Source organism: Pungitius pungitius, chromosome 4 (genome assembly GCF_949316345.1).
Source record: "Pungitius pungitius chromosome 4, fPunPun2.1, whole genome shotgun sequence".
Lineage (NCBI taxonomy): Eukaryota > Metazoa > Chordata > Actinopteri > Perciformes > Gasterosteidae > Pungitius > Pungitius pungitius.
Genome location: NC_084903.1, coordinates 18,982,548 through 19,126,726, shown reverse-complemented (window position 1 = coordinate 19,126,726; position 144,179 = coordinate 18,982,548). Strand labels below are relative to the sequence as shown.

At 44.1% G+C, this 144,179-nt stretch overlaps 1 protein-coding gene across 14 annotated transcripts; it reads right to left on the bottom strand.

Annotated features, from left to right (window-relative positions):
• Positions 1–24,369: 24,369 nt before the first annotated feature.
• celf6 (CUGBP Elav-like family member 6) lies at positions 24,370–136,154 on the bottom strand. Of its 14 annotated transcripts, none has more exons than XM_037488308.2 (13): positions 135,710–136,149; positions 128,113–128,195; positions 61,775–61,823; positions 52,564–52,692; positions 48,651–48,730; positions 41,281–41,454; positions 40,307–40,451; positions 38,971–39,120; positions 38,114–38,176; positions 37,513–37,593; positions 34,059–34,202; positions 30,641–30,790; positions 24,370–25,173 (listed from the first exon to the last, which is right to left on the bottom strand). In XM_037488308.2, the coding sequence occupies exons 1-12, from the start codon at positions 135,957–135,959 to the stop codon at positions 30,663–30,665; spliced, it is 1,476 nt and encodes a 491-aa protein (XP_037344205.1). In that variant the 5' UTR covers positions 135,960–136,149; the 3' UTR covers positions 24,370–25,173; positions 30,641–30,662. The 14 variants fall into 14 exon arrangements, with proteins under 14 accessions (XP_037344205.1, XP_037344231.1, XP_037344256.1 ...); XM_037488334.2 differs by having other exon boundaries at positions 41,311–41,454; XM_037488359.2 differs by having other exon boundaries at positions 37,513–37,590; positions 41,311–41,454.
• Positions 136,155–144,179: the final 8,025 nt, after the last annotated feature.

Here is a 144,179-nt window from a genome sequence, read left to right as displayed (position 1 = left end):
ACTAAAACATTTGATGGTAGAAACCTTTTGGCAGTAAACAGGTACATTAACTCAGCCTCTCGCTCTCCTACCTACACACACACACACACACACAAACTCTCTCTCTCTAAAAGGCACCAAACACAATTTGCTCGATACACAGCATGTGTTTACTCCTGTCCTTCATCTTGCAGGGAGGCGGATTTAGCTAATAACACAAGCACACATCACATGAGTGATGGGCTGTGTCACATGAGCTATGGCAGCGTCACCTTTGTATAACTTGTTCCTTGCTGCTGTCCACTTGAGAAAAAATGGCCAAGAAACAACGGGCACTGGGGTCTCTAGAACAGATGATGGCAAGTTGCTCCATTTGCAGTAACAAAGTGGATTTGGAGTGAATCATTTCTCAAAAACCTTCCACATCCCTTTGTGAAAAAACTGTTTTTTGTTTTTTTTTGCCTAAAATCAAAAACAGCTTAATTACAAGGTTTTTGATTTTTTTTCACACAAATTAATTGTGCCATATTTGTATTTCGCCTCTGATTCATGCGTAACACAGCCAGACCTCATTTTGTCCAAATTCATCATTTGATATGGCATCTCAATGCCATCAATGCATTTCTGTATTTGTTTGGTTATAATGAGCCGATATCCATCTAATGTAAGGGAGCAGGTCCTCTTCACAGAGTCCGCCAGGTTGCACCGCCTCGTGTTCCCGACAGTAACCCAGAGCTCTTGACAGGGCCTTTTGCATCGTTAAGTTACCTGAGGGACACGATAGTTTGGAAGGGGAGTGTTGAGCAAAATTGTATTCAGTTGGTTGCAGTCTGCAAACTCAGTGATGGATACAACGTAGTTTCAATGAAAAGGGCTATTATTGTTGAAGAAAATGCACAGAAGCTCTGGTTTAGTTTGGACAATCTTAAAGGTCCTCAAATAAATCGTATTTTTTCTATTATTAATTACAGCAGTACTTTTGAAGTATTTGGAATTTCCTTTTTTTATTTAGCTCTACAGACAATCTGAAGTAATGCTAATCAAATGTCCCTCTAATTTGGTGTATTAACCTTAATCTTGCAGTGTCAACGTGGACCTGTGCACTATATACAAGACTGGAATTCTCTGGTTTTTGACATTTCATTACAGTCAATCTCATCAGCTGACCTTTGCCATGGCGACCTTTTACTCGTCTCTCAGGATGTGATAACAGTTGTGCACTTTTTTTACCTTTACAACGGGCTAAATTGTGATGTAAAATGACATTATTTATAAACGCTTAAATTGACACTTTTTGCAGTGAAGTAACTAAATGGTGCAGTGAACAATAAGTACATGCCCATTCCAATTTAAGGAGAAACTTTCATTGAATTACTCAGTATGTTAACATTTTTCTATCATCACTGAGTAAAAAATATCAACCTATTTAGGGAAAACACATTAAATGTGTGTCTCATGCACAGTATGAGCACAAGACCAATTTGTCTGCTTTTCATGATATATTAGACCTTTTCTCACAGCAATTCAAGAAAATTGCAAATGCGCACGTATGCATCGCCTTGCCTTAAGGAGTGCATTTGTGTGTTTTGCCTTGTGCTCATTTGAATGTGAGCACTTGTGTGTGGATTGCTGTTTTAATGGATGTTCCAGTACATTTGGTCTGACGCCAATGGACCCAATTGCTCGGCATGCCTGCAGGACATTAATTGATGGCCGGGTTACGCTTCCTAATAAGTGTCATAAATAACGGTTTAGCAGGACGAGGCTAAAAATCTCAAATACATTAACAACTGCCTCGACATCTTAATGGGGATTCAAGTGAGATGTGATCAAGTCGAAATCCGTCACGTGGGAATTCCATTAACGCCAGCCGGGACCCGGCGACGGCGACGGCGGGGGGAGGGGGGGCCCGGGACGGACCAGCTGCGCGTGTCCCTCATACGCTTTAACGGGCGGCCCCCCGCCCGGCGCACGTGGCCCTTCACCAACACAGCTGTCGGAGATCCGTCAAACCCTCCAGGTCAGGGAGCCACACCCGCCCAGTAAAAACCATTGATTTTTGTTATTTTTTTTTTGTCGAGGACACGCCGCGCCGTGCATACCGATGGCGGGCCTTTCACAGACGGACCGACGGCGGGTGCGAGGGTCAAATTGTACATGGAGCTGCCACAGTTTTTGTCAGGGGAATGGAAGTTGGAGAAGCAAGGCCGGTTGCTGGAGCTTTTGTTTGGAGATTTGTCGTGAAGCTCTCACACACACACACACACACACACACACACGGATTCATGGGAACGGACCCACACACACACACGGTGTGTGCCGGATTTACCTCCGCGTCGGGTTTTGCAAGCCAGGAAGCTCATCAGTGAAATTGCAGGTTTAGCCAACTGAGGATTTTTCTGTGTAACCAAGCCTCAAATGAATTGGATGAAAGAAAAAAAAAAATCCTCTGAGCTCCCTGGATATATTGTAAGTGGTGTGGGACTCAGCAGAGGTACGAGCATTATTCCCAGGCTGTGCCTACGTTACAAAGACGTGTGTGCGGATTCAATTGCTCGTGTGGGGGAGAATCCATAGTTTGCATGTGGTGTTTCTACGTGTTAAAGGAATGGGGTGCAGAGAGTGCACGTTAGCATGTGGGGTGCGTGCGTCAATTCATGCCTCTGAGTGAAGATGAACACAGCGGGCTTAGTAAAAGGAGGTGTTTTTCACTCTCATTCTGTCGATCATACGCAGCTCAAAACTCTTTTATTTAGTTTACTTCTTTTTATTTAAAATGTAAGTCTGCATTAGACCATGAGGGAGCTTGAATATTTGTATTATTCCGATCATGGGGGCATCCTCGGGAGATTGAAAACAGTAGCGAGGAAAGCGCACACTCATTTTTTTAACTGATACAAAATAAGAGCCTGTTTATTCCTCCTTGATGTATATGGATTACCTGATGCTTTCATCCGCTCCCATCAGTCAGTCAGTCTCTTAACTCCGCCTTAATGCATTTGTTGGGCTTTGAACAAGCGAATATGTTTTCAAAATGCATGGACTTACGTTGGGATTTAGCAAAAGTAAAAGCCGGTTTACCTTTTCAAAAGAAAATTCACCAGAATTTTTTTGGCAACACAAATGAGTTGTATTTAAAATGAAATTACTGCAAACATTATATAACACTCCGGAGCTACTTGAACTACTATTTGATTACCCTTCCCGTCGATCTCCTTCTGGAAAAGCTTTAGAGGTGCCACGCTCAGCTTTACTAGCATGGAGGTAGATGTCATCCATGATTTGAGTGCTTTTGTTAAAGGGATTCCATCATGTTCCTCAACCGGACCTTCTAAAGTCTCTATTCTAAACGTGCCACTGTTTAGCAGGGGAGTAGAAGTGACAGCCACTGTAGTACGTGTGTGTGTGTGTGTGCGCGTGTGTGTGTGCACGGCGGTGCGCGCGTGTGCTTCTGCTTGTATGTGCTAGGAAATGTCTATCGGGTCCTTCGGGGTGACAGTTGCGCTCTCGGCAAGTAGGTAATTAGCATGCATTATTCAAATGAAAGACGGAGGGAATGAGGGTGGGGACCTGTCCACCTGGTTGTCACCGCTGGAGCCTGTCTCGTTCGGCGCCACTTACTGCGCACATTTGGAACATCAGAGCGTGTCTCTTGTCGATGTATTACCCTCCTCCCAGGCGTGGGGGATAATGCACTTTTACTGCTCCCCATTATGAGGCAAGATGTGATCGAAGTAAGCCAAAGTCAAAGACATTTAATCTTCAATTTGGAACAGAAATGACTGTTATCCACATTGAAATTTCAGTCGGATCAAGATCAATTTTGCTCGCACGGCACTTTCGGCAAAAGGGCCCGACGAAGTGCTTTACACTTCACGTGGGAAAGGGACAAGTGTACGAGTATTCACATTAAAACACAGATCACTCAACACATCCAAACTCACGGGGCTTACAGTGTGACATTGAGGTACCATCCAAAGGTGCACTCATGGAGAGGATGGACTTGGCCCCAAATCAATCTGAAAAATCCAATCCAACGTAACAGCCCTGCAACAAAATTCAAACCTTATTGAAGATAAGTGATTGTTCCTGCTTGCGGCAGCTCTGTAGTAATTTATGCACTGTATGTTTGGGTAAGACTGGATTAGCTATAATTGTAAGTTGCTCCTGTTATTGTGTGCACTCCCCCTGTACTTTGTCACTGAGGCTTTGTGTTGTTGGTTTACTTAAAGCTCCATGGCAAGCAGCAGAATGGACATACTTTCACCCACAATGCAGCACACCAAGTTTTAGACCAATGGCGGACTCTCATGCGCTGGTATCCGGTGTGTGTGTGTGTGTGTGTGTGTGTGTGAAGAACTTTCCTTGTTCAGCCAGCTGCAAAGTCCCTTTTGTTATTGTGAATTATGTTTTCAGTCTGTTTCTCTTTTGGGCAAACATGTACATGTAAGACAGGGTGATAGCAAATATAATGTTTCTTATATCTGCAAACAACTTAAATAGACCAAATATTCGGCTGCATGGAGAGTCACATGTTCACATATCACCCACTACGAGTGGCTCTCGTCCCACTTGCCACCACTGCTAGATTTTCATCTCTGCACCCATATTTTTAGCCACAGATGAGTCATTAGCACTTTACCTTATCTCCCACCCTTCTTCCAGTGCAGCCACGACCCCCCTCCAGGAGCGGCCTCTGTTTACTTAATTGATCAATTAGCCGCATGAGAAGGCTCCCTCTCCCCAACTCGTCCCATTTAGCCAACATTTACATTTGTCAGTTTAATTGTGTCCCTATCTCCTTTCCCAAATATATTTACCTCCTCGCCCACCCACGCCGCAGAGCTCCCTTTGTCCCCCCCCCCCCCCCCCCGGTGACTGATCAGAATGGCAATATATTGCCAGGGTCATCATTTGAGATTTTACAGGGAAATGATGTTGAAGCCAAGGTCGGGCCACCTCTAGGTTCGACCAACTCCACAGCTGACAAATCTTACACCAAACAGTCTCCTCTTGTTTTAAGGCTGTGCTGAAATACAATCACAGTTAGTGTAAACATTGCAAAAAACTAAACATTGCAGGAGAAAGAGACTTAGTTTAATGCCTTTCTTTTTTACCCGCATGACTACTCTGCCAAAGGTCAGCGGGCCTGAGGTCCTTTTCCGGTGGGTGGACGGGGCATTAAGTCAGACCGGCTCCAATTGTGGATTTACGTGATTTACATAAAACGGTCTTTTGATTTTGCTGGACCACCAACTAATCTTTTGTTCCCAGGGAGGCTTCGGCTTTACGCCGTCAGCTGTTGTCTGTTGTAGACTGTTACTGCCCTCCAGTGGTCAAAGGTCACATTACATCCTGGTGTACAAATCAAACACAATCTGCTGAGCAGATTGGATTTATTCAAGAATTTTCAGTTATCTCAAATAGTAAATCTTACTCCATTATAGTACGCTGAAAACAATACATGGTACAACTAATTAAATCCACTTGATACTGTGCTGATAGCGAGATAAGGGACTCTTAAACTGACCCTGTTTCATTTAAAAGACTGGGAATATACTTACTAGGCATATCATACTATACGTTTGCTTTTATATATGTACATGTACAAGTACTGTGCAATTTATTTTTCTTAAAATTGGATTATATATTTTGTGTTGAATACCACGTATCAACCACAAGGTGGTGGTACATCACTTCTACTGATTTTGTATTTCTTTCTTTACAAAACTGGTAGCCCTCTGAAACGCAAGGGCGATAATGTGAGTTTCACTGAAAATAATAATATATATATTCATTTTAAATCAACATTAGCTACTTTCTGGTGGTGTTGGATCGTAATTTGAATTTTGTTACTTTGAACTTATGTGCTTCCTCTTCTCCACTAGCTCAACAGATTGCAGAGTGAACATTCTCTATACATAAGAAACAGAAAATAAACACATCGACTAATATTTATTTCTTGACTTGCTCTTAACAAGAACCTTACACCCAACGGACTATGAATAGTTTGCATGCCAAAAGGAAAATTGGTTTTGTTTGTTTATTTCCACTGGTAGAAAAGAAGGACACCATCCCATAGAGTTTTCTTGTGTATACAATAAACAAACATCAAGTCATTATTTATACCGACTTAAGAGAAAACCCCAAATGTAAGATCAGTTTGTTCCTCGCTGAGTCAAAGTGCAGCGGGATGGGATGAGTTTATCCTGTTAGTGTTCGGCCCAGTTTCCACTCCGATTGGCACCGTGCTGCCACCTTCTCACTTAACGAAGCTCCTCTTCAGTCTCTCGAATACAAGTCAGCTATAATGTAAACGTTGATGTGTTGATGAACATTCTAAAACATATAGTATCATGCACCTTGTTGGAATGAAAACACATGGTACGAGCTGCATGACGTAGTTTAATATTTGATAGAAAAGGTAGAAGTGTTAAAAAATGTTTTTATGTAAACATACAATCATTAGCAGAGGATAAATGGTGTGAACGTTTTTATTCAAATCTGTCATCAGGGGTCCGATACAACGATTTACCATGGCAACGACCACAAACAATCGGTCGCCATACGTCACCCCCCGTTGAGATGGAAATATTAATGCAAGCGTCCGGCGAGTTTGAACCGTAATTAGAAACAAAGCAACACGCTACTGCAGCAAAACTGCTGCTCGGGTCAAGTTCCAATACAGTGTTATCAGTTAATATTTAAGTGTATTTAATGTACACACTAATCATAATCCATACGTTTTATTAATTCCCAGTGGGAAAATTACACTTTTTGCACTCTGTTAGAATACACTACAAACAGGCTTGGAATACACATATTTAATCACAAGAATTAATATTGCTGGTAAAAACTGGTACGATGGTATTTAACCTATAATGTATTTTATTAAGGTGCATCCTGTGGATCTCCTCTTTAATGGCTCTCACTGGTTTGTGTCCAGGGAACAAACACTTTGTTTAAAAGACGTATCACACTTTTGTCACGGCTCTGCACACAGCAGCTTTACCAATATTCTCCATCACAGATGTTGTAAAAGGACGCTGCCGTTTGCAAAAACAACGTAATACCACACAAAGAATGTGCTCGGAAGTGAGAGCATGTGCACGATGGGTGACGTTAGTTATATGAAAAGGACGGGTGAGGTTATGGACATATATGATGGACTGTAAAGAAAAGCGATACCGTTCAAACAAGTAACGCTAGTTATCTGGAAATCGAGCCTCAATATTCTCTAAAACCGATTCGTCATCAACAGGATTGTCCAGAAAAGGACGTGCCATGTTCCAGAAAACACTTTAGTCTTTAACGTAACAGGATCTTATTTTGTTGTAATAAAACCCGCCTGATTCAGAGTACGAATGAATGAGGAAATGAAAGCGCACTGTGTCATTGGCTGGCAGCTGTCAGGGGGAGGAGCCTGTGAAAGAAACTCAAGGTTTCTGCTCCAGACTCAGGTTAGGTTCGCAGGCTCAGTTACCATAGCGACTGACCCTGAGGTTTAGTTACCTCCCCCCTTCTGAAACAGACAACCCCAAGTTTCCCTTATCTCAGGGTTAATATAACTCTGAGTTTCCACTAAACCTGCTTCTTGAAACGGACCCCAGGGGTCAATGGACGAAGGACTTTACACTTATCATGTTAACCTGCATCTTTAGTTTGTCTTAACATCTTAACATGTCACAATGGAGAAAAGCAGTTCATATTAAGGATTGTACATTATAGGGGGCTGTTGCACGGTAAAGTAAAGCTTTGTATAATACACTATGGCATGGGAGACTATATATTAGTCGTTACTGTATTCTGTGACATTGTTTCACATTTTAAATGATCATTAAGTAATTATACTAAATAAACAAAGTTTTCCATTAATAAAGGCAAAACTAAAGCACCAATTTTCTTTTAGTGTGTCAACCCCTTGTGTTTAGAATGATATAGTATGATGAAGCAGAGTCTAATGTATCACAATTTGGTACCGATGTGGTAACAGGTATATCCTAAAATATGTAGGTATTGTTTGAATAACGCTGTCAAAATGAGAGTAAAACAGACCGTAGACCCTTAATGTCCACGCTAAGAAAAAAGTAGAGGAAATTATTTCCTTGCATTTAGAACTTCTCGTCAAAAAAAAAGAATCTTCTCTTAGCGTTACCACATCAGCTCAATATAAGTGATAGAGATGGCTTAATCAGGTTAAGTTACGGTGAACACATGGAGCTACAGAACAAATACCATCAGTTTGAGTTCACCGTGTGCTCTATTTTTGTTGCTGTAGTTCATTGCATTTTCTCTAATAGCATTGACGACAAGCTTGACACGTTTAGCACAGAGTTGAGGCAGCAGTGTCGGGACGTTCACGCGCGTACTCGTGTGCATCCGCCTGCCGCTGCCGTTTAACACTGGCGTGCTGACGGCGCGGGGGGGGGGGGGCGACCTCCGTCAGATTCGGGTGCCCATCGCGAGCATCCAGCCACCAGGGTTTAAGCCGGATCTGCCCATTAACTCGGAGGCCAGAGAGAGCGAGAGAGCGAGGGAGAGAGAGCCTGACACGGAGCAGGTCGCTCTCCCTCCCCCCCCCCACACACAGCATGCGCACCAGCCTGCACTTTCCAAGGACATTACGGCTCCATTCCAGCCCCTCTCCACTGGCAGCCTATCATTAGTGCGCTTGCGAGGGCCCAGAGAGGTGATAGCAGGGGAATTGTGGGCTTTCATATCCACAAACTTGTCCACAGGATGCCAGGCAGAGTGTGGTAATTTAGCTCAGAGGTGACGGCAAATAGCGGGTTAGTTTAATGACAAGTTTGTGCGGCCATGTAAAAGCACTCATCAGGGAGTGGGCGATGGAGAGAACGGCAGAGAAGCAGCAAAACGGAGAGAAGGGTCCGCCCGGAGCCTCTTAAAAGTGTGTATGCTTGTCCCCTTTTCTTATTAGGGCTACGTTTTCTTGTTTCTAATTATATGCCAGCTGACACGGCAATTTGCAAACCATTAAGTGTCTATTCAAAACAAATTAAATCAACACAATGTTAGGAATACTTCCTGAAATGTAAATCCTCCTTTGTGTTTTTTTATTATTTTTTACCAAATTACTAGTATTATAATAAATTAAGAGCAAAGGAGAAATATAAACCAAGAGAGAAATAAAAGGCTTGATGCTCTGCTAAGTTCTACTATTTCACCTCAGTTCAGAGTCAGATAATCTAGATGTGGTGTGTATCCATAACTAAAGTATATGACTCATGTTAATTCATGACCTCAAGTCATATTATTCTAAGACCACATGAATCAGTTTCCTTTAAAAACATCTAGTGTTTAGTGTGTTAAAGTTAAAACTAAAGAATGAGTCACGAGTTGATCAAATTAGGTCTTACTCACCAAAGCTCTTTTGAATACATTCATATATTGCAAAGAAAGGATGAATACGAAATGAATAATACCCAGTCTGTCACATGTACGCTGTTTCACTGATCTATAACAAGATGGAGTATGAAGCTCACAGATAAAAGAGTGACTGAATAAAGCCACTACATATAAATGTTAGTGTGCCATGTCTTGATTCATTGTTTATTCGTGCATCTGATTTACTTTGAATTTCATCCTTAAAAAAAAAAGAAAAAGAGAAAAATCAATCCCCCATCTCTGTCTCCCTTGGCAACAGGTTATAATCCATAGTTACGAGGAGCGGTTGCTAGGTGCGTTGCCGAGATACAGACCCTTCTCCCCACTGGTGCTACGTAGGAGGCCACCGGGTCCTTGATGATGGCAGAGAGATGAGGGACGGGTGAAAAGATGACAGGAGACAGAACAATGAGGATAGGAAATGGACGCAGACACACACACACACACACACACACACACACACCTGACGGAGGCTGTATGAGGCAGAGGCACAAAGACGGCACAGACGAAAGGCCCAAAATGAGAGGAAGTGAATGAAAAGTAAACACCGAAAGGGCAATGAAACCGTCTAAGTGGGCAATCTGCACATCCCCATTTCCCACAGCTACATTTTAGTGTCTCGGGTTCCTTTGTGTGTTTGTGAGCATCTATTTGTGTGCGTTTGAGCTGCGTATGATCGACAGAATGAGAGTGGAAAACACCTCCTTCTACTCCACGAAAAGCCTGCTGTTATATTAAACAAAAAAAAGAAGGATAAAAAAGGGGATGACTTGAATCACTGAATCCTTTGTCTATTGGCAGTGGGGGGAGGAAGTGAATCAAAAACATAATGTAAAGGCTGGCAGCAATACCCAAAGTTACCTTTTCAAGTTATAGGTGTCTTCTGTTGGACATAAATGAGAGAAATAATAGCATTATCTTCACCACATTTTTTATTACAAGGATAACAATATGTCTAAGCATATGTTTTGATGTTTATTAACTAAAATGATGATTCTGAGCATCCTTAAAAGTATGTACTTCTTGGATGTGTTCAAGTTGACTAGAGGGAGACTGTTATTTGTCCCCAAGAGGCAATTGTTGTTGCTGCAGTAGCAGTAAAAAACAACAACACAAGGTAAGACGCACAAGAAGTAGGGAGGGGAACAGAGATGGACTGTTGGAGAAATGACTCGCCTTACATTTAAAAAGTTGATCAGTGAAATGTCAGGAGATGTGAAAGATGGTTTAATTGTTTAATTGTTTAATTGGCCGCTGTCATGTGCGATGCATCCCGCCTGCTCCACTGTCTGTTGATGTGCGTTGGACTGGTGTTTGGCCTGTTTTCGTTGTACATATTCCACGCAGACACACGCTCACTTAGACGGTAGCAGCTCATGGCCTTATTCACAGCCACCTGAGTCCTTTTATTATTATTTCATTCATTTTTCCGCAGATCCGATTAGCGCGGTGATGATAGGAACCCACGGGAGCGCTCACTCCTCACGAGTTTTCTCGTCGGTGGAATAGAAAAACGAGTGTTTTCCTCTTCTTCCTCCTTGCTGGAGCCGCCGGAGCCCCAGCTGCCGCTCCCCGGCGCCGATTATCCCCGGCGTGCCCCGCAGGGGGCAGTAGCACCGTGCACACGAGCCATCAGGCAGGGGTCGAATCTGCTCCCCCCCCCCCACCACCCCTCCACCCCTCCCCCGGATCAAAGGCACAGCGCTTCTCTGCGAGCAGGAACGGCCTCCGCCCGTCGCCCTCTCCTCGCGCACCAACCTCAGCACAAGTTTTCAGTAGTTTTATGAAAAAATAATAACAATAAAAGTATATTAACACGGTGTCATAGAATGAGAAGTCGAGCTCAAAGGCAAAAAGCTCGTGCTCGGTGCGGCTGTGCGGTGCCCATCGCTCCTGACAATGTTATGAGGAAGATAATTCTCACAAGCAAATAAACAGTGTGTAACACCCCTGTGGATTTTCCTTTTATGTTGGGTTATTGTGAGTGTATTTCACTGATATTGTGTCATCCGGCGAGGGAGCAAATATCAGGGTTAGTTAAAGGTTTGTCTTCTGATCTCCTTTGAGAGCAGAGACGGTTTATAGATGATCTTGAGCAACTCTTTTCATTCAGGTTGAAAAACCACCTTCATTTGTCACTTCCTGGCAGTGGTTGGATTCTTAAAAACACTATTAGATTTGCACTAAATAAACACCTGAAAGAATAACGTCATCTTCATGTTTTACTTCATTGTTCGAGAAACAAGGCTTCATTGTTCTACACATTTATGACATTTAATTCTAATTCTTGCTCCATGATCTAAATGTACCTAAACTAAACAGAAGAATAATCAAACAGGTTACATTATTTAAGTGCCCTGCCATAGAGACATATGTAAAGAATATATGCAAAAGTACAAGGTAGACAAGAGACTTCTTTACCACATTTGGTTAACTGCCTATATTTTTTTTTCAACCCTGTGTTGAGATGCATTGATAATGCAAATGACTTTGGATTAAAAATGGACCTCTGGCTCAGTATCTGTCCTTCAGCTCAGCAGCCTCTTCATAATGTAGGCTCTGCTCCGAGGAGAGACCCCTGTTGGTTGATTGGAATGACTTCCCTAATTGGATTCAATTCCTAATTGAAACGTAATAAAAATGCATCAGTAGACGTGGCGCCAACAATTACCTCATGCAAATCTCTTGATGAATTGACGCGAGGGGCGTAATTGCAGCTGTTAAAAAACTGCATTGATTTCTGCAATTCAAATCCGTTCATGCTCATGCCTCGACCTGCGTGTGGAAAGCATTTGTCACTGCTCAGTGTCCCCGTTTGGAGATATACGAAACAAAAAAAATGGAAACATCTGCACCCTGTCACGCGGGTACCTCAAAAAAAGGATTGTGCTTGTGTGAGGCTCTGTGTCAAATTTTCTACATCTATGCATAAGCAATAAAGTGTTCTGAGCACACGGAGAAGGGAGACAAAAGGAGAAATGTCTTTGTTCTTTGCTTCTGTTTTCACCCAGATGGTGCACAGGTTATGACTTTATTTGGTTTCTAGAGCAGATATATTCTGCTTGGCATGTAACACACACACAACAACAACAAAAAAATCACACACACACACAGTTCAGTACATCTGGAGAAAATAGAAATGAAGTCTTTGATTCTTCCCTCCGCCCAATGTTACATTACATTATCCGTCTGTCTGTTGATAGGGGGTTGGCAGTTTAGATTGAAAGAGTTAAAAGCATCTTCTGAGTTATTGCCCACGGCCGTAGCCATAGCAACAGGTTAATAAGTAGCTTCTCTGATCTTCCTCTGTTGCGGCACATGTTGCTAAGATACAAATGGTATTGTGGACTCAGTGGACTGAACGGCAAACCTCCTTTGATACGAATGAACTTTAAACCACTGTGAACTTTAAAGTAACGTGGAAGGCTAAGAGCTCCAACGAAGCTAAAGGGAAAACTCCAGCATTACACCTGCGACCGTGGAGATTGCATCTTCTACATTTGACCTAGCCAGTCCCCCCCAAAAAAAGAACACAGCGAGACAAAATTGAACACTTTCTAAATCCAGCTACCTCATACCTCAGAGGCTACCGGTTGGCTGGTGTCTAAAGGTAAACGGGCCAATCAGATCTGGAACAGAGTGGCTGTTCCTAGATACGTGTGCAAAACCAAGGGCAAATTAAAGCATTGCCTCCAAGTTGCATCATTCTCCCCTCAGAGCTCTATTAGTAGGCTAGCCACAGTGTCTCTTTACGAGAGCAGAATTAGGCACATTCCCCTGCAGTGCTATGTCTTTTTATGAACCACACTGGCATCATGTGTGCCGATTCCTACAGGGGCAAGCTGCAGATTTATTACTCGGAGAAACCCATGTCTGGATGCCCCGAGTCCTCGAAAAGTAACGTAACAGCAAAGCCGCAGTTAGATATTGAACTTCTTGCTCCATGAATTCCTAGATATATATATTTATATATATATATATATATAACACAGATTTTGAAAAGATCAAAAGTAGGTTGTGCCCTCAGCTCCCTGTTGACCTCCGAATTTTTTATTTTTTTTTACCCTCTGCTCGTGTGTGTCCCCCCCCCCGCATCCAGCAACAAAGGGCCGCGACGTGCGTTCATTCAACACCTTCCACACCGACACAACAGACGGAACAAACAAGCGGACGGCTCCAACCGGAGGAAGCTGTGCGGCCGCAGCAGGGAGCGCTGAAGTCGTTTTTTTTTTTGTGATGACGGCGCTCGATCCGTCTGTTCTCTCCCCCCGCCGCCGGGCCTCGCGCCTTCACTTCAGCTCAGCTCGGCTGTCCGCGGGCTCCGCTTCTCACTCAAGTGAGCGTTGCTGGCTCCACGCTTGTCCATAATTATTACAAGCTGCCGGGGGTAACATATGATATGATGGTCCAATGAAGGAATATGTGCGCGCGTGTATCGTATTTCAGAAATTAGTAGCTGTCCGTGTGTGTTAATTTGGATGCTCATGAGCAGCAATAATTGTACTCTTGCGTGATTAAGACGGTAATCGGAAAGTAATGACACTTCAGTGTGATTTATGGGGACGGATGAAATGTCGCGGCTGAAAGGTGGCGGGTTAAACAACATTGACCCACCAAATACCAAGAGAGACTTAAACAAAGACCAGAGTTAATACATCAGCTGAACAAAGGCTTGTTGCAGAGGGGAGTGGAAAGTGTGTGTGTGTGTGTGTGTGTGTGTGTGTGTGTCGCAGAGGTTTGGACAGCGCGAGGTGTGTGGAGGTCATCAAGGGGATGATTAGGTTTATGACCCTGCTTCTGACGGGTCACAAACCGTCAAGTGATTATTTATTTTTTTTGTTGTTGAGGGATGATCGTCTTGCTTTATTATCTCGGTTTAATTCAACTTAAGCGCGTGGAACTCAGATCCCCCAAAGTCGGGAGTCGGGTGGCTTTGACCCCAACAGAAATACCGTGCGTGCATCCTACAGGCCGAAAGCAATCGTCTCCCGTAGCGATTAAAGGCTCTCTGCTCCCACGGGGGCTGCGCGCTGTATACGGGGCTCATTCAATCTCTGCCTTGATTACTCGATTGGACTCATTGATTGAAGTGGGACTTTAATGACCTATTATCTCAAGTGTTAATCAGGTGTCGACAGACAGCTCTCTGCGGGACCCGGGCAGGGCTGAAGGCCACAATTGGACGGAATCTGCTGGACTCCAGCCGCTCGAATGAGTCGAGGGTGTCGAACAGCGCCCGCGCTGCCGGGACATCATCTTCGGGGTCGTCTGTGACTCAGATGTTTTAGTGCCTTTGTGTTGTTGTTGGGGTTTTGTTTGTAATCTTGCCTTGTTACAGTTTTACCACCCCGTGAATTACCTCGAAATGAGACAGAAAGGAATTGAGGTATAAAAACGGAGGCCTGATGCGTTCTCATTAACGGAAGTATCGATGGAATCTAGTTACTTGAATTAACCTTGTGGAGTATTAGACATTGAAAAAGCCAGTGGTTTTAAAAGGAATTAGGCCTGCTGCTTTAAGTTGAGTTTCAGATTGTAGTTTGGAATGAAAGTATTTGTATATTATCGATTGTGGTCAACCGTATCCTCAATTTCACATTTTATCCGTTTAAACTTCATGAGGCATTTCAAGGCACAATCGATGATCTTTTCTTTAAGCTTTGCCTGTTATGTTGTTTGATAAATTGACATGTGTTTTACAAGAATTTATTTGCAAATGATATTGTTTCGGTCCATAGATTTCTGTCGGGTTGGTTAAAATACATTTAGTGGCAGTTGTTGCGTTGTAAATAAATCCACGTAATTGCAAACCCTTAAAAAATGAATGAAACCTCAATTTAGCATTCAGCTTAAATCTTATTTTCCTTTCCAATAGTTTTCATGTTGGTCTAAGCAAATGCACTTCTTGTGGAATACAAAGAGAGGGCTGCACGTCCAAATTACACCTGTCTGCATCGCCTCCTGTATCTCCAATCTAAATCTCTTTTGTCTTTCCTCCCCCCCCCCCACCTCCCACCGCAGCCTTCTCTTTAATTATCTCCCTTTTCAATCCCAGCATCTTCAACGCTCATCAATGCTTCTTAATTTCCATCAATACCACTGCAGCCTAAGCTCTCTCCACACCTGTCCAGTCACCATGGCAACCTCACCTCTGACAGCATAGAGCTCTGTAAGACATGGCATGCTGTATTCCCTTGATTAGATATTGATTAAGCTTTTGTAATACATAATAGGATCAAAGGGATTGTGTCGCTTTGCTTACCCAGGTCTTCTTCACACTTTCATTAAGTTATAATCTTTTTGTTATGTCGGAATCTGAATGTTAACAGGGATCGGATTGAAATTTGCCGCCCTTTGTCATAGCGTCCTTCAGGGACAGGGAGGCTTTAAAACTATGTAAATCTGCGACTTAAAGACGGTGTTGACAGCACTTTCTGTTTTTTTCTGAGCGCAGTACGTCATGCTTCGTCTTTGCAATGTTTTTCCATTAAAAGAACATGCTAATAGGACCGTTGGAGTGTTCACAGGCTCCCGAATGCTTGAGTGTCCCTAATGGATGCATTGGTAGAGTAATGGATGACAGAAGTCAAACGCAAAATGCACGGTAGGTGACAAGAAAGAAGTCAATATGGTGCATGTTTGTGTATGACAGTTGGAAGAAGTTGAAAGGCCATTATTCATGATTACCTAGAAGCCATTCCTAGATACAATGAAGCACATAAAGTGATTAGCTAGAGTGCATATGTATATGGATGCATATGTGTTTAATAAATCAATTAAATTGCTATATTTAATCACAAAATATTTTTGTCGAATTACATTTGTGCAAGTTTCCATTACTTTTGGTTACATGTGAAAATCAGACTTTAGAAAATCCAAAGTACTACATAATATACATTCACACAAATACAGTTGATGTGAATGATTTATCTCAAATAAGACACTTGCCTTTAAACACCAGAAAGGATGAGATGGATATTTGAATCATCATCTTTTTGTTTTTTTCAGCTGTAACATTGCGAGCTTCATCCCAAACACCATCCCCAATAATGTAAACACACACAAGAAACACTCCAGCCGGACAGGAGGTTGTGTGTTTGTCAAATGTACACCAGAGATTTACAGCGATACAAGGTTGAGAGTAGCAAGAAAAATGATTTCTCCTTCCTCACACTCAAAAAGGGAGTCAGAATTGAGGATAAACCCAGGAACAGCAAAGAATCATGTTTGGAACAAACTGACCTTTTTTTTTTTTTTTTACCACTCAAACAAGGATAAAGACAAGAAAATGTAATAACTTTCGCCTATCCAATCCATACTTCATGATTATCCCTCACTCCAAAACATTGGAAAAAAATGGAACTGTCAAAAGAGTCTTGTTGTTCCATTTTCTTTCCCTCGGCCCCCCTCCTTGAGAGAAACAAACAAACCCCTGTTAGCACATTTCATTAGCTTCAGGGGTTACAGAACAGATTGAGTATCGACAATGGTGGCTGTCGAGGCTTATGCCTCAAAGGCAACAGTAGGGGGAAATCTCAGGGGTAGGAGATGCAATCGAAAGGACCAAAATAATTCAGCAGGACTCACTCGAGGAACAATCCAGTTTGTCATGTGGAATCATGGAGTGTCTGGCGCACAATGAGGAAGGGTCCCCGGGGACTCGGCGCGGGGGAGTCAACACGTGAATAGCCAAGAGTTAGTGCCCCAACTGGCCACTCTTTGCCTTCTTTTTATTTATTTTTTTAGCACCAGCAAATTTAGCAACCGTAAATCTGTTTCCACCCCGACGCTTCTACACGGACGCACCGGAGAGGCCCATAAACAACAAATGATGTTTGGTGTCTCGGGATGGTTTGGTCGTTGATGTTCCCCCGGGGGTGTCGTGCTCGGCTCTGGGAACAATTACTGTCAGGGAGTTTGATGTTTTCCCTCTGCCTGTGATGGACAGTTCCCGAATGCCGGGAAATTTGTTGAACCATGTTGACTCGCGGAGAAACAAGTTAAATGATCTCACCCGCCATGCACAGCGGGGGAGGGTGAGGAGGGGGGGGGTTTCGGCTTGGTTGTTAGACGCATTGTGACTTTTCATTCCCCTCTAATAGGCTTCATGGCATCTGATGGTTGGTGACTGCTGAATCAGAGCATTTAATGAGGGAGGAGGAGACTCGGGGTCAAAAAAAGGACACTTGACCATAGGCTCCAATGTGACCTGACCCTTCTTATCGTAACGTCTCTGTCAATAGGAAAACCGCTGATTAATTGATTGACCTCCTCTTTCTTATTCACAGACGATAACCACCAGCGCAAATTGCACCTGATTTTGTTTCCACTATAACAGCTCCTCGAGACAAGAGCTGAATATCCATTTCCCTTTAATCAATTCGCAATTTATTCCCCTCCCTCTTCCAATCTCCCTTCCATTTATTATGCATTATTCGCCCTTTTTAAACAGTTTTCCTCTAACCATCTCATCTAATTTTGTATTCGGATATGGTTAGTGCTGTTAGCTCAATTAATACAATGGCATGTCCTAAATGCATTCCCTCCACAATCCAAGTGACAAGAGGACCCCGAACACTTTGCGCGGCCACGACGGATTCAAACCTGGAGGAATCATCTGATGGAGCTCTGCTGGGTAGATGAAAAGGAAGGACAAAAACAGGACAAATCTTCTACAGGACTGTGCTTTATTTTAGTCTAAGCAGAATATAATGAACTAGAGAACTACAGAGTTCAGGAGCACTATGGGAGATATCACCCCGAATCAGGGAAACAGATCCGCGCCGACGCCATTTCAAATCACATCTCTGTTTGACACAAAAAGAAAACAGTTTGTTCGAGGAAAATAATAAAATATATGGTTATTCCGTTCCTTGGAAATAGAAATACCCAAATACATGATGAATAATTCATTTTGCATGGGAACAAAGGAGCAGGTATTGAAGCTGGGAATGCAATGGTTCATGACACAAAGGTCCACAGTGCAAAATCACCTGTGACTGAAGTGAATTCTTCTTAAAAGGCTCTCATTGAATGCTTGATTGGCGCAAAGTGCTCAGTTAGCTGAGTGCGTTTACGTTTTTTTGGTCCTGGCAACCAATGGAAATGGAGGCGAAAGACCTCGTTCTTTTCTTTTTCTTTTCTTTTTTTTTGTGTGTGTCAGAATGGGCTCGAGGCAAAGCTGACTCCGGCAAAGTGTTTGACTTGGAAACGGATTACAGATTACTTTTTGAAGATAGAACATTTGGCATCCCCAAAAATGTGTTTATGACCACTGCTCACAGGTAGTACTGTCAGAGGGAACAGGCTGGGTTTAAGGGAGAATTCCCTTCTCACATTAACATTTCAACCCGACTGGAGTAAAGCAAAGTGGCACTATCTACTGTTGGTACAACGCCTTCAGTGGATTGAGTCACATTAGATAACAAACTGTGGAGGCTTCCCATAAGTTAAAACACGGAGGTTAAAATCAGATATGACAATGAGAACCACCAACCCTTCTAATAAATAAATAAAAGATAGTGCTGGAATGAAACAACACAATTTCACAGTGACAGGGAAAGACAAGAAGAAAAACATTAGAGGAAATGATCCATGGCATAACCACTGTGAGATATGACGGCATTGTTCTCAAAACCAATCTGACTGCAAAGTTTGATTCCTGTTTTGTTTTTGTATGTCTTTTTTTTCCTTTTAAACAAAAAAAAAAAACGGCCTCTAATGGGATTTGTTTTGAACATGCAATAGTAATTCCTTTTGAACTCAACTGTGCAATGGAGTATTTTTTTTTTTTAGTCCACATGACTTGTACCACCTTTTACAATGCAGTTTTTAATTATTGTATTGATTTAACATCTTTCAGTTAGCAAAGTTCATATGAACAAACCTCATGACATTGGGTCAATCCCAGCCTCAGAAGAAAATACCATGAACAAAAGAGATGAGGAAAAACCATTTACCAACATAAGTATAAAATCCCATTTTATACATCAGTGCTTCACTAAATAAGTGTTATTCCATAGTTTCCCACTCGTAGTTTCACTGAAATATATAAACTTTTATTTCATTTTTTAAAATGTTTCAACATGATCTATTGCATGGCCTGTAAAGAAGGTTCAACAGAATTGAAAAATAAGCTATATTGTATGTACAGGTGTAACGGAGTGGTATCAGGAGGGCTGTGTGTGGGTCAAACTGGCTGAGGGTTCTGGGATCTCAGCCTAACTACTTACACATGGGTTCCACCGCGTGTTTAATGACTGAATCCTAAATGATTTATGTACATGTTGAACAAACTGTCACGTGGTGATTTCTTTTTTTGCGAAACTGCCTCCTTTAAATGTCGTAAAGCCAAAACCTTCACTTCGAAAGCATTTTAAAAAAGCGTTTTGGTGGCCTTTATGCTTCTTTTCTTTTTTTGTTTTTGTCGCACTGTCAAGCGGAAAGCATGCAGATGGATGAACTCTACCGTCGCTGTCATATCTGTTCATCAGCCCCAATTGGACTAATCCAATTACTGCACAGGCGATCTTTCTTCTGTCAGAAACATCATGACGTGTCGGTGTACACGGAATCTTAATTAACGGATCACTTCGGGGCTGTGGCTTAAGTTTGACACTAAGGCAAATGCTCTCTAAGCCCTCGGTCCGACGCTTAGGGTTTGTAGGATGCATGTTCACAGCCCAAACTTAATGGGCTTAAAGCAACCAAAATCTCCTTGATCCCTGCACTGCTGTGGATACATTTTATAGTGACATCATTGTCCCACAGAGTTGGGGGGCTTCTCAACACACGCTGCTATACAGCCTTCAACTGCTCTTCATTTTTTTTTTGTTCTCCATTTAATAGGCTATTTACATAAAGGAATAAAAAGTTTAACAAAAAAGTATTTGTCCTCATCACTGTCAGCCATGCTGTTAAACATAATTGCACACTACCAGCGGTTCACTGTGCGTCCTCGGGTGTCGGGTGGCATATCTGTTGTTTGCTTGGTGGAATCTGGACACTTTAAATCCAAAGCACAATTCTTACACAATCTCATGGCACTGACCTCATATTAGTAATTCTGCTCGACCTCCCTCAGGATCAGGGGTAAGGCAAGGCTCTGATCCTCTCCACTGATCATGACATCATAGCGCCCGACGCCCTGAGTATTGGGAGTGATTTTGTGGAGTTTCAGTTTAGCACAGTACAGCACCCCCCCCCCCCCCCCCCCGCCCCACATTTTTTCCATGCCAAATCTCATTTCCACAGCAAAACCTGCTGTGTGTCGACGTGAGATGACGGAAAAGCTCACTCCCAAAGCAGCTATTAAGCGAGAGGCCTTCATTTCTTTCCTCCTGTCCAACAGGTTCCTTTAATTATCTCTCCACTTTCAGTCAATTACATTTCACTTCCTTTCCTTGACAATCGCTGCTATTTTAGGGTGAGTGTTCTGCACCCAGGGGGGTTAGAGACTCATAGACATGCTCTAGCGGTTCTCCGCGCAGCGCGCCATTGGCTGGGTCCCTCTAAGGATCATCTGACGGACTGACCCGAGGACATGCGTGCACTGTGTGCATACAGTATATAACTCCACCCCTGTCTAATTTAATGATGTGGGGTCCGAGTGCGTGAATGCATCAGAGTCAGAGAAGCAAGTGGTCTGAATACTCAATGTGAGAGAACTGGTTGGACTGCTTAGATGCTAAATGTTGGAGGTTGCACGAGCACTGAGAAGATAAAGGATAAAGGGCATTATGTTTGACTTTGCCTTGTTCATTTTCTGTGTTGTGCTAAACTTTGCACTCTCACGACGAATTATGCTCTTTGTTGCAAGTTCTTTTCGGCTAAAATGTCATGTTAGATTTTTATGTTTGTAAATTGGAGGACAAACATCCAGTAACGTTTGGGCTGCAGCCTGGTGGGTGCCCCGTGGGTGAGCATTTGTCATCGCTCTTGGAGGTGAAACGTGGCCTGGGCTAAAAGCAGACAAGACAGAGGCTGTGAGCTGGGATGGCATACACTTGTGCCAATAAATGGGGGAATGAAAAGCTCTAAAAAAAAACCCTTTTTTTTTCGTTGTTTTGGTAGCTCCGATGCATTTTTCACAGCTATTTCTGTTCATAATGCACTTCCCTCCAGTAACAACCTCCCCCGGGGTGTTGAAGTAATAACAGCACCCTTGTTTAAAGTGTTGATTTCACGTTGCCTGATTTAGCCCTGGCATAGCAGAGAAGCTACGTGAACACTGCACTGTAAGCCAAGGCGACAGCATGACGCCCGGGCGAGGCTGGGTTTAAGCTCACTGGGGGACTCAACCTGCCATTAGCAGTGGCAACTGCTACGGTTTGTGATATAAGGTAAGGTTCATGTCCAGAGCCGCACTCGCAGGTATTCTAACAACGGTTGAGAAGGACAACGGACTTTTACCCTACATTTATTTCATTTTTCTGAAGAACTACCGCAACACAAATTCTAATATCTAAATCCACAGTTGTGTGCTTTGCAGGTGTCCCAGCAGGGATAACAGCGAAGAAAGGATTGTACTTTTAGTGTATAAATGTGTGGCTACTTATTGAGACTCAACTGCATGCTGAAAGGAGAAGCACAACAACCCAGGCCAAAGTGCATATCCTTCTACGGAACTGAAGGATTCTGCAGAAACTGTTAAGCAGCTACTGTTGCTACGTTTGTGCTAAAGGAAAAAAAAAAAAAACGTTTCATACTTTTAATCATCCACGTATCTCTTAAAACTTTTAGGTAATGTCAATCTGCTGTGCAATGTTAGGACCGCACTGATGATATGGGAGGTTCCATCCCACGTCTATCTATCGTCTTTTCGGGGGAATTCAACAGTATTATTGGTGCCAGGTCAGCTGTCAGCAGCCTTGCCAGGGAGTAGGCACAAACATAATTCTCTCTAATCTTCCTTCTGTCATCCATGTGCATTCGGGGGACCATCTCGCCCGTCATTTGGTCCAAGTAATTATCGCTGTGATTTTTCACTCGGTTGCAGCTAATGTATAGAGGCCGGTGATTACGGTGCGATTAGAGGAAAAGGTGAAATAGCATGTCTAATACGGTGCAGGCGATAATTGAAGGCCAGTGAGTACAGGCATTAGCCGGGTTTTAAAAATGTTGTTCCAATGGGACGGCGGCTGAGCAGTTGGGCTGCTTTTTTTCTGCTTTTAGGTCGGGGGGGGGAAAGAGGAGGCGGTACGTGGCACTCTGATATCAAATCAAGACCTTCTGCTCATTCAAATGACAAAGAATTGTAGTGGGGTGAACCTGCAGGTACATTTCATCAGTCCGTCCTTCAGTGATTTGAAATATAGGTTTGCTCTGCTCTCTAAAGAAAGAAAGAAAGAAAGAGAAAGGGATCGGGAAGGAGAGGAGTCTCATACGTGGCTTCTTTTTGGAACAGAGTCTAAATTACCAAACTCTGGTACATTTAACTTTTTATTCCTGTTTTTTTTTAAGCGTATAGCACACACATAGTGTTTATCACCAGGAGCATGTTACAGCTTGTAATTTCCCCTACTGGAGGAGCACGAATTTAAAGGATCTCATCGGTGGTATTTGTGTTGACTTCCTCCCTTTTACCTCCCTCTCGTTTTCTTTCCCGCCAGCGTTCAAAGAGCCGGGTGCACAGTTGTGAGCTGGCGTTTTTACAAGGAAACAGAGCGACTGATGCAGGATTGTTTCTCTCTCTCTCTCTAAGATCATTGCAAATATATCGATCTGCTTTCAGAGAGGAGCGTGCTCCCAGAACCGCCAAAGTAAATGACAGTTTATATTTACACCGTCCTGTTTGGCGTCAGCGTCAAAGAGGCTGCAGACGTGCTGGATGATATTTAAGGGCGACTGCTAGATTTTATTTAGATTGTCTGTTTAAACAGAGCTTTTAAAAAAAAAGAAAAAGTGTTTTACTCCATATGCTTCATGCGTAATGTATGAAGAAAGCAGTTGAAGGGAACATGTTAATAGTAGAATTAACATTATATCCGACAGAGCTAGATGAGCTCTAAAAGCCTGCACTCCTTTTGCCATCGATACAGTAAAGTCCAGTTTGTCTTTAAAGAAGTGTGTGTTTGTATCTACCCAAGAGACAAGAGGCAGTTTCTCATTCTGGGGTTTTCGCAGCAGCTCCAGTGGACACACATATAACTCCTGGTTGTTTACAACATGAATGCTTTGCTTTTGACAGTATGCCAACGCCATGAGGGGTCATTTTATTTATATACTGAGTTCACTCTGCTGGCAGTTTCAGTAGCTGTCATCTTACTCCTCGTCCCCCTTTTTTCTGTTGCCCTCGCGACCATCCATTTGTCCGTTCCTCTTTGTGGAACCGTCACCCTTTCAAACAATTTGTGGCTTCATAATTCACACTCCTAGTTGCAATACAAAAAGGTCACGAAAAAAAAAAAAAACGAAAAGAAAGACTCCCCGTGTCCATTTTGCTTGGTCTTTACAGTGGATTGTCGCTTGAACACAAAAGGCTGCTGAGAAGCCTCAAACGTCGGCACCCTGTCCAGCACAGACGGTTAGTAAGTTCGGTCTTTTCTTCATTTTTTTTTTTCTTCTTCTCCCGTCTTTTTCCAGAACAGTCCGTTCGTAGCTGTCAGAGAGGGCGGTGACTTATACATCATGATGAGCGAGATATCCAGTGGCACCTTAACATCCAAGAAAAAGAGAGTCGTTGCTCACAGGGGCAGATTAATGTCCAACTTCCCCATCCCCCCCCCCCCCCCCCACCCTCCCGTTGCCCCCTTCTGCCCATTTTTCATTACAACTTCAAGTTTTTTTTTTTTTTTTTTTAAACAACAGCAAAAGTTACCAAATCTACATTTTTTCTACACTATTTCACTAATCTACAACCTGGTGCTAAATCTGCATCCAGAGCAAAAGATCAACCCTTATACTACGATGCCATGTCTTTTTTTTTATACATTATTTCCATTTTCTTTTATACGTACAGTAGGCCACTGGATATTGATTTAATGATTTCTTTTTTTTTTACTACGAGTAAATTGTAATACTTGCAGCTACACGGTATGAGTTTTTTTAAATATATATTTATATATTTATATATTTATATTCTTTTAAAAAGCGTTTAGTCCTTTGGTCCCTATTTCCTAAGGAATGATGCATGTAAATTATCCTGGATTCTCCTCCTCTCTCCTCCTCTTCTTTTCTTTTTCTCCTTTTCTTCTTGATCCAGAGCTTGCCCTGTCACAGAGCACAACACCTGTGTAGGCACAAAAACCAAAATGGCAGCAGGCTGGTGTGTGTGTTTGTGTGTATGTGTGTGTGTATGCACACGCGTTTGTGTCTGGGTCAGTACTCCAGTTGGCATTTGCACGTATTTATACATGTACAAAGTTTTTTTTTTTTTTTTCCTTTTTCTTTTTTTTGTAGTTTTGAAATGTGTGTGTTTGTTGTTTTGTTATCTGTGTTTATGGATGTTTACCTATATCTTGTGTCAGTATGCATGCTTTGAGCATAATGAGTCTATAAAGTTTTTTTTTTTTTCCCCATCATGTCTAAAAAACAGCAGCAAAAAGTTGGTCTCTGCAAAATATCTTCTTCCACGAACGGCAAAGCAAAAAAAAAGAAGGCATTTGCGAAAAAAAAAGGAGAAAAAAAAACAAAAAACACAAACTCTGGGATCCCTCTCTCAGTCACCCAATCTTTCAGCAGGTTTCCAGCTGGATCAAGGGGCCACCCTTCCTTCATGATATGTAGCAGAGCAAGAAGTCTTTGTACTTTTACTGCACTTGTGGAAATAAGGTGTTGTGGCCCTTCATCCTGTGACAGAGAGAGAGAGTGAGAGAGTGAGAGAGAGAGAGAGAGTGAGAGAGAGAGGGGAAGGGGAATAAGGAGAGTGGATTCAGTGAGACTGCCGGAAACATGCTCAGGGTTGCTGGCTCCCGGTTATCACACAGACTGACAGGCACAGCCAACAGCATGAAAAACAGACGGGTAGGAGAAGAAAGAAAAAAAAAAGAAAAAGAGGAGCGTGTCAATCAAAGCCAGAAATAAGTGGGCTCGAGGTGGGGTGGGAAATTTGTGTTTTAACCATATGGAACAGACATCTACACCGTGACAGCATTAATGTAACGACGGCCTTATTTAAACTGACTTCATCCCGCCTGCTTGAAAGCAATACACGGAATGTTGTCTTGAGATGTTGCTGTCATTCACCTGGCAGGTAATTAATTACAAACAAACTACCATCAGAACAAGGATACATGACGAGAAGTGCAGGGATCGAAATAGGCTCGTTATTGTGACGGGAAAAACACGGGTCGTCCAATACAAAAACAGGACATATTTGAACAAATGGCCTCTAATTAGAATCCCATTAAAAAGCCAAACTCACATCTACCCAGCCTTTGTGTTGACTTGAAATGCCGCGTTGCGTCGCTAAACAAAGACCTAGTTTACAGCCTTATCATCCCTAATATGTTGTGAACTCTGATGTGGGTGAAGAAAGGCTACGAAATCACAGCGAATCGCTCTCTGAGTGAGCGGAGATGAAAGGGGGCCGACGCTGTGACGGGAACACGCTGACCAGACCCTCTTTGTTCTACCTTTCCATCCCTGTAAATGAGCTTGTTACCATTTCATCATAGGACTTTTTTTTTCTCTTCCCTGTGTGTGCCAAAGAGATGCCCAGCCATTAGCAACATAAAGCACTCAACAGCAGTCAGTGTTACAGATGCCTTGTCTTCTAAGCCGCTGGCGCTGTATACTAGTGGAGAGCAGAAAAACACACAATGGCTTTAAAATAACCCCCCCCCCCCCCCCTACCACCACCCTTTCTCCAAGTAAACAGCTTATTTCTAAACATCACAACTATTTCACCATCCAACTTTGCCAGAAAACAAAGGCTTTCTTTTTTTTACACCAGCTTTTCATCCCAGTAGGACGCCCTCCCACCACCGCTACCTACTTGAAAAAAACAAAAAGAAACCTCCATAAAAGACACCTGGAAACATAGATGATGCAAGAAAGACCTGATCCCTCACGGTTTTTCACCGACTAGACAAGCCCTTGATTTGATTGGACGGACTCCGGGAGGCAGAGGCTTCTGAAAGAATAAGGCAGCACGAGTTCGATGAGAACGACCGACTCTCATTTGAACCTGAACCTCACTTGCAAAACAACAAAAAAAAAGAAGGGGACCTCTTTCACTGTGAAAATGTTTGCTGCCCTTTCTTCTTACCGAGCGAGTGAGTTATCTCTGCTCCGAGCCCGAAAGAAATGAGGAGTGAAAGAAATGATCTGGTGGCGTCATCCTACTGAGAAACAGCCAGCAGTGTCACAGGTAGTGGTGTTTTGTTCCATTGTACATCCAATGCGTGCCGTACGGTGGGCGTATTTTGGCCATGTGGTGTCTGCGGCGGGTACCTGCAGGCTCTGCTATCGCAGCGGAATTGGTTGGAACCCTCATAAATAAACAAATGGGAAGTGATCCTCATGTTCGGCAAACAAAACAATCTAGCAGAAGTACTCCCTGCGCAGATGAAATCCAAGGAGAAGTGGAGTGTCAACATTTGCCTATGCTCTCTCCGCCTGAACGGTGGGGATTTAATTGGCTAAACAAACGTAGGGTCAACTTGGCCATCAAGCTAAACAGCTGTCGATCGGAGTCAGAAAAAAGGCGCTTTTTTGTTTTTTTTTGTGTGCCACGATTCAAACTTTTTTGTTCTTATGAATCAAAGTTTGCTGCGAAGAAAACACCGTTGATATGAATGTGAAGAAATGAGAAAGAATATACTGTACATCGATACACATGAACCCCACAAGAGAAAGTGAAACACCACAAGGGCACACGGTACAAATAGCACAAAGGGTTAAAGGCCACTTCCAGTAATAACCAACCAACGAGTCATCACATCGTTACATTATGAACAACAGGTACCAGCCAAGAGAGGCGCCGCTTTACTGCACTCCACAAATTGCCAATATGTACAATGTACAGTATATAAAAAGGAGGGCAGAATATAAAGAGATTCAGAGACATCAATTAACGCCACGTCATGCAACGCAGTCACAGTCCCACCACATGACGTCATCCAAAATAAAATGACACCATGGGTTCAACTTACAGCTGTGGGAACCTGGCCCCCATGACAGGTATGGGGGGATGTGAGGGAGTGTGGGGGGGGGTGGGGCGGGGGTGGCTATAGCGAAGAAAGGCCAGCTCCCACTGTGATTGGCCATGTCAGGTTGCCAGGTTGGTTTTCGGGGTGCAAAAGAAGGAAAGAAACAGTGGGATTTTTCTTTGCCTTAAAAGTCAGACTTCAAAGCACCCTTTCCACATTTGAACCACACTCTCACATATTGTGCCTGCCGAATAAAATGAAGTTTTAATGCATGGTTGGTACCGTTAAGTAATACAGAAAATAGGTGACAAATAAAACAGAAAAAAGACAAACATATAATCCTCAACACAGCTCAAAGCGGATCCTTTTCTTGCGCTTCCAGGTGTTGGTGAAATATTCTCAGGCTGACAATTTGCAGGTTAAAAGGTTGAATTGATGTATTCATATTCACAAAGATAACCCTTAAGGCAGAAATGCATATTTCAGAAACTTTTCCTGTCTACAGTAATTGGATTTGCCTTGCATTGTTTGCTATGAGGGTGGCCGTACAGTCAATGCTTCAGCTTTTTTGCATTAAGTTTATCTTTAAGACACAGAACGCAATTTCAGAAGAGCAGGGCTCCTGAGACCAGCAGAAGAGAATGCTGTCTGATGGTGTTTTTAATTCCACTTCAAAGCGAAATCGTCAGTATTAGAAGAAAAAAAAAGAAGCTTCTGGAGTTATCTACATTTTGAAGTTTTTTCTTACCTAAAGGAACACAATTCATCATTCAGGCTTCATCAAAGTTTTTCATCATTCTAACTTGGTTGGATTTAGAAACGCTAACAGTTGAACTTTACTTATTTCATACTTTTGCTCAAGAACTCAATGTACCGTCTTTCGCAATACAAGGCAATGCATGCCAATACAAAAAAAAAGTTATTTAAAGTAGATTGCAGAAATATTTCAAATCCAACCTGCTTCATGGTTTATGTAAACTTTAAAAAAAACAGGAAATGGCTTCAGAAACCCAGTGGTATTTTCTTAATATTTTCATCAAATTCTTCTTGTTTTTGGGCTATACGTTTCCCTTACCTCAACAACAGAAGTGGTGTATTAACAGGAGAATAATATAGATTGAACCAGACCAGAGATGAAGGAGCAGATGAAAAAACACACAAAAGCACTAACGCGGTGCACCACACACCGCACACGCTTCACTTTATAAAGTGAGAGAATATCATTGACTCAAATGTCTGAGTACATCTCAATGACTGCCCGGTCACCCAATGCTGCTGCAGGATATTTTCCATTTGTCCCTCATTGATGCTCAATATTAAATCAAAGTCCAAACCCTCAACCCCCCCCCCCCCCCTGCCCCCCCCCCCCCACCCTTTTGAGGGTGTCTGCTCTGAAAGCCTCTCTTCAATTTGCAGGACAAGGCCCCATTCAAATGCTATCAGGCAAGAGATAAAAGGAGCATCTATCATTTGTATTGCATACCACCTTCCATTAATGCCATCTTGTGGCTTTTAAAGAGTCAACTCTAAAAAAAAACAAATGGTATTACCCCCGCTTTTATTTATGGAGGAATATAATCCAGGCGTATGCTATTCTAATGAAAAGTTGTCTTGGCAATTGTGCAAAGAGAGCAGACATCCGTATTATTTTTCACTGGCAGCTGCACTTTGTAAAAGATGGGTGATGATTCTTTAAATCAAGCCCGACACTGTGAAATTAGTCTTTATTGAAGGATGGTGACACTTTGAGTCAAACATATTTTTTAGTTATTTGTATGAAAGCTTTGAGTTTAAAGGGCACGAACATGGAACTTTTAGATATTAAAGATATCTGGCACTAGATATCTTATCAGCATATATATATATATATATATATGCTACATATTTATATACATATATGTGTTCACACATGTGTGAATCCTCCCGTGTTTGCTGAACTTTGTAAATGCAAACTTAATAAAAAACAGCCATCAATACAAATGTTTTACCCAATAAGTGGCATGGTTACCAACTATTCTAAAGTGGATAAGTGTGATTTCAATAGAGCATATTTTACATAAACATTTTAGTATTCAGTATTAAATTAGCGATATATGTAACCACTGGCATTGTTTGGACACTTTCCCCAGCGCCACACAATACATTTCCAACATGGATGTTTAAATTGGCATTTTACTAGCTGTATATTTCTATCTCTTTATTTTACAGTTGAATAAAATGATATATGAGTACGTGCACTCATTTCAGGAACAAGTTCAAATGACCATACCACAACCATCTTAATGCGTAAACCTTTCCTTGTCTGTTTGTTGGCAAACAATAGATGAGAGAACGGACTATGACTGTTTCAGCTGAACCGAGCGGTGCTCACTGCGGTTTGTTTTGGTGCCACCGCAGTTTGCAGACCCACTAAGTGCTTTTCCATTAATCATCTTTCTGTTGATTTATTTCTGTGAGCACAAACTTTTCTTTCATTAAACATTTATTCACTCATCATGCTCATCGTTATTCATGTAAAAAGTTATTGTATTATAAATCTGCTATTTGGTTTCGTGAATTTATGGTTTAAGAACTTGCATCGGTTCTCAACGCCGTCCTCAGTGGACTTGTATTTATGGACAGCTGGGTATTCATGATGTCATAAACTTGTACCGGAGCATCCTGCATTTACAAATCAGATTTTAAACCCATGGAGCAGTGTGCAGTGCCCTGCCGCCTCCACACCTAATGGGAGAGAACCTACGTATTTTATTGAATTGTGCATTTAAACTAGCCTGTCATGTATCTATATTTCAACAGAGGTCTTTTAATTCAAATTATTGGTGATACAACTCTGTACTGGTCAGAATCCGGGACACTTTGCGTAGTTCATTTCCAGGTTTGTCCCCTCACCACAAAGAGTTCTAAAGGTATTTAAATGCCTTATAATTGTCTTTCATTGAGTTGAGCTTTCAATTATTTATAGTTGAATACAAATCTTTAAAATAATTTCCGACATCTTCATTCTTATGATTTAGCAAAATATTTAAACGGGGGAATTGAGCCCATGGACTCTCAGATAGTCCCATCTACTGCAGCAACAAGACGTGCACTGTCCAAGTGAGTGGTTGCTTAGTTTTAGAACAGACATAGCATTGCAAAGTACGGCACGGGTGTAATTATACCTGGGTACGGACAGCAGACGAGTCAGTAAGGTCGGTTGGCATCCTTTGGCCGCTTTAGCTGCACCTTCAGCCTCTTCATGCCTATCTGAAAGCCGTTCATGGCCTGGATTGCGGCTTGAGCACTGGACGGGTTATCAAAACTCACAAAGCCTGAGACAAGAACACAGAACGGGAGGGAGACGGGGGGGGCGGAAAAAAAAGAAGAAAAAAGAAGAAACAACACATGAGGGGAGAAGAATGGGGAAGAGATGAGGGAGAAACAGAGTGAAGAGAAAGGGAGCGGGGAGAAGACAGGTGAGATGAAAGAAAAAAAAAAAAGAGGGGAGAAGAAGACCCTTTTAACTCTCAACAATGACACAACAATAGCTCTTTGTTTTCTCTTTTCCACGGATTAATTGAAAATCTTTGAATTAAAAAGATTACATGAATTACCACAAAGGCTCATAACACAGATATTAAAAATCAAACGAGGAAGAGCTGTTGGGAGCCGCGAGTCTAAACCCCCCCCCCCAAAAAAACATGAAAAGGTGTTCAAAGATAAGCGAGAATATTGCGTGGCTTTTTGGGACCTGTGTTGTTTTAGCTGTGCAAGCGGGCCGAGGAGCCGCATGTCCGGGTGCGACCGAGCCTGCGTCGGAGTAAAGAGTAAAGGGCACGGGGGGGGTCGTGGCGAGATGCTGGCAGCAAGGTGTGCAGGACGGAGGTGCCTGCTGCTCTGAGTTATCACCTGGGTGTCGAGGCGGAATGAGCCCACAGCTTTCCACGCCGGGACTCCTTGCCTGCTCTTATCAGGCACCTCTGTGATTGACGGCCCGAATTTTCCGCCTGCCAGCTGATTTGATCACACCGCTACGGGTCCAATTTAATTTGGGGGGAAGAGGGCAGGCTTTTGTCAGCGCGGGGTAAGATAAGGCTGCTGCTTTTACAGACCTTTTAAACAAACTGAGCAGGGAAGGGCCTGTCAGTTGGCAGTGATCCCTTCCCAATCCCGCAAACACACACACTATCCCCGGCTTTAACGAATCTCCGTACCTCACATTTACATCCAACATGCCAAGGAACGAGATAGGATGCTTGGGGTCAAAGTATGGAGAGAGGGGACCCAGCAACTGCTGGTGCCCACAAACTTTTTAATGTTTTACATCTTTGATGCCCTAAACGCCAGCGGTTGAAGTGTGGCTCTCACATCAGCTGTACGTTGTAGCAGAATGTCTGCATGCTTTGCAATGCCATGCATATTTAGTAAAACACACACAAAGGTTGCAAACATCATTGGTTTGGTCTCATGAAAACCTTTTCTTAGAGGCGGCTGCAGTCTGGAGGCGAAGCTTTGGTTCGAACACCATCAACGGCTTTCTTCTGCTCTGCTGCAACTAGTTCGCCACTCTGCCAACGAGGCGGTCGACTTCCATGTGATCAATTACCATCAACTCACTTTTACATGTGCAGGTGTTGATGGGGGACTAAACAAAGAGGATAAAGGCTAATTTGATTTTCATTAATTGTGTCCCATGTTACCTCTTTCAACACGACGCCAAAGCCCCTCAACAGTTGTTGTTTATGGGTTACACAGTACGCACATCTACACATGCTCAATAAAGCATCCTTAACTAATAAGACTAAAATAATACCTAATACGTGCTTTCATTTTTATAAATCGCTAAACTTGTTCCTTCATCTCACGCCACGTCAAATATTCATATCCAGTTTATTGCAAATCAAATAGAAATTCCAAACTGAAGAGATATCGGTCCAAATTGACAGTGATGCATCCCTGAAGAGCATACTCCAAATCCTACTTCAGAAATACATCTTTTATAAGAACACGCTTGAAGAGCTCCTCCTGTGACCTTTTCATCATATTCATGTTTCCAAGCTTCCGTGTAAACACTCGGGCTCAACGAGGGATGTCTGGTTGTCTTCTCTCTACATCCCAAAAAGGAGTTCACCTGTGCTGCCGAAAAACATGTTCATCGAACGTCACTCAACCTTTCTGTTGAAATTCACAAGAAGTGATGAAAGAAAGTATTTCATTTAAACGTATGCAAGATATTATTGAACTTTCTGGATTTTAAAATAGTCACATTTTTAGATTTCATTAGAAGAAGATAGAAAAAAAGTGGATTATTACTGGTGGTAACAGCACGCTGGTCATCGTTGCTGATTGTTTGATTGATGTACTTCTATCAGAAATGTTGTATTATACTTCAATGCTTTGGACATTTCCCCAACTAACAACGAGGTAACTGGCTTTCTGTCAGTTTGTATAAAACATTTTCTTGTTGATTTCCAGCGCTGCATGTTTTCTTCACAACAACGTGCACAAGGCCAATAGAAACATGTCTGGAATGTAAAACTCATCGGGCAGTCCATGTATTTTCTTACTTTACCCGGCGTGTGTTTTTTCACATGTACAGTATGTAAATTTACCACATCAGCGAGGCTAAACTCACACATTTTTAAGACGAAGTGTTCCACATTCTTTGACTTAATAACTTATCCCCTTTAATGCACAGCATCTTCTGTCTAATTTGTTAATGTCTTACAAGGAAGCCCCGGGGCTTCTGCTATAAAAAGGAAGGAGAAATGAGTGAAGAAAAAAAAACTTCCCACAAAAGAATCATCGGTTAAATTGCTGTTTTTCAGCCCGGGATCTTAATTACAAGCCATAATAAGCCAGTGAGACTGATGAGGTCACCGCCCCTTTGTCCTTCTCCCTTGTTGTCTGATGTATACCAATAGCAAGCGGCATATGTTTACAGCGGCGCACGCAGAGGGAGAGAGAGAGAGAGAGAGAGTCCCGAGACAGACGAGGGAAGACGGGAAGAGAAAGCCTCATAGGCGGGCCGTGTTGAAGAGAAACTAAGAGCCAATGCTGGGAGTCTCTCTCTCTCTCTCTGTGTCTGTGTCTCGCTCTCCCTCCGCCCGTCTCCAGGGTGCTACTGTCCAACTGAATCAACAGTAGGGCCCACACCAGTCTATTATTATCTCTTTAAGCCCATGGATTCCACCTGCATCGCCTCCACCCTGATGAATTGGTTTTTCCGTGTGGGAGGCAAGAGAAAAGGAGCGGAGGAACGGTGGGGGGGGGGGGGGGGGGGCGCCGCTTGTTGCCCGGCTACAGATTTTGGGGCTGTCTGGGAAAATTATTTTTCGCCTCGGTAAAGGATTCAGAGGAAGGGGAGATGGACACTGATTGTGGTTGTGAGAGCGAGATGAGTGGATGTGTCCAAAGACGGCGGGCCGGTAGCTATGCGGAGGCTTCGAGGTGGGTTTGACCTGCTTCATAGGCAATCGGACCAATCCACCGTCTCACGACACACTCAGGCCCCATCACCTCGCCTGTGTGATACACCCAGGGAGCACCCGTGCATTGCTTCCCGTTGCCTCTCTGTGTTTTTTTTTTTTTTTCACTCACCGAAACATTTGCTCTGATTGGTCGCTCGGTCCACAAAGACTTTGGCCGAGATGACGTTACCAAAAGGCAGGAACATTTGCATGAGCTCTGCATCCCCGAACTCCTGCGGCAGGTGATAAATAAACAGGTTGCAACCCTCTGGCCCTGTTGATGAGAAAAAGACAACAGGAGGTTAAATGGGGGCATAAACAGAGCAAAAGAGAAGGCTGACCATAATAACACACGTGGAAAAATGACTCAATAAAGCAATCAGGACAAAAATCCAATTAGCGCACGAGCCGTGTCAACGCCACATACTGATGATGTTACCTGCAGTACAAATATTTTTATTTTATTAGTTGTTTTCATCATAGAGTAAACTCCTTCATCCTCTTTTAGTAGAAGTTCCCAGATGATATTATACATGATATAGCACATAAATATATACTTGTGTGTGTTCTGTGATGCTCCTAACTTGCATTTATCATTCCTTGTTCATGTTTTAGTGTTATTTCCCTCTCTGCATATATTGTGTTGTATATTAAAGCATCACGTGCTTCCTTTAGTTTCTTTTTATCTATTTATCTTACATTTTCTTAGTCTTAGTATCTGCAATGTATATATTTACCCTAGAGATCCATGCAGCATTCATGATGTTTGTTAATCTCTTTTTGTTATGGTTCCCATTTGAATCCCATTTTTTAAATGTGAGATTCCAAAACCTTTAAACTTGACTTACAATTTTGGGGGCGGTTTTAGCGCACATGTAAACATAGATAAAAGTAAAACAAGAGAGCCACATGAAGATAAAAAGGGTGAAAAAAATCAGAGGGGTCGATTTGAAGTGAAAGACAAAGACGGTTGTAGTGAGAAAGAGAAACACGGGGACAAAAAAAAAAAAGAAAAGAGATGGGAGGTGGAGGCAGAGCACACGCCAAGTTTTTGTCCCAATTACTCTGTGATAGTAGGACCGTTCCAATCTCTCTCCATCCCTCCACACTCATCCACCCAGCTGCCACATATTGTACAGGCCAATCTGGATTGAGGGAGGCATGAGCTGGAGAGAGAGAGAGAGAGACGTGATGGACTCGGGGACAGTGTGCTTGCGGCCTGGCTGCCTGGCTTGCATTCTCTCCTGTCTCATTGCTCCGGGTGATAGCTCGATGAGATGAGACTGCGGCTGCTGAGAAGGCTGATAAGAAGGCTGCAGTGGTGGCTGCTGCTGTCCCTCGGCCAGATAGAGGACACGCGCACACCCACGAGATGACAAAGTGGCGATTTAAAAAATAAATAAAATGTTTACAGTTAAGGACTGAATCTTAGTTCTGTCTGTTTAGGTTTAGGTTTTGTATAGAATACAAAAGGAAATTGCATAGTAACTGCATAGTTATTTATAAAGTCCTCGCTTTACCTCATGACACAATTCTTTTAGCTGTTTGGAAAAAGACTGATTCCGTCCTTGAACTTCTGCATGTTGGTGACACTGAGTGGATATCAGCATGAGTACCAAATCCGACAACCGCAATCTTACCAAATAGAGATTAACGTTAAACTTTATAAAACACTTTGTACACTAACCATTACTTCGTACATTTTAAATATATATTTTATAAATTGCTATTTTACCAGTAAAGATCAGTTTACCTTGTACCAAGAATAGTGATATGATAAAATTGATTATTTACTCATCAACTTTTTTGTTATATCTACAAAATATCCAAAAATAATCATTTGAGACCTTTTACATTCCTCTTTCCAACAAAATAAATCAGATAATTACATTTATTTTATTTACATTATGGAATTCTTATAATATTCATTGTATATTTGTCCTGGTAGAAAAGGAGTCTTCATGCATAATGCTTTATTATGTATTTTGGGAAGTTGCAACGAGCAATGTCACTTGATGTCCACGTCAGCTGAAGACTAAAAGTCTACATATGATATGCAGAGTTTAGAAATAAGTCATCTTACGTGACACACTCATGCCTGCTTGAGGCCAGGGGGCTAAAGGCCGCATTAGCTGCTGCTAGCACACTACCGCGAAATCTCTGACCGAACTCCCGGCAGTAAGTGTTGCATTTTGGATAATAGTAGTCCTAGGGTTCAACAAAAAAAGTCAACGTGTGGAATTTGCCTCTGAATCACCCTGAAATGATTCAATTCACGCGATTTACAGGCGGCAGTGATGCATTCCACACAGTGCTCTTGCTTATTATTGCCATCACGGACAGATGTGGTGAAGTTGGCGTGGAACTTGAGCAAAATTCAAAAATGGTCTATTCAGGTACAACCACTGTCCTTGCTGCACTGACTTAAAGGCTTTAAAAAAAAGTGTTGTTTATCATCAAGCATTTACTGTCAGAGAGTGTTGCTGTCTGTCTCAAAGTGTTACTGTCTCCCTAAGATGCTCCGCTGAAGTGAAAAGGACGCATATTTTCAAAGAGTAAAGTAAAATGTGCCTGGTAAGAATACGATTTGGGGATTTGGTGGGATTATCTTTGCTGACACAGGCACAGACTGATAGATTGCATTGTTGCAATTATTAGCTTTCCGAGGGAGGATGAAGCTGAGGCTAGACTGCGCCTATGTATTCAGGTTTAGGTGCCTCATGGCTGCAGACTGTGACAGCGGACCTGGAGACTGGGAATGTAGCCAAAACCCAGAGGAGGCCAGGGAGACACGCCACTGGCTCAACCAAAAATGGCTTTTGTGTCTGTGTCTGTGTGTGTGTGTGTGTGTGTGTAATCATGAATTATGTAGTTCTTACAAATTCAAATTTTTTTTTTTTTAAGTTAGCAGTGAGATATGAGACATTTTTAAAAGCAATTCTTTTTCCGAGGGTGTAAAATTAGCCCGGCGAATAAGCAGCTGACGTGTCAGGATAGGTTTGTGTCTATCTACTTTCTTCCTACATGTTTGCTCCCTGGCATGCAGTCCCACTACAGATGACATTTTAAACATATACCAACTTTTCCTATTGGCAATGTTAGAAACACCCTATTGATATTGAATATTCATGCCACTCTACGCCGTCTCATACAATCATATGGATGAATAATTGAAACTGACAGATGGAGTCAGAAAGAGTGATTTACCTTCACAGTATATCCTATGCTTTATTACATCTGATGCTGTGGCATAAGAACGAACACTACACCAGGAAAGGTAATAAATGATTATGCATGCAGCTAATTAATCTGATGAATATTTATAACCACTTAAACACATTGTAATGGACTGATTAAGCAGTCTAACGCTGCGAGTTTGAATTAGTGCAGTTTTTGAATAATGACAGAGTAACTTTCCATCTCACTGCTAATGTTCTTCTCCTTAAATGGGGAACCTTTTTCTCACATTTTCCCCAGCCAGCTTTTTTCCCTCCCTCGCTAATTCAAAGCAGCACAGCCACATTAGAATGGAACATGGCAATTATCACCTTTTATCTTGGGTGGTCGCGCTCGCTCGCTCTTACCTTCCCTCTGTTGCTGGGGAATGATGGTTGGTTGCTGGGGGAACGCTTGGCTGATTGGCGCATAGGCGGCAGGGTAGGCTGCTGTTGCAAAGGGAGAGTGAGAGTGAAATTTTTCGCGTCTCTATTTTCATATTTGACACAACAAAACTCAAATCATTCTTCTATTGTTGCGTTAAAGACATTGCATTAGGACCGGGAGGCCAGGCCCACTCGGCTGGTGGATCACTACATGAAGAGTATGGCGAAAATGGGGACTAGAGTGCAGCTCGACTACGCAGACACAGGAGGAAAGAGAGGGAGCCGCACACCATGTTAATGAGAGCTGATGTCCTGCAGGAAGCAGTGATTATTAGAGGTCCCTGTCATCTCTCCTTTGGGAGGCTATGGCAGGTTCAGATCCTCGGCACTTGGTGTACTTTTGGAATTAGGATTTTTTATTATGTGGGTGTATAATCAAGTCAACTGAAAATCCTTATGTAAAGCATCCTAATCCGGCAGGAAATTGGCTGGCCCGTCCGGCTATCTCTACTTGTCATAGTGTCTACTGATGTGGCAAACAGAAAGGAAGAGGGGAAGGGAGGAGGAAGGAGAGACGGATCACCTGCGTAGTGTTGGACGCCAGCGTAAGCCTGTTGGAGAGGGTCGGCCACTGTTGGACTCTGTGCTGCAGACAGACAAAAAGAGAGACGGAGAAAGGGGGGATGACAATGAGGAAAATGAAAGCAGAAGACACAGAGAGGGGATGGGGACGGACACAGAGACACAAAGACATCGAGAGAACGTTAAAAAGCGAGACAGAAATGAGCCTAGCCGCAGAGAACCGTCCCCGTGTGTAAGATGACACGGGGAGTGGGAGAAATTTAGGTTGACATATTTCAGTTCTCCAAAATGCCTGTTCCCCCCAGATGTTAGCATCAAATATTAACAACATGCCAAACAAACCACTTTGTAGTTCATTACAGTTGCAGCTGCCTTTGCATAATGCAGGAAAGGGGAGTGTTGATGTCAATTCTTCAGGAATCAGTCCCTGGCAACATTGAGAAGCTGAGGACAAACTGATAAGGCTTCAGATCAACGATAATGGACAGTTGTGTCAACTGATGGATTTGTCATGATACCAGGGGTGTCTGCTCAGAAAGTCTGCAGCAGACACCGTTGATTGAGCCCTCGAGCCTTAAACGCTTCACATCGGATCAGAAAAAAGAAGCAACGAGTGTGAATTAGAAAAGGGTTTTTGTCAACTTTTACAGAACCACGTGATATAATTAAATGACTCCCCCGTGACGTGTCGAGCTGGCATTGTGCCAATTACACGAGACCCTCAAAAAGTTTGAATAATTCATATACCTCCGTTAGTAAAAGCAGCTAACTGTGAAGGTCAGGGTCAGAACAACTGCCTCGTGACTTTAGCTAGTTACAAATGTCCTGTGTCTTTCTTGGTGGACCTGATTGGCTCACCTGGGTAAGGGTGAATACCATTGGTGTAGATGGGCTCAGAGTTGGGCTGCCCGTTGCTCTGAGGAGGGAGAGTGCTGAATCCGTTGACCCCAATAGGGGTGGCTATGCTTGGCACAGCTGTGGCAGAGATGCCAGGGGGTGTGCTGGTGCCTGCGAATAGATACAGAGTCATTACGGAAACTGCAGGGTGCACTCTTCGAATTCTACAAGAGAAGTGTATTTTTCTAGTGTTTTTTTTTTTTTTTTTTGACAAATGTACCAGGGCATAGCAGGCGAATAATTGGCCTCCATGAGCACAAATTCATACCTTTTGAACCATAATGGTGGTGAAGTGTAGTTTGGTTTAAATTAGCACTGATTCAGTCTGAACTAAAGCTACAAGCACTAAATCAGTCATGGTAGCGCACTACGCGTTTATGTTTAACGGCGGCGCAGGGACAAAGAGGCACAAAAAAATAATGGGACCAAACCGACTCACAAGACGAAGTAGCTAATCTGTTGAATATTTGATATAGGGACCCTGTGCCTCCGCTTCTTCCCCTCTTGAGGCGAGATTCCAAGTCTGTCCCCTTGTCAGTGCCCTTTTGTGCAGATGGATTTTTACTATTTTTCTAATCCAGGTGAAGGGCATTTATGTCATGTAGGATTATGTTTGATAGGTATTACCTGGTATATGTAGGTTTGTGGCTTACAAATGCCAGGTACGGCGTCAAGCCACTTTATTTAATACATTTGCGATGACCCTGCCTTCAGGCGGCCTGCCTCCTTAGTGTCGAGCCATCAAAGCTCCTCGTGACAAGGGCCAAAAAGATAGTTCAGACTAGGGTGCGGGATTATCTCACACAAATCTTTGCTCTTATATTGTATAAGCCAAGGACTCTGCATCCAAAGTCATTGGATTGGCTGTGTTCCCGGAAAACACACACTGTCACAGAGACACGGAGTGAGAGAGCGACTGACAGACAAGACGGCGAAAATAGAGATAATGAGCAGGAGAAGGAGAGAGACACCATAATGTGTCTGCCAAGGCGTGCCTCTATCTTCTCCTATCGTGTCCCATTCCGTATAAGCCTCGGCTTCCTTTAGTTTGACACCGGCAATGCCCAGAAAATGGGGCCTGCATGTTAAAACATGTAACAAGGGCAAAAGCAGAGAGGCCTTGGATGAATACATTACTGCGGCTTCTATAATTCTTGCTAATGATGCGAATGTTCCAGACCAGTGCCGCATGTGTATGTGTGTATGTGTGTATTTGTTTGTTTGCACATACCTTTGTACCTGATTCAGTTAGCGAGTTTGTGTGTGTGTGTGTGTGTGTGTCTGTCGTGGTGACTACCTGAGGACGGTGTCATGGGAGTAGCCACCAGGCCGTTGACATTGAAAGCTGCCATTTGTTGCATTTGCGCAGCAGCAATTGCTGCCATGGGGTTCAGGTAGGAGCCTTGTGTTGCTGCCATCAGGGCTGCTTGCTGTTGCATCATCTGCTGTAGGATTATGTAGCGGTGGGCGGAAGAGGCGTAGCATGGGAGGGATGGAGGGAAGGACAGAGAAGGAAAAGGAGGGTAAAATAGCCGCAGGACCAGAGCGTGTTTACACTCGCATCCCTGTTTGTTTGGTCCGCGGCTTGTTCTAGCACAGAGTGGTCCGTGTTGCCCTGCAGCGTTGCTTTCCAGCGAGAATAACGCCGCTCTGGCCTTGTGCTCTTTATATGACACAAAATAAGTATATATATATTCATATGTGTGCATAAGTCTAAAGCGGAGTTAGTGGAAAGCTGTGTGTGTGTGTGTGTGTGTGGGCGATTCTCACCTGTCAGGGTGAGTTGTTAGCTACTGTGTGAGTGCAAAGTCTCACAGACTCCTAACCCAGGCTGTGACTTTCATGTGTGAATGTGAAATAGGCAACGGTTGGGCTGGCAGGGACAGAGGTTGGGGGTGAGCAGGTGTGGCTCATTGGTAATGAAGTGCACCTCTGTTTGAGTGCGAAACGTTAAAAAAAGGCCAGCTTGGGTTGGCAGTTTAAATTTCACAGACCATGTGAACATGAAGTAGATGCTCACAACTGTACGGAAGTAAAACAGTGTATTGATGAACATGCATGATAAGCAGCTTCCATGGTCAAATGAAGGGATACAATACCATAAGAAGTGCATTTCCTGTAAAGGATCTGAAAATGTGGACTTAAACAGCCATTTAACACTGTTAATCACTTAAGGAGCTGTCTCTCGGAGGGTCACGTGCCTATTGGGAGAAATCATGAATGCAAACCTCAAAACACAACAGTTTTTTGTTTTATGTTTTTAAAGCTCACCGTCTCCTCCCCCGCCGGGCTGAGACTTACAGCATGAGAGTAGGCGCCATAGGCCCCAAACTGGATAGTCATGGGACTGAAGATGCCAAGCTGGCCTGCCATCTGGTGCATCCTGCGCAGGGTCCTTTCCTTATCAGTGTCTGCAAATTTGACCACCAGACTGGACGAGGCACCCTAGAAGGGCACGTACATTTACAAGGTTAGTCAAATGTGCAACTAAGGTATGTTGTGACATGTATCTTCACTCAAATGATTTATTGGACTTTGCAATGAATTATCCTTATTCAATTATCGCTGGCTGGATGGAGATTTACCAGTACAAATGAATACAGAGCAAACAATGTGATAATATATCTCATAACACAGAATATAATTAGTTAATTGGGCTGTAGCTAATAATTCAAACTTTTGAAACTACAAAACCTTTTGCTGCCACCTGCCACTTCAGCTGGCCAACCAGCTAATGAGCTTGTGTTGGCCACAACTGTCCGTGCACATCTTCAGACTGAATAAAAAGCTATGGGGGGGGGGGGGGGAAACTGAAGACAAAACCACAATATACTGTCTCATGTGGATTCTAGCATGCTAAAGGCTGAAAAAAAAATGATCCACAGTGTATTGCTCTAGTTAATATGTGATGCTTTATATAGAAGCTTGTAAATATGTGAGCATCATAAGTCCGACTATAACCTAAATATAGGCCAACTAGAAACAAGGTTGCTGGGTCCATGCCTTAAATTTGCATATTTTGCTGTGTGGTTGAAAAAACGCAATCTCACAAGGTGTGCGTTTCCTTTGAGAAACCGACAACAAAACACAGAACAACAACAAACAAGATTACAGTGTGTTATTGTTATTTAAAAGGTGAGTGAGTGGTAGCATCCCCACGAAGAAGAAACAGCGGTGAGCATGTGGTTCATGTCTGTCATACGATGTCCAGGGCACTGAACTCTCAAGACTTAGATCCCTAATATGTCTAAGCCAAGGAAGCCAGCGAGAGCGAATGTGCGACTACAGTCATTTAGCTGTCACATTTAAATGGAGTGAAAATAGTGAGTGATGTTTGCTTTTGTGAACTTTCCAACTCCACTGTATACACTGTGAGTGAGCCGCGACCTAACCAGATCCCACAGGAGTCCCGGTCCCCCCAGTGGTGAAGCTCCACTGAATACAGTACACAGTAATTATGTCTGACAAAAGCCGTCGGCATGTGGAGGGCGAAGTATTGACTTATGGCTCTGCCTTACGGCAGATATAGTTCCGTATTGATGTCCGTGCTCCTGAGTTTGCATCCAATTAAACCATTTGAGAGACAGACACCAGAGCCTGTCCCTCATGTGACATCCATGCAAGGAGAGAGGCGGGGAGGGTGTCCCTGTGTGAGTGAAAGAGAGAGACAGGCGGACAGAAGCGGAGAGAGAGAGAGAGAGAGAGAGAGAGAGAGAGAGAGAGAGAGAGAGAGACGAGTCTGCCAGGCAGAGAAAGCAGCCGCAGACGCTGTCAAGAGGACCGGGCTCCTATTTAATTAAAGGCAATGCATGCTGGGAAAGAGCACGCAGCACCACCAGGACAGAAGGACACAGGCAGCCAGGGGGCATTCAGGATATGATTAGTAAGATCATAAAAGCAAAGACATAGGAAGAAAAGGACTCCATGATCATAACTTGGATTCATCTTTCACAAAATGTCTCATCCTGACAGGGTCAGTACAAATTCAGGCTTTGATTTAGATTTCCATATTTTCTTTAGTTGCGGAAAGAGAAAATGTGAGTCCAGAGGACACAGGGGCCGAGAAAGAGTAGGCTTGAGTGATGCACCTGTTCTTCTTCCTGTTTAAGACATTGGAATTGACAAAGCATAGACCACACTTGAGTGCTACGTGCAGGAGGCATATCACTAAAGCAGCGCTACCCATGGATCATGAAATCATGGAAACACACCCCACGAAGCTAAAGAGGGCAGCTGCAAAGAAAAAAAAAAGTGTGTATATTTGTGTGTATTCTGCCACTGAACAAACACCCAGTCCCAGTCTTACTGTTATGCCATTTTATAGTAATTCCTACAAAAAGTGTGTCCTATTTTCAAAAAGCGCTTCATGAAATTTTGAACAGGAGCAGCTAAGCGATATGCCATAGAGAGAGCAGTTTGCCAAGGGGGTCTTGTGCTTTGTGGTTTGGTTACTCATGGCTGCTGCAACAAACCATTTAGTGATTTATTAATCCTGCAGATGTGTGTTTTTTTTTTTTTCCACTAATGTTATTTTCCTAAAAAGACATTTTTTTTTTTTTTTTGCCAAAAACAAACAATCCCGATCATTGGCTCTACGAGTGAGCTTTTAAACTAACTCGTGTGGTGAGTGTCTGACAAACATTCTGCTAAAACAAGCCAGAGAACGTGTCTGCCGGAGATAACTGACAAAGAGGCTGGAGAATGAAGGAAGGCCTCAGAATGGACCCCAGGGACAGTGCGTCTCAGATGGGATCCTATCACAGCCAGCCAGCACCCCACCTCAGGCCCGAGGAGACCCATCTGGTTCTTCCTCCCTCGATGCCATTTCAATTAACTAAATCAATACTCCGACGTGGCGGCGTTAACGGCACAGTTTTTCCACTTCTAATTTCATTTCATCCCACCTCCTGACCTTTTCCAGTTCGGTTTCAACTTTTGTAGGGCCAGTATGAAGGCACTAGGCGGGTTGCATTTAATGAGGCTGGCGCAGAGCAAACATCCTCCTCCAGCGTTGTTTCTTAAGCTCGCCCACAGCACGGGGGTCTGGCATTTAGATCACATTCATTTCCTGCTTCGCGTGTCTCCCTATATTCATTTAATACCTCATGAAGAATGCATTGTGAGCATCGGGATTGCGAAAGCCCCGAGGCGGGCCCGTACTCGCTGCACCGTGACTTGAGATGAGGCGGGTCTGGCGCGGTCTGACTTTCTCTGCTGCAGACGACAGCGCGGGAGGGGGAACCAGTCGGCGCTGTCTGCGCCCAACAGACTTGGCAGCAACATTAAAAGCACTACAACTACCTCTGCAGGTGTCGCCAGCGCTGCCACTTCTGAAATAACGAAAATATTTTCTCCTCTCATCCTTAGCCTCTGAACAGGTGAACTTCACATCCTCGCATCTCCTGCAGAGGCATTCTGACTAAATCCAGCCTAATCAGAAAAAGCTAGGTGCCAGAGTTTGATCCCCTTTACGGATCAAGTGTTCCTATCCAAATAAAGAAGGAGCAATATGTGGCCGGGTAATAAAGGAACAGGTGGCAGCAGACAACAGGCGCTGGATGCATAGCAGCCGCACCTCACTGGTAGCAGAAAATCACAAGCTGACAAACAAACAGAATAATAACCTCCACCGGCACGACTCCTATACCTGGAGAGAAAATGAATTTGCTGAATTTGATAGGGGCCAACAGGGAGCCTTCACTTTTGACAGGTACAACTAAGGAATTTGTCACAGGTTCAGAAAAAAAAAAAAAAAAATCTAATTTCTTGAACAACACACTTGACTTGTGCAAATCTCACATATTGGATTTTGTATACGCCGCCTAATGTGTAGATGGAAAAAATACACAATGGTAATTGAGGGATTAAAGCCCAGTGAAATGGCATTACGCTTTCATCTCTGCTGTACTGTGATACAAAGACACTTGTGTGAAGTATTTACCAACAGGTAAAAAGACACTCGTCTTCCATCCTCCACAGAGGCTTACGGCGGTACAATACAGCGCCACACTCATCGGAGGGAAGATGGTCACACAGCAGAGTGTTCCGCGGGTGAAAAACACCTTTTTTTGTTCCCCATTTAGAAAAAACATGCAACCTCTATTGATTAAACTTCCAAAGTTGTCTCATGTTCTCCAGGACGTTAATTGAAAACACAACAACAAGCTTGTTTTGTTATTGGATGAACCGTCGTAGGCTTTATACCCCCTGAACCTTGCTATGTCTCCGCATACTTCTGCTAAAGCCAAAACACACCGGAGATCATACTCTCGTTCATAATGGTATTTTTTTTACTTGGCTTGTAAATAAAATCACCTTGCATGTTGCATGTCTGCTGCCATTCTACAGTAGTTTCATGTGGCATTTTGTGAAATGTGTGTTACAGTGACAATGTCCTCTGGCTTAGTTTTATCTCTCATTAATCCGGAGCCATAGTATCTCACACATGGTCTCTCTTGTCGCTGCCAACCCCGGCGAGCTCCACAGGCCCTGTCAGCCACGCTGTGACACCGAACATGACAATGTCTGCCATTTGCTAGGTGCCGTCTCCCTGCACCCGCCTCTGCCATTTGAAGTGTTGCCACCTGTGCCTCTGCAGCACTACTGTAATCCAGCAGAGAGTGCCTCTTCTGTACCCAATCACCTTTTTGAGTTCATTTTAATCTTGGAAGCAGCTGCAATCTGAAAATACACATCAATTAAAGCTATGACCTAATCTATCAGCTCATGCCCTTCGGTGGCATCCCTTGCTCTTAAGCTTCATTAGAGCCTTTCATTTTGGGCCAGCGTATTTTGGTGCAGGTATTATTTATTATGTGCGTGTGCCAGGTAACACAGATGCTGGAGGGAACACATTAAGAGGGAGAGAGGGGGGGAGTGAGAGACAACTCTTTGTTCAAGGTTCATTCAGACCTCACAACTGGCAGCAGGCAGTGAGCAGGGCAGCCTACTCGCTGAATCCTGCCTCCTGTTAGTCTGTTGTTGACGACATGTGGCAGTGATATTATCCAAATTAACTGCATCCCCCAACGGTACCATGGATTTAGTTGGATACTAATGGCCACCTTGCCTATTAATCTGAGAGGAAGTTTGATTTGAGGAGAGAAGGATAACAGGTGCAGGGGATAGAGGGAACGAGCTACGGATAATACAGATTATTAATAAACTTTTGGATGGCTCTTGATCTGCCCCGGGTCTGTTTGAGGCTCCATATGTTGCCTTGGACAGTTCATCCGCAGCAGACCTCAGGTGGCTCACTTGTTCAAACTAATGCAACAGTGCTAAAGCAGCTCGGGCATACACAAAGAGCACAAGGGCAGTGTGCAGAAACCAAATCTTGGAAATAAGGCAAAGCTAACAGACAGAGGAGTGGAGTTATGTAAATCCTCTGAATGCAGTTGATTGAATCAACAAGATATTTTGGACAAAAGGTAAATGTCTTGATTATATGCAAATTTCACAAAGAGGCCTTTCATAATTGTGCCCGATCCGGGTGCCATATCATTATTCTTTGGCTCACACCCCCTATCTTATTAAAAGCTGCCAAAAAGTTTGCACAACAACCAGACCCCCGGTTAAATCAACTCTTCCACTTATTCCCCCCCCCATTACTTCAATGTAATGAAATATCAGGTGGCATCAAAAAAGATGTGTAATTTAACTGTGGCTTCTTGGACCCTATCTGGCTGCCAGGAAGCATCCGTAAATGTTTATTGCTGAACATCAGTGAGTGAAGTTTGTGAAGGTACGGACGTCTGCCAGGAAAAACGTGCGCTCACGTGTCCGTCCAGCTGTGCAGTACCCAACATACATCCAGCACTGGCAGGGAGACGCTTCATAATTCATATTTTTTTTTTACTTAAGCATTTTTGGTGGCCTAGTTCAAGACCGACAGAAGTATATCCAAATCGTAATTAACTGCAACTGAGTTGTCTGGTGGCCTCATTCTTCAACTAAACAAATCAACCCCAGCTAATGCTATTTCATGGGTCTCGTCACTGCTGTATTGTAACAACCTTCATCCCCTCTGTGCACTTACATCTGAACTGTATTCCACACCTCCAAAAGGCACATTCAAATCTACTGTCTATCTATTTCGTTTTTCATACTGATTCCTGTGGCATTTTCTTGGAGGATTACGGGTCTCATTAGATCTCGACATCTGATGTGATTGTCTGTAATATGCAGTATGTGGGGCATGAGAACAAAACACTTCTGCTTGGTTTTGAATGTCTGTTATTTGAGTGAAGAGATCCCTCTGCAACCGGATTAACGATTGGGAAGAGCAGTTATATGAAGACTACTCACGGCTTTAAATTAGGCCGTAACATACCAATATAAAAACCTTGGTATTGGAAAGATTATACCCACAGTGTGAAGAATAAATGTAGAAAAGCTGCAGGTTAATGAGAGGCTGATAAACTGTCCCACAATATTACTGAATTAAATATCACGAAGCAGTTAAGAAAGCAAAAGCGGCTCATTAATCCAACCTTATTTTGAAGATCCATCATAACTCTAGGGTGCTTTTCAATATTATTGACTTACTTGTTAACCTCCCTCCTAGTCACTGTTATACTTGATAATTGTATTAATTTTTTTTCTATTTTCATATAAATATATAATAAGTAAATAAGCCTGCCAGTGGGCGGGTGAGAGTAGTGAGTAAGGCGTCGGCATGAAGTAAAAGTAGGCAATAGGGGGGGGGGGGGGGGGGGGGGGGGTGAGTTACCGCGACGACAAGACTGGCTTTACCGTACAGCAGAAACTGAGATTGATAACACACACGGAGGTTTACAGTCGCTCAGTGACACATGCGGCCTGATGCATGACCCTCTTGGGGGATATATTAAAATATATGCCTGTGATATGCTGATGACACACTTATATCTAGGAATTCTAACTATCCATTCCCATGAATGCCCTTTACAGCATGCAAAGTGTAGAAAACTTAATTACACCAATAATACTAATAATCTTTTTTTGGACGACTATTTCAATTTATTTGCTTCACCACGAAGATGACACACTGTCTCCAAATGCAAAGCAACTCATTTCACACACATTTCCAAATTCAGGAAAAGGTTAAGTGAGCTGTTGAAACTATTGACTTTTGACTGAGGACTTTTTTCTCCTAAAATCCTTTAAAATAAATATTATATTCCATACATAATCAGAAAATACTAGTCATCCATGCTTTAGATAACTTTTCATTTAGCTAAATAAATTTGTTCTTCTACTCCTGTCTCACACTTTTAGTGGTTTACACTTCATCCAATATTTCCAAAACTGCATCCAGAGTCAGCTTCCGATGGGCTTATTCACACTCAACCTAAACTGTTGGTAGGCTGTGCATTTTGTACACCGCCAACTATGCGTGTGGAATGGAAAACCTCAAAGGTAGGCATAGGCAGCTATTTCTCTGCAGGGCAGTAAAAACGATCGCAAATAAACTATATCCAGGTCTACTTCCAGCATTTCATTTCATGAAAGTGGCACCATGGGCAAAAACAGCTGGCACCCGAGTGATGTCATATCTTTTTGTCTGACTGTCCACGTTGATTGTGAAATTGTTTACAACAGAGTTGAAATACACTTCAGTTCAGTTGTTGGAACGGTTGCTGTGAATGTGTCTTACTCACAGGCATAGTCTGTCCACCGTGCAGGCTGTTGATGGCGGCCTGCGCTTCTGCGTGGCTGGAGAACTTGACGAAGGCGCAGCCTGTGTACACAGAAAAAGGAGAAATGGAGAGGAGGGGCACACCATCAGCGGAGGGCCTTGAATATGGGGAGAAAACACACCATTCATCGCCGTTGTTTTCATGTTATCTGGTTTGTAAATATATTCTGCCATGTGTGTGTTCGGCGCATAACTCTGAATAAATCAGTCTAATTGTAGTGAAAGCATGAGCTGCGAGGAACATCCTGTCCCTCGCCCCTTTTCTAATTCCACCCCCTCCGCTTTGGAGTTTGGAGCCAAGGCATTTACTATCCTGACTTGTTTGTGATTATTAATCTGTTTAATATTTACACATTGTGATTTGTGTGCAGTCACTCATAAAAGAGATTATGATGACAAAGGCATAGTATAATCTGCCTATCTAACCGAATCTTTGCTCGCACATAATTTTAGATGGAGGGGGGGGCTTGGCTCAAGGGGCATTCAAATCATCTTAAATCTGTTGTGTAGTTAACGCACAAAAGGGAAAGTCAACATGAAAAGTTGGCCCGGAAGACAAGGGAATTGGTGTTGGCAGCTTTCTTCTGGAACCAAAGTGCTTTCACGTTTCGAATCATGCTAAAAATGATTTAAGTAGTTAATAATAACCCACAGTATTTCTTTCTTAGGGTTATACATCTTCGGCGCATGATGAAATACTGTGTAGGTAAGGACAGGCACTAAACCTGTGAAACATTAAGAGGAGGGAGATACGCTGGAACTGAACTGTGGTAGTCTTTCAAAAACCATTCAATTATACAGGAGCAATTTCTCTAAGCTTTATGGTCAGCACAGACTGCTCAAGGTATTCTGTTACGTCCTATTCTTATCCCTGCCTCCAGGTAGCTCGTGTGTTAAGTCAAGAGATACCTAATTAACAAACTTGTGGATTAATTCTGCCCCTTTTCATTAATCGAGTAGCACCAGCGTCTTACAACCAGGCAGGCTTCTCCTGAGTTCACTCCCTGGTTTCCCTAAGAACCGCTAATACCTATTTAAATGCTTACATATGTTCATATGCATTTATCCACTCTGCATTAGCAAAAGGAGTCTTGATGATTCATTTAAATTACAAACGCTGATAGGTCGGCCCAGGGGATGTTTGACCCATTCACTTCCACGGCTTTGCTTCACAGACAAACAGCTTCATAATTTACTGACTGAGGGGTATGCAGTTTGTGCACAATCAATGCAGGGTAATTTCCGCCTTCACCTGAGGCTTTCCAGTGACATTCCCTCCACACAATGAATGCAAAACAGATATGGAGAGCTGTAAATGCCACGTGTTTCCCGTGCTGTCAAATGTCCTGGAAGCTCTATTGATCTGCAGAAGCAAACGGATAAGTCAAAGAAGCCTTTGATTGTGTCACAGCCTTCTGGAACCCTTTTATTTCACTTGAATGCTTCTCTGGGTAGAGGCAGGAAAGGTCTTCATTTGTCCAACTGAAATGTGTCAGCCTACTGTCCCTCTTTGAAGGAACAAATGCCTTTAACCTTTTTCACTTAAAACAATAAGGGGCAATTTGTTCTCACAAATGTCTCTTTGTTTTGTGAAGCGAGATAACTTGCCGGTGGTTTCCTACCAAGGCTATCAGATCCGTTGCCATAATCCCATTGACCCCAGCAGTTCAGCCCAACCAGAAGGACCCTGAAAACTGCAGGGCTTGGCACACGCCATCACTGGCAAAGTCACGATAAATATGCAATGTCCTTTAAATGTCTCCTCCAAATAAAACAACAGACCAAACAAAACAACGCTTAAGCCACGCTTTTCCTGACCTAGAAAAAAAAAACGTTACAGCACAACATCTCACAAATATATTTAATAAGTGCTACAGCCTCATAAATTATAGTGAACATTTAAGTTTTTGAATTTGATGGCTTTGAATGAGTTTGGAGGGGAGGGGGGGGGGACGAGAAAGATAGATTGTATTGCTTTCAAGCAAGAGGATCTGCACAGCCTTTTGAATTCCCGGGGTAATAATATGTATGCATGAATTCCATCCCACTGGATGGGTGACATTTATAAAACAACTTAATTATAGACCTAAAAGCCATCTCTCTATTTTCCCTGACAATTCAGGGCTCTATTCAACTCTGGCAGCAAGTGTTGCACTTTGAAAGTACTTTGAGGAGCAGCGCCATAGAGAGATGGATGTTAAACTTCTCGGCCTTTTTATTGGGTGAAGAGGGGTGCTGAAAAGCTTCTGAGTAGCATAAATTTACATCAACAGGGGACAAAGCCTCCATCATGGAACAGATAGCACTGTCAATTTCAAGGTCTGTCTCATTCAAATTACGGGAACCTCATCCCAAGCGAGGCGGCTGGCAAAATAATTTGCCGTAACATCCCTTAATGACAACGTGGGACTGTTGCACGCTGAGCGATGGGACCAGATACCTATATGTGAGACCTTTGTCTGGGGTTAGCAATAGTCGACACGGCTCTACAGTTGCCATTTTATGGGCGGTGCATACTTGAAGAAGATGTAATGATCAATCCAATGATGATGGAGACAAATACCAAACGGGAGAAACGCATGTGAGGCGAGAGGAGGAAAGAGGGATGAGCTGCAGAAGCAGCAGGACGGTGAAAAGTAGGGAAAGCGCAAAACAAGGGAGGATACTGGTTCCCGCACAGCAGCACCGGCCCTATTTCATTTGACGTGCTGTCAATCAGCTCGAGGCCACTGAGCAGACAGGGAAGACGGAGAAAGAAAGACGTAGTGTGCAGGTGGGGCGACGCAAAGCAATAGACTCCGGGATTAACGGTGAGAGGAACCGATGTGGACGCGGATAGGCGCGTGGTTAAGTACGGCACGCCTTTCTCTTTCATGTAACCGGAAGGCTTGCACATCATCATCCCCCCCCCCCCCCCCCCCCCCCCGCATCCTTCCACACATCCAGACGCTTCACATAGAAGAATAAATCACACTCAACAAAGAGAACGGAAGGTTTCAAGCTATATCACTCGCGTAATTGCTCAAATTGTGGCTTCGAGACACAAACCCATCAAAGGACACCTTGGGGGGAGGGGGAGGGGGGGGGGGGGGTCTCACTCTCCCAGCACAATTCCACTTGCATCGAACATTTCACAGCCATCTTTAATTTGACTGTTTGACTAACCAAACAGCACATACGCCACAGACATGAATGGCACGAGCTGTTACTGAAATACAGGCAAGTCTACCGCACAGCGAGTGACGGCAGCAAAGCCCCCGGAGCCTGGAGCCCTGCTTTATTTACAGTAGGACATTATCGTCCAGGGATGTCTCTGGGGAGGGATGACGGGAATGTGGGAAACAAACATGATTACACCCCTCCGCTTTTCAGATAACAGGAAGAGGAGGAGGAGGAGGAGAGAGGTGCACTGAAAGACGAGGTGTTGTCTGATGTTTTTTGTAGAGTACAAGCCCATGGTGAGAGGAGCTGCCTTGATGAAGCGACAGCATGAGACGAAGTTCGGAGAGGGGAGGAAAAAAAGGGGGGGAAGGGGAATAAGGAGAGTAGTGAGAAAAAGGGAAAAGTGGGAGGCGGGGTGTCGAAGCACGGTGACAATGAAGTATGAAAGAAATGCCGGTGAGACACATAAGAGCCGGTGAGAAGAAAAAAAAAAAAAAAACTGAATTGCTGAGGGGGAGGATAAGTTATTCAGAAGAGCTGAGTGGATCGCAGATGATGCCAGCGAGTGCGAAGCAGGTGAAGCACCGTTCTAAAATGTAAGGAGCAGAAAGAGAGGGAAAGACATCCCACGTCCACAAAGACAGACGGAGGGAATAAGAGGGACTGACAGGAAGGGGGCGGGAGAATTAGTAGGGAGGTGTGTGGGCTCTGACCCTTACTGGCCCCATCAGGCCCTCGCAGGACGGTGCACTCCTCGATCTGGCCGAAGGTCTCAAACAGCCGCCGGACGTCGTCCTCACCCTGCTGCTTGCCAAGCATTCCGACAAACAGCTTCCTGTCTTCTGGATGGGAAGAGAGGAAGGGGAAGGGAAGGAGGGTGGAAGAAAGGAGAGAGACAGACAAATGCTACATCTGATGGCACCGTTCTGCTGAGCTGAGAGGAAACTTGTGCGACTCAACCCCCCCCCCCCTCTTTGTCGGCAGTCTGCTGTGTGGAGCCTATGCCGCTGCCGCTGCTGTTGTTGTTGTTGTTGTTATTGTTGTTGATCTCCCTGATGTGTGGTGTGCCACCCCACCCTGGTATGAGAGAGATATATTCCTGTTTTCCAGTGAGCTATTCAAGTCCGCCACGCTGACGTTTGATACGGATGTTGTTTGCAGCGCTGTTGGTTTCGGGGTGAAGGTAGAAAGAGAGTGCGCATTTTTTTTTTTTGCACAGGTAGACAAACTGTTAGATTGTCGGGATGCTTACATCACAGAGTTGAGAGAGAACATGGAGCAAGAACATGGTGTTACTTTTTCTCACCATCAGAGGATTAAGGATTTGAATGAGCAACGGGAAAACTCCGCTGCGCAATCTACTCCTTTATAAACTTTGGAGTAAAAAAAAAAAAAAAAAAACAGGAGTATCTACTGCACTTACAAGTCACGTTGTAATGCTTTAAAAGAAAAGAATGCAAGAGCATTATATTGGGTCGTTTTTTTGTAATATATGAACTCCTTGGCTTGCTTACTTTCCGCAAATGGTAAATTATGGGTGTCTATGTATTCTATGCAATAAGTTAAGTCCAATCATACAACAGGCCTATATTCCTACTTTCAAACTGAATTAATATGTACATTTTATCAATAGAAAAAGATCAATGGTAAGTAGACAAATGTTAATGGGTAATTACAGTGCCTTTTGACAAGTCTAAATGTAAACTTAATCTAGTGGGATTCTAATTTTGTTTAATTTGTTGGGATGATATTGAGTACTTGCATCTCCAAAAACTCCTGACCAATAATCAGTGTGAAAGTTCCAGTGTTACTCCTCGTTTGAAATGAAGTTTCTCTTACACGCAATGTTCTCACTGCCATTGCGTGTCAGAGTGGATCTTGACATCCTGCTTATATGTATGGGCTCTACACCACCACAATTTGGCCCGCCAGAAAGCTGGATTTTTACAATCTATCTTCCCGGTGTACTGGCATTACACAGTGGATTCATCTTCTTTACATCTCTTTCATTATGCATCCCCTATTCCGCCGCGTTGTGGAATGAAATGGCTCCTAGCAAGAACCTTTCGCCAGAAACTGATGGAAGTTAGCGGGAAGAGGAAGAAGGGTTTATTGGAAATGACACTGTTGATCTTCAGTGTGACTCATTTGACTGGTAGGGAGTGGGCGATGAGCGCAGAGAGCGAGAGCATCACCTGGGCCTCGACAGATGTGACGCCTCCTGTACCTGCCAGGCCCCATTAGACGCAGCTGTTCTAAAAATAAACCGCCGAGGCTTCCTCTCTGCAGCGGGGAAATCAGACGCTGTTCCCTCCCTGTTAAGTTCAAATGAGACACGTGCCTGCTACCCGCTTGGCCACACAAATGAGCAACTGAATAATCAATAAGGCCACGCTGCCTGGTCTCTGCTGCTGGTTTTCGTGGCTGTGGCGTCAGTCCATGTTACTGTTGTCACACCCAACACAACAAGAGTTCTCAAGCCCTAACAGCTGAGCCTAGTACGACTCATGCTCATTACAATCCATCCACCCCTAGTAGGAGCTACGGGGGGGGGGGGCTTGGAAGTGAGTGAGTGAGGGAGTCAGCCACTCAACTGGGGTTCAGCGGACCACGGACACGGAGGACAGAACTCCAGCTTGATATTGAGCAACAGTGGAGGAGTTTTGGAGCTGTAAAGTCAGCCCTGAACAGGTGTTGGAGAGAAATGAGCTTGACATTTGTCCGTGGCAGCGAGGGGTGAAACATGAAATGAGGCAACAGCGACACACATGACTTTGACATGATTGTCCCTCTGTCTTTTCAGATTTGAACCCGAGGTGTCACTGTCACAACTGGAATGAGCAGAGTGCAGTTTTACGCAGCGTGTAAATGTTTCGGGACCAAAGTCTCATCTCGGTCTTGGCCCAAAGAGATCTAATGGTGGCTTTACAAGGCTAATTAACAAGCCATGAGCAAAGTAATGAACTTTCCAAATGTGCTGGCAAACGCAGAAATAAATTAAACCCCAGTGAAGGAATTAAAGGAAGTGTGAGTGTACTTGGGAGCCTTCTTATGGGAGAGCAACGGTGAGAAAATGAATTTGGAGCTGCTATCTTTTCATTGCCTGACCTGAGAGTGTCTCAGTCGGCCCACTGCATGCCCTGGCCACCGTATAGATTGCTATTAATTAGTCCACTTTGCACCTGTCTCCAAAGCAGCTCTTATTGGATTTCTGCATGTTCGGGCTGGTCGCGTATGGCCACTCGGAAGCTTTAAATTGGCATTTTATGAATATGAATAACTACCTTGTAATGCACCCTCTGCCCGACGACGCCATGACTCCAAAGTGTTATCCATTAAAAGTAGGTAGAGTAATGAAAAAAGAAGAATAATCTTCTCAAGTACAGTCATGTATTTGCATTAAGAGGGGTGAGGACCTTCATATGGGACTGTCTGAGGAAACAGAAGTATGACAGAAGTCATTGAGCCGACTGTTTGACCTCCTGTTACTTATCTCTCATTGAGAGGTGCTCATCTTATCCCTCTAACGGAGCTGAGTCACACCGCCGGAGAACATTCGAGCTTTACTGCACTTCTCTGCCCTATTTTGAAGAGACCTTGTGTAATCTGCAGTTTGAAAACCTTTCCACTGCTTTAAAATGATGATATGTGTGCATGTGTGTGTGTGTGTGTGTGGCAGTCATGAAGTCTGTTGCCATCATTCGTTTGATTTATTTGTATCATTGCATCCTCAATAACCAAGAATTACCCCTGGAACCTTTCTACTTTATACATATATTATACAGTATATCTATGTATATATGGAGGTTTGTTAATTTTACGTGCAATATTGGATGTTTGTAATGCAAATGTGTGCGAAGACATATTGCTTTATTATTTCAGGCCTTTGCCGGTGCTCACACTTTTCTTCCCGTACACAAAGTAATTCACACGTCTTTTTTCGTGTTTCATCTTCAGACTGAAGGTGGAAGCAATTTTTTGGAAAAGATGGTTCCATGTCAGTTCGCAGCCGTGTCCAAACTGAGGTGGCATGTGGACAAGCCCCGTTTTATAAATGCAAATAAAAAAAGGGGATCAAAAAAGGTATCAAAACACTACTGACATCTGACAATTGCTTGTCTCAGGAAGCCTTTTCATTTCGGCAGCCGGTATATTAAAAATTAATGGATTTTGCACATACGCCATATGCTGTCGAGATTGATGCCTCCCTCTATGGAATAAAGTGCTACTTGTGTTGTAGGTTGCAGTGTATGCATATAGAGTGTGCTTTTCCTTTCCTCTCCTTGTGTCTCTAAATTGCCCTCTCTGTATCTTTGTCTTTACTCCTTGACTGACACCCCTCACCTTATTGCTTTTCTTTCCTGTGAAGTCTACTTTTCAAAAGTTTCTGCTTTTGTTTAGCAATAATGTGAATATTTTCTTTAAATAATTACTCCCCAAACTAATGTGTTGTGGCAAATATATACAACGTTTTTGTGTGCGATTGTATTACTTTTTTGCCCGCTGGTAGCAGTCATAGGAGCTTGGTACTGGTAAGTGTTCAGAAAGCATGGACAGCTGCATCTAAAGATAAATGATGCCTGCTAGGCCGCTGGGTGCATTTCAAATGCAGAGTAATGTTCCAGGCAGCACAACAGAGAAGTTGTGCTTCTTCTTGTCTCATTAGAAAAAGCCTGATACTGGTGCGTTACTGCCTGGGAGGCTTGCCACAAGGCGTGCTCACGCACGTAGGCGTACAGACCGAATTTACAGTACATAAATCCAGAGAACGGCATCTTAATATTGTGTGGGATATATATATATATATATACTTTCTTTTTGTGTAAAGGCAGGAGTCTGTTTGGAATCAAGCAGTGCCACATGGTTTCAGAATAGGCTTTTAAAAATACTGGATATTAAAAATTAGCACATTATCGAGAGAGAAGAAGAAAAAACCAACACTTTGGGGATGAAGGTCGTCAGAAACATTCTTTTGTTATATAATTTATAATGTTGTGTGAGTCCTGTGGCCATGCAACGTCTGCATCTTTCAGAGAACAGAAGACATTGTTACACCACTTTGGATCCCCTCTGTGGAATTGTTTTTTTCATTTAATTGCAACATATGCCACAGAATGCCACAGAGATTAATTTAGCCAGACTGAATTTCACTAAATAATATTGATTTATTATAAACCTAGTTGTATATATTGACATACAAATAATTTGTATTATTTTGGAGGGTTCATTTGGCTTAACAGGCAAAGGAAATATGGGCTGGCAGTGTTTGTATGGTGATGTTGCAAGGTAAGAATTGGACAATTACTAGCTATAATGGCAATGGCAAAGGGGTGACTGAAAGGTATCTATAATAAAAACATTGAGAATGAATTACTTTCATAGAGTGCCAGAAAAATACCAAGAACAAATTTAAGAAAAAAGAACGAGTTTCTGATCTGGATCATCTCGTATTTTGCAACCGTTGGTCAACAAAAACTTATGCCGAGAACATTTCCTTTGCATATTAACAAAGTGCGTCTAAATAGTTGGATGGAGGTTCAATACGGCATTTCAATAGAATTTACCCAAATTCTCTTCAACTCCTATTATACAAGGTGATGTTTGAAGGTGCACCGGATTGGCTGCCACACCTGGTTCACCTAATTAACCGAAATAGCTTACATTCTTAAGGAATGTAGTTTCATGACCTCACAAATAATGACTGTCTACTTTTCATAACTAATTTTGAGGTCACATTGGCAATAAAAAACTGCACAGTTGGATACACAATCAACAGTATGAGGAACTTTCATATTATTCTAATAATAACTAATATTCCTTGGTGGAGATTAAACTACATCATTTAAGTGTATTACTGATTCATTTTATAATTATTCACCTACTTAATCAAGGGGATATTCTTTATCCACTAGTTTGTCTGTTGTACAGTACAGTGTTCCATTGATAACACAAACCTATATGTGTGAGCGTATTCCTTTCTCAACCCAGACACACTTCCTTATCACCTTTGCAGAACATCACGGAACTACAAAAAAATCCCAATTTGCATTAGATCCAATCCAGCTGACATCAGTAATTAGACCCAATCCCATTCAAAATAACGTGCAAACACACACTACACCTTTCTACTGCCTGTTGTAAAGTGGATTATACAGTGGTGAAATGAAATAATCAGAGGAGAAAAATGTTCAAATTGTCAATTTATCAAGCCTGTTGAGACCACGCAGGCTTTGTGTTTGTAATGCTTTACTTACACTACAAGAGCTGTCACGTCAATTTACCCAGAGAAGTGGGAGGGATCACAAAGCAGTACAGAAAAATCAGTGAATTTTGGCTGTTGCCTTCTCACTCTAAATTTTTAAACTTGTTTTTTTGCCCTTCAGAAAACATAATTCTCTAAAAAACCCAAACATGCGCCTCTCTAAGAAGCATCAGTAAACACTTAAAAACCTAAAATAAATACATTGGTCTTGTCACTCTTGGAAATCAATGAATTATTTTGCCCTTCCAAGAGTCCTCATTCATCTGTATGTAATTATTTTACACGCTTATCAACCGCTGCCGAGTTCTTCCTGAATTCTTAAGAGTTTTGCACGACCGTGTCCAGAGGCACAGACGGGTCCTTTGGCTTCATTTACATGTAAAGTAGAGCGTGCTCCTCTGTGGGCGTGAGGTGTCTCCAGACAGACCCTCCCTTGTGGCCAGCAGCCCTCACTCTTCCCTACCTGCTGGGGTGGGGCATGACAGCACAGTGCGCAACATCTTAAGGTCCCGTCAATCTCTTCACTGCCCAGACTGGGGGTCACCCATCTGAAGAGCAGCAGGTTGGCAAGGACAAACGCGACCCATTTACAAAGACTCCCCGCAGCCAGACAGGCAAAAAAAAAAGGCCTGGACAAGACATTACGAAAGGCACACACGGGGCTGCAGAGTATAAAATGCAAGGAGGGCCTCTGGCACTCTATAAGTTGCCAATAAAACAAAAGTATGGGGAGCAAATAAACAAGTAGGGTAAGGAGACTGTGTGGACAAATGCACTGAGAATGACACTTTGTAAAAAAAAAAAAAAAAAAAAAGTGGATGATGATTGAGGTCGCTGGGCATTTTGGAAGAGTGTTGAATCCATCTTATCAAAGCTAATAAAAGGAGAGGGTGTTGCCGGCTGACCCGTCATCTCTCTTCTCATCAGTGTGGTCTACAGTCTCACAGCAGTGGCTAGAGAAGTGGGACCTGGCTCCAAGATTGTGTTTAGATAATGGCCATCTCCAATCATAGATAATCTGGCCCCATCTTTTCTTCATAGACACAGCGGCAGACAAGGTCAGGGGGAAAAAAAGATTCCTGGCGAGGCGAGGAGGAGATAGGGATGGGGCGGCTCTGAAATGATTTACTGCTGAGATTCACTCAGCTGCCTCCATCACCCTCCGTTAACTTTCTCATCCTGCTGTCTCGTCCCCTCTCGCTCTTTTTGTCTTCAATCCCTCACTCTCGCATTCCTCCATGGGCCTTGCACTGAATCCCCACCTCTCTCACTATCACTCGCTCCATCTCTCCCTTTGCACTGTGTTACCAACGAGATGGGGTGAGAGAGGAGGGAAGGGAGGGAAAAAAAATTGAGAGGGAGAAGAAGCAATGTCTACATTTCCTCATTTCGGTCTCTTTTGGTTTGAAACAAATTGCTTGGGTTTCAAGTGGAGCTGTATTAGCATGTCTCTGGCCACAGAGCTGGTGAGCAGAAGACTTATGCCTTGATTGTGGCCCGCTATCTCGGACTTACAATCATGGTTTGATAGAATTGGGCCGGTAAAATAAGTGGTGTTAACCACATCAAAATAAATGCTGACTTTGTGTGGAAGAGGTCGGCTGACTCAAGGAACATAAATAGATTTTCGGGGGCTGTGGAGCTCCCCTCCCATGCTCCATTCATTTATTTTTGATAATCCATGGAAAAAAATAGAATAAGACGTGAGTCATTGTAATAGACAGCCAGAGAATCAGCTCTGTGATCCACAATGGCAGCCAAGCGGAAGGCTTGTGTGACGCCACGCCCCCCCCCCCCTAGTCATTTTCTGAGCCCTGGTTTTATTCTCCTCCTGACACTCCCATACCCCCAGAGACAAGTCGTCTCTTAGGGGACACAGCGAGGACCTACTGGAGTCTCCGAATGGAGTAATGGGCCCTAATGCCTGCACAGGCACGTAATCTAGACCTCTGCACAAGTTCCCATGACAGATAATTGCTGATGTCTTGGTAGTGATAAATGTGACTCCATTCTAGAGGTACGGATGTCCTGGTGCAGCTCTGGGTTTGACAATCAAGAGACCCCACTGGGATTTGGGGGGTGCGTCACTGCTCCCCAGCCTTCTACGGAAGAATCCCTCGCCACTTTCTCTCCTTTAGTCAGACTTAGCTGGGCTGTCTGTTTGACTCTAACCACAGGCCTTCATAGTAAATCTCATTTCATTGTCAGCCCGTGACTGTGGTTTACTTCCCCGGCCTGTCGGCTGACTTCCTGTTGCCATTAACGCTCAATATCTCTGTTGTGGCCTGTCTGCTTGGTCTTATTTCATTCTGTGCGGTGTCCCATCCTGTCCTCCCATATAGAAAGTCCATCTGACAGACTGGTAGAGGCCGTGCCAGCCTAAGAGCCCTCTGCATTTCATTCACACTGCCGGTTCATCTCCCTTTGCTGCAGAAAAAAAAAGGGTTGTAATTGATATTGGAACCCATCCATCCTCCCCTTTTAACTCCAGAGATCCAATTTATCTTGGTGAAAATGCTGATTGGCTCTCGCCCATGCCTTGTCGGTCAAACTTTGCCTGTTTTAGATGGCCATTAATTAAAGTTCCCCGGCGACAAAAAATCTGATCTACACGGGCGTTTGTGAGGCACTAGAAATGGTCCATGTGATTCACACTTGACCACATAAATCAGCAAAGTGGCTTAGTCTAATCTGACCTAGGCAGACTGAATCACCACTCTGAAATGCAAAGACAGGCCAGACACAGGCTGGTCCAATTAGATCGAATTCCACCCGTGTAAATCTTTAACAGGCTTAATCTGCATCAACCTCAGTGATGTTAGTCACAAATGGCTTTGGAATCATCTAGTCAATCACCTTGTCAGTCAGTCTATAGATGGAGGGGGGAGGCTGTGCAAACGAACAGTACTATGGCAAAGCGCAATCACTACATTTTAATGTCATGATTAATGCTTTGAACGGGCAAGTTTTTTTTTTAAAGGAGAAGTAAATGTTTCAATTTATAGAATAAAGTAATCTAGTGTACTCTACATTAGGCAAACGGATAGATAGGAAGCTAAATGGAAATTTTGAGAAGTCGCTAAGTTGGTATTATTGTAGATAATAATATACATGTGGAGTTTAAAGAAGTGAAACAGAAATGAGTTCCAACTAGAATAAAAAATACTACAAAGAGTTTCCACCTGCAATAATGTTAAATTTGAGATACTTCTCTTCCTTTAGTAAGTTATACACCCAGTCAAATGGTCTTTGTCCACCCGGTGGTTATATAAGTTTGTGTGTTTGCTTATCTTATAGTTGGGGTCTGTTCCATTGCCTCGTAGCTCTATGGAGATCAGGGGATTTGTTTTACCGTTCCCTCTATCTCTTCTATTCCTCTCCATGTCTCCCTGTCTTGTCTTTGAACCGCTCCCAGTGACTGTGAACCTGAGACAGCCCCTCTGCTGGCACAGATGGGAAGTCAATAGAAGCAAGTGACCTATATTACGAGCTACTCTCCTAACTCCCAGTGTATCTCAAGTGAGAGCAGAATATTAAGGATTGCATGTACGCTGCTCCAGTGTATTTGTGTGTTTGCGTGTGTGTGTGTGTGTGTGTGTTTTAAGGGGTGTTAGGGGGGGGGGGGGGGGTGTTGCAACGGAGACCAGGAGAAGGTTAATTACCTCCTCGTCCTTCGCTGTCGGCTGGCTTTACCTGGATGGGTCGGTTCATCTGGAGGGAGAAAAGAGTAGTGGAAGAGAGAGAGAGGGAAGAGATGGGAAATCCCAGGTTAGCGCAAAATAGTAGGAGAGGACAAGCAAAGTGTTCCTGGCATTAATGTCTTGATTTTGTTCGGCTGTGGGGAGCCTCAGGCAAAAATCAGCAGTGATGATACCGTAAAAGATATCAATCCGTTCGATTCTCAATGCCAACGTGTTTGATCCAGGGCACTGGCTCTAGAGAAGCCTGAATTCCCCTCACAGTTCAGCAGAATTTGCACTTTTCAATGACAGAGCCACACTGGGTGTCAGATGGCACTTGGAGATTAATGCCATTACATCAGCCACTCCCAGCCCGCAGGGAGAGGTCCTCTTTGGCTGGCCCTTGCTCTTCCTGTCCCCCTGCTGGCTCCAGACTCCTAGTCACCAGCTATTTACTGCTCATCCCTGACCCGCAGCAATCCCTCGTTCTTTGCCTCCATCCCTTCCTCCACGCCCTCCTCCCTTCGCCACAATCCCTTTTTGCCACTAACAACCAATGAGCCGCCGGTCTGGCCAACCCCCACGCTGACCCAACCTGCTCCTCCTGGAAGCTACCGAGAGCCACCCGACAGCGTGGCTGTGAAACAGCTTGTGAAAGGTTAGCAGTGGGGAATCGATAAACAACCTTTGAAGAACTGTTTGTTTTATAGTGAGGTGAAAGCAAAACCGTCGGCATGCTAAAGTGAGAAAAAAAAAAGAAGAAAAAAAACGTGTAAAAACTGCATGCCGTGAATAAAAGCTCCCTCGCTCCCCTCTCTCAACACGCCTCTTTCTACGGTTCTATAATACCTTTTGTTAAAAGGTTCTGTGTCATGAGCAACTCTCGAAGAGCCTGGCCTATTGAGGCTACACACCCGTGTGTTGTATTTGGTTTTTAATGTATTAAACTTGTTCTTCAGTCAGCAGTAGGCTTATCTTTCTAACTAGGCCATGCAGACAGGTCCAGCCTGTGAGTGCCAGTGAACAATACTGCCCCCTCAGATCCGTCAGCAAGGGCGACACAGTTGGTGTTCGGGCCCTCAGGCAACGCATCACTTGACAGCCATTGACCACGACCAAATATAGACCTGAGACTTGAGACATGTATAGACAAGCATATACGTGGCGACACCTTGGGGATGTCATGTACCCGACTGGCAATGTGCTTTGACACGAGAACAGAGCGCACAGAGAGGACGGACGGATCGCAAAAAAAAACAATGGAATGAAGCCGCGCACTCACACACGCACAAATTCTGAAACAAGCTCAGTCAGCTCCATATAAATGGACAAACAGGTGTAAAACTATCATATATGTAATAATAATATGTAATAACAAGTATTATTTTGGTGTTTGTGGCTGAAGGGACCCTAAGCATAACTATAATCATCTTTGTATCGCATAAAACAGCAAGACAGGGACAGTCTTACTCTATTCAAGGGCATTAAGCCCTCATTGGATCATCATTTACAAAAAAAGATATACTTTTTTTAACCAACACAATTTTTCCTCTTGGTAACCCAGTGGTTTTGTTGCCTTTACAGGTGTGTGCAGAACCCGTATTGCTTCTGTGGCTGGAGACTAAAAAAAATACAACAAAAAATAAAAAAGATATATACTGTAACTTTCTGATATCATTTTCACCTTTTCTAGGACACGTTGTAATGAGAGGGTTATGCATCGTGAGCATTATTGTATTCAAGGTGTTTTCTGTGTACATATTGTATGTGTGTGTGTGTGTGGGTGTGTTTGAGTGGGAGTGCGTCCTGGCAGCAGCTCAGGTTGGGGGACGAAGTTTCTCACATAAGCGGTTCAGAGTAGCCCCAAGTCCCAAGATCCCTGTCCAGTGATCAGCTGGCTTCTAGGTCTTAAATGACAGTGATTGGTCGGGAGGCTTCATTAGTAGCCCCTGAGCCACTGCAGCAACAAGAGTCATTAGACAGCCCGAAAGTACACTTGTGGTTGCCGGGCAACCAAACGGAGGAGGCCGGCAGGCAGGGAAGGCAAGCTGGCCGTTTGTCTGTGGGCTGTTAGCCAACCAATGGGCCCTCCTTTCTTCCTTCGTTCTTCTTTTTTTTCTTCACATGGGCCAAAGAGGTCGTAGTGAGACTGGAGGAAGAAAAAAAAAAAGATTCCTCAATTCCCGCCTTCCAGGATGTCCTACTTTCATGTACCTTTTTAGTGACTGCAACAAAGAGCTTTAAGAGCAAGTCTGCTTCAGCTTCCCGCCAAATTATTGACTTCAGCTTGATGCCAAATGTGGAGTTGTGAGTCACACTAACACGGCTTCTTTGAGCTTCTTTATAGTCTCCCATGCATACATTTCCATGTGCAAACAGAGGAAATAACCTTCCATCACATACGCTTACTGCAAAGATATCTTGAACTTAACTTAACTTTCTTAACCCCCTCCCACTCCCCCAGCTCTCTCTCTCTCTCTCACTCTCTCTCTCTCTCTCTCTCTCTCTCTCTCTCTCACACACACACAGGCATGGGGGGGGGGGGGGGGGGGCTCAATAACAGCAGGTGGCTTAGGTGACATTTTAATCCCTTATTACTGAGTGCAGGATTAGCCAACAGATCAAGGCAGAGTTAATTATATGAATTCATCAGAGGCCAGGCCATGAGGAAGCCTGCTTTCCCCTAGGGCCAGGACCCCTCCCTATTACGACACCACCCAACCTTTGCCTACACACATTCACACACACACACACACGCACACTAAGGAAGAGGACAAGTGACATGCCTTCTCTCTGAGGAGCTAGCTAGCATCTAATTAGCATCGCAGTAGCTTAAAGCTAAGATAGCGCTAACAGCTGAGCCTCCAGAGAGGCCATAAGACAAATGGCATGTGGCGGCGGTGCTGCCTTCCCGTTGGGCGCCGCGAAATGAACTGCGTAGACATTGGAGAGCAGGACTACAGGGTTTTTCATCCGATAGACGTGTGGCTGCTGAGGCTGAAAGGAGTTCAACAACCCCCCGTCTTGCTTTATCTTTGTCTCTCTCTGCCCCTTTGGCCTCCAAAACCAATATGCTTCCCACCACAGCCCCTTAATGGGTTGATCAATGCTGACAAATAGGCAGCTCATGCTGTCCTGCCTGGGAACTCACAGCTCTGTGCTGGTGTGCTGCTACACTTAGAGAGCCCATCTCTCTTTCTACGCATCTCGCCCGTTTTACGTCTCTGCTTTTTTTTTCGCTCGCCTTTATCCCCCCCCCGTCATTCATGCTCTATTTCCTGTTCATTTGTTATTTTCTTTGCTTTAATATCTATGAGCAAATCTATATTTTTCATTAAGTTACGATGACTAAAAGTCAGCAGAAGTCACAAAGGGCTGTAAAGCCAAGGAACGGGGCTTACATTTATTCAGTAAGGGACTATGTGTAAGTATCAGAGCGTATGTGTGTTTGAGTATGAATGCATTTCAGTCCATCCATCTTTGGCAAGTCTGTCTGATTGATAACGGCGCAGAGGAGAGAAAGAGAGACACAAGTACATAGCTGGCCTTTGACCTAGCTTTGTGAATATCTCCACTCGCAAAGCCACCAAAGGGGAAACCAGACCCTTAAATACATAAATAATGTTCTCTGACAACAATAGGAGATGTGTGAGTACTATATCTTCTTCCACTTTTAAGTCTCTGTGGCTGTAACTCCTTAATTTTTTTCTTTTTAAATGACTAGCAGTATTGAGAGTGAAAACCCTCCTTTTGATTGGAGTTGAATTGGACAAAAGAAATTATACTACTGATTTGAAAAGTCATGTTTTTATTCTCGATCCATGTCATTTTTTATGTAAGGAAGAGTTCTCAATGTTGGGGCCATTTTAATCAACTGTGATTATTTATGCTGTTTGCTGCAGTCCTCTGACTAGATATATAAACATGTGAACAAATAGTCACCAAAAGCATCATCAAAAAAGTGCTTCCTGTATTCAACAATATTTCAAACAATGTAATTACCTTGAATGTAGAACACATAAGATGTTAAATTGTCATCTCAATTTAATTTCCGTCAATTTGCAGTACTGAGAAAATTGATACAGATTGACTAATTTAGTCTTGGCTGCATTTAGATGCAACAACACAGGTACTACTGCCAAAAATGTGATTGAGCATTGCTCTGTTTGAGCTGTGTATAAACTCACAACTCTCCAAAATAATTATGTTGACACGACTTTCCTTAGAGTATTCTCTTCCAAAACAAATAACTCTTCTCTTGACTCGTCAATGTCCAATTAGACTAAAACAGTCACACTCATGTTTGTGCTCAACGCGTGGCTCATCGCAGCTACGGATCTACTTCAATTATGGGCCGCGTTGAAACATTGCGCAGAGCTCCTGACTGCTGAGAACTCCTGATATGAGTGTTGTGACGTATAGTGAGAAGTTCACCTGAGTTCAGTTCTATTTCATGAATGCCGTTTCCCAAATTAGTGCCCCGACCTCTGCCATTATCATCGGTAACGTTGGAGCTTCAGGGAATTAAGAGTGCTGATATTTCATTGGACGAAATTGACTTTTGGTCAATACTTACTTTAAAGATTTTTTTCCAAAGTGTATCACACCAACCCAATTTAAAGAAAACTACAGGAAGAAAAACTTTTTGGGAATTGTACACTTGTCCAAATTGGATCCTTTATAAACCTGAGGAATTTAGGTTGTACTGTGTAAAAAAAATGATCTCACTTTAGGCCCATCTAACTGGCAAGCAAGCTACCGGAACCACGGACAGCCTGTACTGTACCTGCCCAAATTACTGCTCCCATCACCCATCGCTCACACGCCAGGACATCCTGCACCTCCCTTCTGTGTGGGAAGAGAAATGGGGCCATCGCAGCAGGAGTCTTTCTCCCAAATTGGTGTGCAAGTTCACGGCAGCCTCCCCGTGAGGCCGGCAAGTCAGGAGAGGTCGGGCCTGCCGTGTCTGTTAGAGGAGATGAGTTAGAGCTGCTATGATCGCACGTTGCCTGTCTCCCCCAACAACACATGCAGGAGGGCTGTGTCTGCCCCACTGTGACGGAGAGGGAGAAGGGGCGCTGACAGCTCGGCAGAGGGTGGCTGCTGGTGTATTTTTAGCTCTGAGCCTGAGCTCCTATTTGAGGAGTGGATACCGGGGCTAGGTTAACAACGGCAAAAAAAATAAATAGCTAGTAGCTTGGAAGGCAGCAAACCCGACACCAGCATCGGGGTTCAGTACAAGCTCATGAGGTCACATTTGTAAAAAACATCAAATCTAATGTTAAAATGTCAGCAACAGTATCGTACTGCACTTTTTATTTGTTACAGTCAGAAAGTAAGAAACATCTTTTCAAAGTTATTGTTGGAGCTGTGATGGTACCATATAGGGCCTCAGCATAGGTACTAACTATTGGAAAGTACTCAAATGTTGTACTTAATGCAGTGACCCTGGTGTGTAGCATCAGAAGGAAAACATTTTTTTTCTCCATTATTTGTCTGGGATTTGGTCCCCCCTGGAACTGTATTTAGGCTTCTAATTCCACTATAAATCCAGAACTGGCTCTTTCATTCTCGGAGGGGGCCCAATTGAGCCTTTGATCAAATTATATATACAACTCTAGCCTTCTTGGCCCAGTCAAACTTAATATAGTCTCAGGTAGTGTAGCCGTTATAGCCCTCTTCTCCCATCCTAAATGTACCTTCACTCTACCGGTGCCCAACAGTCCTCTAGAGGTGGGACAGAGGCGGAACAAAGCCAGAAAAAGGGATGAGAAATCAAGCTATCATGTTTTCATCTTCTCCATAAAAACGTTATTCTTCCTCTGACCGTATGTGGATTGCTGTGTAGATTACACAATGGCCGTTGCACTATATTACAATTATTGCTCCCTTTTTCCCTTCCTAATCTCCCTTCCTCGTCTTTCCGTGAATATGAGGGTGGATGGAAAGGAGAGGGGGAGTCGGGGTAGAGGTGTATCAGCGGGGAGGGTTGACAAGTTGACACAGTGACACCGGACTAACAAATTAGTCAAAGTGACAGGGCGTTTTATGAGGTCTGGTCTTGTGAGGCGGATGTCTGCTCTTTCTTTCCCTGTCTTCCTTCTCTCTTTCACCTGACCACAGGGACGCTATACCTGTGCTGTGTGTTAATGAACGCGTGTGTGTCTGGCAATGTGTGTGGTACATAGCTGTGCATTGGAAAAAGGAAAGAAAATGAAGGAAGTGGCGGAATAATGAGCCAGAAAGGACCAGCGAGCATTAGGTGAAGACAGAAAGGATTGAGTAATGAATACAAGAAGCTCCGGGAACGGGGAGAAAAGAGGTCTTTCCTCTGACGTCTGCTTTTCATTTTGCAGCAACTCCATGAATCGTTTGCATTGTAAAAGTGATTACATTCCTTTTGCAAAGTGAACATGTGTTTGCATGAGATCTTTGCAAAAACAAAACAAACACTTGATAGTAGAAGCAAACATTGCTTGCATTAACCCCCGACACAGAAGCTTAAATGCCAAGACTCAAACTCTGACAAAAATGTCAGCGCAGGAGTCTCAACAATAACCCGGTCCCTCCCCAGGAGCATCCGTCACCCTGCGAGGCCCCCCCGTACAAATGTTTCGGAGCCAGACGGGGGAGAGCCCGCTGAAGTGGCTCACAGTGTAAAGAGGGAGAAGGATAATAAGTGGAGGATAACGACACACCATGCATCCGTCAGATTTATGATGGTGCATCCTCTCCTGCTCCTCTGGTGTGCCGGCCGGGCCGGCTTTACACACACCGAAATGCTGAGGAGACGAGTGAGCTGTGAGCAGTCAGCAGAGCGAAGGAAGCTGGACTCGCTTTTGCAATGGGCAGCGACAAAATCCCCCAAAAACTAGAGCACTAGAGACCCAGAGCACACACGAACACACTCAAAATAGTCAAAAAGCACCTCCAAAACGCTCACGAATGAAAGAGAGGATACGACAAACGGGCAGCCAGGAGGGGGCGGCGGGTATGGCAGAGCCTGCCATCTATAAAGTGAATATGCAATGTTTATGCATATTCAATCATCATTATGGTCCAATACAGATGGCAGCATTGTAAAAACGATAACTAAAATGTTAATTCTGTTCCTGCAAAATGCGACAGCGCTTCCATTTCATTATAGCACTTTTTTTCCATCATGCTATATGCAGGGTTAGTTTTTTTCAGCTGTAAAAGCCGGCATTCCAAAAAGTTTTATGAAGTTGGAAATTATTTTCTTAAGCTTTTGTTTAGCCCTCGGGATGCACATAATCAACTACATTTCTTGTGATAAGTATTACATGTAAATAAAGCAGTATTGTTTAAAATGAAAAAATGGTGCCAGAGGCAGACGTCTACATGAACAGCATATTGTTGATAAAAGGTTTATCTTTGGTCAAATACAGGTTTGTGCTTATTTTTGTTGTGTACATATTGAGACTAGAATAGTTTTTAATTTCTTTAATCATTAGTAAAGTCACGTTTATTATGGTTAATAAAACATTTAAAATGTATATAATCAATAGTGTAAAATACAAAATACACATAGGAAAAAGTAAAAAGATCTTGTTCTTCCATAGACTACACATAGATTTTATGAAATTAATAACACAAAAACACAAATCAAAATAGAAAAACACAGCCTATACTGACAGAAGTGCAAGGCCGGGGATCATGTAGCGTACGTGCACACACATATTAAACTCAACAGAGCGTGCACAGCACAAACAGCCAGCGACATTGTGATCACACACACGTACACACTTGCTTTTTCCATCGCAGTCATACAAACATTCGAATACAAATACATAACCGAATTAAATGAAGCCATCTACCAGCACATTAGCCTCCGATGATCAGATCAGGTCACAGAAGCACACAGGCATAAGCACTGTCAGGATGCTGCTTCTGTTTACCTGAGAGAGGGTGTCGCCACTCTGAAAGCTCTCTCCATTGTAGCAGGTGCATGTGAAGAAGGCCTTAACATGGCAGAACCAAGTGTAAAGTCAAACAGGTGCCATAATTAGTTATGTTAATTCAAAAGAATGTTCCAACTTCAACAGTATGCGACAACTGTTACTACATAAAGGAATGCAGAAAGTGGATAACTGTGCATATGGAGGCATATGCATACTTACAAACAGATGTGTAAAGCCACACACACACACACTAACTCACACACGTGCAGAGAATGCCTCGAGACACATGCGAGGAAACACACACATACAAAAACAACACACCTTGCAAGTGTGCTCCAAGACGCTGTTATCACAGAGGACTGTTCAGAAAATGATCACATCAATCGAAGTGATAGATAAAAGACTGGGAGCAATTGATAAAGTGCCACAATTATTTGGAAGATGAATGGCTGAATTTGCTTTTGAAATTGCACTGGATCTCAAGTGCAATGGAACAGAACTCATCATCATCAATGAGCCTGCCATTAAATTGCTTTCTGTCACAGCCCAATATCAGCCCGGACAATTGGATCCATCTGCCGAATGGGATCAAATAGACCTACTCACACAACATCAGAGGTGATGTATAGTGACCGCGTGTAAAACATATTACATTGCAAATGCACTATACATCATTGTGTATGTTCTTGCACGCCTGGTTAGAGTGTTTGCCATCACCATGGATGAGTATGCTCAATAGAAATGATTTGAGATACATTAAAAGAGCACAAGTACGACGTAGATGGAAATGATGCAAATAGATATATGCGAGGAGGGAGAAAAGCCTGATGCTTAAAAGCCACAAATGAACCCATCAGCTGTGTAAGATGATTGTAAAGAAAAGCTATCGTATGATTTGCTTGGTATATATGTGCAGTTAATGGCAGGCTATAACAGTTGTTAGAGAGGAGTTGTTTTTTTTACATCTCCCACCGACGCAGGGAATTTCATTGCTTTATTGTTATTATTTAAAAGAATATTTGCAAAGTTGCAACTCATAAAACTCACACTATCGTATCACATAATTTATGTAAGCCTATAAATCTTTTCGCTTTTGCAGTTACACGCCTCATAATGATGCATTGGTTAACACGGCCAGAATATTTGAGGCGCATAAAAATGGTAATAGATTAAACCAAGGGAGAGTATGAGGCCACAGTGCGAGTGTGTGCGAGTGTGGGGGCGTAGCTATCGATGAAGCAGCGTTAATGCAGCTCACGCGGGCCCTGGCGAACTGATGGGGGCATCGGAATGCACCGTATCCACCCCTGCACACACGTGGACCAAAGCAAGAGAAGAGGGGCAAACGCAGCAAGGTGCGGGGAGGGGTCTGATGATTCAAGAGGACCAGTTTAAACGGACAGCTGTTGAGGAATAGGACGCCTGGATGACATCTGCCCGGAGATACACTCTTAGCACCTGGAATCGGTTATTGACCTTTTGCGCCTTCAGTGTCGGGGGGGGGCACCGGCTTCATGTAATTCACATGCGTTGAAATCACACACACATCGGCTGCAACCTGTAAATATGTGAGGATGACACCGTAGTTTTCTTTTGTCTTACTTTCCATGAAAGACTCCTGAATATTATTACTGAATACTATTTATATATTGTTCATCCTTTATCTTGTCTGCATAATGACCTAAACGTACAATGCAGTGCACACAGATGGTGAATGCTGACCGTCTCTGTCTAAAGCTGTTGGAGACACATGACACATATGCATACTCCCAAACTATATCTTTTTCTACTCACATTTACCACAGAATAAGCCTTTTTCTGTCCGTCTCTGCGTCTTTTTTGTCTCTATCAAACTCAAGGCCCCCGCCCCTCCCCCCCAATACACACACACGTCCATGTGCGGTCAGTGTCCGGGGGGGGGGGGGGGGGCTCTGCGGGGGACACCGTGCTGTCAGGGAGCAGACCACAGAGTGTCCCTGGTCCCTGCTCCACCTGCTGTGACAGCTAATTAGGCCCGGGCCACAAAGGCTTGCCTGTCTGGGTGCTGGAGTGGGTGTCATGGCCTGGCATGGCCTGGCATGGCATGGGACGGCACGAGAATAACATGGCCAGCTGATGAGGTGCCCCGCGATGTTGTCTGAGGACGCACTTAACCCGGGAACACCCGGGACCACAGTGGTGTGTTCTTGTCTTCGTTAAGGTCCCCTTCAGTCATTAATTACGCTCACGCACTTCTGTTAGTCCTCCATTTAGGCTAATCAACAAGCTGACATCATTAGCTCTCATAATAAGCACAGCATTGGGGGAGGGGGTCCTTCACAGCCGTTTGTGAACATTAACCCTTCCAAGCCAATAATGAGCCACCCTCATCTCGCGATGCTCCTCTGGCTTTTTGTCCTGCTTCTGTTGTCCGACAGCCCCCCCCCCCCCCCCCTTCCCCCCTCCCAGCATGCTCTTCTTGCAGCGTTGTCATTAGCGGACCGCCGCGGCGAGCGCCAGCGCCGCGGTTGCTCGAGGCAGACGAGGAAGCTTAAATAGCATTGGCAGGAAGTTAACACTGCAATGGGGCCAACGTATTTTTGGGTGGGTTGGGGATCAAAGGCGCTGTGGAAATGGGATAAGACAGGGCGGTCTAAGCCCTTTGGGTGTGTGTGTGTGTGTTTCTTTGGGGGTGTGTGACTCATATTTGATATGAGGAAAGGCAAGAAACACAGGTGAAACGGGACAACGGCTCCCCGAGCGACCGCACAACCTGCTGAGGTTAGAGCGGTCGGATGCAGAATCAAGCACACACACACACACACAAATACACAGACTAATCTCGAGTTTTCCAGAATTCCTCCAGGAATAAACACACTTAGAAACACTTTTGGATTTTCACACACACCAAGTGAGACCAATTTAAGGGACCCACAACTGACCACACATTGACCTCATGCTAACATGTAAATGTGCGGTTAATTCATTAATTAATACAAACATGCACGTTTACCTTTATGCATGCATTTGTCATGCAATATTCATAATTGTGTGCACAGGTGTTTTTGTGTTGAAGAAAGTCAGCACCGAGGTGGAAGAGTCCATGTGGAAGGCGCAAATTAGCTTCATGGACACACAAGTATTTAACTTCAAGCTAATCTATACAGTAGGTGAGGCCTCAAACCTTTTAAAAGGGAAAGAGCTGTGTGGTTGCTCTGTCATGATAACATGGAGGCCGAAATATAAAGCAAGAGATTTCGCTTTAGAACAAAACGATTGCTGTGTCCCTAATCAATGAGGGACGTAGCTAACGAGTCAGCCATCTCTCTTTTATCTTATCTCTTTTGAGAGTTACACATGTGCAGTACTGATCTCGAAAGTGGGGTGTAAGTTTACCCAGAGTTAGCAAAATCTCACCTATTCTATAGTCAAGACTACCCAACTAAATGCAAAGAAGACGAATTAATCGAGGACTGTGTTTGAGCGCTTCATCCATTGTTACCAATCAGCTGTGGAGTGTTGGTAAAGAACTTTCCATTCATAGCCAGCTTTAAGGACCACAGACCAATCATTTACTAGATGAGAGCAAAAGTACAACAAAGTCCTTCTTCAGCCTCATACTGTATGTGCGGCTTCAGGTTAACTCTGAAAACCCAATCCTGGTCAACTACTGCATTCCAAAATGTGTGTGCAACGTCTATCCCTCTTAAATTCCTTACTTATTCATCCCTACCAGGCCGGCTGTATAGTATCCTGATTGGCTCTTCATGGTGCATGCTATCTCATTGTCTTCCTCTGCTGCTCACCTCCCTTGTAACCATTGCTGATCAGTAACTTTCTTTTTTCCTTCTCCTGAGCTGTAATTTAGAAGGGCATGCATGTGCCGCCGCTCTGCGTGCTGTTGAGGCAGAAGTGCGTAAAAACAAGGCTTTGATGTTGCCGTATGGGTGAATGCTATGTGACATGTGAGCTGTGGTAAAACGTTCAAGTGCAAGTCGTCTTAAAGGCGTTGGTAACGGCAAAGACAGAACTCTCAGATCAACCCACAAACTGTAGAGCAATATTAAGTAAAAAAGGAACCGTGGTGTGGTACGTAGTGATTTGTGTTTGTTTTTTCATTCTTGTTGGTTAATTTAGCTCATTTGCAGACCCCAAACAAACAAGCATATGCGCACATGTAATTTGTGTCAAGAGAGGTTTGGCATGAAAAGGGTTAACATACTATTTTCCTGCACTTATCGGCACTTGTAAAAAGGATAAGGAGAGGAAAAGTGAGAGAAAGAGGGAGGGAGAGAGGGAAAATGCCATTTGGGGGGAGAGCCAAGTGGGTCTGCTAAACGAGTGGATTCCTATGCAAATACATGCTAATTTATGCACACAAGGCAGTGGCAGCGCCCGCGGCTGCTTTGATTGGCAGTTGCAGGTCTGTGTGTGCTGAGGAGGGACGCTTGGCTCCGGGTGCTTTTGTGAAGTTGGGCACGGCTTCCTCTCCATGTTCTACATGCTCCGGATCCACCGGCTGCACACGTCTGTAGCCTCGCCTCTCCTTTCGGACTGGTCCCGGCCACCAGGCAGGGCCCCCGTCCAGAAAAACCCTCCACACACCAAGAGCTCAGCTCAGCCATCTTCAGTTCCTCCATGGCTGGAAGCAGCCTGGGCATCATTATAAAATCAATGCCCCAGCTTCATCGTGTGCGTGTGTGTGTGTGTGTGTGTGAGCAGAGGCGGCAGCGTTCTGGTGCTTGTTTGTGTTGATTCTACGAGGCTGTGTGCGAGTAGCAGCACAGCGGAGGCGCCGATGCAATGCTCTCCACGCTCACTAATGGGCTGACAGAGAGGCTCTAGGTCAGGGCCTCCCATTACTTCAGGAGGCAAACTGGCTAAATGAATAGGACCGTGCACCTACTACAACCCAGAGGGAATGTAAATGCCATTTGTTTCGGTTGCAAGGTTTTGTCATGCAGAATAGTGGTACATCTTGATAATGTAAACATACATTCCTGAATAAGGTGATGCCAGAGTAATTGGGTTCCTGTTATTTATCTTTTTTGGTGTTTTCTTTTGTATTGCAAGGCAGGAGGAAAAAAAAAAAAAATGTAGTCAGGCGAGGATGGAGCCATTACTGTGTCTATTACTCATTCACACAGGCCCCCAGGCCAATACAAAAACACTTGGAAATCACCAACATAAAATAGAATATGTTCCCTAAAATATAGTGCATTTTATGCTACCTCATAAATACACTCTGCCATGATGAGGTTTGTTTTAATGAAACAAAGGGGACGTTTCTTTTCACACTATTTCTTTACAATAATGCATGAATCTATGAAAATACTAATGCATATGTGTTAAAACATCTCATTCTAAAATGCAATAGTGCTTGTCCACACACACACACACACACACACACACACACACACACACACACACACACCACACGTTTGTGTACATGACAAACAATTCCCGCTTCCATCTCCCATCTTTTCACCCCTGCCAAAGCAGGATGGTTGTTTTTAAGGTCTGCAATTATACTCTCTGCAGAGTGTATGCAGCAAAATTACTCGCTTGGCACCTCAATCCCACAATCCCAGTGCACCCAATCTCGATGGGAAATAGAACAAAGCCATTTAAACAGATCTGGAACCAACACATCCAAACCTTTTGTTTGTCACACCTGGGGACCACAAATGGATTCACATCATACAGTAGATTGAAAATGAGTGCATATTTAAACCAGCAACCCTCTCATCCCAAATATTACAGTGATTTTGCCTGCCGGGAAGTGGGCCCCGTATCTGCCCACGTTGTCCTCACGCAACTAATCTCCCCTCTCCACCTTTTGATGACACCCGAAACAACAATGCGACGTTGCCTCATCACCCGTCAACGCGCCGGCCCGCCGATGGCTTTTGGAAATTACACCCGGGCCCAGATGAACATTTCACCCCTAAAAGTCACAGCAGAAGTAACGAATAACACATCTTTCATTACGTTACCGCGATAGATTTGTAACACTTGAGACAGAATGCAATATGCAGCTTATCTCCATGCGCGGCAAAACGCGAGCTGCTTCCGTAGCGTCTGTCTGTGTCGCCGGGCGAGAGGGGAAGAAAAGGGGAGAACGGAGGAAACAAGCATGTGTTATTCCTGACAGTCCATCGGCTTTACGGGGCAATTATTCTCCCCGGCTGTGAGTTTGGATGCTGAGGCTGGGGACGACCTATTTTGTGTGTGTGTGTGTGTGTCTACGCTCTCAAGAATATGTCACTTTTGTCTTTGTGCATTTTGTTACTTTTTCACCCTAGCAAGTTTATAACAACTCGCGTACTGCTGGTGTCACTGGATGAAAATTAGATCAAAATCTTTTGTCTATATTGATACACTACAGAAAAACATCAGAGAATATCAGGGAATGGCAGTGTCTTCAATAACTCAATTAAATACGTGAAATCGGAAAAAAAGTTCGTACGCTGTACTTTTGAAGGCTTTTTGTTCATTTAACTAACCTTTCAAGACCAGGAAATTATTCTATTAATTTCCCATATTCTGCCGGCCAGTGTCTAAAAATCTGGCATTATTAAAATCCCCCACTTAATCATCAAGCGCCATTGTTTTGCCGCCGTGACTGTGGTCCATTTTGAAATTTAATTTCCTGAAGCAGAGGGTCGAGAGCTGATGCCATTTAAAATAGAATAATTGTGTTTTTTTTTTATTTTTCTTCTTGCCCGTGTGAGCAGCGGTGTTTGTCGTCGGCCCGCTTTGTTCTCTCTCGGAGACGGAAAGGTGGAAGCGCGCTGGCCGCCTGCAGAAATCCCTGCAGCCACTATCGTTTAATTTGACGAGGGGGCGTGAGGTGAGCTGGAAGAGGAAATGCATCTTTCTGTTGCTGCACGCCACTTGAGACCTCATTCACTGCCTGGGGCTATTGACCACACCATGTCAGGTTCTACGCTAGAAATGCGTCCCCATACTACACTTAAATTGCATTTGGACCTTAGCCGGGGTGAGCAAATGCCTGGCCAGGAAATCAATGGGAGGATTTCAAGCCTCGGTGGACACGGGAAGGCGTTAGCTCTCATTCCAGCTATTGATGAATGCCAGGTACATTTCATCAAAGTACTGTAGCTCACTGAGTTTTGCGTTGACTGTACTCACGTGGAATATGAGATTGGGTAGATGCTTGGAGACACAGTGTTTTTCTTCTGGTGGCCCCGATGAGCCTACAGAGATCCTCGGGAACGGTTAAGTAGATGGATAAATAAACATTGTCTCCCAACTTTGCTTCGCTGATCTGTGACTAACCGGATAGCCATTAAGGTTTTAAAAAGTCTGAAACAGACTGGAACACATTGAGCTTCGTCTCAGCATAATAGATTTTCATTTCCTTAATCAACTTCCTTTATTCATCCTTTTTTTTCCCAAGGAATTAATATAGATCAGTTTAAATGGGAGCCGTGAGTGGCAGCGCATGTGGAGAGCAGGCTCGGTGGAGGAGGGCAGACTTTTTCCTTCACCAGGAGCAACATCTGTTACTTCCCTGCTCCGACGCTATTTACAGCGAGCTGCTGTTCTTTATACCTGACGAGGTTCTATTCAACTTTCCAATCCAACTACACCGACAACAAAGGAAATGAACGAGAAATGATTACACGCCAGCGAAACATATATGACAACGGTTTGTTGCTACGTAACAAACGTTTTCTCTGAATAACAAGGGGGGGGGGCGAACACACGCCCGTGGAATGACACACATGCACTTGGACGTCACCAGGTTAAATAAATAAAATAGCAATATCAATATATTGGCTGCTCCACTAAAATCACACAGCCAACGTCTCCCACTGCTTTGTCGCTGTTAGCATTCAGGAGAGTGGCGGCGAACTGAAGCCACCCGGTAAAGAGACGATATGTACACCGAGGAAAGAACTACTCAAAGCTCTTGTTTGATGTGCCAGCTTTTTAGCTCAAGGCTAGGTGGGCGATTGTTACTTTTTAACGGAAATGCGCTGTGAATATTATGTGCGAGTTACTTTTTTTTGGTGGATTTTAGAAATCATATTCTCCCTCTGACTTTGGGGACTTCACAGAGTGTATGTGTGTGTGTGTGTGTGTGTGCGCGTCTGTGTGTGTGTTGTACGTGTCACAGTGTCTCTGACGGCGTGCAAAAAGACAGAAACAAAGAAAAAAAAACAACAAGGCTTCAGTGAGAGGAAGTGACAACAAAACAAAAGAACAACTGAAGACTGGGACAGGGAAGGAGAAAGTGACAAAGGCAAAGAGAATAAAATGAGCCAACACACGGAAATAATAAAATAGGAGCCATGTCGAAAGTAAAATAATAGAAGAAAAGAGGGAAGAAGGGTGGACACAGAGAAAGGAACTTTTAGGGGAATTAGTTTGTGGCAACTAAAACGATTTCTCTATGATAGCCGTTCTCTCTCTGAAAGTAACATATAGTGTCAGTTTTAGTCTGCTCCAAGCACCGGGTAGATATATTTGTTTCACAGAAAAAAAAAAGATCTAAATTGTCAACCGGAAAAAAAATACGTTGACTTTTCGAAAAACTCTAAACAGTCAAATGTCAACCATTCGCACTGTAAGGAGATTAAAACAAAACTAATACTTTTTTAGGCTTTTGGAGGTACAGATCTTTGAGCACCCACTCACCATCACAAAAGAGGACTGATGACTGAGGACTAACCCGAGTATGGGAGAGTAAGAACACATGCAAGTGAGATTGAAAGAAACATGTGCACTTCTGACTTTGTTACACATTTCCCTCTTTTGGTACTCTTCTCCGTCCCCAATCTCTGCTTCTGTGCTGTCTACTGTGCATGTCGTCGCCAATAGTACCAAATCACACACAATACACATCCGTCCCCCTTTTCAACAGGATAACCCTGTGATGTTATACCCTTGCAGGGGGCAGCATCTATAAACTCCTTTTTTGTCTATTGAAGAAAAGCGTTCCACTCTGGGTGATTACGGTCAGAGGCGATTAAGATCTCTGCCTCGCTCAAGCAGGGAATAGGGAGAAGAAAAAAAAAAGGGGACGTGCTCTGTGTAGCCTAAAAAAAAAAAGAAGACGGAGGAGATAAAACAGATGAAATCCTTCCTTCACTCAAGAGCCGCTGCTCATTGGGCGTGTCGATGCCGATGCATCAGCAGCAGCATCATCGGCCTCTCTGCCTTTGAGTGACTCTGTGTGTCCTCGTCTCTGTTTTTTGTGATCCCCCCCCCCCCCAGACTCAATCTCCTCGTCTCTTTTCTCACCTTGCTGCTTTGAAAAGAGCTATCCCTTGTGTGTCCGCCCTTAAGTCTGATCAGTCTCCAGTTCGAATGGCCGCGGCTGCCCAGAGGCATCGGATGTTGTATTTCTTGATGTTGGCATCCTGACTTTGTGGAGACCTGATGTGAGCGAGGTCTGCTGCTGCAGCCGCAGTAAGTCAGGCAGAGTGAGTGGATCGGCGAAAAAGACAAATATTGTACTTTTCTTGGTAGGTGATGAATATACAGAAAGGATTCAAGTATGATTTTGGCAGGTGGTTTGTTTTTGAATTGATTGATTAAAATAAATGACTACCCAAGTTGAATTAATCGCTGTCTTGTGAAAAGAACAGAGGAAAAGGTCTGGACTAATATTTGTATTTTACAACGCTAACAGTTTCCGGCTAAACGTGCTGACACTGATCAAGATGAAGCCTTGCGAGTGCGAGTGACTTGTATATTTTTTTTTTTTAAGTTGAGGAAACATTAAGCTGATTTCATTGATCCATAGCTGCTGCAGTGGCTTCTTTTGCTGTCACAGCAAATCCCCCCCCAGCAACATCAACATAAAACGAGTAACAACCCCATCTTCTCCACCAGGAAGTTGAAGTTTCCAAATCAACAAGCAATTGATTTTCAGCCCCTCCTTTAAAGCCCATCATCACAATTTTCAAATGAGTTCTTCAGGCCACTTTTATGCACGCCTTGTAATTTCTTGTTGACCTGATTCAAGTGACGACATAATCAACAAAATATCCCTCAAGAAAAAGAGAGGCTTATGTAGAAGCATACATTCTGCACAGAGAAGAGGAGAAACAGTTGTGTGTCCTTTCTTTAGACCAACAGAGTTCCCCTAAAACACTTTGCTGTCATTGCTTCATTGCAGACCAGTTCTACCCCCAAACTGTTTTTCTATCTCACAAAAGTCTGTGTTTGTTCATCCCTTTGTTTAAAATATTTCCTCGTATTAAGCCTCATGGGATTGGGGGATGTGAATGACATTTGAAGAGATTTAGTAAACAATCCCCTAAAATGTCAGTCGTGGAAGGAGAGGATCCAGCCGCCAAGCAAGGGATCGTAAGTCTTGACTCTTGTCAGTTCGGGTGGTCATTCGGCTACCTGGGCAGGTCATGATATGTATGTCCTCTTTTGTGAATTTGTTGTGTTCCTCTCCACTATTACACAAAATGATCCAAGCGTTTAACAATCTTCTGAATCCAAATTCTCAAAGCTCCAGTGCTTTACTAGCGACCAACAAAGATCAAGAGGTTTTTGGATGGCTTCCAGGCACATTTTTGAATAGAGGCAGATATGGCATTGATGAAAATGTGTTTTCTTTGTCATTCACCCTCTGCTGGCCTCTTGTGCCCAAACTGCAAAAACGTATCAATTTAACAGTACAATTTTACTGGAGTTCCATGTTAATTAAAATGTGAAATATGGCAGTACACTGTCAGCTCATTCAGAGAAAATACCTGGGATGCATTAGAATCAAGTCAGATTACTTTGCCACAAAGACTAAAACTTTTTTTTTCCTCTTGGATTGGATTGAGGAAAATAAGATTTTAGAATCAATGGGAAAAAAATGAGTTGTGAAAAAAACCCTTTTTCAGAGTGCTTTCTCCGTTTGTCTTTCGTTCCAACACTCCCTTTGCTGCTCTCTCTCTCTCATCCCTGGCAGGGAATCGGCCATATGGCAAAGCATCCCCTTACTCCTGCATGCTTTCCATCCAATCTCTGCTCTTCCCCAACACCACACACACACACACACACACACACACACACACACTCATGCAGTCAAAAGGAAAAAAAAGTCGAGTGAACCACATAGCCCCATAGCAGGGTTGGTGACCAGAGCAGATGTCTCTCCCATCCCCTCTGTCTCTCTCTTACCCAACCCTCCCGGTCCTGTGCGGCATCCACCGATGCCAGGGCACGGGTCCGGGGCACCGCGAAGCTCCATAATCGACTAAAATTGTATACAGAAGTTGTCTGTGATTAAGCGTCTCTGCGGGGTCGGCGGGACGGGGTCAGAGTTGGCCCGTAACAAGGAGCGGCCGCAGACGAAACCCGGGCAGACAATGACTCTTTCCTGTGTGCCAGCAGACACGTGGATCTACAACCCACTGAATGCTTTGTTTTTTAAATGAGCCGAGTTGACCTTAGCGGTGAATTAATGCACATTTCAAATGCAAAGACATTTTCGCCCCTCGGGGGAAAAAAAGGGAGAAAAAAAAAAACACAGCTCCTGGCTGTATAAAAAGGAAAAAACAGAGCGCAAGAGGGTTGACTATTATGACTGCTCACCTTTTTACCCCGGCTGCAGAATTCATTTCTGTATTTGAATGGTAACGATAGTGTTTTGCTGAAAGATACTGCCAGCGTTATGATCCTCAATAAAGCACTATGAGTACTTTACATGGGAGGAGACATTTGCCATTTGCAGTGGGAGGCCCATTGGATCACTTGCTGAGGGCTTAGAGGGGAACAAAATAGTCAAGCTTTCATATGGAGCAGATAGAATAGCCTCGGCACATTAAAGCTCGGTCGTAGTGGGGAAGAAAAAAAAAAAACACCATTCTCTGTACTCAGATTATGGGTTGTTTATGCTCCATTTGGAATTTAAATGGTATTTCACACTGACAAAGAAACAAAGCCGCAGAGATAAAGGCAGCTGGTGTCAGAGTTGTCACTGTGGAAGCGATGTTGCTAATGTCTATGGCTGATGCAGCCGTCACGGGCAGATGGCCGCTGTGCCGAAAAACCCAACATGAGCCCACAGCACAGCGCCCCCTTCAGGTAAAGTCCTTTTCCCCAGTTTCTGAAGAGAAGCAGAGACAGGATGGGACATCTTTGCCAGGCTCAGCCAAGCTGTCGCTTTGTCATAAACAGCTTATGATTCACAATGATATCATTTTATCCAACCATTTTTCCCTAAATCCAACACCACCCACTACCCGTCTTGGCCGCCTCTGAGATGCATGTCCGTGCTTCGATCAGCCTTGCCGACACGGTTTACATCAGGGCTCCCTGCAAAGGCCGCAGTCCGTATAGCCTCGTGAAACCGAATGCCAAGATGAAAAGAGGGATGAAGGGGACACCAAAGGAGCACTAGCTGAGGCCAGATTAGCCATTATTTGCCACACAAACCCTCGTGATGCAAGGCCAAGGTCAGACAAGCAGGCAGGCACAGCTGGGCGCAAAGACTGAGGCATCCCAGCGGCAAATGGCCAGCCTTTGATCGGGCGTGTCATTTCTGTCACGAAGGTGACCCAACGCGATCAGACCACCGAGGACTTGCAGCCGTGGAAACGAATGACGGGTAACATACTTTCTCTCTATCCACCCTCCCAAGTAAGAGTGAATTTTTATTTTTTTGTGGCTGATGCCACACAACAGCGGTCATGCTCTGAGAGGGATCAGTTTGTATCACCAAAAGCCTTTCGTATACCCTAACTCCTGCTTCGTGAAGACTCATCAGAGACGGACAGAAACAAACTGAGGGGCGGAGGGAGCTATAGGGGGGGGGGGGGGGGAAGGAGCCAGACACAAAGGAGCACAGCCACACTACAGTAGACACAACCCTCTCCCCTGTAGTATTCCGTCTTTGCTTTTTCATCTTTACGGCCAGACTGACACTCAAGTTAATTGAGATTTTAATCCGGGGTCAGAGTGTCAGCGGAATGCCACACGACAAAGGAAAAATTAGCCCTATCAAGACGGGATTGAAAGGAAGAAGACAATTTGGATGTGCGCTGTACAACATGAAAAAAATAAAATCTTCTTCACAGAGGTCAGGCAGAGTCACTATGTAGAGCTATCAAAAGTCCCCGACAACTAGGTCAATTTCTGCAGGCTAAGAGCTCCATGACATCCAACTTCTATGCAATCTACAGCTAAAAATGATGACTTCATTTTCAAACACAGAATGCAAAATCAAAAGCCATGTCTAATGTTGTGAACATGTTAGGCACAAATTAGGCACAATGGCAAAGTGACGACCCATTACCGACCAGTGGGATTGGAGGATGAAATTGACTCGGAGATGTTGGAGAGCCTTTACGTCCTCGGAATTCTATCGCAGCCCGACTTCAAAACAGGACAGCTTGTGACAGTCGAAGTGTCCGGGATGAAATATGAGCTCGCTCAAAGGCTCATCCGCTCCTCATGTTTTTTTTCCACTTAGTTCTGTATCGGATTTGAGGAGCTTTCTTCTATAACTGTGCCCCCGGGTTCAGCACAGCCAAAAGTCAGACCTTCTGGGAAATGTGGTGGGAGTGAAAATCCGAACAAACCTTCCCACTGGCCTGGTACGAGATCATGCTGCAGGAGAGGCATGGGCCTATCCCATATTACAAGGGGTTCACCTACCTAGCAGGGTCTGTATGGTGGAATAACTGGGACAACTCCCGGCAGGCTGCGAGAGCACCGGCCAACAAATGATAAAAGAGCAGGACTAGTCCCCACACTGCATTATTGAAGTTTAGCTTTGTACATTTACTCTGAATTCCAGTTTGACCCTGCACGCATTTTTTTTTAACTCATACCATCTCCCCTCGGGGAGTCTGGGGACGGTCAGACGCGTCCACGACTGTTCTACCTGACTGGCCTTTGTCACGGTGAAGATTAGATCAAACCGAGCTGCGCGATAACCACAGCTTTCTGGGGAGCTGTTGTTGAAAGAGAAACTGCAAAGCTTTCACAGAGGACGTATATTTGGTACAATATTAACTGCTTAGCCTACGGTTGTTTTTAATCTCTTTAGACACAGAAATGAGCAATTCGTTGTAATAATCAGGGTTTGAGCCAGGGGTACATTTTCTAAATATTTTTGAAAAAGGGAGGTGATACATTTTCCTGTTGGAGGGCATTTAGAGATTTTAAGTGGTTCCAAACACTCGCTTAACACAAGAGTCACCCTCCTACCAACTGGAGGAACTTCAGGCCACACAGGTGTAGTTTTTGTCGTATCCCACAGGTGCAATTTTATATATTTCCAACAACTTTTTTTCAATCAATTTGTTCCTAATGTGGAATAATTGTTTTTTATATTCTATTTTTAATTAACACTTTTAAAATAATCATTATGTCACTGGGGTCACAGCCTATGCAGTTTTAATAAGTACAATTAGAAGCAACGAATTGAATGTTTCCATTAGTCTGTAGTTTGGGGAAGCAGCAGACAGCGGTTCCCTGATGCGCTCTGTGCCTTTCTGATTAGCACAATATGCAAACTAACTTGGACATCTTTAAAATGATTATTATCGTTTTTTGTTATTTTTATTGAAATCAAAAGCTGACGTTATTTCATTAAACAATTGTTCAATGACTTTTCACCCTCAATAAACTAAGCATTATACATCACTGAGCATTATACATCACATTCTCTCTCTTCTTCATAATACAACTAAACACTGGAAATATTTTCAATTGGACATTGAATATTTCATGTATTGAATGCAATGAGATGGCCATTTACACCACTTTTGATGATGGCTGTAACCTCCATTTGTGACAAAAAAAAAGGTTAAGACCAGACACCCTTTCAACCAGTTAAGTTGATATGAGTTTAGTTTTTAACATTAGAAAGGCAAGATGATTAAGTATGCTGTAGAACATATGTAATAGGCAAATACAGCCTGTGTGCAAATGTAAGAACACATCCCCTCTGCTTCATTAGACCTGAGCAGACATAAGCCGAGTTATTCTCTGACCCACTCGGCTGACCTGGAAAACTCTAATCATATTTGCACTGATTCCCAAACATAAGCACTTTAACTTAACTGGGATATGCAAATATGACTTCCGCGTCTACAAGACAAACTCTCAGTGATGTTTTTTCTTTCTTTTTTTTCTCATTTCATCCAGCCAGCTCAATACCTTTCCACTTAATGTGCTGCCAAGTTAATCAACGTTGGTTGAAATCCAAGAGATCACAGGCACTTTAGCTGCTGACGCGCCTAACGTTCCTCAAAGGCAATGGCTGATGGATCTCCTGTGTTCATTATGGAGAGAAAGACTTCTCTTTAATCATCCGGAGAGTCACTTATCATAGGGACGCCTCGCCACATGTACACGCTCGCACCCGAAGACGCGCACACCAGAGCACAAAACACAAAGGGATTAACCGTGGTGTGGAAAAGCCAACATGAAGATGTGCATACATCAAGATGCCTCCAAAACACAGGTGCACTGGGTCATCGAGACACCACCCGGCCTGGCATACAAAGGAGGCAAAGTGGATACAGAATATGTATCACAGAGTAACTGCTTAACCAAAAAAACAGAGCAATTTGGGAAGATATACTGTATATGCACATTACTTACAGGACCCTCATGTGGAAGCGCTTAATTACAGAACTGCAAACACCCCCCCCCACACACACACACACACACTCACGAGTACGAGTAAGTACCGCAAGTCAGCTGCCATACTCCGTCTCATGTGACAGGCTGAGAGAACGTGATCATGTGACGGACCAGCGGGGTGTAGGCAAACACGTACCTGAACCGTCCGTACGTTGTGTGTGTAACAGCGTGTCTGTTTAGGTGACTGAGCGGGTCTTTGTGGCGCGTACGTGTGTAGGCCTATCTCTTTGGATGGTGAACAGTCGTATACTGATTTAATCACTCCCCAGGCAGAGTGTGTGGGGGAGGCAGAGGAGGCTGTGAGGCAGATAGGAACAGACAAACGCGACAAGGCAAAAGAATGCTCGCCCGGCGGGCCGTCTCCGCTGCACTATGAATGCAGACTTGTACTAAAGGTGCACATACATGGACACGTAAACATATATGTGCATGCACTTTAACCTCTATATATACCGTCCACACCATATAACCGCATCAAATCAATCAGTACGGGGTGGAAACCTGCTCACGTGCTTGTGCGTGGTTATGCATGTTTAGGCGAGTGCACGCGGGGGTTTATTACATGTGACCCGTGCGGATGTGCGTCTACGTGCAGTTTGGATGTGACTACTGCATACATCTAGTCCCAGGCAGAGGTCACTAGTGGAGAACAGGGTGGTAATGGGCCTGGCAGTTCAGGTTGTTCTGTAATCGCATCACGCTTAATTCAATAAAGTAAAAGGTCAGTTTGCCCCTAGATGGATGCCCCGTCCCGGCGTTGACCTGCTTTCAGACAGCGGGAATCAGGGCCTCTGAAGGGGACTGCTTCAAGACTTATTCCGTTACAAACTCCCTTCAAAGCTCTGTCCGTTTTGTTTCTTTTTGTCTCAGCAAACCGAAGACGGTGCAGCAAACTAATGTGAGTTTATAGGAGAAGTGTTATATTCAAAAGATCAACAAAGGAACAAATGCAAATATCTGATGTTGGGGAGTTGAGATTTGTCTCTAGTTCATTTTGTATTAAATTGCTGTGCAGAAGAAATATTTCACTTGTGCATTAAAGCCTTATTGCTATACAAATGATTGTATCTTATTTGTTTCCGCTCCACTGTTTAAGTTAACTAATATATCAGGATTTTTATTACGTCAGGATCGTTATCGCTGCACGATTTGTATTACTAAGATAAGACGGACGTTTTCATGGCTGCATAATCAGTAAGCTACATTTAGAAAAGTATTCTTTGGTTTGCCTTTTTTGTAGCTACTAAAGTTATGCCAGTTTTTGTTTGCTTGGTTGAAAGAAGCTGAAAAATCTGAGAACTTACTTCTGAGAACTTTTCCATTAGAAATGCCAAGAGACTGTTTTAGTGCCATCCTTATTCCCTCCTTCCCCCCTCCCGTCATCGCTTAGCCAGAGCTCATCCCTTTTTTCACACACATCATATGAAGACTGCGTGTGAAACATAAAATAAACAGCAAAATATGACAATCCAGTAGTAGACGTCAATGCAACGTAGACTTGATGATAACCGTGAAATTACAAAACGCTGTAAAGTCAATAAAAAAAGAATGTTCTCTCTCTTTCTTTTTCTCTCAAGGTGGTGAGTAGGTTGGTACCGATGTTGACAGAATCAGACCATGTTATCAATCATTGCACAGCGGTGAAAGATTACACAAATACAGTGGAAACTTGAGACTAACAGAAATAATTATTCCTGAACTTTCTGCATTACACACACACACACAGACAGACCACAAAAATAGTTTAAAAAAAGGAGTAACTAGAAGGAAACAGCATTAAAAATATGTCAGTTTCTTCAGCAGTCATCGCCCTGAGTCCCGGGTGTCTGACATGGCAGGCGTAAAGCACAGGGAAGAAGTTTAAACAGTGACCTGTGAGTCTCCCAGTGAAATGCCCCTAATCAGCCCCGAGGGATAACATCCTCGCCGGGCTCTGGCTGAGCCGGGAGCCGGGGGCAGGCGCATGGCAAGTCTGACAGACCATCTTCCCAGAGATCAATACCCAGACTCCTTTTAAAGTGCGGCGTGTTGAGAGGCGGACAAGGACTTCTCGTCTCGTTTTGCCCTGGTGGTTTGTCTTTTAGTTATTCTCTTTTCTCTGATTTTCATGTGGTATTTTTTTTTTTTAATTTAAAATGATGCTTTTTTTTTCTTCAAGTAATCACTCTGTAAAAGCCCAACCTGCCAATACCTCGGAATTCATCCGCTGAAATCCCTGCTATTGAAGGCCACGCTTTTTTTGTGAAGGGTTTTGGAAGTCACTTCCCTTATGATCACAGTGAAATGGTGTTGGCAGCATTTTTACAGGACTGGCCGTTCCCAGAACTCCAAACAAACAAGAAAAGGTTATGAACTTCAAATAACAGAGCATCATCCCATCACGGCTCATAGGACGGCTTCACAGACAACACGGACAAACCAAGGAGGCCGACTTTATCGCCCCCTTTAACCTCAGCGAAGGGACAACTGACCCCTTGAAGCGATATATATTTAAATTGGACAAAAATGTTGACTTTTAGAACAGCTTATTATTACCCATAAACGTCCTAAATATGCATGTTAGAGCATTTCCTTTGGGATGTTGATACTAGCGTTTGTTTTCACCGATCTGGCTACCCAGTCGGCAAACTGTAGAGAGGCTCTTTGCCAGTACCACCTGATCCAGGTCTGCTTGTTACCTTTGCACCAATCTCTGCCATCCATCGCATCCGACACCCGGGTCCCGGCTCACTGGGCACATCTCCGCCGTGCCCGGCTCCGTAGCTTTAGGGGAGGTCAGCGGCTGGGGGGGGGTGAGCGCTGGGGCCGTCAGGGAGATTGTTCTGCATACCGAGCAGCCCGATTAGGCACAGGAGCACAGAGGGGCTCCGGGCCTGAGAGGGCACGCGGGGGGAGACAGGCGTGACGGCACACAGTCCTGCAGCTTCCTGCCCCCCCCCCCCCCCCCCCACTGACGACGCGGGGACCGTCTCTTCCCTGGATCTGTCAAAACGTTCCCTCCACCCCACGTTCATCAAGCAGGAAAATAATGTGCATTTAACATTCTGATCCATGGACCATATTGATTTTAAAGGTGCGTGCAAAGACAACAGTCTAGTAGCGGCTACTGCAGAAAACAAAAACGCATCTGTATTTATTTTATCTCTGCATAATGACAAATTACAGAGGTTATCTAAATATCAAAGCGTTAATGCATATATTTGCATGCTGAGATAGAGGGGACAGCTATTTTGCTTTTGAGTAATTTGTCTTCTGAAACACTGCCTGCTCACCTCTGTCCCTGTGGTAAGAGCAAATTGATAAAGATAATGAGCCCATGACAAGCTGGCTCGCACCGAGCCCAGCACAGCTGACTGCCCACAGCAATGCATCCCCTGCTCTGCCTCCGTGGACGCGTTGCCAGTGTGACGGATAATTTGCGTAATACCTCCACATTTCCACCTCACCCCACCACGCCGTCTAATTGCACCGAGCCCGCGTGAAAAATCATCAGCGTCTCGGCGGAACACGCCCAGGTGCATCATGGTGACTGATGAGTGTTATCACGGCACAAAATACAACCACAGAGACGTAAATCAGCCAGTGATTGGGGGAATCGTTGCCATAACACAGGTTCATGAAGCGTCCCTGACGTTCACTGATTACTTTGGATTCTCTCTGCTGTGTCTTCTTTTCCCACTGAGGAGGGAAGGGGGAGGGGGGGGGCGACGGAGGGGACCGGTGGCGAGGGTCTGAATGGCTGGTATGAAAAATTGATGCGTGGGGAGACGACTCAGTGGTTTTTTCTCACATCATTCCCCATAGCCCATCATTGTTTGTCAGAAATAGCGCATGTCATGCACGGGGATGCACACGGACGTGCCGACGTGAGCAAGAACACCCGCGTGTCTGCATGAAAGTGTCTATGCCCGACGCACGATGGAGAAGCGAGAGCCCAACGTAGCCGGGAGTAAGAGAAGGAGGGCAAACCCGAGAGAGATAAGTAGAGAGGGTCAGCCATCCGCTGAGATGATAATGAAAGAGTAATAATAGTACAGGGTACAGGATGAAATTACTGAGCTTTATCCACAATATCTTCTCTCATTAGCTCCGGCACTAATGTTGCCGTTTATGCTTGTGTTCTACACCAGCTCCCCCTAATTAGGCGTGGGTTTCTAAAAATAAACAGCAAACTAAACAGTGGCGTGAAAGTACATGCAAATCTGTTGATGTACAGGAATAATGGTGGCGGGGCAGAGTGGGGGGGGGGGGGGGGGGTGCGATGGGGATTAGCGGTGCGCTGCAGACTAAAGTAATTGAGTTGGGTAGTGTTGACACCCGGTCGCAGTCAGAGTGCCCATGTTGTGGAACGCACTGCGCGGGCGCGCGCGTGTGCTGCCAGGCTCAGCCGGCGTCGGTTTTTGTGCGACTTGTGTCATGGCGAAGGTGTTATTTGTGGATAAAAGGCTGCAGGGGATGCACAGATACTAATCCCCTGCGTTACTTTGAAAGAGGGGAACAGGGTGGAGTCTTCCTCCTGTGACACAGCGAGAACAATCTGTTGCAACACCTGAGCCTGAGCCTGAGCCTGAGACCGGGCCACAGGGCTCGGCACTGCAAGGGCGAGTTATTCTCAGCCGTCACTCACATCCAAGGCCAGAAAACACTATTCCGAGAAAAAACAACTTTTTTTTTTTTTTTAAAGCAACAACATGTAATAAATTATAACCACACAACCTATCAAATTGTTTAGTCTCCAGTGTACCCAAACATGCATATCTTTGACCGGTTGGAACCCTGAGATGACATTGCAATCACAATCAAAACGGCACCAACCTCTGAGCCACTATGTCTACCAACTTTTTAATTACAGCAAGAATAGTTCAACAAGCAAACACTTTGGACCCTTTCAAAAACAATCCTTTCATTAGCTCTCAAATACATACGAATGGAAGCGGTTGGAATGTTGACATTTTAGTGATATATGGGAGGTAAAGCAGTGGCTTAGAGCTAAAGAAGGGCCACGCTCATCTTGATAATGCCTTTCTTAGCCGTGTCACTCTAGCTTTACGACTTAAGGGAATTCCACCATCTCTCAACATTAACTTTCTAAAACAATTTTGAAAGGTTTTTCACACGCACACATATACAGTAGATGTCTGTACTAGTATCAATGACTGATTAGGATTGCTTACAGTAGTGGAATTTCAAGTTCACGAGCTAATTCAATAAAGTTTTGGGAATACAGTAACTTCAATTTATAAGATAACCGTTTTTGTTCGCTATGTTTAAACTTTTAATCACTTGTTAATACAATGCTTGTGCATGGGGAAATTTCAATGTTTATTATTTTGTCTATAAAAGCGATCAATAAATATCTACATCATATATAATATGTCTGCTCCCAATCCCATGGTTTAATTTCCCATTGTGACTTCTGTTCAAAATCCAGTTTAAAATCCAATGACCCAGGGTGCAGGTGTGTTTTTTTCAACACACTATATATATATATTTAATAATTTATCCATACCTCTGTATATATTTGAAGAAAATGATTATCCTGTTCTGAGGTCAGTATTGATCAGATGTCCTCTGGAGTACCACAAGAATAACGAGCCACTTCGGGAAACCTAATGAGGAGATAACTTTTTCACTCAATGTGAAAGATGTCTAATGAGGAAGTGTAAGCAACCAAAGGTCACTTATAACCGGGATGACGGGGCGAGGAGGATCCTGCTATTACGTTGCTTCTCTGGTGTTTTTTGATTGCTGAATGAAAATATTTGAAGCCAGTTTATTCTTATCTGCTGAATATCAGGAAGCTTTTTAACACCCCTCCCAACCCTAGATATTGTCTTTTTTTTTTGTGACTACAGCTTGATCAGAAATCAAAGCAAAGCATCACGACAAAACCCATCAAATGAGCTAAAGGATTGTTTTAAACGTTGGCCCAGGAAAGTCTGCAACATCGCAGGTTATTAAAAAATAAACACTGTCAAGATGATAAACTGAAAAGTCTTAACACTCATTGAAAACAGCTTTTATCTCATCACCGACGCAAACATATAAAAAAAAAAAATCCTGCTTAGGTCAATAGCTAGTCTAAACCTCAAAGGGATAAACAGTACTTTGTAGATTACTCATTCCTCTCTGCAAAGGTTGTTGCACCGTTGCGGCGTGTTCAAAGCGAGAGACGTGTGGTGACTAATTTCTGCATTGAAGTCGTCCATTTGGCCTCCTTTTTGAGCTTAGCTCTTTCCATTACTGCAGCTCTGAGTCACAAACCTCTACCCCGAGGCTATCAGCAAGAGTCGCCCGGCGGGCGGGTCGTTCAAACACGCAGACGCGCAGCAATACTTGTACTTGCAGGCACACAAACACACTCTGTCTACTTATCACACACACACACACGCACACAATCTCGCTCCTTTTCATACTTTCTTTCTGCCACTCACTCTCTCTCTCTCTCTCTCTCTCTTTCACGCGGTCTTGCTTCCCCAGGAATCCGGTCTTTTTATAGAGCGGCTGTGTGCTGGCGTGGGCGGCGGTACGGCCGTGCTGTTTCACCGAGCTCAGACTGGATCTCAGATCAATATCCGGTCCCCCGCCAGCCAGCCGGCTCAGGCTGGACGGACTGAAAAAAAAAAAAATCTGTCCTTGTGGTTTCACGTCTGCTGTCTCTCCTAAAAGAAGTCTGGTGGTTTTTCCCCCGGCTTTAACACACGCGCCTGTTGAAGGGACACCCATTTTTGTCACATGTCTTGTTTGCGTATTGGTATTGAAGTCATATGCGAACACTCTGAATATGCACACAAGACACTTTCTAAAGTGTAGCACTCTCTTGCATTCATGTTGAAAACGTGCTGAGTTCTGTTCTTCTTCTGTTGTTTGCAAGTCTGTTTCTTCTTGGCTTTTTTTCCTCTTGGTAAGTGCATTAGTACTGATGTATCACCTTTTATTAACAACGATCTTTTCAGGTAAATAAAACATTGGAATGAAATGATAATGCAACAAAATTCTACACTATTCACCCTTTTTTTGTTATTTCTTTTCTTACCAAACTATTTAAAACCGCATGATGTTTCCAGCATAGCCCGATCAACTCAGAAGACAAGTAACACGCAAGCTACGAGCTACTTTACCTTACCCCATTACGGTTCGTATGCAGTTCATTGCACTCTCTGGGGACTTTGAGCTTGCCACATTGCCTCCGAGCCTCTAAAAATCTCAACCCCTCGGGTTGGCTCTCGATTTTTGCGCAGCTCAGCCGAGCTGCAGAGATCTCTCAGGGCTAGTTGCGCCCTTTAACAAACCTGTCAGCCCCCTGACGGCCATTCGCGATCAAGGTGACTTATGTCGGGGTGTCTGGCGCTGTGACGTTGTGGTCGGGATCCCATTCCCTGACAGATTACAGTGTTGGACAAGCTGCCACTCGGAGCAGTGTGCCTGTGATGGCTCTGATAATTGAAGTGCTCAAAGGCGGATGGGCAGGACGGATGAAGCACAGCGAGTCAATGGATCAATACGTTAGCTGCAGGTGCCGGAGCTAAATGGGTCAGTTGGACTGGGCCCGAGAAAAAGCACAGTGAAAAAAAAAAAAAAAAAAGGTCACCGAGCCCTTTTGTGGCTACGTTCAGTCTTTTCTATTTTCTATTTGTCACCCGCCAAAACGTTCCATTATGGGTGTGAGCGGCTAAATGCTAACGCGTGGCCCAGGTGTCCTACCGCTGCCTCTGCTTCTCTTTCCCTGAACTGTTTGAGAGACAGAGCACACCTGAAGAATAATGTCCCCCCCCCCCTCTCTCTTTAACTCATTAACAGTATAGCCTGTGGGGTTTCTGCTATGCATACTCCAGTCCAAAAATGAAAAGGCACTCCACTAATTTTGCTGCAGTACATCAGACACGTTCTTGCCTCGTATTGCCGCTGCCTCTCCTCGAGACTCTTGAACAAGCTTATGTCCATGCGAGCGTCGGAAAAAAAACATTACCAGGGCTTTTCCTGTTTACACGGCCGTTGAACTGGAAAGTAAAAAGGTTCCACGACGCACACACACACACACACACACTGCTCAGGTAGGCTCACCGGCTGTGATAGATCCAAAGCCGAGTGTGCCTCAAGGAGCATAAACCCTGTGCAGAAACTGACAGCAAAAAAAAATATGTATCTTCACGAATGATATGCCAGTGTGTGGCATTTATATTGCTGTTGGTCGTGGTTTACCCTTTGGATTCGCCCGTTATTGTCTTATCTTACCCAGTCCCGTTTAACTGATATAACCATCTATTTGCGTATCTTCTTCCTGGCAAATAGACAAACAGGCCTGCTCAACATCCATTGTGTGGCGGCGAGCAGATTTCATAATCGTCACTCGCATTGCTCACACGTCAATAGCTATGACTTTATCAGCAGGGAAACACACAGAAGGTTTGTTCACGGACTTAATTGAATAGAAATAGCTCAGCCGGGCGTCGTGCGCGCAAAGTCATTTTCATATTGCTGAAATGTCACCAGCCGATTGGGTGACAGGTTGGTCTGGCCGCCTGTCAAGCTCCCCCCTGCGACAACTACCACCAAATAACACCGTAAGCCCGCACGGGAAATTCTGCATTCGCCTGCTATAAAAGTACACGTGTTCTTTTTTCTTTATGACACTCATGAAAGCGTTTTTTCGGATGTAGTACAGGGACAACAGCACATAACATTTGCGGCAAATGGACAGTGTAGCACAAACAATGCACTGCACACTATAAATATCACTTAACGAACATGTCATTCAATCAGTAGGTGCATTCAGGCAGCACGGCATACACAGAAGGATGAGAGATACTGGCCGCGCAGTTTGCCAAATGAAGGTGTGCGTAGGGAGTGCAGCTGCCAGGATCTGTGGGGATGAGGGTAGAGAGATGGCTGGGAGTGAGTGAGACAAACATGATCATTTCTAATCTATTGAGGTCTCTCAATAAGGAGAAGATCAGTCCTCAGTAGGAGGTGGTCCTAACCATCTAACCGTAGCGCTAATACACACTCCCACTGGTAATTTACACTTATCCACGCCGTGACTGAGCCTGAGCGAGGTGAAATGCACTACAACATGTATGAGGGGGACATTTATCTCTGTCTATTGATGTTAGGAGGATGTTTGGTTGGAAGGACAAAGGATTGCATTTGACCTTTTACATTTACCTGATGTTCTTAGCCAAGGCCCCCTATCAGAACAGGGTGAAATTGTTGTATCACCGACATGACCACCAACCGATAGTAAGTACAGCACGTGTTCGTGAAAGGGTCGGAACCATATGGCAGGGCCCTGGGGTGACAATCTAAAAGAAAGTGAAACAAGAAAGTGAAATAGAGAGGGAGAGGAGGAAGGAACTGACAGGGTCAGATGGAGATAAATGCCAGATGCTGGAGGCCAGAGTTGTAGTCAGGCTCTACAAGACAAAGGAGCCCAGGGTGTATATAGAAGAAGGAAGCAAGTGAGAGTGAGAAAGCATATCCACAGTGGATGGGGAGCAATACAGAGATAAAGAAAGAGAGGCAATCCAGGGAGGGGGTAAAAAGTTAAAGCAGAAACCCGGGAAGTAGTGCGAAAGAGAAACAGCCAATTATCAGGAAGCCAGCAGGTGTGCTTTCTCTCTGGAGCCCCCCTTCCCTTGCCCCCATCCTCGGTATGGGGTAGGGAGGAGGAGGGTGGGCTAATGCTGTGCGGGCCTTAAAGAGCAGCAAGTTGCTATGGCAACCGCCTGGCACGCTCTGTCTCCAGGGAAACGGAAATGTCACAGCTTAAGAGGTCTCGCAGAAAGCAAGTGAGGAAGAGAAAGAAGCAGGAAGAGAGAGACAGCAAAAAAGATACAGGTATGTGCGAGACAACAAGGCGATGGGATCGATGCATTACTCCTCATCTTTGTAGCATGGCTGTCACATTATCTACAGCTTTTCTGTACAACCATATTAATCGCCCGATATTGCCCTCCAATACTCCCACTTACCCCTTAACTTAGTTTACAGCCTGAACAGATGACAATGTAGAAATTGGGTTATTGAAGAACAGCCGCTTAGTGGGAAACTGAAACCCAAGTCCAAGCTCAATGCAGTCCATTGCCGGGCCCTTTGAGAGCCAATCCCCCTTCATTTATTAAATTAAATATTTACTGTCGGAAGTAGCCAAGGGGCCTGGGGGTGTGGTGGGAAAGCAAAACCTGCATTGGCAGCGTGCGGCGAGGATGAACGTGACTGGTGTTTGCTGCTGAGCTATAGGCTGAACCTCCAAATCACACATTAGCCGGCGCCCGAGCAGCTGAAAGCCCATTAACCCGAATGGCCGCTGATTGCCCGACCATTAACACAGTCTGACTCCTCTCCTCCAGGGCCGTGCCCACTCATACAGGTGCTTCAGCACCCTTCAAGGTCTTGGATTAATCAGGGTAAACAAATGTTTCTTTGTCATGAAAGTTTCACTTCTTCTGATGCTTGCCACACATTACTCTCTGAGTCACTCTGAAATCATTTTGGAAATGAATTTACTGATTGTGCCAAGCTGCCATAATTGACCTTTTCTGTGTGGCTTGTCATGATTCAAAAAGGTTGTTTCGATTGTATTGGAAAGTCAGAGGAAAAAAAGAAAGGAGTCTATGTGTGTGTGTGTGTGTGTCTTTTGGTTGGTGTAAGCATGAGGACAGAGAGTTCTCGGTGAAAGAAGATGGCCAGCTAAATGGAGCATTTCTCCAGCATGCTGCAGCGTGCCTGAGAGTGTGGTCTGGCCATGCCTAATTTATTTCCTCTTTTGTCGTTGTTGTCTCCATTCCTCGGTTGATTAAACCAACCTCATGCAGCTATGCTCAACAAATAGCCTAATTGAGTACGACCTTGGCAAATGATACATCAGGCCTGTCCTCCAAGAACACCACCTGCACCAGACGCCCATCTCCCCAGCCCATCGCTCCGCGGGCCGCCACACCAAGCACAACAAACATAAACAGGGGATTCGCCTCCTCAGCCAAAGTCATTTCTTGCACGACCTTTCCCACATATCACTGAGATGACACAGGGCTGGATGGATCACTGGAATGGGACACATTTGTATCACTTAGACCTTTCATCAGATGCAAGCAGATACTCATCTATTATTCCCCTTTTCCATTTGCAACTTTCACCCCCGCAGCCTGCACACAGGGGCAAAATAAGTGAACAAAACATTCCTATCTCTGCTTTATGTAGCAGCTGCAGCAGGCTTAAGCAGCACAGAATTCTCATTAAATTTCCATCCTGTCTCTGTGTTTAGATGGGGGCTTGAATGAGGGAAGGGAGAGGGGAGTTAGGGGAAGGGAAGGAGGGGGGGCTGGTAGTTTGTGTTCAAAGGGGCTTGCTGCAGAAGATCTGATGGCTCTCTCAGTGCAGTCTCTGGTGGGATCTCTCACAGGATACAGATGCCTGCTCTGAGATGGTTTCATACCTAATGAGTCTGAGCTCCGGCAGGGCTGCGCACAAAGCAGCGCTGCCCTGGATTCTCTGTTTGTTTGCCACAGCCAGCCCCACCCATCGCCGCCGCCGCCTCGCTCGCTCACTCAGCACTGAGCAATGTGCCTGCCCACGGCTAGCGCGTGACACTGATGTGTTTCTCAGGAGGGATGCGTATCCTGCAGGTAAACACCTGGAGGCTGAAAAATCTCCCTCCACAAAGCAGGCAACTTGGCCCGCGCCGTACCCGGGGACTGTTAACAAAGTAAGACTTATCCCTCTGCCTGTCTCCGTAGCGGCTTTCGACCTCGGAAATTAAAGGTGCTGGACCACAGGACCGGGGGTTCTGTGGGGTTTGAGAGGATGGGGGGAAGTTGACGACGAGACGCTCGGGTCTGAGTGGTTTGTTTCAGGATTTCTATGGATCACAGTTAGAGTTGCATATGCATATGTCGTTGTAGAGGAAACGGGGGAAATGATTTGCCGCAAATTAACACGATGTGTTGGTAATATGCAACACATGAAGAGAGCCGGGGTAATCACTCGCAAATGACTGGCCCGAGGGCTTCTGCTAACATGAGTTATCTCCCCGTTGCAAAAACAGAGACGTGAAGATTGGCTTACCCTGACTGATGGAAAACTTAGAGTTTCCTGTCAGAAGATGCCGAGAATGTGACTCTAATCAAAAGGGCTCTGGGAACAGTGACAATTCAATTTTGCGTATGTCCTTTTCATGCTGCGAGTTAAAAAAAAGGGTAATTGTTTAGGAATTCATATGAAAAAGCACATGGCGAAATCCAGGTCTTCAGCTTCATAAATGTAGAGGACCTGCGCTTGTCAATATTTCAGCACACGGTATGAATAAATGTGTCCTTGTGTTTGTGTTGGATAGAGGGAGCTCACGCTGTGGTGACCTCTGCTAAAAGAGAGGGAACGGAGCGTTGGTAAACAGCAGAGCTTCCTTCCACGTCCCTGGGAGCCGTTTCGCAGTTGGCCTGGAGGTGGGATGGGGACGTGTTGATAGAAATAGGTCACACTGCCAATATTCACCCTGGAAGCATCGCGGGGAGGTCACCGCAGCAAAGGAGAGGAAATGGGACAGACGTGTCCGTCTGTCCATCATCCTCATCCTGCTGGGAGATTATAGGAGAGTCGAATGGAAGAGTCAGAAAAACTGAAGAACGCTGGTCCACTTTTTTTTTTTTTTTTTGCGCGCTACACAGAGGTCAGGCGCTGCTGATCATTTCAATGACCGCATCAACAGGCATCCACTTTTAAAATCCAATGAACGAATCACACTGGGGGGTAATGCATACTAGAGCTCATTAAAATTTCACTTTCAGAGACCTTTGACGAGCTTCAAGCTTTCCGAGACAGCACGCCATCGAGAGCGTATGAGAATAAGTTCCTCAAGGCGGACTCGCACCAGACAATCTGCGGGGGGTTTTCTATGTTCTCTGACATCCGGGCAATTAATGCACACTGCACTGAGGATATGTCCGCCGTTCTCCTACGTTTTCTTTTAGCCTGGATTGAGTCGTCATTATATAGACGCGCTGGCTGTCCCAAGGCAGAATAGTTTTTAATCAAAGCCTGTGAGGAGCCAACAGTCAACAGGGACCAATTTCATTGGGACTCAAGTTATAAGAATGACGGAGCAAACGCAATCTCAACCTCTCCCAGGTGCACTGGAGGTATTAAACAGTGAGGAAGTGGGGAAAGAGGAATAGAGAGAAAAGGACGTTTCTACATGCCTCTTCCCGTCTTCCCGCCTCAGAGAGCTGTCATGGAGGCAGCCCCGGACTGCTCTTATAGTATATTAAGACCTTGCATTCTTGCGCTGACACACTGGGAGCATTTAAACATACCTGGGGTTTTGTATCTCTACATTTGTTTGCATCCTTTTTTTTAAACACGTCCTCGTTCAATCAGTGGACATATTTCTCCGAGCGCGTCGCGTGACTGAAAGGCAACAGAAGACAAACACCGTATCACGTTCCCCACTTTCCTGCGAATGTGCTCGGAGATTTATTAAAAACACTTCCCCTGGTTAACAATTTACATATGGCCAATATCACAAGACTTCATTAAATAAATAATCTGGGATCATATCTCCCCTCAGATGTTTGTAAATCCAATTATTGCTTTATCAAATTGGATTTTGCTGTTATTATTTTTAGTTTCTCGGGATGTTGTTGCTGGCTGTAGCATGATGCAATTGATGCAGTTTAATATCAGTGCTGCTGATAAATGTGTTTGGTTAGACAGTCCAAAGGGCAGGAACAATGCTGCAGAGCACGGGCCACTGCTGGGACAACTTCTGCGATAATCATATTACAGCTCCGCTCCAAGGTGTGCAGAGGACATTTGCACACAAGGAAATGAGTGTAGGACAAAACTGATATTAGCCCACACCACTGCAGGGAGGCTAGCTTACAGTGCTGCACAGGATGCTTGTGTTTACTGTTTAGAGACTTTAACTTTCTACGGTGAACGTAATTAGCTGTGAAGCGCCAAATAGACAACAAAGAGCGCAACATGAAACTTCCTCTGATGCATATCCTTGAACTCTCTGCAAGGAGAAGGTGCCTTTATAGAACAAAAAGATCGCACTGTCTCTCATGTCCTCTGATCTCGTCCCTTTACACTACCATCTACATGTTTTGAAAATGAAAACAAAGGCAATGGGGGAAAAAAAGGATTCTCCGAGGGGCTAGTCCGATAAAATAGTTCCTCACAAGTTTTCCCTGGAAGCCGTGAGACAGTCCCAAGAGTTCCTGTGTCCACTCTGAGTGACACTCCGGGAGCTCGGCTCTCTGGGGAGGCTCCACGAGGCACCGCGCAGAGAAGAGCAAAAAACACACAAGAAAACTAAAAACATCTCTCTCTCGCTTTCTTTTCTTCTCGCCTCTTTGATGCTCCTCTGGCACAAACCTGATTTTTTTCTCTTTCTCTCTGTAGCACCACGCAAATGAAAATATGTGAGGGGAGGCAGAGGATGAGGATGCACCCTGAGGTGGAAGGAGAGGGTGAGATAGTGAACAGGTTACTGGGGATGTTTTCGTACGCGAGGGATAATCCAAAGAGAGGGAAGTTGAACATCTTGTTAATGTGCTGCCTACAGTACAACCTTGCCCTGATATCTAATATTCACCAAGGTTTTAAATGTGTCTTTCATACACTTGACAGCGTGCATGAGATACAGCTGCCTACGGAGCCGTGCTGACGGCTGTGAACAAGCTTCACCTCGAATTTAAAGTAGTGGTTGTGGAAACTCAAAAGACTGACATTTCGAGAGTACCTGTGAATGCAGGCAGTGGGCGAGTGGACTCAATAAAGGATGTAAAGATATGCAGCATGGTGTGTTCTTGCTTTAGATAGACAGCTGTCCAATGTCCATTCTTACTACATTACGTTCTTTCACTTGACCACAGAAAAACAGAGAATAGTTGAAAGACACTTCATACTTAGGGAATGAATGAGCCTGTAACCTTGTGAGTCTATATATATTTTTTTTCAACCTGCCTCTTTGCAAAAATCTTTCATTGCATATTGTACTCATTACTCCTCTGAACACAAAAAAAGAGGTTTCTGCTAATGCAGATAGCAGCTTAACGACTCAAGATCAGTGTAGATGCAGTGCATCGGCCCGGGTGGTTGATAGTTTATTCAGACCAAGCCATAGCAGCATCAACATCAATCGGATAGACCACTAAAACCGGGTCGTAAAACATCCAGGCTGGGAATTAAACCGGGACATAAGGCTACGGGCTTAAATGGAAAAGGGACTCTCTCACGCTTCAAAACCGCGTGTACTGCCACCGACTCACAACACACGGAACTGAAATAAAAATAAAAACCCAGGAAAAAACCACGCAGCTGCAACCACACCCATTTTTCTCTTGGATATCGATCACCAAATTACATTTTTTAGCAGTTGTGACAGCAAAATGCAACTTAACATAAAATTAATTATCACATTAATATACACTGACAAAAAAAAGGACACAGATAAATTAGGCTGTGAAGCTCTCAGGCATAGAAATAGACGGTGTAAAGCGTTAGCAATACACAGGCAGCAACTCTACGGGAGTTGCCATCTCCCGATACCCAAAGGTGCTCAGGACACAGGGCCTATATGTGTCGTCTTCATGTACACAGAGAGGATGGCTGTGAAAATGAGTTTGGGGGCATAATTTAAGGTGGCAAACAGGGAACAGAGGTCTTTGCTGGATGGCCCACAGATGCCTCTACTCCCTGGCCCTCCTCTATGTCCTCCTCCTGCCTGGCTGCCAGACATGCATTCAGCCCGGGAGGGGGGGGCTTATCCGAAGAGAGCCTCACACTGTTATCTGTGTACTCTGCCTTTCCTGTGCCCAGTCCACCATTGTCTATTTATTCATCCTGATCCTGAAAATAAAGAAGGAAATGAAAACACACTTTTTTCATTATTTTTTTTCTTCATTCAAGTGCTTTCCACCTGCCTAAAATTCATATTTATGCTAATATGTGTCCCCTCTCTCTGCCCGCCTCACATGGGAGATGGGAGCCAGGCTAGAATTAATGACATCGCATCGCCGGTAATGTTTGCCACGTTTCATTAGCTGGTATATCTTTAATTTCCAATAAACACAGTAATTAGGGGAGGTATCCGCGGAGACAGGCTCTGGCAGGCTGCTGCCGTGGTAACAGCTGTAACCGAATCTGCACCGAGGTAACAGCAGTCAAGGAGGACTTTCAGCTTAACCAAATCCTGCCTCGCAGTGAGAAGGGCCTCGATTCAATTAAACAAAAATGAAGCCCGCGGCAGAAAGAAAAAGAGAGAGCGAAGACACATATATATATATTTATATATAAACGTACACAAAAAATACATGGTTCATCAATGTAGAAAACCAAAAGCCCACACGGACGTAGTAGACTTTCGTTGTATGTTTTCTTTCTCTTTCAAGCAGTATCTCCCTTCCTCAGCCTTGCGATGCGCGCTCTTTCAAACGGCACTCAAGGAGGAGGGGAAAACCTTCACAGAATGTTCCAAAAATCAGCCCCTCACACATTACACTGTCTCTTGCTCATTGTGAGCACAAAGGGCAGCACAATGGAGTATTCCTACACGTTATAGTCAAAGGACTAGTGAGACTCATGTACAGAGAGGCAATTTACCATCCTGACCTTTCCATCTCTAAAACGTTCCACACATCCCTCCCCCTTCACTCACATACTTTTGAATCCTTACTTTTGAAAAGCAAGCGCCGCAAACCATCTGAGGAGTTCTCCGTGTCAGGGCACGTAGGCTTTTTATTATTTCCCCTCAGTTTTCACCGTTTCCTGTTTTACTTTGACAGTCACCATGTCCTCCCTCGTCCTCTTGCAGGTGTCTTGACTACCCCGCGCTCATGTCTTCCCAGTGTGCTGATTGCAGCTGCCCTTACCGATTGTGTCCCCCTTGCGTCTCGTTGACTCCCCCCCCCCAACGTGTGTACTTAAGTGCCGTGTTGCGTGTTGCCTGCCGGCAGTTTGTCTTGTACCGTGGTCAAGCCTAGTCAGTAGGTTTTTTCTCGACCCTTGTTGCAGTTGTTCAATTCTATTTCTGAAGGTACTCGTTTTGTACCTTTTCCTTCTACAAAGTGTGTGTACAGGAACCTCGCCTTGTTTTCCCGACCAAGTCTTGAGGAGTAAAAACCCCATCTGTGTCTTTGACATCTAATCCTCGAGTCATGCTCTTGGGTCCTCCGGTTTCTATCCTTGTCACTTCATCTCAACATAACTTGATTAACAGGGTGAGATAAAAAACCTGAAAAAGAGACACTGTCAGAAAGAGTAAAGCGAGGGAAGAGATGGGAGAGAGATCTAATGATGGAGACAAAGAAGTGAGGATTTCTCCCACGGAGAAAGGAAACGGGCCAGGTAATCGAGTGGCTGTGCTGCAGAGAGCAGCTATAATGGAAGCTGACACTGCCTGCGTTCCCAGTTCTGAACTCCCAGTCAGAGTGTCCTGTTTATTTAGAGACAAACAGATAGTGAACCACAAAGAGCTAATAGGAGGTGTTCGGTACTCAAACTTAGAAACCACAGTGGAGTGTGCTGGAAAAAAAAGAATCTCATATGGGCTGAAATGTATTACTTAATGTCTGTGGGATAAATAGACATGACAGCTTTAAAGAGCATGCTTCAGTGTAGATCATTTAAAAATGTTGCTCCTTAAGCATAATATCCATTGTGCATTTTGACTCCAAAAGATTAAAGCAAGCAATGAATTTATTCTATCAATATAGTATATGTTAATTGATTTCATCAAAGACCTCCTTTGTCGTCCAAAACACATAAATGAATGAAACCTTTTGCTTTTTTGACATGTTTCTTCATTAGAGTGCTGTATTCGCTTTGGAGTCTTAATTCTTTAAGTGTATGAATTCCACTGCTCAATATAGTCCTCAACAAATAAACTATTACTTATATTTTAGGTTTTTTTTGTAATAACTAAAGTTGGCTGTTATTATAATATCTGAAAGTATTTCTATAAACTATATATTGCCGAACCGTTTCTTAAGATTTAGATCATCAGTAGGAATAAACGATGACTTGGTCAAGATTCATAGATGTAGAGTAGGAAAGTTGGAACGGATCAATGCCTTGTAGTGAGTTTTTTTTTTATTTTCTGGGGGAGTATAAAGTATTATCCTTTAAATCTTAATCAAATATCAACATTGTCCAGGAAGGAAAGACTACTGTTAGGATGCACTATTCCTCTGGTCAGTTCCAGTGCCACATTTATTTTTTAGATCCCGCCTCTGTTCCTCCTCCAGGGGCTACGCACCTCCCCAGTACGCCCGATCAGACGGGCAACGTAAAGGTCATAGCTCAATGTCGGGGTTCCTGGCGGCCTCTTCCATAGGATTAGGCTCTGCATGCGGGTTATGGGGGCTTCGCAGCAGCCATATATCCGACTAGGCCCCCCGAAGCCCCCGAAGCCCAATCTGGTGTCCCAGCATGGGGGGGATCCATAATGTCACACATCTCCATATCCCCGGTAATCACCACACACAACTTGGGATTCATGTGCTGGGCTGATCAGCAACAGTGGCTTACTAGTCCCGTTCACACTTTGCACAGAAGCACAACAAGAGTTGACGTCTCCATCTGTTGCCTCGTATTACCGCGGCCTCCTTCTTTCACTCCGCTCACTGAGAGACATTCACCACCAAGGAAAGAAGAGCTCACTCACTTCACAACAGCTCCAACCCTAAGTCAGAAAGCAGCAGGCTCAAGCTGTTCCTCTTCACCCTCCCATCTCGCTTGATCTCCGGGTGAGCATATGGCCTGAGAGTCAAGGAGGTGCAGCAACTCGGCAGGCTAGATTATGGATGGAGTAACAGGCTGCGAGGGAGTAGTGATGGGCACTTTGGCTGGAGCATGTCATAATCTACCCGGCAAAGCAGAGTGCAGATGCTGGGCCAGGCAGGGAGGCTTTACTCCTCGTTAAGGGTCCATTACCAAAAAAAAAAAAAAACAGGTCCTTGTTAAAGAAACACCACAGTGTGAGGACTATCAGATGGTTGATGTTTTTTTTTTAAAAGGAAATGAATTAAATCTACGCCCTACCATTGTCAGTGTGATCGTGTCTCAATTTCCCTCATTTAAAGTTGGAGCAACCTGGGTGGCAAAGCCTTAATTTTTTTTCGATTCTGTTTCACATCCATGGTCTTTTTCCAGCTTTTTGTTTGACTAAATTCCGCCTACACAATTCCATCCGTGACAAGCTTATTTGAGAAGATGCTTTCGGTTCGCAAAGCAAGGAGACGCGGCGAGGGAGGGACGCCCGAGGAATTCTACCTCAATTGAGCGCTGGGGAGGATGTTAACACGGGGCCTTGGCACCTCTGCCAAAACGAGTTAGCCCTACTTTGTGTTTCAGCGTTGATTAAGAGACTGGGATGGGAATAGGTTTCAGCTCTGTTTAGTAAAGGAGCAGCAGGTGCAGGTTGGGACGAGCCAAAGGGACGACGGCGTCGACCGGCGTCGGTTCGTACACCGCAAAGGAACACCTCGCCTGACCAGTGATTCAAAACGGCATCGCAGGAAAAGACAGAGAAACATTCCTCAACGTTCCTTGTTTGAAATAACTTGCTTACTGTACGTCCCAGTCAAAGCTTCACTATAAGTTTTGATAAACGCATCAAATAAACAAGCTATCGCCACTTTGTTCTTCACCCCGGGGCGGTTCTTCAGGGCGCCACAGACGCATAGTCGAGCATGTCGTCTCCACCAGGCAGAAAGCAGCTGATTTACTGCAGTTCACTCTTACTGTTGGTGGAACTATTAGCATCGCCACTAAACTCCTTGAGTCAATAAGCAATGAGCAGGTCCATTGGCCCTCTCTGAACCGCTTCAAATGGACTGTGCACCATTACTGACTCATTTTACTTCACTACGAAAATGTCTTATGAGTTAATGTTGTTTTTGGATCTGCATTCCTCTTGAATCGGTTTGTAGGTAAATAGATCATCGTATGAAAGCAAACATTTTTGACAATAAAAAAACCCCACATTTATTCACAGTGTGAAATTATACAGTGTTACTATTAACTAGCAAGCAAATCCGCCTCCTTTAGCGCGGCTGTCTCGACCATAGAAAGATGAATGTGGTTGGTTTTCAACAGAACGAACGCTTTGAACATATTGAAGTGAAGTGACGGCTTTGGAAGTCGAAAGTTATGTCACCCTTTCGATCCAAATGGTTCAAGCATTCGAACAACAATGAGACCCGATGATCAAATGCAACTAAGCAAATAACATTTCCTATTGACATTCTCTGCAGGGTGGAACCGATGGAGATTCTCCAAAGGAGCACGTAGGCCAAACGGATGTAAGGAAGATTATTCCCCTCCCTCTTTTCCACTGTAACAACCTCCCTGAGCATTTCATAGCTGCATATGCTGCTGCTTAAAGCACCGCTGAGATTTATGCCGTTGTCAGCTCACAAGGGTGCAATCCGGAATAAAGATCCCATAAACCCCTCTGATGTGTCCACAGGTACAGCAGTACGAGTTTATTGCTGATGGCGGATCCAAAACACGTAACTGTGTGCTTGGTATTTTGTCTTGCCCTTCTTGGAAGTGAAAGCTTACCTAACAGTAGTTACACAGTATTTACAAGCATGTGAGCGAGGGCCACGATCCTTCTTTTTGGATCCCGATTAAACCAACTACATTGACAACATAAAGAACACATTTAGCTTTCCCCTCTTTCCAACCGGGCGCTGGGGGCGGAGAAAGAAGCCATAAAGATGCAGACTGCCAGGCCAGGAGGAAAGAGATCCAGGCTGGATGAGAAAACATGCACGTTGCGTCAAAGCTTTATTCCCCTTAGTTTTAATCCTAAAAATGCTGACTACTTCTGGGTTGCCCAGAGTGCTACTGTCTGTGTGTGTGTGTGTGTGTGTAAGTGTATATTGGTGTGGTCAATATGTGTGTGTGTGGTTGTTTGGGGTTGTTTGTCCTCTTGTGAAGTCAAGCCAGGTTGGCATCTGCTGCACTGTGTATGCTAGCGTGAGGCTGCATAAACGTATGTGAGTAACGCTCGGACCTCGCCGATTATCCACTGTGCCCCGTGTGCTTATGTGTGTGTTTGTGGCTGTGGGTGTGTGCCCACCTGGCTATCCCTCGACGGGTTACATAAGCATGTGTGAACCCTTCAGGGGACTCCCTAGGTCTGGTGGGTCCAGCTGGCAACCCGCACCCACGACTAGTGCCTATAGCTTTTTAATTATTAAAACAACTGACTTTATTTATATCTCGTTTGCAAAAAGGTTTTTTTCTTTCATTTTTTTTTTTTTTTTGATGTATTTGGTCTCCAGTTCACCGAAACTGGGATGACTAACAGGGCTTAGCTTAAACCTCCACCCCCCCCCCCCCCCCCCAAACCTCCTCTTGGCCTCTCAAGGGCCGTCTATCCCACTCCGTCGCGTCACTGCAGCGACAGTTCTCGCTCTCCTCCCCATCAATCCCCCCCGGGCCAGTCACAGCTCCCCCCCCCATCTTCCCGTTCCCTCAGCCAGTCAGCAGCTGCCCAACAATGCCAGGCCCGACAATCGCTTACCCTGCCAGCTTCAAGTCTGTCAACCCCGGGCCCGTCAAATTACTGTCAGCGTAAACAGTGGGGGGGGGGGGGGTTGGGGGGTTCGGGGGGAGGGGACAAAGGAAAAGAGAAGGGGGGGGCAAAAGTGGATGGGAGAGGAACGGAAAGAGGAGTATTGGGTGGGATGAGATGGGGAGACACACACGCACACACACACGCACACACACACAACTCACTGACATATATATCAGTCTTGGCCCGTCTTCTTCTGATGCTGCCGCTCGCCGCTTTCCTCGCATCAATGTCCCCCCCCCCCCCCCCCCCCACACATCTTTCTTTCAGGTAATTCCCTCGGTCGCATCAGTCCTATACTCATCTGCGCTCCCCCCCCCCCCCATTCCTCGCTCTGCCCGTCCTCCATCCATGTTCTATCACTATCCCCGAGTCTCAAAGCGCCAGCTCAACATCTCTTTGATTCAAAAAAAAAAAAAAAAGAGAGACAGTGAAGAAGAAAAAAGTAATGGGCAGAAAAATGAAATGACTTTATGGGCCCTCACGTAAAAGCGTAGCTCGCTCTTCAAGACGGGCAATATTCCCTCAATTATTGGCACTCACTGAACCCTCTTTGCCTGCGGATGAAGTTTTAATTCCACGTGTGCAATAAAATGGATGCCCTAGATAGAATGAGGAAACAACTCTTGGAGATTTGCATGACAGCGCAGCGTGAAAGCTACAAAAATGCACTGCAGATTTGAGTGGGTGTGTTTTCACATACATGTACTATAAGTGAGTTCATGTGGAAGCTTCATATTGATGTGACAGACGGCCCCGGGGCTCTCGGGTTCATGATTTTCTTTTGCCCTCACGAGTAGAGTGTATCAGCTCTCACTTGTATTTACATACTCAACACAACATCTGGATAACACTGTGGCCTGAACTTTCATCGACCGATACATCCATAATGCCTCATTCAATCATGTAGCAACTTCCCTAGATTATGATGTGTCCACAAGATAAGAGATGCCAGTAAGTCATCTATTTCAACAATTCCCACAACCTTTTTGGGAAATTCAGAAGAATTCACCAATCTTGTGTTTGGATGTAATGTGAAAATATAAATATTTCCAGCCATCTAGAAGCCAGGCTGTACATTCTGGCATTCAACTGAAAAACTGTGGCAGTATTTTATTGTATTTTGGCTTCCAAAGATAGTGAGATAGTTCTACTGTGAGTTGCATTTCCTGGGTATTTGTTTTTCAAGTTCTAAGTTATAGTGATATTTGTAAGTTTAATTTTAGCTATGTTTCCCTTTAGTCCTTGTTGTCCTTGTCCTTGTTGACGTTCAACTTCCAGTGTCAGTTCTACTTGTCGTTCTAATAATGTTTCTAGTGCTTGTCATACATTTTCATTTTCAAGCTTGAGCTTCAGTCTAGCTCAACTTTTTGCTCTAGTTATAGTTTTATTTTCGGCTCTGGTTATATCTATATACGTTTTCTCCCTGTATTGCAAGTTTATAGTTTTATAGTTTTCATCTAGTTTTCCAGTTTTGGGCTCTTAATAATAAATATTTTAGTTCAACGACCAGTCCAAGCGTTGAGTAGATGCAGTTTAATCTGTAGCCGTATTGATGGAAACAAAATTAAAAAAAGAGTCTGTTAGAGTTTGTTTAAAGACGCTCGTCGTGATTTTGCCGTAGTTGCTAACCTCCGGCACTCAGGGTTTCTGATTGGTCAAGGGAGGGGAGTGGCCCCCGCTGTGCGTAGATGAGTGCTCAGATAATTGGTTGAGAGAATTGGGAGTCGTCAGCGGCCACTCTAGCTGAAATGGGTCTAGCCAGCTGAGCTCGCTGCTCCTTAAGTGCCATTTTAACACAGCCATTCCCCTCACCTTTTAATTGCAACTGGAACTTTGAGGGGTAGAGACGCGGTCCACGGCCTTCCGCCCTTAACCCACGCCGACCTTTTCTTCTTGGGTAAACAAAAAATACGCGAATAAAGCGTGTCAAAACCTGTACTGAGGACCCACAAAAAAGGGAGCGCACTCACACGCCGACCACAAAACGGAGGTCTAGAAGGAGAGGGAGGGAGGAGACAGGCTCTGTCGTGGGTGTAGCTGTGGGGATCGATAGGTTTAAGCAGCAGGAAGGGGGGGCGGGGGGGGGGGGCTTGTGTCTGTGGAGCAGGAGAAGAGACTCGTGGCAGGAGGTTGGTGCTGGGCAGAACGGCCTGGAGATGCTTTATCACCACTGCCAGCGAGGCACTGTCTCACACCGGGGGCGCAAGAAGCTTAGGGGCTCGAGAGGCTGCATGAACTGTGTGTGTGTGTGTGTGTGTGTGTGTGTGTGTGTGTTTCTGACTGCATGAACTGTGTGTGACCAAAATCACATTATCATCTGGGGTCTTTCACTTGCAGGCTGATACTGTTTGATTCAACCTGGCGTCTGTGAAAGACCGCAGGAAAGCCTGCTGCTGTTGTTTCCGTTTTCGCCCCCTCGCTTACTGCGCAGCCTTCAGATGGAGCGATCAGAGAGAAATGAAATGAATCTAAACTGTGTGTTGGGGCAAAGCAGATGAAAAGTGAGGGGGGGTGGGGGACGGGGGGGACGGTAATACTCCATCAAGGCAAGGCATGCCGCTTCTCTGTGCCCAAAGAGCAAAAAGTCATATTGCTCTCCTAGCTTTCTCTGCCATTTGGATCAAAGCAGGACGTTGCTCGAGAGGAGGCGAGAGGAGGAAAGTGGAACAAAAGGAATTTGCGGAAAGCTGACATGCGGAGAAAAAGGAGGATTAGAGATCCGCACAGGAGAGGAGAAAAAGAGGGAAAAAGGAGAGTTGTCGAAGGCTGACGCAACTTGCTGACCTGTCACACTTTAGTGCCCCAGAGCCGGTTGGTGACGATGTCATCGCCCATCCAAGGGCGAAGAGGGGGGATGAGGGGGGGGGGCAGCTTGGTGGAAATATACAGTGCCATTAATGCTGCCGCGGGGCCGAGCTGTTGCAACACATCACTGCAGGATGTGAAAACAAATGTTTGGGCAAATCACAGCCACATCGCAGTGACATTTTCCTTATTGTTTCATTTCAAATTTGGAAGAGAAACTCTAGAAACGTGGATATAATTATGCATGCTGAATATCAGTGAGACAAGAAGATAGCTAAATATTTCAGAAACTCCAAATGACAAATGAGTTATTCATCTCAAATACAAACAATTTTTGTCCCTGACAATTCAATTCATTACCAGACAAGTCATACAGTAATTGAGCTGACTAAGTTCCCCTAATGTCTTCTCCTCCTAAACAAAAACTGCTGTCATAATTTGTTTTTAATCAGATTGCGTTGTTTTGGCTGATAAAAATATGCTTACTTGCACTATGATGAGTAATGAGACCAGAGGAACGTACTGCAGAGCTGCGTTCCTCTCCCCAACTAGCAAACAGGGCCGATTGTGATGCAAATCAGCCTGTCTGGCTGTTTATTGATTTAAAGGACTTCTCATGCAGGCTGGCGTCTTTTGGTGTGATTTTTACCTTTCCCCTGAATCGGGCTGTGATCCCAGTGTTTTAATTAAATGTGCTCCTCAGCTCGATATTTGGATTAATTGAGGTTTAAGCTCAGACTGTGAAATTTCATTCGATTATATTTTTAGCTCTACCAACTGGTAAACAACTATAAACCTTTTTATTTAATCCTCTGTATTCCATAGTCGCAGTTTACCGGTGATGATGTGTTTTTTTCACCTCAACTATTCATATGTTGTGTATTATCTGATGTGTAGTGCACATTACAGAACTTCACTCTGTAAAACACATATTATTCTTCACTCATTCACTCGAGGTTCTGTTTAAGTTAAATAAGCCTGTTGACCGGTGCGAATCAAGCGGTCCGAGCGGTCAAACCTACCTTATAACATCAGAAACCTGCACAAACACCCACATAAAGGACACGATGAAGGATCGACTGCAACAGATTGTCACTGCCAATTTAAAAAACGGTTAAAGGTACAACACTGTATTGACAGATGTGTCGGTTTGCATTACCATGATGATTTCAAAGTGATTTTAAAGTTCTATACAAATTATTTTTGGCTCTTGTAGAAAAAAAACATGCTGTGGTCAGTCATTTTTGGGATTTTTACTTAAAAATCACATCGGTGTAACTGCACTACTTCACAAAGCCAATGGAACGCAGTATACAGAAAATTTGAACCTACTACAAAGCACAAGGTGAGCATGACCAGTAATTCAGAAACCCTCACATAAAGTAGCCTTTGTTTGTTGCCGTTGGACCTACCCTGAAGGACTGAGCCTGTAAATTACGTATGATTTACTTTCCTTCATGGATATTAAAACCTTTAGCTGCAAAAATAAATGAGATGATAAGACATTTCCTATGCCTGAATGTTGAAGTGGATCTAAATAACCCAGAAGTAAGGCAGAGAAATGCACCTGGAGAGCTCAGAACACTGATAAAGGATTTACCTCCATTACTGGGGCTAAGACGAGGCCCGGGCCCTCTCAGATCTGGATTCCAAGCACGCCTCGGATTTGAAGGGGAGAATGCTGCAATAGTGGACGTAATGGCACAAGAAGAGCTGTTGTTGCTGTAATGTGTGTGTGTGTGTGTTTTTGTGCGTATGTATGCGGGCAGAGAGCTGGAATCAGATGAAGTCAATGACGTTAGAAAAATGTCTGCAGTTGGATGTTGAAATAGCCATACATCCTCGTTAGAGCCCCTGTCTCCCAGGGGGCCACAACAGTCCCCTCATCTCCCACATGCACACACACACACACACACACACACCTATACAAACCTTAACAAATACCACATTTGCAAATATACTGTTATCGCTAACTAAGCAGTAAACTTTTTTTTTAGACAGTAATGCTCTACATTTGATTTTGCTGCTAATTTTCTTAAATATACCTGAAGACCAAGAGTCTTTCAACAAATGCTCATAAGATCAGAGGTAAAGGGATAAACAATGCTGCTGTGCTATCTGAGGAACGGAAACGCAGCAAAGGAAGTTGATAGTGAGAGGAGTTTTAGCCTGCTGCTTATCCTGGCTGTGATTAAAACTTTCGGCCCTAATTCCCCCCCCCCCCCACACCCCCCATTGTGTCAATCCAGACGAGAGAGAGAGAGAGGGTGAGAGACGGAAGCTGCAAATAGCTCTTTCCCCCCGCCTCACACATCTTTTATCCCTCCTCGAGGACAGCAATACTTGCGTTTCATAGTAAAGACGGAAAAAAAATGTAGTCCTCAAACTAACAGCCACTCTCTCTCTCTCTCTCTCTCTCTAGCCTCCCCCCCTCACCCACCCTGCCATCCAACAGTATCCACAGGCTCATCCACCATCCCCAACAGACTGACTTTACCATCTACTCACCCCCCCCCCCCCCCCCCCCTCCTCTGTCCACCCTCAGCACAAGTCTCTCGCTCTGAGGAATGCTGGCAGAACTACAGTGAAGCAAACCAAAATACAAATGGCCGCCCCAGATGCACTCGCGTCTGCATTCATTACTTCTCGTCGCTGCAGAGTACAAAAGCGTCTCGCGGAGCCGCTGTTGCGCGCTCCTCGTGACGGGCTCCGCGGCGCTGTCACAACCCCCGGCCTTCGGGGCTCATGGCTTTTTCACGGTTGAGGCAGTCAGAGGTCAGTAATGAATATACATGTGTGGTCTGCAGCGGGGAAGATACTGGGAGAAATAGAGCGAGGGAGGAAGATGAATATTGAGTCAACGTGCCGAGCGGAGTAGGGCTGCATTCCCAGTTCCCCAGTCACAATGCCCTCTGCTGTTAGTCTCAGTCTGACTTGTGAACATAAATATTTACACGACTGTCACAATCAGGATTTATGGAACGTTCTATGTTCTTCCCGTGAGACAAAAAAGAAAAAAATCAAGTATGCTTTATTGCATATTTTCTTTTGCAGCGGTGGATTTGCTTCAGCATAATGGCAATGACCTTATTGTTTGCTCTGGGAGGTTGTGAAAGCCAGTGTTCCCTGTATTGGATACTGAGTGCACGGGGTATGAATGCGGTTTCATTGTATCGACAGTCCTCGTCCTCGCCAGTTTCAATAACCAACCTTCAGTGAAAGAAGTGCCGTAATAAAAACAGTTTGCATTTTTCCAACCCGGGGAAAGTGAGGGACAGGCAACAGAGGCAATAAAACACTGTAAACAGAATGTACTTATTGCCTTTCTTTGTAATACTGGATGCAATAACATTACTGCAGGCTAACCGGTCCGATGTTTATGTTTGTGTGGATGTGTGCTCGGGTTCCAGGACAAACTCCTAATGTCTATTGTCACATCGATGGGACCCTCTCAACAGACGCAGCACCAACGCAACCACCTCTCTCTTTCTGTTTCACTCTCACCCCGCTCTTCTCCCTCCTAATTCCGCTCCCTAATCTGCCGATGCCAAATCTATTTTGTCATGTAACTCGTCGGATAGCTTGGCGTGTAATTAACTCCTTGGCATGCACCGTGGGTTGTCATCTGCATGGTAATAAATTCTTGCTCCTTATTGTAGGTGGGGGGGGAGCATACACAACCGTCCCCCGTCCAGCACCTTATCGACTCCCTGGACTCCAGCTTATTCCGTCCCAGAAGAGTTAGCGACACTTCCCGGGGTCGCAGTCCTCATGGATTAAACATTGCGGTTAGTCTTTATGAATGTATTTGAGGGAGCGCAGTGGCAAATGAAGCTTTTGGACAAGAGCCTTCCATTAATCCAATATAGCATTTGGAGATTTGTATTTTTTCTGTTCCTACAAGCCTTCTGTTATCCATTACAATGCCATTTTCTTTTTTTTCTTTTTTTACAATTCATCAATTTTGATGGCCATCTTTCCTTTAGATCCCTGGCTCTCTCCCAGCTGTTCTTCATATACGGCGTTTCTGCCAAACCACGAAGCGGAAGCCAAGCCAAAAGTGTGTGTACGTATTTGTGTCCCTGAGTGCAAACGCTACACACAACTAATAATGCAAAGAGATGAGGCATTTGAGTATGAGAGGTAGGTTGGGGGATTAGGGGGGGGGGGGGGGGGGTGGTAATCATACGTGTGTGTTTTCGAGAGATGGATGAACGGAGTAAAGATTGCACTCATCTGCTGTGGTACAGTGCTCCCACCGGGTCTAATGGGTGAGCCGGGGTGACCTCGGCCTCGTGGGTCGACCCGGGAGGGGGTGTGTGTGTGTGTGTGTGTGTGTTTGTGTGTGTGGGGGGGGGGGGGGTGTCTGGGTGTCGAGCTGACCGGCACCGGCTCCCCTCTTTTCTCCCCTCTCTTTGCTCCCCTACATCGTCTTAATGGCTCCTTCTGACCTAACCCCATTTGTCTCTATCTCTGCACCCTCCTCCTCCCCGTGCCTCCCTCTACTAGCGATGCTCCCTATTCTTTGACTGTCATCTGTCTTTATTAGTATTTGCCCGTTCGGCTCGTGTGCTTCACTGTCACTCGTTTTCCAGCTCATGTTCGACGGTTAAATTCGAATGTCATCGGTAAATTTGCGCGGAACTACCGGCTTCCTGTGTTTATTCAGAGCCAGTAAGCCGTAATGAAGCCGAGGTCGATGATGATGAACGGCAACAGGATCCGGGAGAGCCGGGATAACTCGTGGTAGGAAAAAGCTTTCTGTGGAGGCTTTGATTTATTTGGCCGTGAGCTGCGGAGCATTGGCTGTTGCTCTGTGCTCGAGGCCCTGTGAGGTCACGAGTCGGAGACGTTCCAGTTAAGACGCAGACAGCCACTGCTTTTTAATCTTTCTCTCTCTTCGCTTCGATCTCCGTAACTTCACTCGCCGCTTGCTCAAATCATCGCTGAGACGTTTTAAAGAGTTTGCAATTAGGGCCAAATAGCCCGCCCTTTATCAAGCCCCCCGTTCATGTCCACCATTTTTATTTTATGAAAGCAATCGATTGTCTCCGCGGCATGGAGGCTTCAGCCCGACCTGCGCTTGTGCTCCCCATAGGTGAAAGCGATGAGCGCAGTCAGGCCATCACTCCCGCGGTGAGTGGGAGAAATAGAGGGTGATTTGGCCGGCTGGAACACCATGACCGACACTTCTTTCACATTTGGACCTAGAGTAATCACACAGTCGGTTTGGTAAGATATATGTGCCGCTAGTCAAAACGCCAGGAGCCGCGGGCATCTGGGTTTTACGTTCTCCTACTTGAGAGGAGGCTGATATAGAAAAGGAGGGAAGGAGATAGAGGTCAAAAAGGAAACAGGAAAGAAAGAGAGAGAGACAGAGAGAGAGAGAGAGGAAATGGAGCTAGGGAGTGTTGTTTGTTTACAGTTTTGTGTTATTTACATCACCGCTCCAGAGGAGCTCTCTTGCAGACAGACGGTGAGGGAAAGACATGTGGCCGACACAGACTGAGACAAAGAGAGAGGGCTCCAAAAGCTCATCCAAGAAATGATTTACTAGATGAGCGCCTTTCATCAATATTGAAATCCTCAAACTGTGAACGAAACGTATTTAATAAAATAGAAAATGCTTGCATTCTTTAAATATTTAGGAGGATAGTAGGAGACAATTTTTATGTAAATGTTAGAATTTTTATATATATATTCATCAGCATCCTACAAAATGTCTCATATGCATGCGTTGTGATTTTCCATCCGCACACAATGAGAAAAGCAGAGCAGAGCTCCAGCAGGGCAGGGAAGGAGAGGAGGCTGCAGGGCCCAATGAGGGATCATCAAGGCCTCCAACATCACTGCACAAACAGACCAACCTTGGACCCCTGGCGTGATGGGAGGGACATGAGAAAAGTGAAAGACAAAACGGGGAAAGGAAGAACAGTTATTTTGACAGGGAAAGGAGTTACGAGAGATATAAAAGTCTAGATATAAGGGTAAGGTGGAGGGGAGGGACAGAATTAGGAGGAGTGAAAGACAGGGGAATAGAGTGAGAGAGCAAAAAGGGAGTGGGTTTGGATGAAAAAAAGAAAATGGAAAAAGGGGGAAAAGGCTATAAAGAGACACTGAGATAGAGAACGGAAGGAAAGAGTTAGGAGTGAAAATCGCTCTGAAGAGTATAAAAGAAGAGGAATTGCACGAGAGAAAGAGAAAAAGGGAAAGAACAAAGCAAACATCCAGAGAGATCCAGAAATAAGTAATAGAGTGTATGTGTTTGCTACGCATGAATGTACGGCAGCGTTGCCATGGAAACGCCAGCCGCTTGGATTATGAGCTGATTAGTGCTACTCCTCCTTGAACCCCCCCCCCCCCAACCGAGTTGTCCTCACAACAGGGTGTGGGCATGCTGCCTCGGTCTGATGAACAATATCACACACACACACACACACAGACAATAAACTCAGCCTCTACTCTTGGTCGCCTATTGTATTGCACCTCGCCGGTTCGACATCTCAATCTTTTCTCACTCTCCGCCGGACTCTCTGCCTCTCTGTGTCTCTGTGTGTGACGTGGCAGGCCGCTAATCTCGGCCCTTATCTTCGCCCGCAGGTCTGCTCACATTCCCTTCTCCGCGAGCATCTTATCCGCCATCGCTGTCAATCAGAGCAGATCAGGCTACCTACAGCTGAGTCTGCTCCAACGCCCTCCTGCCGTCGCCCCCGCCAACCTTGCTTCGCTACATGTCCATTACCGACACCCGCAACACAACTCCCCCGCCCCCCCCCCGTCTCACATACATGCGCAAGTACACATACAAAGTCGAGAGCCGCTAGGAGAAGCCCACAAACACTGGCATTCAGTGTGCATTTGGGCACTTTAATTTGCTTCCTTTGCAAAAAAACCTGATTAGCATGTTTGACCACTAAACTCTGCGTCCTCACCAGCTAATTACCAGATCGGTTCGTGTACAAGTTCTTGGAAAAAAACAAGGAAAAATTTCATTTTGATTAGAATTTTCCTCAAGGGAATAGAGCCAAAGTGCAGCAGTAATTCAGCATCCAGAATCGCACCGGGCATAAGCTCTTTTGTGATTACCAGCAGTTCACCAACGGAAACAACTTTGCCTTTTTATTGTTCATTTTATAAATTAGGAAAGAAAGAAACACAACCAAGATCAATTTTCTAACAACATATAATGTTTCATAGTGATCCAGGGTGCAATGAAAAAACTACCGACGACCTGTTTCACGGGTGAAGGAAATATTTTGATGGTCCGAGAAGGTATGGGTTGAAATATTAGTTCAACCCATACCTTCTCGGACCAAAATTTCCCTAATAAAGTTATTTGTAAATAGATCATATATTTGATCTGTATAAGTGCATCACTGTGCAATGTACATTTTCCTAACCCATTTGCCATATGAAATAAAAAAAAGCGGGAAAAGAGTATCTTTTTTGATTGACTGATGTTTGGTCAACTGGTTTGACACATGCATGTACACAGTACAGCAACGGCAGCCATGCAAATGAACACACGCTCAGCTCCAATCAGGGAGGCCCAGTGACTTCCCACCTATGATTGTGCTGGAAAACACAAGCATTCCCAAAAAACGTGTGCGCACAGCCCACACTCAAACACCCACCCACTAATCAGGACTGCTGACATTTTCGGTTCACGAGCCTTGCCACGAGGGCAGCCGCCTTGCAGGCATGACAAAAAGGAGAAGAAAATAGAATAGAACAAATCCCTTTTGGTCAAGTTTAATCATTTTCATGCCAGGCAACTTTTCACGTGGGGGCAGGTGTGCTCTTGCTCCTTAATGCTGAAGTAATTGTGGATAATGGAGTTTTAAGGACAGCAGCTGATGCAGGTTTAAATAGGATTTGGGCAGGGATTTATTGTGGAGGGAAAATGGGCAGATGGGTGTACAAGTTGGAGAGGTGCGAGCCCGAGGAAGTGAAGGAGGAGGAACAAGAGCTGCAGAGGTTAAGGGAGAGGGGAGAGGGGGGTCTGCCTCGGCTTATCCAAGCAAAGGTGGGGAAGCGGGAGGAGAGAGAGGTGAGATTGTAAAATAGAAAAATGATATGGCTCAATCTTGCCGGAAAAAAAAGCTCTGGGAGAGAGAGAGAGAGAAGGTAAAAAAATAAATAACTCATCCATAGTTTAGTGTGAAACGAGAGACCGTCTGGCTTGGTGCTTCTCGAGAAAAGGGGGTTACGGAGGGCACAAGCTGGATGACTAATTGGGGAGGAGACAAAATGAGGCTTGACTCAATCTACACCCTTGAATCAACTCTGCCCTACAGTATGCGTCAAATGTGCTCCCTAAGTGGTGCTTTTCCATTGATTATACCCTTTCAATGTTACGCTCCAACTCCTTGTTGGAAAAAATTTGACAGAAAAAAAAAAGGGGGGGGGGGGGCGGAGGAGGTTGAAATACCGGTCAATACTTAACAGGGGAAAAAAAAAACAAAAAAGAGGTAGTAAAGCAGAGAGTGAGTAATATCATAAACAGATAGCCATGAAAGCGATTTGGGAGAAAGAGAAGAGCGGGCAAGGTGTGTAAAAAAAAAAAAAAAAAAAAAGGTGCGTTTGTCGGGCCGTAAACGCAGCGGTGCGTGGCTCTTTGCCTGGCACGGCACTCACACTTTATGAGGTGTGGAAGGGCCGTCTCTCCCTCGCCTGTCTGCCCGTTTTAATGATACAGTTTAAATGGAAAAGCTGGAGCTTCACTCGGCACCAAGGACTCTGCTGGTTTCTGTTAAGGAACATAGGCAAGATGATAAACCCAAATCTACGTATATGTATACAATGTCAATACATTGTATTAACACCGTGCTAATACAAATCCAGACCCCTCCAAAAGAGCTAGTTGTAGTTGTCACGGGACGCGTGAAGAAATGGATTTTACAAGCCCCGAAATTTCCAACACGCTCCCACAAGAAGCCCGAGCGGCGTGTGGATGATCACAGTCCCGAGGTGGAGCTGTGGATGAGAGCTGGGAGCGACAGCGATGAAGCCAGGAGGTGAGAGTGGCTGTCAGAGATGTTGAAGTCTCCTCAGATCTGCCCTGTGTGCCCGGGCCACTGTACAGACAGAAGAGAAGGCTTTTTTTTTTATACCCACACCCCAAACCTATCACTGGAACCTCTCAGACGAGAACATACCGCAGTAATGCAATATTGATCTGACAATGTGGTGTGTGTGTGTGTGACTGTGTTTGTGCCCCCCCCATGTATATGTTGAGGTGAGAGATGTGCTCATCAGCCTCCTGAAGAAGTGACTAAGCTGTGCATTGTTTGTGTGTGTGTGTGTGTGTGTGTGTGTGTGTGTGATAGGCGTCTATGAGAGGGATGAATTAATAAGCTAGAGCTGAGGTGTGAGCCTTGGTGCTATTTCCAACACCTCACTGTCAGAGCTTTCCTCTGCCGTAGCTGTTCAGACTAAACAGAAACAAGCAGAGGGGGGGGGGGAGGGGGGGGGGGCGCTGTGCACCCCCATCTCCCCTTTCCCTCCTCTTCTTCGCCATCTTGCTCTCTCTCATTTTCTGTCTCACTGTCTACCTGTTTGTGGTGAGCAAATGGGGTAGCACTGCCTCTTTTTTTTACATTTACAAATGCACTTGCAATATGGGAACTAAACCTTTGAATACGATGTAATGTTAACTCAAGGCATAGTTTTTATATCAGAAAATATAAATAATTTACTGCAGTACTAATTAAATAGTTGCAATGATTTGCTATTTAGTTTGAATCCAAATCATCGAGCCCTGTAAATATGGATGACTTATTTTCTCTTGAATAATAAAAAATCTGACTGTAGGTGGCCAAAGGAGAAATAGGATGCCCACAAACCGCGTGTGGCACCGCACATTATTACAACAATAAAAGAGTAAATTACCAATGTGAGTTGGCTCATTAGATATCTTTGTATCTTTCATTTTGTTGAACCCAAGGCACGGGTTGGTAAGAGGTGGACGTTGAACAGTGGTTCCTGTCAAGCCATGTTCCATCTCTTTCTGCTGTAATTCAGTTTGTCCTCCGCGTATGTCTAACAAGCCCCTTTAGAAATGCAAGACAAACAGCGTGCAAAAGATAAGGATAAAGCCTTGCGATTCATAATCTGTATGTTCAGTGTTTTTCCTTCCCACCCAGTGAACTTTCTTTTTCTGTCTGCGTGAGTCCGAGTCTGCTGAGAATAAAGGACCATTATTTTAGTGACACACAGAAAAGAGACGCGTGACAGCATTAAGGACGAGGCAATAAGGGAGAGAGGAGAGGAAAGAATGGAAAAAATACATTTTATAATAATACTCACATCCTTACAGGCATATTAAATCTGTTTTTGCTGGGTGTTATCATTTCTTTAGCCTTTCCTAGAGTGTCCTGGTCTAAAACCAGTCCTAACCATAACATTAGCCTTTATCCTACCAAATTAAGTTTGGATTCTGCTCATCTTTAAATCGCTGGTGATAGTTCATCACCCGAAAGTACTGAAACCCTCTAGTGCTTCTATGCTGTGTTCACACTGACTAAGATTTTAGGTTTTATCGCACAAAGACGGGCAACAATTCCAAGAAAAACCTTTGAGGGAAAGGTTAAAAAACCAGGATCGTTTACAGGAAAATGTGGGTTTCAAGTTGAAAAACACTTGGCATGGCAAAACCCAGATTAAGAGACTTGAGAGTCTCAATCATAGTCTCAGCTGTTGATGGAATACATCTAAAAAAAGAAAAAAGACATCGCTGTCTTAAAACCAAAGCAGGAGGGAACCCTAAACTGCCTTGATGAAGCCAAACAGACAAATTACCTTACTTCAGAAGTCAAAAATTCAAACATGGTTCTTAAGAGAAAAATAAACACGAGTGCACTTCACATACAAGTGCACTTGACAAATACACACTGATAGTAGTTCATAGTATGCAGACTGACTGACTCATAGGAGCCCTACAAACAGCAGTTGTTCCCAGTGCAGCGAAAAAACAGGCAGACCAACTAATGGAACCACCCACACACCAAATATCACTTTTTTATCACACACCACCTTCACAAATAAACACGCGCACACGCACGCGCCCCTTTTCTGTCCCGGCCCACGCGTTGCTCGTTTTGCTGCAGCTACAGCGGCTGTTTTTCACTTGGTTGTATTTTCTTTTTCTTTTTTTTTTATCGCGATGCTGCCGTGACACAGTGCGGCTGCTGCGAGTAAACCCCTCCCCCCACCCCCCCAAAAAAAAAATACTTCACCTAACAAACTCTTGTGATTACAGTTTGACTTTCTCCATGTCTCCTTCCTTCCTTGCTGTCTTTAATCAGCATGTAAACAAGCGCAAGGTCATTTTCTTCCTTAAACGAAATGGGGGGGGAGATAAGAGGAGCGTGGCGTAGTTAATCCTTTGGACACGCTGATGGAGGAGTTTGTCCTGGTGGTGCTCGGGTGTTAATTATGCAGGGATGCATCTCCTCTCTCTCTCTCTCTCTCTCTCTCTCTCTCTGTCCCTCTCCCTCTCTCCTTCTCCTAGTGACTCATCATCTCTGTCTTCTTTGTCTCTCTCTTCCTTGTGCCCCAGGTCTTTCTTTCACCCATTTCCCCAGTGTCGCCGTAGCCTCCCAAATATGTTAGATTTCCAATTACGTCACAATCCCGTAGAGGCACATGCACGCACCTCCCTGTGAGTATTTGTCGGTCTGCATGGAGATCATTTTCAAATGAGAATAAAGTTCACTTGAACGTGTTCAATTATTGGAGCTTCTCGCGTCATTTGCTGAACTCAACATGTTGTATTTACCTTGTTTTGTCTTTAAACAAACATGTGCAGATGGCCACAATGAGTTGTGAGTTGCAATCAAAGGCTACTATTTAGTTTGTTTGACATGGAGGAGAAAGATAGAAAAAAAACTAGCAGGGGAATAGTACAAACTTTAATAATTGTTCAGTTTCCTATGCAGCTGTCTTCGTAAAAGATGAAAAAATACAATTATTAGTAACTTGTGGTACGGTTCCAACATCTGTTTCTATTGAGACATCAGACTCTCTGAAACTAGACGGAGGCTCCCTTTGAATATTACAACACTTTGAAGGTAGATTGAAGCCTTGATCTTCTCAAATTGATCTCCTCTGGAAAGTTAATTAGCCGAATCCACAAAGCGTTTTGATGATTTGGAGAAAAAAAGATCTCATCTGATTGTTGGTTTGTTATTTGTATCTCTGCTCGATTTGTTGTTGCCAGACAAACCGGCTCTGGATCCAAAGTAAAGTATGATTTTTAATTGGTTTAGAAAATGTCAAATTCCAGGCTGCAGCCTGACTAAAAGACAGTGGTCCCACCCAGCTAGCGTAAAAAAGCAGCATCTATTCTTGGATGTATGATCCTCATTTCCATCCTTCTCTGCTATTTTTCAGCCTTCTCCTCTTCCTCAGTCAAGCAGCAATGTTAACAATGGTGTCCCCACATTTACTAGTTCTGCCTCATTACAGCTATAGAAGTGTATAAATTAGCTGGGGGGAGCACGCATGGCGGGGTCTGACTCCACCTGTCAGCGAGTGAAGGATAGTGAATGTGTCAACGTGGAGGAAAGGTGCGAAGGAACTACTTAGCCTGCGTGCTTTCAACACGTGTTCAAACAAAATGCTTCCAGTGTGGACGATGCTAATGCATCGGACATTTAAGGATGCGTTGGTTCCTTTTTCCTTTTCTTAATTTGTGTTTTTGTTACTGCACTTCAAACCGTCCAGCTTGCTGCTTTTAGACGTTTTGCTTTGCGCAAAAAAAAGCAATAAGTAAGATATAGGAGGATGTAAAGTAACGACGTTTGAGTGTGTTTTTACCAACTCGCAATATTTACTCACTGCCAGGAACCGTCTTTCTTAATCCTCAATCCTTTTCAGATTACCACTGATGAAGGGAAGGTGAACAATACTTTGCGACCAGTGTCCATCTGTGTGTGTACAATTAAAACACAATGACTGAGAGATGAGGCTACGGTTGGGTAAAACATCCAGCAGTTCATCATGTCATTATCTTTCAGGTACTTATTTCATTTTTACTGGAGCTTCTTCGGCGACCATTTGCCATTTTTCTGTCCGACGAGATAATGGCAAATTAAAGAGTTATTTAGGAGAAAAAAAGAGCTCAATTGTCTCCTTTTAATCAATATAGAATGATACGCCACACGGATACACTGCTTCCGCTGTGCGAGTCAAATGCACTTTTAAAAACCATGAATCTCATTTTGAAGTAAATGTTCCGAATAGCTTTGTTCACGAATCCATCTTTCAATAAATTGAGTTGCTGGGATTTTCACTTGAGCAACCCGGGCAAAAGGGGCTGCTATATACTATATCGCAGTATGAGTTCAAGGTCAAGAGCACAAATGGTCTCTGGTTGTTGTCATCCCAAACTCTCCTGCCCTGCAGCCTCTAAAAAGCAGCATCGGTCCTGCTCATCTGTCCGCTGCCTCTGGCCTTGCGTCCTCATGGGCTGGTTACGGGCTCTCTCGCCATCAGCTATGTTTTTTTTTTTTTCGCGCCCCCTGTCCACGTCGTCCGGTAGAAAAAAAAAAACACGCGTTCCACCATGTCCATCCGCACTGCGCGCCAGGATTAACATTTCACACTTTCCAAGGTTGAAAATCCCATCAGATGGAACAAAATTAAATTTTTGCACAATATTCAGGGCCACCAACCGCGTAATGGGAGACAATGCAGAGTGCATCCCACGATTGTGGCCCCATTCACTCCCTAATCGGCAGGATGGCCGTGCGCGGCGCAGCAGCGTAGTAAATGCTTTCATCCCAAGGGGATTAGAAAAAACAATGGCCCCTTTTTTATTTCTTTTCTAAAGCGGGGCAGCAGAAAGAAAATGATATAGACATAATTGATGACGAGGAGAGCAGCGGGAGCCTTAACAGAGGTCTCACGTCCAGTGCCCAGGCTTTTCTATTTTTTTTCTTTTGTTTTGCCTCATAATGGCAACTGCTCAGGGGCACTGGAGGCTGACAAATCTGGCGCCGAGGACAAATTGATCAGCAACAGAACACAATTTGTCCCTTAAAAGAATGGGTAAAGGCCCTGTGTGGCCTGGGTAATTAGTTTAAACTGCAGCATGTCTGTCCGGGAGTGGACCCGCTGGAGTGGGGCTCAGCGTGTCCTTTTATGACGCCCTGACACTGCGACACACGACTCTCATCTGGAAAACTCACACGCAAAGTCGCTACGACCACTGCTCTTCAGTTAGATACGAGGCAATACAAGAGGCGGATCAGCCATGTTGCACTTTAAGTGTGGGTGTTTTGTGTTGATGCTTGCATCTCTTCAATGCTCAGCTCATAAATTCCCCTTAGAAGTCACCTATCCATGAACAGAACAATGCTTTAATAACAACTAGAATGAAGCTTGGAGAACAAATGATACTCACTGCCTCTCATGTGGGATATTAGGAGAGTGAAAACACCAAAAGTACAACTGCTGGTTGCTTATTGTCAGCAAATCCCGACTCTCAGAGAGAGAGAGAAATATGGCAGCCTGACGGTTGCCATGTGTGGTGTGATGCAAGAAGAGTGTCGGGAACACGGATGCATTGGGCCATGTCAGTTTGCTTATTGAGACATAATACCGCCATTGCACAATATTCCCCTGACCCGTTCAGTCAATTCAAGTCAATTTTCTGCAGTTTTCACGCACTGAAGAAAAAGAAAAGAATGAGAGAAGCCCAAACCTTTTGCTACTCAATTTGGTGGAAACTCATATCTTCAAGCTCACACTGTCAAACATGAAGAGAAACACTTCAGAAAGTAGGAGTTGGTAACTTTTTCTCTCTCTCTCTCTTCACTTCTGTTATGCTTGGCTGCCTCGTCATCAATACATGGGTCAGATGCCGCCGGTAGTCTCACTGAGAAACCCCCAAAATGCCGATCCCGTCAAGTGTAAGGTCGGGGTGCCATTTGAAGCTCAACACTTTCGTTGAGAAAGTGTGGGGGGGGAAAAAGCACGGGGCAATAAAGGTTGCGTGAAGATGATCAGGCAGGAGAAGGCATTGGGGGAGGGGTAGGAAGAGAGCACCAATAAATGAGAGACAAAGAGAAACTGGATTTTTTTTTTCCAAGATGATTTTAATTGGCTTTTTAGGGCTTCAGTGGCGCCCAATTAGCATGCCTGTTACATGTGAACACCAGCAGCTAATTGGCCTGCGAGGAGAGAGTGGCGTGGCCCTGGAAGGACCAAACCAGGATTCCTTTGGAGGTTCCTGGCTCCAATGGCAGTATGTTGGGAGGCTTCTTGGCACAGAGTTAAAAAAAAAAAACTTTTAACTCATTCATTTATTTCTGATGTGTTTTTTTTTTTTTTATTGCCAGATGATGTGGAGAAAAAGACAGATGTCCACTGAGATCAACAACTTACCTGGATCCCCTCAAACTGTACCGATGTAGAACGCAAATGTCAGATCATTATGCACAAACTATTCTTAGGCTCAAGTCAGTGTGTGTGCGAGCGCCGTAAGAATTAATCACATCACGGAGAAATCATTCACATGCATGACCTAACCAGTCCCCGCGCGCCGCCACGCTGCCCTACATCGGGGGGGATATGCTGCATGTGCACGTAAACACAACAGCCCCGGCTCACCAAGGGCAAGAGGCTGAATCTCTGATTACATTTACTGCACAGACTTGTGGCAGCAGGATCGGGTGGCATGAGACATCACGAGCTCATTATGCTCCTTACATGCAATTAACGGAACGATGTAAACACGCCGCTCGGCCTCGGCCGCGGCACACAAAGCTAAAATCCTCTGGTGGCGAGTTCAACGCCCGTGAACGCGGTTTCAAGAGTTTTGGAGAAAAAAGAAGAAAAAAAACGCGAGATTCACAGCCGATCTGGAGATGATGTAAGAGGCGAGGCTCCCTGCTGGGACCACACGCGCAGACATACCCACCTCCTCTCTGCCACGCTGTTCAAGCCTTTGGTCTGTGTGAAATGCACACAGCGTTACATGAAATGATCACTGTGCACAAAAAGTGACACTTTGTAACAAATGAAGTTACTGCATGAGGGGAGGAACGCTGAAGAAGGTGGCCATGTACATGTTCCTGCAGCTGTGATGATCAGAGCTCGCAATTTGACCTGAATCTGAAACTCAATCCGACCTTGTTTTAGTGGAAGATTATTTTTTTTTAAACGTTTTACAGCATAACTCTGTAGGTATGAACTGTTAGCGTATTTGTAGATAGTACCTTCATGCAGTTTCCAACAGTAGAATACAACGCAATTGGTGAATCACAGCTGATTTTTAACGGTCACATTTTACAATATTATGTTTTATCAAAAGACACTGGGAGCTCACATTGGCTGCTTCGGCTGTCTGCACACTCAAACACATTAAGCCAAGAGGCCAGGCCTTTATTAGATCCAGCCTTAATTTTCCCTGTATGTCTGATAACTAAGGCATTTCACAGTACTTTAACTTGTCCCCTTTGTTTCAGCTAACTAAGCTTCAGCTTTGTCTGTCACCGACTAAATGGTGACAGAGAAAACGGTTCATCCGACTCTCACGCACACAGCTCCTTTTTCCATCCCTTTGATTGTCCTGTTGTTCACGTACCAGCCGCATCTGTACGCTCTTTTTTGAAGAAACCTTCGCAAGAATGTTATAGTCTGTATCAAACGTTTGAGTTAAATTAGTCAAATCCAGCATTCTCTGTGCAGCCTTACAAAACGATGCATTGGCATATGCATATAAGTGAGGAAGCCAAGAACTTCATGCTGGATAAACATGATGAAATAGGCCGAGGACTGTCCAACCTACTGCTATTAAAAATGTTATTCTAGTGTAAAATCCTTCTGTTTGTCCGGCACTTATTTCGATGATGTTTCAGGTATCATTTTTTGAGAGAAAGACATGATATCCATGTATTTCTCTCTCTATCTCCCTCTCTCTCTCTGTATATATATATGTGTGTGTGTGCTTGTCTCATACACGCATCGACGCCCACACACACGCAGGAGACAAAGCACATCTTCATTAGCCCACTGTATGGCGGCGCAGCTCAGCCAGAGATTGCAGGACTGACCCCTTGCTGTGGGATGTACTGTGGAAATGTTTGCCCGAACCCCCACGGAATACGCCATTAACCTCTTCCTAGATAGAAAACAAACAAAAAAGCTCCCTCCATGGGGGGAATAAAGACAGGAGCACCTATCCGCGACCATGATGACAATCATCTCATTATGAAGCTGCGGGAGGCCATAGTGAGCCGGGGATCCGGCTCCCCGCAGTGCACCTGTGTGTGTAACGTTCAGTACTTATGGAATGGTGTGAAGTGAAAACAACGGATAATCTCAATAATGAGATATAGTATAAAGCGCCCCCCCCCAAACCCCCAAAGTCCAGTGACCACCTTTAACCCTGGAACCAATCCCTTCCCATACTTCCTTCCTCTCCCTTTTCCATACTCACATCTCCTCTTGTTTCTGTGTTCCTCTCTCCCTCCCCAGGGATTTGGATGAATATCCCTAGGAGGGTTTACGGTGAAAGGAATTGGAGGAGGTGGGGGGGCGTAATTCAATCAAACCTCGATAATTCCCCTGACGTCAAATATCCCCCTCACCACGCACGTCAAGTACAGGTACACACCGCCAGCTCGTGCTGAGCCCAGATTGAGATTGTCTCCTCCTGGGTGGGCTTAAGAGCCCACTCCTGGGTGGGTTTTACCTGTGTTGTTTGAAGAGGCCATTATTTTAATTGAAAAAGTTACCCGCTCGCCAAAGGCGGCCGATAGAAAACAGGAAGAAAAAAAAAAAAAAAAACTTAAATTGGAGAAAAGGAAAACAAAAAACACCAGATGGTGATATACATGGTAAAAATGATTGTTTATACTTACTGTTTGATTATATGTGATAATGAGGGTGGGATTCCTCGAGGCAATTAGTGTCTGCGGCAGCCATATTGTGAGAGGACAGGGGAAGGACGGCACAGGCTGTTAGAAGGAGCGCTTATCAAATATCTCCGCCGGGGTGATTAGTGTAATAAGACACTGCAAGGTGAGATAGGCCACTCACACTCTTTTAGTATGTCTCCGTGTGTGTGTGCAGGTGTGTGTAGGTAAGTGAGCAAGAAAGGACGTGTCTGATAGCGAACAGGAAAAGGAGGCTGGGAAAGTACGAGCGACTCTTTTCAAGCTGTTTCCTTATCCGCGCGGGTGCCTGAAGAAGTGTGTTAATGTATACCGTGTCCCCATGTGACTCTGCCTGTGCGCACGCGCGCTCGCGTGTGTGTGTGTGTGTGTGTGTGGGTGTGTTCAAGTGTGATATAATCCCTATGTTAATGTAGGATCCCATGCCAGGCTGGATGCCCCCCGGGGGCTTTAGCCTATGACAGAGGGCAGATCGGGGGCACTTACCCCTGGCAGAGTCTTCTGTTCATGGAGGGCGCTCTGGGCCTTCAGTGCTGACTCTCTGGCACAGTATGTTAGAAAGGCACATCCTGTATTATCAGGGAGACAGGAGAGAGATGAGTTTAATCCACAATGAGAAGGAAAAAAAAAGAAGTGAAACTGTTAAAGTGACAAAGGCCATATTGCATTGTTGGAAGTGCACGGCGTGTTGTGTCTATTGGATGCTCGGTAATGTCATAGTAGACCACAACACGTGACATCTACAACAACATGTAAAGTGGTTTTAATCCTCCCGGGACTTCAGCCTTTTGCACCTGTAAAATATGTCTAACATGTAAAATACCCCTCTCCATTGATTTTTGTTCAGAGATTATAGACATCATTACAGTGAAAGGTCAGTAACCTTCCCGAATGGACCCAGAGATTTGTAAAGTCATTCCAATCTACGCTAGCCACGCTCCAAGACCGTGCAAGCTACTCCCAAAAACATGCATTTGACTCAAATGTAATTCATATTCTACTTTCTACTTAGTTTTTTATTGTTAAATGGACTGAGCGAAATTCAACAAAAAAAATGTTCAACGTGCACGTTTAAAATCAAATGTGTTCCATTAGGTTCAAATTAAATCACAAGTGGATATCGGAAATTCTTAGTCACCCCAGGCATTGTTCTTTTTAATTAAATTTTTAAAATAATATGCATACTGTCCAATGAATGGTTTCTTAGTTTAAGGAAAAAGGTAAAACGGTATTCATTTTTTGAGCTGCTAAATCATTGAAATCCTCTGGTGATGAGCAGAAAATGTACCTTTCAAGTTTGAAAATTCAAGAAAACAGAATGAATATGCATCAATAAATAATTCCTTTGCAAAAATGTGACAGCTTTCATTAAAGGGTGAGTGGTTGCTCTGTTATGCGCTTGGCAGAACTGACAGTGGGTGACCCCGTTCAAAAGAGGTTTTGCACTGTGCAGCATAATTTCCCATTACTGCTTGTCACACCTGCTGCCAAGGATTCTCATGGGAGGAACGAGACACACGCACACACACACACACACACACACACACAAACACACGCAAACACACACAAACACACACACGTACAGATTATAGCCTGCATGCAGCACATAGCACCGAAACCCAGCAACACACTCTGGCTCCCGGCCAAGAGAGCTCCCTTTCACAACAACCTTCACCCACCTCCACAACTAAGGCAGTTACTCAGGAGGAAAAAAAAAAATCACCTAAACGACGCTGATGAAACAGCGTGCCATACAGCAGAGCAGGAAAGTTTTGGAGCCTGGGGAAACACTTTTCATCCTTTGTGACATTACAAAACTGTGGGACATGGGTCGGTGGGGGGGGGGGGGGGAGCCAGTCCTAGCAAGGGTTTATGGGGATTGTAGGTTTTTTGCTGACTCCACTTCCAGTGTCCGGAGCATTTTGGTATTTTTCACCGTGTCACTTTGTTGTACTGCAGTCTAACATTAAAGTTTTATTAGATCATTTTATTCTCAGGAAAATAAGTTTGAACCGCTGAGCCATAAACTTTGGGTTCAAGAAATTCCTTAGTTCACCAATACGATTTTGTAATATTTGTCTTTACTGTGTTTTTACTTTGTGTCATTACTTCAAAATAGTTTCAATAGTTCATTAATATAAAGGAAGTACAATTCTGAGGTAGCTGTGGTTTACGTACAACGTGTAAAAGGTAATATGTCAATAATAATGATATACTACTACTACAAAAACATTGCAACATGGACTGAACCACTTGAAAGCAGAACTTGTGCACCACACTGCATTGTGATGGGGCACTTTTATTATGTGTTCCTTCAACAAATGATGTAAACACTTAGTTGTATTCAGAAACACGGCAAGTAAAACTACATCTAAAAACCGGTGAAGCCATCTCTCCCTTCTCCTTTCCTTCTAGCTACTTAAAGAAAAGTAGCTCGTGATACTATTAGTTGGAAGGATTTGTCAAACTGGACTTTTCGTACAGTGTGGGCTTTAATATCCGTCCGCGTGGCTCCCCCCCGGCCCTCCTCGTGACGGTGGAGAACCAGCGGGGGGGGGGGCTTTAGGAAAGCTTCATATCCAACAGTGCTGGCTCAGGGGACATCTTAAGCCCAAAGGACTGTGACTAAGGAAGCAGGAGCATTGAGCTCGGAGAGCGCGAGGAGGGACACAACGATCCCGTCTGAGGCGAGGTAACAAGGATGTAGCAGATGGTATAGCAGGTAACATTTTAAGTTGACTGATACGGCATAGGAGAACATACATCGTTATCCTCTTGGTAGGAGGTGGAACGAAATGGAGCTTTAAAAAACACACCACTTTCGTTGTTCAGTGGTAATGCAGCAGAACGTACATATTTATTTAAACTGTCCGCACATTATCTCCACAAAAAGAAATCAACCGCTCCACATTAACCGCAGACGTGGTGCTCAATGAGATGTATTACGCTACTTGAAGAACGGACTCAAGCCTTAAGCCTTGTAACTATTTTCCAGTAATGTCAATTTAAGATCCTATGAACACTGGTTTGTTACTTCAGTACTTCAGTACAGTGCTTATCACGCCATCCTGGCACTTAAGAGGTGGTATCCATTTTCAGCACCAACTCGGATAACATTCAAAACCTAGTGAAGTAAAGTTTGAATTGACCAAATCTTTAACTTAAGACTGCAAGAAAAAAAGAGTTGCGAGCATCAATTTGGAAGAAGGAGAGTGGGAGAGCGCGGCTACGATGGCGGCAAACCGAAGGACGTGTGGCTTCCTGTGATGAGCAGGTTAAGTGGGGTGAAAATAATACTTTGGTAATCAAATACAATTTACCACACTATAATTTCGGTGAGGGGCAAAAGTTCAACGTATTATATTGAAGGCAAAGGAAGAAAAAAAAAAACCCTGTAATGTAGTACAAAGAAAAAGCAGAACAAGTTTTTTTACGTTTGCAAGACACGTTTGAAGTAATTACTTAAAGACCCCCCCCCCCCCCCCCCCCCGCCACCATGCTTCTAAAAGTTTGTTTTAAAGTGGAAATTAGCGTGAGCCTCCAATTGGATGCATACAGGCATCAAGGGTAAATTTTGCTTCTTTTTTTTTAAGGCATCAGGTATCTGTAATTGAAACAACTCCCAAACAAATTTGTATAAAATTTCAATTCATTAGCGGTGAATTCATGAATCATGGGTAATTTGCTCTCCTCCAGTCCCCTCAAATGTGTCTGATCCAAGAATGTTCATTAAAGTGGGAAAATAATGCAAATTCATTTTCCAAAGAACATACAGGCGCAAAAAAGAAATTATGTAAAACAACTGGATGCTGTCGAATGTGACAGCCGGACCCTCTCATGGGCGTCGAGACAAATACGATGCGAGGAATCTTCAACCGCTTCATGTTTCTGCGTTAACCACACAATTACCTGCCCAGAGTCTCGCCGTCTTTTCGGGGCCCGATCTGCATTCTGAGCGCGTTTGTTTCTGAGCGGTTGGCTGTCTGCTTCACACGTAGCCTCCTTTCTAATGATCAAAGAGGTCATCTGTAGACTCACGCTGCACCTGCCACTCAACTTACACAAGCTGCCAATCACTGTCCAGCCCCCCCCCCCCCCTACGACGCTCAGGCCGGGGATAAAAAACCCGGCACGCGCATGGACCTGTAGGCCTGTGTGGCAACAGAATTGAACTTCACAGAGTACCGAGAAACTGTCAACAAATTCAAATGATGCTCTTGTCTCATTTGCAATTAAATATTAGTGCCCTACTGAGGTTTTTAATGTCAATTTCGCAGGCTATTTATAGCCAATTACACTGCATGGACCTCCGGAGAGGAGAATGGATGAGGATATTTAACATCTCTCTGTATCTCTTCCTCCTGGCTGTGTGCTGCAACTCGGAGTCCCTGCTCTCAGCATCACAGACGGATTGATGGATAACGCTACTCAAGCAAAAGATTTGCCCCCCACCAACATTCAGCATGTCTGAACAATGCATGCGTTCTGGCACTGACACTAAGTATTATGATAATGTAGTGCTCGGGCGAAATGATGGATGTTAAACAGCACGACCTGGCCGCACGACACACGCGAAGAGCGTCAAGTCACCCCACATGCTGCACGAGGCTCCCCGGCGACACGCAGAGTACCACATCCACATTAATGGCGAGAGTGTCTGACAACTACGGAAAGGATATAATCACCCCAACGACTTCTGAGCAGACATCTGGATACAGAAGCTGTAATTCTTCTTTGTAGAGGAAGTTTATCGGTAGATATGAATTAGTAAATTCCCCAGATATTCAGAGTCAGAGTCCCCAGAGAACCCCACGAATGCCCAAAGTAAGAATTCAGATAGCCCAAAACATCTGTTCAAAGCGTTGCAGTACATTCCACATGAATTAATCATGAGCAAACATGACATATTTTGATCTGCCCTTAAATCCATAATTATTGTGCACTTCTTTGTCACAGGACTTTGGCTGTTACAAAAAGGTAGTGCTGCAAATCCTCCATTAGGTACGGTTTAGTAGCTGATGCCAAGAGCCATATACATCCTCTATCCGAAACAAATCAAATCTCTCTCAACCACAAACTAAGCTCAAAGAGGGATTTCAAAGTAGCAGAAACTAAATACATGGCACAGCACTAAATATTTATGAACATTATGTTTTTAGCCAAGCTGAATACATCCTCTTAAGTCTTCTTTAAAAGAATTTGAGTTATCGTTCACGAATGAAAATGTGGATTGTATTTGTGAATATGTTACAAGTTTTGGAACCCTTTAGGGTCTCTATTGATCGGTATGTAATGCATTTTTGAGAAGCGAACACAACACAAACCACTTTTGAAACTGCTGTGCAATACATATACTTTGACAACAGTCTTTTCAAAAGCTTTTATTGTGTAAGTATTCATCGAGGCAATAAATCATCAGGCTCAAATGAAACCATCCACTGGAGTTTCAGTTGTATAGTGTGTGAAGTTTCTAGAGAGTGACAGTGAGATTTCTTGTGATGCAAACATCGGTCTACTGCACTTAGATGACATCAGGAAGTCAACAACACGGGTTTAAATGGCAAGGCCTCACATTGAAATAATGTAAATATGCTTTTTAAAACTACAGTTCAAAGGATACAGTAATTACATTTCAGCCTAATGCTGACACTTAATTTGCATGATTCTTATTTTCAAGTGATTGCACAATGAGAAATAATCATCATAATGGTCACACTTAATAAACAAGTTACAGGTATACTGTTACAAGACTGCAGTGCCGACTTTGGCGCGTTGTTTACAGCCAAAGTCAGTTTGTAGAATCCCAAGGACTCAAACAGTCAAGTAATACATTTACCTTTAATTACCCTGCAAAAGCTTTTCTCGGTTTCAGAATGAGCAGCCATTGAGGGTAGCGAACTGCTCTCCTTGAGTGACACAGCCCCGCGATACACAACATACTTTTGTTTTGTTCACGATACTAATCCCATTTTCTTCCTCTGATTCTTCCTTGCTTCGGTCTGGAGGCATCGCGCATCGACGCAGCACCAGGCATGAACATGCTTTAGGTAAGTGGCCAATGAGAAAAACTCATCCGTATAATGCATTGGTGGAATCTTATTAAAAGTGCACGCTTGTGCTCCCAAAGTGACTTTGAATGTCATGCGGGATGAAGTGGGCATAATGCATACATCAGAGTGGCCTTGGGGGGTGATTTGAACGGAGAATACGGGTCTGGCTTTGGAACAGGATTATTCGACCGGGGGGGGGACACACACCATCCTCTGGAGTGTTGACATTCAGGGATGGTTCGAGGACAGGCGTAAACAACACGAACATCAGAAATATTGTTTTAATCGATCAGTGGGCTCCAATGAGAGACAAAACGCGCAGCGAAGGAGCCGGTTGAGCCCCGGCAGGTGGGAACAGGTGGTGCAGGGAGACCTTCAGGGATGCACGCAGAAGAAAGCAAGCAGTGCTGAGCCCACGCTCGTTGCTCCCGAGCTTGACATGCGGGGATCAATAAGATCATGAACTCCAGCCCCTGAGTAACATATTGTACATAATGTACCTGCCTTGTGAATAGATTCGTTTTAGAGAGCGAACCGATGATTGATGGCTGATGCATGTGCGTGTGTGTGTAAATGAAAATGATATAAATATATAATATAAAACAAAACGATCAACTATCTATGAAATAATACAGATTCCAAACAGCAGTAGCAGGGACATAATACTCTACTTTAATTGATAATAAACTGTATGACAGTCTTCTCGGATGACACTGATGGGGCTCGAAGTGTGGATTTAATTTTCATTACCATAAAAAAATGATCATTTTGAATCAAATGATTCTGTTAAAACGTTGCCAAACTCAACAAACCATGAAATGGTGGTTATAATAATAGCTTTTATTATTTAAAAAAGCTGGTGCAATTCAAGGTTATTGAATACAAAAGATTAAACGCAATTAACCGTTTCAAAATTTGGTTTGTTTTATAGTATTTATTTCTACAGCAAATGTACAAATAATAAAAAAATAAAAGAGACATCGTAAACGTTGCGTGCAAACCGAACTCTGACTTTTTATCTGGGACTTGTTTTTTATTTGAGACTAAAACATCCTCCTCACAAACCGCTCTCCGGCATCCACCATCATCGCTGTCATTAGAACTGGCCGATCTTCGACTAATTACCAAGTGAGGACAGATCCCGCTCCTTTTTGGACAATTGAGGGGTGAGAACAGAACGAGCGAGAAGACGATGCGTGCTTGATCTCAGCCTCTACTATTACCCTGCTTTGTACTTCCCGACTGCCACCCGCCCACGCAGCAGTATCTATACAGCTGCCGTGTAAATAAGGTTTTTTTTCTTCTTTTCTTTTCCCCACAGATAATAACGTCCGAAAACTAGGCTACAGATTATCCGGCTGAAAGGTCAAAGCAGCGTGCGGGCACCACGTTAATCACGGATGCCGATTGCCTGATAATGGTTTGCACTTTCCGCTCCCCTGAAAGCATTCATTCATCTCCGCCGATATGCTGCACATCGATCTGGGACGAGGAACAGACCAATTCTCTCTTCTTCTTTTTATTTTTTCTTCTTTAGTTGTGGAGATCTTTCTGCAGCTCCGCAAGAATAACACGGCATCGAGCGCTCGCCCCCCTACACACACACACACACACACACACACACCCTCCCCCTTGTCCCGCCCCCTCATACCGGGATGCTCGGCACACGAGAGTCAATGTAAACACACAAAGGCGTTTTTTTCGGCTGGTGGATTCACGTGGATTGGCTGCACGCTGGGACAATTAACTCTGCACTCCGAGCCCCTGAACTTCTACGTATTACGCCGTGGACGTTCGTGAGTTGCAGGTGTGTTTGTGAGCGTAGATTTTTTTTGTGTGTGTGAAGGTTCTACCAGTATACCGCTCTGTCCCACACATCTGCAAATAAACACACTTTTCATGCACAACTGATCTGGGACTTGATTTGTCTCTCTCTATCTCCCCCCGCCCCTCACCCCTCCCTCTTTCTCTCTCTCTCTCCCTCTCCTTTTTCAAAAGAACAAAAAGTAAATTTACTGAAGAAAGAAACCAACCTTTATGCATTCCCGTAAATCTGTCTTTCAGTACAGTGAGTTCGTATATCTTTCCGAATTCCTCAAACAGGGGTTTCAGGTCTTTTTCCTCCAGGTTTCTGGGAATCTGCCCGATGAAAAGCTTGATGGCGTCGTGGTCCTTCATCGGAATGGTGTTCTGGCCGATGGTGAGCCCGTTCATCCTGCCGGCGCTGTTCGTGGTGCTGAATCCATTCTCTTGCTGCACTCCGTTTGCAGTGACTGTAGCCATCTTTCCTCAATGGGCCGGCGAGCTGCGCTCTCTCTCTCTCTCTCTCTCTCCCTCACACACACGCACACACTCTCGCTCGCGCTCCTCTCTTGCTCTCCTCTTTCACTCTCCTCCCTCACTCTCTCTCTCTCTCTCTAGACAACTGCACAGAGCCCCCCCTCCCCACCACCCTCTGCCCCTGTTATATCCTCCTCCCTCCCTACTCACTCCACTTTCTTTGCGCCCTCCTTGTTTGGAATCAGTCATATTTATACCTCCTTATGCTTTTTGTGTTTTCATATTTCAACACCCCCCCCCCCCTCCCCTCCCTCCCCTCGTCTAGCCGTCTTCCCAAACTTAAACTCCTTCTCTCATCAAACGACCACGCCCACGGCCTAATTTGCATAACGAGAGCGGCCCGGACCTATGACAGAGAAGGATGAGCGAGGTCCCACAGGGTGGAATAAGCAAACATTTATTTAGAGGGAAAAGCTTAGGGCGTATAAACAAGGTAAAGGCAGCTTTTCCGCTATGTTTTATGTTCTGCTTAAGCAGGTCAATTAGTTTTAGCAAGCAGGCAAAACTTGGTTTCTTTTTTTTCTGGTAATGGTGCCTTTGTAATTGCAGCCCACGATTCTCATTGCGATGATAATGTGAATTTTAAACAGTGAACCTAAAGGATGTATCACTTATTATATCGTATGACCTTGTCCTCATAACACTTCTAGTGCTGCTGGACAATCATCTGCTATACTGCCCCTTTTAAAAGGGAAAAAAAAGTTTCAGGCTTCAGGTAAGAAGGACTATTCCCATTGGACACTGCTGTGAAGCCACGCAGAATTGTCCTCTGCAGCAGTGGTTGTCAGAAGCCAGGGCCCTGCCGGTTTTCATATTAACAATGAAGGGTCTCCATTAAACCTGGTAGGACTAAGACCCACTACCAATATTAATATTCTAGTATACCATATACATATATATTTTTGATGTTTTGTTCTTCAATATATCAGTGCGAAGTTTGTTAGCTCACGGTTACTTTTCAGAGCATATTTGTCATTTTTTTTCAACCCTCAGGTTATTTAATTTAAAATCATGATTTGGAAAGAAAATTGAAGCTTGGTCAGGTGCTCCGATCAAAGGCCTATTCAGGTGAATAATTAAAAAAGATTGCAGCATGATAGAATGCAACATGGAGCCGTCTTTTGAGTGAAGCAGTATTTATCTTTGGCTACTCTTTCTACACAAGAGGAGATTTTAAACAGAGACAAATACAGAGAAAAGGGGGAGAAAGGGTGGTTTGAAATGATGTCCGTTCAGCCCTCAGGATTCGAAGATGCCTTTTGTCACTGTCCGTGGTGCTGAATCAACGCTGCCATTCAGAGAGCACAAATAGATTGTTGGGGCTACAATTTTAACAGAACTTCCACTATGCCCTCTCCATCTATCTGCTGTGCACAATTTCTAAACGTACTCTTACTTCAAAAGCCACTCTTGTGCATGGCCATTGTTACATTACTCGCACACAGACAAGTCTAATTAGTGCAGATGGAAAAGTAACATTAATACAAGGGCAGTCAGACCCACAGTGAGTGATTAGGCTTTATATGGCTGCATGTATTTGGATTGTGTGTCACTGATCGATTTCATGTGGAAAGTTCATCATGAGAATTGTTAATAAGGGCTACACGTTAGCACATTTAGTAATATGATATCCCCATTCTAAGGGTATTTACAGACAGCTCTAGACGTGTTGGACGTGATGCTTTTGTAGGTTTGGGAAGATTGCAAGAAAACAGCATGACCAGTTTTAAAAAGTCTTTATCAAACATGCCCCACCTCTGTTAGGTCAGAATTAATTGGCCAGAAAAAACACATAATTAAATAGTAATGATTATTGTATGCTTCTTCTAATTAGTAGAATCCAACTGCCTCACAGTAATGCATTCATGTATCTATCTTTGGATCCTTCTGTGCGTCTACACATTTATCTTTCGCATCTATTGGCTTATCTGCCTATTTAGAGTATATTATTCTACATTTATTGCATTCAAATGACTGAAAATATCTGTCAAAACCACTTTAACAAAATTCAAATCTACCATTGAGCTGACCAGACCATGTTATCAGAGGAATCCACATTTTCAGAAAATCGGCTGGCCACCTTTATCAACAGTATCATGAGCACATTTTTCTTGCGGTTTTGGTCACTAGGTTTGTTAAAAGACATCTTCGATGGATTATGTTTGTTGTTTGCTTTACAGATGTGGTTATATGTTTACCCGTGATGCCTGTCAGAGTAAAAGCTCTTTGGGGATAGTTGTATTATAACAGCAACTAACAGTAACATCTGGCACTGCATTGGCTTTGTTATGAACATTTTATGTTCTATTTAATCATGTCTTTGTAGACCATCTCAAAAAAATCCTGCAGAGTTTTCTGCTCTGAATGGGGAGTAAAAACACAACAGGTCTCCCTTGTTATTACCATCAGGGGCATTCTCTCCCACAAATACATAGCTAATTTAGCTTCAGCGCTGCTCATTGGCTTTTTTTATTTCACTTTCCTTGCTTTTGTCGTTTCTCTGCGGGATGGTTCTCCTGCACAGCTGTGAAGATTTGGAAGCTGCCTGGCAGGAGGATTTGCAGGTACTGCATGATCTCTTCAATTATTCCTGTCTGTTAGCATCCTCTTTGTTCGAACACAGGCAAGCGTATCAGAAAGGTTGACAGGGTTCTTCTCCTTGTCTGTGCCAAGCTCAGCACCTGGATGGGTGAACAGGGCACCTCTGACGACTGCTCTCCTTTCAGACAAGAGAGAAGTCACAATTGTTCCAGCTGTGTTTGCGAAGTGGGTGTGAACTTGCAAGAAGAACATCTGAATGGAAGTCCCTTAAGGGTCTTGCACACCTAGAGACACATTTCCCTTCAAATTATTTCTTTTTTACCTGTGGATGGAAACTGTATCTGCCCGGTGGCAACGAGCAAAGATTTTTCCCTCGACAAGCCAGCTTGGATTGGAATCAGGAGGGGGCCTGTACACAGTAAATGTGTCAACAAAACCCTTTCTGGACTAATGCAAAAAAATATTTACCCTCAATATTTCTCATAGTATAACTGTAGTCCTGAGTGAGTGCCATATCCATGTTTTATTACCAAAATTATTCACAGTACTGTCAAGGTGACTTGTTGGAGTGTCACAGACACACCACTTGAAAAGGCTCCCAAAAATATAGTCCGTTGAAGGAGAAAAATCAGTGACATAAGTCATACATTGTGCAAAGCAGCCTGGTGTCATGCACAATTCCTTTATACTGTGTGTTCATTATCCCATTAAACTGGATATATGGAGTGGGCCAGGTGGAACGTAGTCATGCATGAACATTTTTCACTGTCTGTTTTGTAGAGTCCAAAAGGGGAGCATCCATTGATATTCATGGCACAACCAGTGTGAGGTGTGACAGTATTTTTTTTGTGAATCCGTAAGTGTATATGTTAATACCAGAGCAGCCTCAAACCTCAACTGCAGTCTCTGCCTGAGGGAGGGGTACCGTGCCCCCCCCCCCCCCCTGCCGCCTCCCCTCACACACTCACAGAATCTGCAAAATAAAGAACCACTCACACAGAAGCCATAATTATTCTTAAAACACAATTTCTTGCCAGTTCATTTGCCTTTTTTGCTGCAGGGGAATTGCAAGAGTGATTGTTGGTGTAGTCCTGAACAATGATTTTAGTATTTTTAGTTTTGCCCATTCTCGTTTTCAGAAGGTGGATTGCATCTCTATTTTCCCTTTACGAGGGATGTTGTGTTTATGCTGCTGTTGATGTTATGTTGAATGATAAGAGGCCTCTCGCTGCATGTTTAAGTTAACTAGTTATGCGAGGTGGTGAATAAATGAGGGAAAAACAAAGAAGAGGTCAGGGAGAGCACAATGAGTCATCCGCTTTCTGGCAGCTAATGAATCCCAGAATACTCTGCAGGCCTCCCTTGAGAAATGTCACACGGGCATTACTTCAATTGGTATTGCGTCTTTGTTCCGTATTAACTGTAGATCATTGCGTATTTGTACTATAACTCTGTAGCTTTGTTGTCGGTTGGTTAAAATTATCTTTTTGGTTATTCCTCAACTTGTTCTAAGGCTCGTAAAGTCAGCTTTCTCCAACAGCAGTGTTAAGGTCAATGACGTCATCTCATAATTAGGTAAAAACAGTTCGATATATAAATTGATGGTGAGCAGAGTGTCTGCAAGTGCTTGTTAAGATTCAAGGTATTGCTGATGTGCCCATTTAAATTGCACCAGATTCCTGCAGGAAATTGTAATACTATCGCACAACTCGGTAATGGTAATATAAATGTTGTGTGTGAATTTGTGGTACACATACATGCACACACCCTCTCCTCCCTTTTCCCTTCCCTTAGGCTGTTGTTGCAGAACTGATGCCACTTTTCTTGCAACCTAAATTCATCTGATATGGATTTAAAAAGTACCTACGGCTGTTTGAGAGCACCATCTCAAACAGCACTTTCTACAACTTTTTAAAACTTTGAAAAGTTGCTGTGTGTTCTCTGCAATAGCATTTTCTGTAAAAAAAAAAAAAGAAGCAAAAAACAAAACAACAAAAAACGTATCCATTTATCTCTAAAATATAAAACGTTCTTTATACCTTCAGTGAAAGATGCAATGATGTGTCAAGGGTTTATTATATCAATGTAGTTCATCCTTTTGATGCCAAATGCATCAAAGTTATTTTCAAAGCTACTCCGAACTGCATAGTGTCATGGTCTCACTTTGATAAGTTGACCTAGTTTTTTTTATCTGACAAAAAGGTTTAACTTACTCTAAAACACACTCAAACACATATCCACATGTACGCGTGCACACAAAATGACAGCACTTAGCAGTTGCAGGACAACACTGTTGTGAGAAAACCAAGGCTGTGCCTCAGCGGGATATATAATGAAGAAGCTTTATTGTAATATGGCTGGTGAGGGAGGCTGACTCAAGGTGATGAAGTCAGTGAGTGGTGATGAATATCGTGGGGGCGCGACCCTCGGGGCATTTGCCTACATCTCCGCTGGGAGTCTTCTGGCTCCCCCTGATGTTTCCACAGGAGAAAAGGCTTCGGAGAGTGAGTCAAGAAAAAAAGGGGGGAGGTGGGCGATTGTGAGAACTTTAAAAAACTTGCATTAAAGTAATAGTTTAAAATGTGGGTGGATACGCCGAGTTGCTTTCTTGTCAAGAGTTTAATGAGAAAATAAATACCATCCTCACATCTGTATTTGTAACATATTTGGGGGCACTGTCTCCGCTGTGTTTTCTGTCAATCACCTATTGACCTACCTACTCGTTTCAGACACCTGCCTTCCTGTGTGATTGCAAGCCCCGCCCTCATTGTTTCCACCTGTGTCTCCTTCCCCTGTGAATTTAGTCCGTGTCGACTACTGGTTCAGTTTGTACTTTTTTGGGGGAGCTGGGAGGCACAGGGCCCTCGTCTACAGATGAGGTAGTCGGGTAAAAAAATAAATAAAATAAAAAACAAGGTCCTGACTTAAAGCATGGGTTTGGTACACGGGTAATCAGACAATTCACGGGTGGACGAAAATGGGTCAACACGTGACACGGCACACTGGGGGGTGAAAAGCTGGTAGGCTCGTGGACATTAACAGACAAACTGGCCCGGAAAAAGTGGTAGAGACAGACAAAATACACAGGGAAACGAGACACAGGTGGAACCAATGTTGGAGGCGCTTGCCATCACACGGGGAGGGGGGCACACAGGAAGGGAGGTGTCTGAGTCAAGAGGCAGGGTGACACACAACAGAAACAGTCACCACACACACACTACACAGAAGGTCTCCACGTTACAGTTTTGCAAATATGAGGCGGCAGCCAGCCCACGATTAGCTTAGCTTAGTGTAAAGCCTTGGAAATGGGAAAACGGCAAGCCTGGCTATGTTCAAAGTTAGCGAAATCTGCTGTACTCTCACTTCTAGAATTCGCTAATTAACTGTTTTTATAATGGAGACAAAAGTGTGAAAAACAAGAAAAATGTTTCCTTTGAACAGCAACAATAAACTCCTGGAGTGTTTTAATTTTGTTTAGATTGCAAATAACCTCCCTTAAAGCCATACCTTTATGTATGTTTTATGTTGTGTTTTTTTTGTTGTGTGTGAATTAAAACCGTAAAATTAATTGACTATGAAGAGGTGCTGATATAAGCAGATTTAGTTGACTTTGGGCAGAGTCAGACATGCAATTTTGTCCTGCTTCTAGTCTTTGTGTTAATACAACTGGCTTCAGGCTTTTGCTTCATACTCGCCAGACAGATACGAGTCTGGTAGTATCAGCAAGAACATGAATTAACAACGTTAAACTTATTCTTTAAGATGTATCAACCGGCGTCAGTTTTGGGGATGTTACAAGTAATGAACCCACTTCTCCTTGCAGCTGATAACGAGCCTCGTGAAGAGTATGCTGATGGATGTTTTTTAAAATCATAACAGATATAATAATTTCAGAACCCACCCACGGAATTAAAGCCACACTAAGCTCAGTCATGGATCACCTTGGATTACGTGCGGGTGCTTCAGGAAACTAAACTCTGCAATAATTGTTGAATTAAGAAATGTGTTGCTTGTCTGGCCGTGGTTTGAATCCCTGTTAATGGAACAGAATTCCTCCCTGTAACCATCCTACAAATGACCTTTGTTTGATTAGATAGACACTCAAGGGTTAAAACAAGTCTTCCATTATACAGCAAGCATAACAACACAATCACTACAGACTGTAAAAGTTATTGGAATTTTAACAGATTGAAAAGAGGAGACTTTCCAACGCTGGAGCGATAAGTGCATTTAAAACACCCCTCTGAGCATGTTATTACCAACAATAATATCAGCGCAGCGTGATCCGTGTCTAAAAACATCAAAAAAGAAATTGCTTTTTCAACTTGTAGAAGCAAGGTTTGACAGATGTTTTTATATATATATATATATATATATATAAATTAGAGCATGTGAAATGCAGATGGACCGCAGTGTCCTTGGATTTCTAATCAACATCTTTTAATACCTAGCGTAGGTAAGGCCCCTGAAAGCATGGATGCCATTAACATTCTGGAAATTAGTATCAGTTATCTCTTCATAATCATCATGACACAATAAAAAATCTAATTGTGAGGAAGCCTGATTGAAAGATTAGCTTAGTAAAATGCCAGTAAAGACTCTGCATTTGTGATTTAATGCTAAACAAGTTACATTGTCTCCAGTGGCAGACTTTGGATGGACGTACACTGCTAATACATACGTGAATATGTCTAAGTGACATTGACAGCTTGCTAAATTGCAAAGTTCCTAGTAATATAAGGAATAACAGACTTAATGGACTATGCAATGCAAAAGACGATAGAATACTTTGAAGAGTAGCATACACATTTCTCAGCATACTTTTGCTTGTAAGGTAAATACATTATCCAAGATTTTACTAGACACACCATGGCAATGAAGGCTATACAGCTACTGAGAAAATATACTTCATTCCAATTAACAGTTGCATCAGTGAGATGCATTGTATGGAACACACTACCTCCTAATACAGGTAAAACACAACATACATCTCATTTTAACAGAGTGAATCTCTTCATGTGCAGATTGTTTAACTAACCCCCACTGTGCCCCTGTTTTTTTTTTTTTTTTTTTTGTCTTACTTAGTTTTGAGCTGAGCTTTTTTTCCACTCCCTAATCAGGGGGCAGTTCTCTGAACGTTTTAAATTTGGCGTGGGGAGACCTTTTATTTCTGCGGGTCCGATGGGAACAGTTTGGAGCCCCTCGCACAGTGGAGCTTACGCAGCACTGGGCCTTCAGTCAGGACCCCCCCCCCCCCCCCTGTTTACAAAGACTCTTGTCACGTTGGATTTAGTGTATCTTATATGCAGTAGAGATTGTTTGATCAAGGAGGGTGGCGGTGGTGGTTGATTTCTTCTTTCTCCGATAGGGCTGCTTCAAACAGCTTGAGGTGAGCTGATCTGAATCTCCCGTCGGCAACGCCAGAAACACACACACACACACACACACATTGTTAACGGCCGTCTTTATGGCACCGCAGAGTTGTCATCGCAGTCTGTTACTTCGGTGCGGGTCCCCGGGCAGGATCAGCGGCGCGGCCTCCGAGGCTCACGCCGCTTTCTCGCAGACAGCGCCGAGCCCACAACAACTAGTTCACAAGCTGCTCTGTTCGCACACGTCGCC

Bases quoted from the DNA above. Each gene is read 5' to 3' on its own strand.
- celf6 (XM_037488291.2), bottom strand. From the start codon at position 135,959: ATGGCTACAGTCACTGCAAACGGAGTGCAGCAAGAGAATGGATTCAGC. The intron at 61,824-128,112 runs GTAAGTGCCCCC...TTCTCCCTCCAG, and splicing joins AACAGAAGACTCTGCCAGGG to ATGAACCGACCCATCCAGGT. The intron at 40,455-41,280 runs GTGAGCTTTAAA...ATAATCCTACAG, and splicing joins GCCCGGCGGGGGAGGAGACG to CAGATGATGCAACAGCAAGC.